At 38.4% G+C, this 144,179-nt stretch overlaps 2 protein-coding genes and 1 pseudogene across 3 annotated transcripts; 2 read left to right on the forward strand and 1 right to left on the reverse strand.

Moving 5' to 3' along the window:
* The first annotated feature begins 3,976 nt into the window (after positions 1-3,976).
* NCKAP1 (NCK associated protein 1) lies at positions 3,977-99,149 on the forward strand. Its single transcript, XM_081095726.1, has 32 exons — positions 3,977-4,189; positions 14,061-14,078; positions 15,123-15,233; positions 36,759-36,851; positions 37,052-37,108; positions 38,084-38,226; positions 38,310-38,400; positions 41,414-41,551; positions 42,350-42,398; positions 47,260-47,416; positions 50,706-50,762; positions 52,246-52,342; positions 52,596-52,702; positions 53,594-53,726; positions 56,897-56,978; positions 58,825-58,883; positions 66,488-66,633; positions 69,214-69,346; positions 73,534-73,653; positions 74,262-74,401; positions 75,215-75,346; positions 77,106-77,324; positions 77,539-77,669; positions 77,936-78,033; positions 83,584-83,677; positions 87,560-87,642; positions 88,084-88,164; positions 91,318-91,411; positions 93,317-93,433; positions 94,031-94,140; positions 95,489-95,578; positions 98,231-99,149. Exons 1-32 carry the CDS (start codon positions 4,082-4,084, stop codon positions 98,345-98,347), a joined length of 3,405 nt encoding a protein of 1,134 aa, XP_080951852.1. The 5' UTR covers positions 3,977-4,081; the 3' UTR covers positions 98,348-99,149.
* A 7,569-nt stretch (positions 99,150-106,718) lies between these two features.
* Positions 106,719-107,652, reverse strand: LOC308522571 (pleckstrin homology domain-containing family F member 2-like; annotated as a pseudogene). The gene is made up of 2 exons: positions 107,497-107,652; positions 106,719-107,301 (listed from the first exon to the last, which is right to left on the reverse strand). The product of its transcript is annotated as a pleckstrin homology domain-containing family F member 2-like (transcript).
* Positions 107,653-125,127: 17,475 nt separating this feature from the next.
* CUZD1 (CUB and zona pellucida like domains 1) lies at positions 125,128-125,759 on the forward strand (the record flags this gene model as incomplete). Its single annotated transcript, XM_081096028.1, is given in 6 exon segments — positions 125,128-125,276; positions 125,278-125,332; positions 125,336-125,432; positions 125,435-125,598; positions 125,602-125,647; positions 125,650-125,759. Coding segments are annotated over 6 exon segments (621 nt in total).
* Positions 125,760-144,179: the final 18,420 nt, after the last annotated feature.

Below are 144,179 nucleotides of genomic sequence, written 5' to 3' on the forward strand. Positions count from 1 at the left end.
AGAAAGAGACAATAGATACCTAAGGATAATCCATATTGTAATCCTTGTCACAGTCAGGAACTATTTCAAGTTATCTTTATTATCCTCAAGTCCTCCAAAGTCACCTTTCATTCTCCCTTTTTTTTTTCCTGTACTTCTTCTTCTCCACTGAATTTTCTCCCTGCCTTAGCCTACATATTTTTTGTTCCACTTCTCTTTTTGGCTTTATTTCCAGTTGTTTCTTTCTTGTATGTAATAAACATTCATATTATTTTCTTTCACTTTTCTACTATTTTGCAATTACTAAAGTTTACCTTCTGTCTAAAATGTCATTTTCTACAAGTTTGTAAGTCCAAGACTTCTTATTCAAAGCCCAAATGTAAATTATTCAAAAAGGGCCCTCAGAAACTGCTCTCTCTAGAACTTCTCTTTTAGACTTGTATCTCAGGATGACTTATATTAGACTTCCTTATGTATATTCCTATTCTCACCAGGATGTGAGTTCAAGGAGATAAAATCTGTATCTTATACAGCTTCATATCTTCTTCTAGAAAATGGTACTTTGCACATTTGAAGTATCTGTTTAACTGAAAAATATTCTTTAAGTCCAGGATTGTTATTATAAATGTTTGAAAGTTTTATAATATCTAGATAGAAAGCTATATGCCATAGATTTGTTTCTGAAAATCTGTGAGTAGAATTTTATAATTGAATTATTATAAAATATATTTGGGGGCACAAAACATAATTATATTATAAATTTTTCTATAAAGCTGACCTCACTCTTCTTCCTATTTAAATATTTTCCAGATTGGATTGTTCAACTGCTTACTTTCCTTACAGTGGATACCATTATACTTGTCTCAACAAAAAATAATTATTCAAACATAGATATATAACTTTTACTGTATATAAATTATATCTCAATAAATTTGACTTTTATAAAGTTATATATCAAGGCATTCTGGTCTATACTAGATAAAGTTACTAGTTAATTTTCTAAGATTACTATAAATATGAAGCTATCATCTACTTTCTTTATTTCTCTGAAGGCTTATAATAATTTTAATAATCTCTGAATATATTCTAGGGACAAACTTCTTAACTGAAATGAAACTATTTGAAAATCTTTGTACCAAAGGAACTGTGAAGATTATCCTTATATAATGAAGGAAATAAAATCTTCAATTATGCTTTTTAAAACTTAGTTTCCTAATCATTTCAAACATGCTTTTCTGGAAAACTATGCCAGGAAAAAAAAATCCACAACAGGAGCAATTTTTCATAAGAAGTTTATAGGATGATTCACACATGGTGTATTTTCAAAGACTGAAAAACTGAAATAAAATAACATTAATTATAATTGCCATAAAATCATACATGCATAGCAAAATATATGATTATTGCTCACATATTATAAGGCACTCACAATACACTTTATACTACACAACAGGCAAACTTCAAAAAGGTTGGATCTTAATGACAAAATGCTTTTTGATGCAAAATGTAAAGAAATGCAAAAATTGTGAATTTTTGCCTAATTTCTAGACCTAGTTTCTTTTAAAAATATGTTTTTATTTTTAAAAAATATATTCTTATTGATTTCAGAAAGGAAGGGAGAGGAAGAGAGACAGAAACATCATTGATGAGAGAGAACCATTGATTGGCTGCCTTCTGCAAGGCCCACAATGGGGATCGGTTGGCAACCTCTCCGGATGCGTGTTCTCCGCAGACAACCCCGGCATATGCCCAGACCAGGAAACGAAGTGTGACCTCCTGGTTCATAGGTCCACGTTCAACCACTGAGCTGCGCCAGCTGGGCAAGACCTAATTTCTTTTAAACTCAAATAGACATATTCCAATCAGTGTAGGGCCAGTATGTCTAAAAATTAGTTATAATAAAAATTGACTAATGAGACAACTATCTACAGTGTTCTCCCTCTATTGGGGACTGAGTTTTAAGCAGCTAGGAGCATTCAAGTTCACATGAAAACATGATGGTGGTCATAGTTGTATTCAAATTATAATATGGTACTATTTTCTTGTTTTCTCTATACAGCACTTTTGAAAAACTAAAAAATGATATAACCTTTCATTGGTGGGGCTCTGTAATTCTTCCTCTAGTAATATATCTTTAAAAATGTCTTTATTGATTTTAGAGAGAGAAGAAGGGAGAGAGAGAGAAACATTGATCTGCTACTAGAGATGGAACAGGTGACCTCTCCTCTCCGTGCATGGGAGGACGCTCAATCAACTGAGCCACACAGGCCGGGGCTAGTTAAATTTATTTTGGTCCCGGAAAAGAGCACATTCAACACATTTCAGTTTTCTTGCCTGGCTGCCCTGAAGTCCTCATGAAGCCTGGCTTTTCCAGATCTGTGCTCACTGAGCTCCAGGTACTTGCTTCCTCTAAATTAAAATCTTAACCAGCAGGTTGGAAAGTAACCAGATAAATTAAACCCCCAATGTGTCATTGACTTATAATAGCTCAATAGGTGATCTCTCTAGTGTGTATTTTTTTTTTTTTTAAAGAAATCTTCAGGCATAAAGTCTTCATACAGGGTGATGAAGTTCTAGAACCTCAAGCACGAGCACAAGGCCAGGAATGACTGACTTTCTGGTGAATGTAGGACTCTTTCAATCAAATTTATTCAGTCCATTATCTTTCTCTCTTTGGGCTGGTAAAATGAAGATTTCCACAGGAAAAGTACATATACTCGCTTTTAAGATGTTTTAAAAACTCTTTCTTCGTCACAATTTCCTTTTCATAGAGTGTTTTGATCAATGCAAGAATGTCTTTTATTGAAGGTGGAAAAACATTTTGTCACGCACTTAAAAGCCATGAAAATAATAGAAAAGGTTGGCACATCGAAGGAAATGAACGCCCCAAACATCAGCGCTTGAATCCTCTTGGCTGGAATTCTTAACTCCAGTCGATTTACCCAAATCCACGGTGTGTTAAACCCCTTTGGAAGCCCGTCTGATCCATTTGGGCAGAGGAATAGCCTGTGGAGCGCGCGTGGCTGGGAAGAAACCGGGGAAAGAACCGTGCGATGAAAAAGTAGTACAACGTTTCCAAGGGGTGGGGTTTAGGGTGGAGGCCAGAAAAGGGGGGAAAAAAGCGGGGGGGGGGAGCACTCCTCCGTTCATTGAGTATTTATCTTTGCCTCCCGCACGCCTGGGCCTCTCGGTGGCGACCTCTCCGGAAGCGCGCTCCCCGCGGACAAACGCCGGGCTCGGGTTATCTCGGGACGGGAGCCGCCCGGCTTCCGACCTCCGGCCTCACAGCCGCCCGGAGCGGGGGAGTCAGGGCGGGATCGGGCCGGCGCTGCCCGCCGCGCCGAGCACAGCCTCTGCCGCGTTCAGCCGAGCGTCTGTCACTCTGCGGGCGGAAACGGGCGCGGAGCCGCCAGCCCACTCCCGGGCGAACCTATCCCGGGGCCCGCCCCGGCTCCCGCGGGCTCCCTTAGGGAGGGGTGCGCACAGGCAACTTTTGGGAACTAGGAGAGGAGTGCGGGGCCAAGCGGGACGAGCGTAGACGTGCTACTCGATCCCGGTTCAGGACTCCTGGTCCAAAGCAGGCGCAGCGGCCGGGCGGGCCGGGCCGCGTCTGGGCCGGCACCGGGTGCTGAGAGGCGGGGCGGGGCGGGGCGGGGCGAGAGGCCCGCAGGTGCAATTCCCCGTCCTGCCTCGCGGGGGCGCCGGCGCGACCGATCAGGTGACCGAGCGCTCGTCCGGGGCTGCGGGAAGCGGCCTCGTTCTCAGCCGGCGGAGACGCCGCCGCCGCCGCCACACCTAGCGGAGGAGCCCGGGAGGGCGGCTCGGTGGGGGCGGGGGCGGAGAGCGCCGCGGGTGGGGGCGGAAGGGCGGCGGGCGGAAGGCAGGAGGCGGCCGGGGCGCGGGCCGCTGCGGGGAAGCGACCCCGAGGCGTCCGCCGCGGCTCGCTCTGTCACCCGCGCGGGCTTGGGGCGCCAGGGCCATGGGCGCGCTGCCCTGAGGCGGAGGTCGCGGGAGGGAGGGGAGGCCCGAGAGAGCCTGCGGCGGCCGCGGGCTGGGGACCGGGCGCGAGGAGGCCGGCGGCGGCGCCCCCACCGGCACCACCATGTCGCGCTCCGTGCTGCAGCCCAGCCAGCAGAAGCTGGCGGAGAAGCTCACCATCCTCAACGACCGGGGCGTCGGCATGCTCACCCGGCTCTACAACATCAAGAAGGTGCGCCGGGGCCCGCGAGGTCGCGGGGGGGCGGGGGGGGGAGGCCGGGGCGGGGGCGGCCTGGGGAGGGGCCGCGACCGGCGTCCAGGGCCGACATCCCGTCGTCGCCGCGCCAGGCCCGGCCCGGGGTCGCGGGGATGCGCCGCGGCCTAATGCCGAGTCCCGGGCGCCTCCCCCGGCGGCTGGCGGGCCTGCGGAGGCCGAGAGAAGCCATTTCCCCGCTCCCAGCGGCGGATCCGGCCGGGCCGGCGCCCGCGCCCCGGAAGGGGTCGGCGGGGGACGGAGGGTGGGTGGACGGTCTTGGGGCGCGGTAGGAAAACTTGGGGGTTCGGTAGCCGAGGTTCTGAGGGACCTGCCATCGCAGCGCTTCCCCTCAGTGTGTGGTGTGTGAGTGCAGGAATGCGGGGGGAATGGCCCCGGGATGGTGCGCTCCGCACCCCCGCGCACCCCGCGTTCCGGGGGTCGCCGGGCAGAGCGCGTGGGGCGTGCGGACGCGGGGCAGGTACCTCCTGCAGGTGGGGCGGAGGCGCGGGCGGGACCAGGGTTCTCCTGAAATACTCCGGCTGAGTCACTGGAACCGGAATAACCGCCTCCCTCCCTCCCTCCGCTCCGCATCCTAGTGTTCCGCCCTGTCTAACAGGCCGGGCACCATTTCTTCAAGTTCGGCTTCTGTGCAAATAGAAGCGGTGAATATGTGGCTGCTACCTCTGATCCAGGGCACATTCTGATAATTTCAGTCGCTGTGGCTGATAGGCCCATTGAAAGTCTTCACAGAGCTTCTCACATTAAGGACTAGTAGCCTGAGTTGGAGTTGAGAAAAACAGATGTAACGAAACACACACACACACACACACACATACATGCACATACATACATATATACACATATGTGTATATATGTATGTATGTGTATATATATATGTATGTGTATATATATAACTCAGGAGAAAACAACCAAAATCTTTTTCCTTGTAAGACAAGGTCGGTAAGTTTAAAGAATTTGGTAAAGAAAATTAAGTTTTTTGGGGGTACACTATAGATCCTTAGAGTTTCCAATGTGTATTTAATGTCATATCTTCATAGTAATTGTTGGCTTTTTAATATATCACGAATATTTCCTTTTAGTTTAATCATAGCAACAGATTACAATGCTTAGGGCTGCTGAAGTACGCATGTATTTTTTGAAATTCGTATCATGGGGTTCAAGTATAAAACTGGTTTATTTCAACAATTAGATGCAGACACTAATTCTAAAGGAGCATACGGCCCTGGCTTATTGGTGATAAATTTTGTCTAAGGATCGCTCTGTTGCAGTGCTCACCTGGATGAAAGAGGATTGGCTGCCTCTAAATCCAGTGCAGCCGGGAGGGTAACATGCCCACCAGTTTGTTACATTTTATGTGGCAGGGGCTCGGTGTTATTACAAAGAAGCCCTCTGCATTGACCAAAGAGCCTTGGTTATAGATTAATGTAGGGTGGAAATATTTAATTTTAGAGATATTTACTTACAGGTTGCATTTACCCGAACTTTCCTGAGATTGCATTCTTTAACAAACTTGGAAATTGGTTTCTATATGAACTTTATCCCAAAACACCAAGCAAGTCAAACATTACTAAAAGTTACTAGACCTGTGGTATTGTGGTTAAAGGAAATGGTTATGATGGTTTTCAGAAGAGGAAGTGAGAGTAACATCAAAAGTGATTTGGGTATTTGGGCAAAATACCTTTTTTTTTTAAAGCATTCATTACACATTTTTATAGTATAAATACACCCTAACTTTACATATCCCACTTTCATAAGTTAAATAAGATTAAACTAAATTCTAGGCATTTGAATTTTTATAATTTCAGTTAACTGCTTTTTCTCAAAAGCGTATTTTCTTTCACTTCCTGTTTTGAGAAACTTCAGGGTCTTGTATTAGTGAACTAGTAAAATTTAAGATGAGTTGAATATAATCATTATATCCAAGTGTCAGATATTTTGAGTTACTGAAATGTTATATATTTCAGTACTTAACATTTATAGTTTGTTGAAAAATATTTTGTCTGCCTTGTCTGATTGTGAGTTCCCTCTGGGCAGGGACAGTGCTACTCATTTTTTAATTACTAGTACTTTGGGATTTATCAGGTCCATGAGACCTTCAAGGCCTTGTTGAAATGAACGACTACAATATCTGATATATGTGTATATATGTGTGTGTGTATATATGTATATATAATCTTTCTCTAGTTTTAATAAATTTGGGTTTGCACTCATGTAATTTTGCATACAGATACATCAGATAGATTTTGAATCTTTCAGCTGTAGATGTGTCTATAAGACTGGCTAAGGATTGAAACATTTGTTCAAAAATCTTGCCAAAAAAAAAAAAAAAAGTAAGATCTGTTCACCATGTGTTTATAAGGCTCATGCTTTCTGCATTTTTATGACAGTGTAAACCACATTATCGTTTCAATCTCAGTCTCTTACAGTCCTCAAAAAAACCCTTCTACCATATAATACATGTCTGCCAATCAGTTAGATTTTTATTAATGCGTATGTGCATTAGATTGTCAGACCTGATTACTTTGCTCTGTTTGCAAGTGTGCAATGGAAATATTTTAGTGAGCATATGAAAAATACTTCAGTGACCTATAATCAAGAATGTGCTTTAATGCTCATTAGGGGGAATGTAATATGGTTACTGAAAAATGTTTCCCATATTAAAAAAAAATTCATCAGTTGTGAAAGTTTTGAGATCTTAATATGTACTGGTTATGGAAATTTTAGAGAACTTGTCTAATCAGGGATGTAGGAACATAAAAAAGGAGGATTTTAGGGAAAAGACATGAAAGTGGTAGGTACTTTCACATTTAAATTTATTTTCTCTGAATTCCTTAAAGTTTTGTTTTTTATTTTTATTATTATTATTGTTTGTTTGTTTTTATTGATTTCTGAGAGGAAGGGATAGGGATAGAGAGGTAGAAACATCAATGATGAGAGGAAACCATTGATCGGCTGCCTCCTGCACGCCCCACACTGGGGATGGAGCCTGCGACCCAGGCATGTGCCCCTGGCCAGAATCGAACCTGGGACCCTTTAGTCCGCAGGCTGGCACTCTATCCACTGAGCCAAACCAGCTGGGGCTACAGTTTTATTTCTTATTAAAAATATGTCTTCCCTTTTCCACACCTAATAATACCACTCACTTATGTAGTGATTTTTCATATTTTTCAGGCTACTTTTATATCTGAATGTGGCATGGCAGGCAGTTTGTTGATGGGTGGTAGAGTACTGGACCAGAACTTAGGAGATCTGCATTCCAATATTCGGTCTGTCACTGTGTTCTGTAACATTGAGTAGGTGTCATGACTTCCCTGAGCTTCATTTCTCCTCATCTATGAAATGGGAGAAAAATAACTGTAAAAGGAATGCTAAAGTCGATTCCAGCTCTGGTTATGTTATCTATACAAGTTCATTGTCAAGTAGCAGGGTAGAAGTTGTGGCTCATTTTAGATAGTAACTTGAGCTCTAAGTTTAGTTTTCTGTAATAAGGGATGGCAGTGCTCTGCCTACTTCACTGGATTGTTTGTGAAGATAAAAGACTAACAATGTGAAAATTGTTTAGTAAAATGTCTAGGAGTGTAAGGTAGCACTTATTTAGAAGTCTCAGCAATCTTTTGAGCAACATGTTTTTCTGAAATTTTACCATTATTTAGCAAACACATTCCCAAATCCCAAAAGAAAACTGTTTTTTTGCTGAGTTTAAAAAATATTGTTTTGTTGTTGTTGACTCTTTCTTGTTTTTTCTGTCTATTTTTCTACATCACCAACATGAACTTGATAACTCTGTACCAAAAAGGTCTCAGTTAATACTTGCATATTTTTGCTCTTGTTAAATTATTACTTCACTCTATAAAGGACAGAAAAGACCCATCCCAACTTTTTAAAAAATGAAATATTTTTGCAGATTTCAACACATTTACTTTTTTTTTCTTGCTTAGAGCAACATTTTCCCCCCCCAGCCCTTTTCCTAAGATTATGGATACATTTATTTTACGGGGGGAAAATCAATAGAATAGCAGTGTAAAAGTGAAAGTTCTTGGCTGGTTTCTTCTTATCTAATGGAGGAAAAAAAGATGCATGTGAAGGATGCAGTGTAAGGTGAAAGGAGGGTGGCCAGCTTCAGCCCTCCCTTTCACTGTTATATTTTCTCTTCATAAGATTTTTTTCTTCCAGTAGTATTGCATTATCAAGAGCCTTAAACATGTTCAGAATAAAACATTATTCCTCCATAAATCTGAATTTAAATTATATATTATTTATTTAAACAAATCCTATTATGTCTGTTTGTAATTTTATTTTTAAGGAAGTGCTTGTAAAAATGAAGATTTGATCATTGTTATTCTGGATGGTAGGCTAAGGAGATAAAGATCACTGAAAAATACTTAAGAAAAAAATTATTTTTAGTTTTTGAAGTGGCAATGATAGATTATCTTGTGTTTTCTTGTGGAATTGTTAAATAACTTAAATATTAAAAATTTTAAAATAATTGCAAAAGTAGCACATGTTTATTAAAAAAAACTCAAACAGAACAGAAACATGTGACTTCAAAAATTCTCTGTCTGCCTATCCCTTTTAAAAATAAGCCATATATACTTGTACCCTTTTTTGTATAATTGCTAACATGTGCATGAGTACTTTGTTACATTATGATTAAATTAAGCTCTTTACAAAAATGAAATTTAAAAAGAAGCATGGTGCAGTTTACATAGAAATGAAATTGGGGTCCTAATCTTTTGGTTGTATATTTACATTTTAAGAATATTAAAGGAATGGACATATTTAGCTAGCTACATCCAGTATGTTAAAAATGAGGCCCAGATGACAAAGTTTGTCAGTGTTGAAAGTTCTTGTCTTTACTGGTTAGGATGACTGAAAATCTAATTCATATTCTTGTTTGATGATTTACTAGCAATGTTAGTATTAAGTAAAATTCCAGTAATAATTTGGGGTCAGGTTTAGCAGATGTACATTTTGTATGTTACCGGAATTAAGTAGTTCTCTCTCTTAAAACACACACACACACACACACACACACACACAACTTTATTTTTTAGAGAGAGGAAGGGGATAGAGACATAGAACATGGATGAGATGCACGCTCCCTGCATGGGATAGAGCCCCTAACCTGGGTATTTGCCCTGACCAGGAATTGAACTGGTGACATCTTGGTTCCTGGGTGGATGCTCAACCACTGAGCCACGCTGGCTTGGCAAGTTTCCTCTCTTTATGTCCAGTAAAAATAATGTGTAATTAAAGTAATGCCAGATGCCATTTATTGAGGCCTTACTATATGCTTAGTATTTTGATTTTTAAAAACTTATCCTTATATCTGTGATGTAAGTATATATAAAGCCATTTAATTTGCAGCAGTTAAGTAATTTACTCAATTCTTACTCTAGAAAATAAGAATTTGGATTGGCACCTTTATTTCTTGGCCCCTGAATCTGAGCTCTAAATTATTTTTACCATTTGATTTATAGTCACTAGTGTAATTTTTGTGGGAGATAAAAATTTTGAAGACTCAATAGCCTTAAAGAAAATAAGTAATTATATAACAGAAATAACTGTTTTCTTTACTGTAGACTACATTTGTATGAACTTCATATGGATTTGTATGCAAAAAACCATTAAGTTTATACTGTCAGTAGAGTGATTATTTTACTGATTTTTAGAGAGAGGAAGGAAAGGGGGGGGGAGGAGTGAGGAAAGAGAGAGAGAGAGAGAAAGAGAGAGAGAGAGAGCGCCTGCATCAGAAAGAGAAAGAGAAACATCCATTTGTTGTTTTATTTATGTATGCATTCATTGGTTGATTCTCCTGACTGGAGATCCAAAACCTGCAACCTTTATGTGTTGGACGGATGCTCTAACCAACTGAACTACCTGGCTAGGGCCAGAGTGATTATGAATGTAGACTTCTGTTTAGGCTTGTAATGTATACAATGAAAAATAGTTTAGCATTAGGAATTTTAAAATTCAATTTATTCAAAAATTTTGAGGACATTTATTTTATATTTACTTTTCACATTTATACATTTTTCTTTGTAATGATTATTCCTGAAGTTTATTCCTGACATTTTAAAATATGCAAACTGAAGGGATTAACCATACAAATAATACTAAAGAAAATACGTATAAAGCAGTACATGCATATAAAGAGTACATATAAAGCAGAAAGGAAGGTGTAAACTAAAAGTAGCATTAATCTTCCTAATTATAAGGATACATGCAGTCATTTCCTCACTTGGAGATGTTTCTTTTTACCTGCAAATTTCAGACATACTTTTTTCATTGTATATTTTTTATTCTAGTCAAATGGTAATAATTTCATGTTGAAAAACCCTGCAACGTGAAATAAAAGACATGTAGTTCTTTTTCTTTCTGTTTTGGACTTTACAGAATTAGTAATACTCCTTTCTAGTCCCTGGATGTGTTTTTTTGTTGTTGACTGGTTTTAATATTGCCTTTATTGGTAAATGTAGTAAAATCTTCATTTTGATCCTATTAGGAATTTGCAATACTTATATTTAGACTTTGGTAAGTTGTTTACTTAATTTGACAGTGATGAGAAAATCTAATCATTTCTTTACACAATATTGTACCAAAGTGTTTTAGTTAAATAAGTTAACAAATTTCATAAGCTCTTGAATTGTTAGTTTGTAAGTAGAGTGTATATGTGACAATTTCAAAGGAAGCTCTTGTTTTAAATAAAAGAACCTATATTGGAAAATACTTAATTCTGATTGCATAGTTGCTTATTGTAGATACTGAACAGTAATAAAACTACATCTTTAAAACTATTTTATAAGTCAGATGAGCTATTTCAGTTAATTCCAAAGGTTGAGGGTTTTCTTTTAGTTCATCCATTTATTCTTCATTTATTGAATGTCTTTCTGAATACAGGGAAACATACTTTAAAATATAGCTTTCAATGCCAAGAAGTCCCTATCTTAGTGAAGTGTGTAAGTGTCGTTGTGGGAGTCTTGAGAAGGGAGTTAAAAATTCCAATCTGGGGGAGATGGAAGGAAAAGATAGTTATATTTGTGTTACTTTTGATGTATGAATGCAAGCTTCGGCTAGGTAACTCCTTGTAGCCAATTATTATTTAAGATTCCAGAGCTTTTACTCAGTAGAATATATAGATACAAAATACCCAAGGTTATTAAATATCTTATTAATGTCTAATGTCCTCCTTGTAGGCATAAGACCTCTAAACTTCATATCATTTTCCATACTTGCGGTACATTCTGTGGGTTGAGAGAGCTAGATTCTATATAAATTTTTAAAATTTTGGACAAGTTATTTAACTTTTTGGATTATAATTTTTTTTATTTTAAATTGAGACCAGTGATTGTCAGGGATATACAATATAATAATTTTGGAAGGTTTTAAAACATACACATATTTAGATCTTTTTATTTATTTATTTATTTAAAGTATATTTTTATTGATTTCAGAAAGGAAGGGAGAGGGAGAGAGAAACATCAATGATGAGAGAGAATTATTGATCGGTTGTCTCCTGCACTCCCCACACCAGGGATCGGCTCGCAACCCAGGTATGTGCCCTGACTGGGAATTGAACCTTGACCTCCTGATTCATAGGACAATGCTCAACCACTGAGCCATGCTGCCTGGGCACATATCTAGATCTTGACCCAAACTTACTGATTAAGAAAAAGCTCCTGAAGTGGTGCTGATGTTATAAACCATTAAAATAAGTAAACTGTAAGTTATTAATACTTCAGAAGAGCTGTATATATATATATATATATATATATATATATATATATATATTTAGTTACTTGATTAAATTCTTATACAGTAAAGTTTGTGATTGTGGGAAGTGGGTATGGTAGGCTATCATTTTTATTATTTGATAATCACTAATATTGTTAGAATGGATACCTGATTAAAATAAAATTGATTAGAGAGAGAAGCAGCCTTCTGTATGTGCCCAACCAGGGATTGACCCCCAACTTCTGATCAGGAATCGAACTGTCCACTTTTCCATGTATGGGGACGATGCTCCAACCAACTAAGCCACACGGGCCAGGGCTGGATAACTGATTTTATACATAATTAGAATGTGAAAGATAATACATGTCATTAAAAAACTGAATACAGCCCAGCCAGTGTGGTTCAGTGGTTGAGCGTTGACCCATGAACCAAGTCGATTGTTTGATTCCCAGTCAGGGCACATGTCTAGGTTGCAAGCTCAATCCCCAATAGGGGGCGTGCAGGAGGCAGCCAATCAATGATATTTCTATCTCTCTGTCCTTTTCCCTTCCTCTCTCTAAAATCAATAAAAACATATTAAAAACAAAACATAATTTGGAATCACTTTAGAATTCGGCACTACTTCAGGCATGTTTATGAAACTTGATTTGCATTATATCACTGATGTAAGGAAATGCTAATCTGTAGCTATTTTTATTATTGGGACAAATTCTTAGTTATGTAGTTCTTAGTTACTCTCATAATCTAACTAGAGGCCCGGTGCATGAATTCATGCACAGGTGGGGTCCCTCTGGGTGGCTGGTAGGGATCGGGCCAAAACCGGCAGTCCAACTCCGCCTGCAGCTCCTACCTGCCACTTGTGCTCATCCCGGCCCCACTGTGCCTGCTGTGGGCTTGCGCCCAATCAGTCCCAAGCGGGAGGGGCTTGCGCTGCTAAAGTTTGCCAGCCATGAGCCCTGCGTCTGGCGCCCTCCCAAGGGGAGTGGCCTGAGGGATTGGGCTGAAACTGGCTCTCCAACATCCCCTGAGGGGTCCTGAATTGCGAGAGGGCACAGGCTAGGCTGAGGGACCTCACCTGTGCAGGATCGGTCTGGGGAGGGACCGTGGGAGGGCTCCAGGGCTAACAAGCCAATCTTGCTCAGTCCCAATCGATTGGCTGGACCTCAGCAGCAAGCTAACCTACCGGTCAGAGCATCTGCCCCCTGGTGGTCAGTGCACATCATAGCGACTGGTCAACCAGTTGACTGTCTGCCCCCTTGTGGTCAGTGCACGTCTTAGCGAGTGGTTGAGCAGCCTTATCGTATCATTAGCATATTACACTTTGATTGGTTGTTCAGTTCTGCCGTCTACTTGCATAGTATATAGGATTTTGGGGAAGCGGATTAATTGGAAGGTTAACTTATAAGAAATAACATGTTAAACTGATAGTCTAGTCTGAGGAAAAGTCAGATATATTTTAATAGGATATTGAAATGGAATTTACATAGTTGCCTTTTCAGTCTGGCTAAAGATTAGGAAATTTAAAATATCTTAAAGTAATTTTGTTGTATCTATGTGTGAGAATTAACAGAACTCTTAGTGCATTCCGATTTCCTTTTGGAAAATATAGGAATGTTTGCATTGATTTTTGTACTTTGGATTGGAAGGAAGTTAGGTGATACTTGAAAAATAGTTTCAATTTGAGCTGAAGTACAAGTCATCCAATAACAATTTATTCTTATTTTTGGCTACCGTTTCTTTTTAAGGTATGTAAAATTTCACCAATGGTTTGCTCCTATTTTTATAGTTGCATGTAGTCTTTATTTTTCCATCTAGAATTATTTTAAGTTTATTTAGAAAGAGCACCAAGAAACTGATGTGGTTGTCCTTACACAGTATTTCAATATATATGGATAGTATAACATCTATGCATCTATTGTATACTACAGCTCGCTATTTAGAATACCTTTAAAATTGTAGCACCATATAGTTCTAATCTTGTTTTGGTATTCATAGTCTGCAGTGCATAAGTTCTCTACTGAAACGTATGTCATAGTTTGACAATCATTGTTTACACGTAATTTTCTCTCTTTTTATTACAATGCTTCCCCAGCAAGGACAAGTTTGGAAGGTTTGCAAAGCTTTTCACCTTCCCTCTGCCCGCTTGCCCGCTTTCAGATCAGTTTCATGTTTCATAATTTCTCTTTCTGCAATCTATAACATAGCTATAGTAAACAATGAAAAAACATTAAATTGTAATACTGTATTTCCTCATACATAGTAGAGTGATACAAATTTTCAAAGAACGCATCCTTTAAAAAATACAATAAAAATAAGTGAAATAGGAACGTTAAAGTTTTAGTAATTCCCTAAGAAATAACATCTCACTAGCAAGCAGTAGTCACATAATGAAACAGTAAGCAGTATTGAAAGTTATATTCTGTATTACTAATAGTTCAGATAAAAAGTTCTAATGATACCTTACATTTATGTAATGCTTTACAGTTTACTATAGAGAATGCTGTACTATTGAGGTGATAAAAGTGTAAACATTTCCATTTGTTCTGTGCTTATGAGGTATATATAGGACAGATGTAGATTCATTGTTCGAAGTGCTGCTGGTATGATGGAAAACACTGCTGTAACTCAGATGTTCAGAGGAACAGGCAACACACTTTAGTGCTATAAAGACAGTGTTAGCAGCTTCCGGTTCTTTTGAACTAGGGCTCTTGTTTAAGTGAATGAGGAAAACATTTTGGAAAGACATGTAAACAAGCTTTTACTTTATAACACTTAGAAACATTTTCAGTATTTTTCTGAATATTTAATTTTGTAATATTTTATTAGCTTCAGATGAATACAATCCTACCTCAAACCAAGAACTTTTTTCTTTTTCTTTTCTTTTTCTTTTTTTTTAGGTTTGAGCTTTTTCCTTCACTGCTGTTCTGCGTTAACTGCTTTAAAACTTTCCATGCATTTTTTTCAGTAGAAGAACATCTCTGTACTGTCTCCCATTGCATATTTCAGCTGTGACAATCCCTGCACTTTGCCTATTCATTTTATCACCTGCTCACCAAAAAACAATAAATATCTCTAAATTCTGATTACAGATTTACTGTTGTTCCTTGGTTTTAGAAGGATCCACTTCACTTTTTAAATTACTGTTGTTTTATAGGCATGCGGAGACCCCAAGGCAAAGCCATCCTACCTTATTGACAAAAATCTGGAATCTGCTGTGAAATTCATAGTCAGAAAGTTCCCTGCTGTAGAAACCCGAAACAACAATGTAAGTCATCTAAATTTTTGTATTACTTTATTTAGCCATTAAGGGAAAGTAATGATCAGTAGACTGCTTGAAGTAGCTCTGATTTGTCTACTTCTTTATATTCTGATATATAAATTACATAAATTGATTAAGGGTTTTTAGAGACAATGCTCTTATCTCTGAAACTGGAAAAAAAATGACTCTGAACTACATTGCCATTTTATTACACACAACATAATATTTTAATTTCTTATATACTTCCTTTTCAAGTTGCAACAGAGAGTAAGGTAATAAGATATGTATATATTTCAAATATTTGCATGACTAGTTGGGGAGTTTTTTCATATAGTTATAAATTTAACTTTGTTTTGATGTTAGTGTCTTTTTAAAATTTATCTTTATTGTAGAAAGTAGAGCTTGTATTGTTTTTAGTAATTAGGTTTAGTTTTAAAATATATTTGTTTCTTTAGTATCTTTATAATTGAGAAACTCATTTCTCAAATTTAATAATATAATAAGATGATATTGTTAAGATCTTTATTATTCCATATTACTTTTCTCAGATGAGGAAGTTTTTCTTAGTATAGTGAAATATAGTCATATTAAAAATCTTCCTGACAAATTTATATATCTTTTGGTAGTTATTTATAATAACATTAATGAATATCTAATTTTAGAAAATTAGAGTTGTTTTTCACCTTACATTGGTCTTTTCATGTAAATTTTATTGGCTTAGAATCTTTCTGCATGACTTCTCCTTTACTTAGTTTTGTCTTTGATAGCCTCATGTTATAATCTTTACTATCTTTTTTCTTTATGTGCAAACTTAGTCTAGAAACTTCCTCTTACATATTATCTTCCTACTTTTAAGAAGCACTGTTGAAAAATATTTCGTTGTCTTTTGGTTTCCTCAAATTATGTATGCTCATTGAAGATTTGTAGTTAGCCTGTTGACACCACTTTTACTTTAAAACATTTTAATGGAGAGGGAAAAATACCAGTCAGAATTGATAAATAAGTCTGATAAAGTGATTTTTAAAGATTTTTTTTTAAGTTTTTTTTTTTTTTTTTTTTTTTTTTAAGTGCAGGTTAATAAAGTCCTCTCTTTGTTTCATAGAAGATTATGTTTTATCATTGGTATGTCACGGTATCTCAGTTCCTCATTACAAATGGGTGATTCAAAGCACACACTTAATAAGAACACTATTATTTGTTTGGAGAGCTCTTAGTTATTGACATTACTAGCTAATTTATCTGAGAGATTATATACTTAGTCTGAATAAGAACGATTTTATAATGAACATCTGTCTTACATTTAATTTCATATAGTACACCTCTTTCTCATGGCTCAAAATCTCTGAGTTCTTTAGAGAATCCTTAAAATGAATTTTTATATAGTATGTATGTGTAAATTTCCATCAGAATAAGCATAGTTCAGAAGTATGAGGTCTTAGCAAATTGGCAAGATCTGATTAAATGTATAATCACTTTAGTGGTGGTAAAACTTTTGTTAAAAAGTAAATAAGGAATTTTTGCTGTTCTTGATTTGCTGGACAAACTGTTAATAATAATGCTGGGTTTTTTTTTCAATAGTTTTTACTTCTCAACTTGGAGGACAAATTGGTTTTTTAAATAACAGCCTTAGTGAGATATTCGTGTATCATACAGTTCACCCATTTAAAGTATACAATTCAGTGGTTTTTAGTGTATCCACAGAATTGTGCATCTACCACCACATTCAATTTTAGAACATTTTTATCACCCCAAAAAAGAAACCTTGGACCCATTAGCAGTCACTCCTGCCAACCCCCAGCCCCAGGCCTTAGCCAAACACTAATCTATTTTATGTCTGAATGTCTATTTTGGAACTTTCAAATAAATAGAATCATATAATATGTGGTCTTTTTTGACTGGCTTCTTTCACTTAGCATAAGGTTTTCAAGGTTTATCCAAGTTGTAGCATGTATCAGTAGTACTTTGTTTCTTTTTATTGCCAAAAAATATTCCATTGTATAGATGTACCACATTTTATATATCCATTCATCAGTTGATGTTTAAGTTTTTCTGCTTTTTTGACTATTATGAATAAAGCTGCTATGAACATTTGTGTAAAAGTTGTGTGAACATATGTTTTCATTTCCTTTGGACATACAGGTGGGCAAAAGTAGGTTTACAATTGTGAGTACATGAAACAGTTTATTCTTGTTATAGAGGCCCGTTGCATGAAATTTGTGCACGGGTAGGGTCCCTAGGCCTGGCCAGTGATCAGGGCCGATCTGTTGGATGACCAGTGGGGTGATCAGGGGGCCCCCGCTGGCACCTGCCTTGGCTGGCCTGGGGCCTGGGGGCTGGGGGCAGCTCCTGCATTGAGTGTCTGCCCCCTGGTGGTCAGTGTGCATCGTAGCCACCGGTCGTTCCACCATTCAGTTGATTTGCATATTAGGCTTCTGTTATATAGGGTTATTATTTATTAGTTATTGTATTATTTTCCATACAAACAACTGTAAATCTACTTTTGCCCAACCATCTATTTACCTAGGGTGGAATTGCTGGGTCATATGGTGATTCTATATCTATTCTAACCTATAAAATCAATTGTTCAAAGTTGTTGAATGTTATGACCATTTATAGAATTTACTCATTGTTTTCTTTGGAAACTCTGTTTTGTCATATGGCCTTTACAGCTATTCTGTGTAATAAATACTAGTCTGTTTTAGTTTTTTTTTTTTTTTTCTTATCTGTTTAAGTCCTATATAATTGGTATTTGTGAAGTTTTGTGATCTCAGTTTTGACCTGGGCCTGACAAAATTCTTCTGAGAAGTTCCTAGGTTAGGAAATAAGAAACGAGGAATTCAGTCTTTTATTTATTTTTTAAAATATATTTTATTGGTTTTTTACAGAGAGGGATAGAGAGTTAGAAATACCGATGAGAGAGAAACATTGGTCAGCTGCCTCCTACACACCCCCTACTGGGGATGTGCCCGCAACCAAAGTACATGCCCTTGACTTGAATCGAACCTGGGACCCTTCAGTCCGCAGGCCGCCACTCTATCCACTGAGCCAAACCAGTTAGGGCGCCCTCTTTTTTTTTTTTTTTTTAAATTCATAGACATAGTTCATGGAAGTTTAAGGACTGGGAATAATAGTAGCATCAGAGATTGTTAGGAACTTGAAGATTTCTGGCTACTAAGTGTGCTGAAGAAATGGTATTGATACCACAGTAGGCTTTTTTTCTTCTTCTTCCTGGTTTTGAGTCATCACCGAGTATGCTTGCTTTATTTCAGGGGGCAGGGAGAATGACTGGTTAGCACTATTTCTGTTTGGATTCATGCCATACCCGCACTACTTGTCCCCAATTTCAGAAAAGGCATTCTTCATGAAAAGAGAGAGGTTGTGTCAGTGAAAAATCCAGCAAAAATTTTTTTCTGAAGTTGATAAAATAGATCCTTATTTTGCAGCCAGGAATTGTTAATTCTTGATTATTTCTTTGGTAACTGTTCCCACCCCCATACTTTTCAATCCCATTAGAAGCTGTGAGCACATAGATATCTGGCATACAACAAAGGAGGGCATTTTGGACAGATAGCAGGATTGGTCCTTAACATGGCTTCAACAGTGATGATGTTGGACTCTGTTGAGTCACTTTACTGTCTTGCTCAGGACCTTTTGTGACCAGTTATAAATTTTTGTACCCGATTCTGGATTTAGGGAATGTCTGGGCCGAGGAATGGTTTTGTTTCCTGGGACATTGTGTTGAGCTAAATGCTTCTTAAGCTTCAAAGCAGAAGAAATAAGTAAAAGTCAAATAAATAAAAGACATACCAGTTTTATAAGTATAGCAGCCACTTGTTGAGTGGATAGTATTTGACAGGCTATGTATTTTAATAGAGTTAATAGATTTTCTCATTTAATTTCAGATTAAGGAAATCATTTCTCAGCTGAGAGATTGTCTAATTTGTCTATAACGTGATATTTTCCATTATTTTGAAAGTGTAACCATCAAATGGTTTTATAATTTGTTTCCCATAGCTTTCTTTTTAAAAAATCCTCACCAGAGGATATGTTTTTATTGATTCGAGAGAGAGAGGAAGGGAGAGGGAGAGAGGGATGAGAGATCAATGTGAGAGAGAAACACCCATCGATTGCCTCTTGCACGTACCCCAGCAGGGGATCAAACCCAAAACCTAGGTATGTGCCCTGATGGGGAATCAAACCTGTGACCTTTCAGTGTATTGGACAACACTCCAACCAACTGAGCCACATTGGCCAGGGCTCCCATAGTTTTCTTGTGAGCATATAGAGGAGAATTTGTTATGTCCCTGGATAGAGAAAATATTAGAAACTCCTTATTTTATTAACAGGTAAAGATTGTTTTGCCCAAGAAATTTTAAGCGGAATTTTAAGCAAATGTTCAGATGTATGTTACAACTTTTTAATGAAATTTTTGTTCTAAAATTTTAAAACTTAATTTCCCCCTCTTTCTCCCTATGTTGTATTTATATCTGAAAGCTAGTTTGTGGTTTTGAAACAGTAAAAATATCTGGCACAAAAGCATTATTATGGAACTTGCCTATTTATTGTATATTTTAGTATAATATTTTTCATATTATTCCCAAAATAATAGGAATATGATATAAATTATTATCTATGTATATTGAATCAGGCCTGAACTCCCTAAGAATGAAGATGTTAGTGAGAAGAGTACCACAAGAGTAATTTAAGGGTTCTGGACTGAGGTATAGGCCATTATTAAAATAAGTTGAAAAATAAGTTTTCAAACTTATAGGAATATTTGATGTTATAGATATTATTTATCTCTTCTCTCAAGGAACACAGTATTATAAGATACTATAATAAGTTATATATATATAAATATACTTTAAAATATTTTTATTGATTTCAGAGAGGAAGGGAGAGGAGAGAAATATAGAAAGGTCAGTGGTGAGAGAGAGTCATTGATTGGCTGCCTCCTGCATGCTCTGCAACCTGAGCATGTGACCTGACCAGGAGTCCTGCTTCATAGGTCGATGCTTAACCATTGAGCCATCCTGGCTGGGCTTAAATACACTTTTATTGACTTATGACTTATGAGAGGAAGGGAGAGGGGGAGAGAGAGAGAGAGAAACATCAGTGATAAGAGAATTATTGATTGGTTACCTCCTGCACACCCCCTACTGGGAGTCAAGCCTGCAACGCAAGCATGTGCCCTGATCAGGAATCCAAGCATGATCTTCTGGTTCATAGGTTGAAGCTCAACCACTGAGCCACACCGGCCAGGCAAGTTATATATTTATTTAAGTAGCTTACAGGGTCACTCAGGGATATACAAAATAAAGTGACTAAAACTATCATGATTGGCATTCTAAAGTTGGTTCAGAGAGACAGTGTTAGAGTCTGTTTTTAAACACCATATTTTCTTTCTAGTGCTTGGCATGTAAGAGGTACTAAATACATGTTTGATGAGTGAATGAACCATCTTGATAGACTTTAACTTAGCTAACTTTTCATTCATTCAGACATTGTCTTAGATCTATGTCAGGACCCAAACTGATTAACACTTTTTAAAAACTTTTTGTTATCAGTTAAAAAAAGAACTACTTTGTAGTAGAACTAAACAAATACATCTCATTAATGCTTTACTAAAAGTAACCTGGAAAAAGAATAGAAGTCCCAGCTTCTTAAACATATAAATGTGTTTTGGGGATAGGGTGGTGATATTGTGGATGGTTGTAGGGAGGCCCTTTACACATGCACTGTGGTTTAGTTAGGAGTGGAGGGAAAGGGTAAGGAAACTAATCTGTTCTGGGTTAACCTCTAAGAGGGCATTCTTGTCTTGTCATGGCTTCTGTTATGATGGCTGTATATTGTTAAGAGGATGGACTTTGGAATCAATAAAACAGAATTTGAGTTCTGGTCTTTCCACTGAGCTGAATGGTTTTGGGCAAGTCATTTAACATCTCAAGTACTCTGCTCTTATCTCTAAAATGGTGATAATACCAGTCTCAAGAAACAATTTATACTTTTATGTTGTCAAGATTGTTAATGATTTCTTTTGGTTTTGTAATCCTAAGTGTTCTGAGATTGAATTATATGCTGACTTTATTTTTTAAATTTTTATTAATTTCAGAGAGGAAAGGAGAAGGGGAGACATAGAAACATCAATGATGAGAGAGAATCATTGATCGGCTGCCTCCTGCATGCCCCCTACTGGGGATTAAGCCTGCAACCCATGCATATGCCCTGCCAGGGAACTGAATGGTGACCTCTTGGTTCATAGGTCGATAAGATTTCTGTATAAGATTTCCATTTTTTCTGGAGTCCACTCTCCTATAATCCTCTGTCTTCTAACTCTCCTCTGGACAGTTTGCTTAAGCCTGCTGCATAGTTTCATCCTGGGACATAGTTCTCTTTATTGTCCTGAATGTAATGCTTTTCACTTGAACTTTCACACTGAGTTTTCATGGAGTTTGGAAATCCACAAATTATGTATAGAATTTAGGTATAAATGTATTTTTCAGCTTTCATCATTCTCATTCTTTGGTTCTTAGGATCCCAAAACACGTCTATTTTAAAATCAAATAGTTTTGTGAGTCTTGTGTACTATATATTCTAATTATATTAAACTACTATCATATCCATTTTAGCTTAAGGCAGCTTTCTGTTTTTTTTTTGTTAATGAGTCTGCAAGTGAGCATGATACTAGGGTTTCACAGCATAGCCCCCAAGGAGATGCATTCCTGGCATTTGCATTTTCATCTTTGCATTTTCTTCAAATTTGCTGAAGTTACAGCTTGCCTCTAGTGATAGTTTTTTAGCTACATTTCAAACAGTTGTTAACCAATCCTTTGGTTGCAATGATGATTGTGATGCCTTTTACAGTAGCAAAGGATGTTACCAGTACCTAATCACTTGTTAATCCTTAATTTTGCCTTTTTTCTTATTGGTTATTTCTTTGAAGGGGCTTTTAATCACTTTGGGTACCCTTTGAGTACTTTTAGCATGGTAGCTTATTTTTTCATGGGAGGTCCGCTTTTACCTGTTGTTAGACCAGAAGTTACTTGCCAAGAACCAAAATAAAAGACAGGAAAATAAAATTCAACAAAGCAAAGAATGAAGTTTCAAAACACTTATTTTCCTTTATTCTTCCTAGCACTCATTTTGGCTAAAAATGTTTTAAGTATGTACATCAGTATTCTTTGGACAGTACATCCTATCTAATAAAAGAGAAACATGGTAATTGGCGTACAACCGCTACCCTTCCCATTGGCTAATCAGCGAGATATGCAAATTAACTGTCGGCCAAGATGGCTGCCGGCAGCCAGGCAGCTTGAAACTAACATGAGGCTTGCTTCCTTCAGTGACAGAGGAAACCAACGCTCCCCGCCTGCTTTGCCGGCCTCTGAGCCAGCAGTTTAAGAAACATTGTAACGAATACAGAAGCTAAACAAAACCCCAGAAACCTGCTTTCAGCGAGGCCGGGATCTTAGAGCTGGAGTTATATAGTGTTTCGATTGTAGAACCGAAACAAACCAGATACCTTCTTTCAGCAGCAGAAGCCTCAGAGCTGGAGCCAGAGCTAAAGCTGGCCCACAATAATAAAAAAGAAAAAAGAAAAAGAGGAGCAGTTGGGAGCTTCAGTCGGCCTGAAAACAGCCCTCAGCCCCTCACCCAGACTGGCCAGGCACCCCAGTGGGGACCCCCATCCTGAAGGATGTGTGACCAGCTGCAAACAGCCATCATCCCCTCACCCAGGCTGGCCAGGCACCCCAGTGGGGACCCCCACCCTGATCCAGGACACCCTTCAGGGCAAATCAGCCAGCCCCACACGTGCACCAGGCCTCTATCCTATATAGTAGAAGGGTAATATGTCTCCCAGCACTGGGATCAGCGGAGCCGAGAGGCCTCCTGGCACCGGGATCAGCGTGACGGGGGCAGCGCCCAAACCCCCTGATCGCCCTGCGGCTCTGTGTGTGACGGGGTGGGGCCACAACCTCCCTATCCGCCCTGCTCTGTTCATGACAGGGGAAGGCGCCCCAACCCCCTGATCAGCCCTGCTCTGTGCCTTATAGGGGGTAGCTCCCCAACCCCCTGATCGCCCTGTGGTTCTGTGTGTGATGGTGCGGCGCCTCAACCCCCTGATCCGCCCTGCCCTGAGTGTTTCGGGGCGGTGCCCCAACTCCCCTATCGGCCCTACTCTGTGGGTGACAGGGGGGAGCTCCTCAACCCCCTGATTGGCCCTGCTCTGTGCATGACGGGGGAGCTCCCCAACCCCTTGATTGACCCTGCTCTGTGCAGGACAGGGTATGGAGCCCTAACCCCTCTGATGGGCCCTGCTCTGTGCGTGACGGGGTGGTGCCGCAACCTCCCCGTCGACCCTGCCTTGAGTGTGACAGGGGGTAGTGCCCCAACCCCCCAATTGGCCCTACCCTGAGCGTTACTGAGGGTGGCATTGCCCTCCCAATCTGCCCTGCTCTGTGCATGACAGGGGAAGGTTCCCCAACTCCCCAATCGGCCCTGCTCTGAGCCCGACCAGGGGCTGCACCTAGGGATTGGGCCTGCTGTCTGCCACCTGGGAGCAGGCCTAAGCCAGCAGGTCGTTATCTTCCGAGGGGTCCCAGACTGCGAGAGGGCACAGGCCGGGCTGAGGGACCCCCCCTCCCCACCGAGTGCACAAATATTTTTGTGCACCGGGCCTCTAGTATAGCATAATATACTCAGTCCTCATTGCCTGGTGTAGGGTAGAACATATATAGGACATAGGGAAAAAATATATTTAATTGTTTCTTTTTTTAAAAGATTATTTTATTTTGGGAGAGCATCATATAATTTCTTGGCATAAATGACCATGCCTGTTTTCTCTTGCCTCGGGGCCTTTATTTATGCTGTTTTTACTATCTGGAACATTCTTTCTTTCACTAAGCTAACTTCTTGTCTTTCAGGTCTATCCTTAGGTATCACTATTTCAGAGAAGCCTTCTCTAATCCTTTCAAATTAGGTTAAGTGCTGCATGGGTGTTTCCATAGTCCCCTTCACTTATCATTTAACTTTTTATTTAAAACATTTATTGAGAGCCTTCTATGATCCAAGTCCTGTTCTGAGAGTGGGAATCCAGCAGTGAATAAACAAGTCATTACTCTTATAGAGCTTACATTCTGCTGGACAGATAGACCATAAAAAAAGAATAGAACATACCAGTTAGGAATGAGGTTTTTGTTGATGATGTTGTTTTGTTTTTGTTTTTTTTTTTTTGAGAGAGAGAGAGAGAGAGAGAGGGAGGAAAGGAGAAGGAGAAAGAAACATCCATGTGAGAGCGAAATGATTGGCTGCCTCCTGCATGCCCCCTACCAGGGATCAAGCCGGAAACCCATGCATGTGACCTGACTGGAAATTAAACCAGCAACCCTTTGATGTATGGGAAGACCCTCAGCCAACTGAGCCACAATGGCCAGGGCCTAAGAAGAAGATAAAGCTTAGTAAATGAACAAATGTGATAGTGGGGAGGTGCTAATTTATTATGATGCCTAGGGAAGCCCTAGCCAGTTTGGCTCAGTGGATAAGGCGTTGGTCTGTGGACCGAAGGGTCCCGGGTTCAATTCAGGTCAAGGGCACGTACCTTGGTTGCAGGCTCCTCCCTGGCGTGAGCCCTGGTAAGGGTTCGTGCAGGAGGCAACCAATCCATGTGTTTCTCTCACATTGATGTTTCCCTCTGTCTTTCCCTCTTCCACTCTCTAAAAATCAATGGAAAAATATCCTTGGGTAAGGATTAACAATAACAACAACAGCAACAAAAAGGAGTGATGCCCAGGGAGGGCCTTACTAAGGAGGAGGCATTAGGGCAGATATTTGAAGATAAAGGGGAGTGAGGTGAATTGGAGAAATAAGACCCCAAGGAATTTGGTTTGAACAAATGTAAAGATTTACTGGGTTAAGGAAGCAAGAAGAACAGGTTTGGGATTGAGGGTACAATAGCTTAATATTAGATATGTTAAGTTTGAGAGGCCTACTAGAAATGTGAGTGGAGATGTTGAGTAGCCAGTTGTATACAGATTGTCCCCCACTTATGGTTTGGCTTATGATTTTTCTGCTTTACAGTGGTGTGAAAGCAGTATGCATTCAGTAGCAACTGTACTTGTAATTTTGAATATTGCTCTTTTCCTGGGCTAGTAACGTGATTAGACACTCTTCTGATGCTGGACACTGGCAGCAAGCTGTAGCTCCCTGTTAGCAAGGCAGTCACAGGATAAACAACCGATACTCTATAGTGTACTGTGTTGCCAGCATTTTTAGATAGTGTGTATTGTGTTTTCTCACCCGGTCATGTCTGCAAAATATCTGTGTCTCTTGTTTCTGGTGAGAAGAAGAGGAGGAAATAAGAGACACAAATAGATATTGCCCAACTGTAAGCTAATGTTAAGTGTTTTGAGTATGGGTAAGGTAGGCTGGGCTAAATTATGATGTGCAGTAGCTTAGGTATATTAAAGGCATTTTTGACTTGCGATATTTTCAACTTCGGATGGGTTTGTCCTGAAGTAACCCTATTGTAAGTCAGGGAGCATCTGTAGATGTCTAGAGTTCAGCCTAGCATGAAACAGAATCAAGCTGAAGAAGATTTATTGAGTATTTTAAGAGAGAGGAGGAGGAGAATAGTCATTGAGGAGAGTGGGAAAGTATATTGACAGTGAAAATGGAGTGATGTTGCTACTCACTTATGGTTAATGAGCATGAATTCAGGTTGAGTTTGAATCAGCATAGGTGTATGCTTTCTCCTGTGGTGGGTTTTATCAGACAATTGTAGAGGTAGGGAGGGACAAAGGGAGTCATAGAATGATGGGCATTTAATCTTAAAATGGATAAAAAAGGAAATAAGACATGAGAGGGTGAGTGACAGTAAAAAGATGATAGGGTGAATGGATACGAGGTCCTTCTGAGCTCAAAGAATTGATGAGAGTAGGGTATTAAAAGGGTATTAGAGGTATTGAGTGGAAATTATTTTCCATTGATGCCACTTCACCTTGTCTTCAGATTTCCCAAGAAAAACATGTTCAAAAAGGCCAGTAAGAAGCCAAGGTAGTTTAAGTATAAACTTTATTCCTGTTTACAGGCCTGCCAATGGAGAAACTCAACATGAGCCACCATTCTGTCATGTAACAAAATTAATCCTTGGGTGCTCTCGGTTCTAGGCCCTTCTTAAACTTCCTGTCTTATTCACCATCCTTACCACTCTTAGAAGCTCTGATCTTTGTTTTTGTAGTCTTTCTCATACTATTGTGTATTTTTTTGTTTTGTTTTTAACCTGTTTTTTTTTTGTTATTACCAGTTGATGAGGGCCTTTGTCTTGACAGGCATGTGGAAGTTAATCATCGTTTTTCACCATCTTTGAACCTTGCACCTAGAAGTTAGTTGTGTTATCAGCTTCTAAAACTGGTTATTTATTAAAAAAAAAAAAAAGTTACCTGTATATCTACATATACAGTCATCACTAGACTATATGCTTATGTAGGGGCAGAGGCAGAGTTTTATTCATAGTTTTACCCCCAGCTTCTTCCACAATGTCTAACAATATAATAGGTTGGGATATTTGTTGGCTAAATGAATGATATATTAAGGTAACGTTTCACTTATCTAGAGGTTGCCTTTTATAGCACTTGCATCTTTGAATCACACCTAAGAACTAGAAATTTTTCCAAGAAAAATGAAAGTACATGTCCACAAGAAGGCAAGTTTATAGCAGCATTCATTATGTATGATAGTTTAAAACTGGAAGCAATTCAAATGCCCATCAACTGATGAATAAATAAACAAAATATGATATATGCATGTAACAAAATACTACTTAACAGTTCACAGGAACGAACTACTGATACATGTTACAACATTGATGAACTCCAAAAACATTAGGCTAATTGAAGGAAGCCAGGTTCAAAAAACTATACATTGTATGATTCCATATTATTTTATTTATTTAAAAATATTTTTTAATAGATTTTTTAGAGAGAAAGGAAGGGAGAGAGAGAGAAACATCAATTGGCTGCCTTCTGTATGCTCCCTAACAGGGATGGAGTCTGCAGCTCGGCATGTGCCCTGACCAGGAATCAAACCAGCAACCTTTCAGTACATGGGACTACACCCAACCAACTGAGCCACACTGGCCAGGGCATATTATTTCATTATATAGGATACTAGAGGCCCGGTGCATGAAATTCGTGCACTCGAGGGGGGTTCCTCAGCCCAGCCTTCTCGCAGCCTGGGAACCCTCGGGGGATGTCCGACTGACGGGGAGCGGGCCTAAGCCATCAGTCGGATATCATTAGCACTGCTGTGGAGGTGGGAGAGACTCCTGCCACCACCACTGCCGCTGCGCTCGCCAGCCGTGAGCCCAGCTCAGAACTTCTGGCTGAGCGGTGCTCCCCTTGCGGGAGCGCACTGACCACCAGGGGGCAGCTCCTGCATTGAGTGTGGTCAGTGTGCATCATAGCGACCGGTCGTCCTGCCGTTGGGTCGATTTGCATATTAGCCTTTTATTATATAGGACATGTTTAGAAAAAGCAAACTTACTGAGACAGAAAGCAGATCAGTAGTTGCTTAGGGCTGGGGGTAAGGGCAGGATTAATTATAAATAAGGACATAGGAACTTTTTGAGATAATGGAAATGTCCTAAAACTGGATAGGGTTGGTGGTTGTATAAATTTACAAAGATTATTTAATTGTTCATTTATGATAAATTTTATGGTATGCAAACTGTACATCTGTAAAGCTGAAAAAACAAGTTATTTTTACAATCAGAAATGGTATTTTAGAAAAAAACAAAGTTTATTTAGAAATAAGGTTTTTGGTTCTCACTATGCTCAAGCTTATTGAGTTTACTATGGGAGTGATGATTGCACAACAAGTCAAATGCATTTTTAAGTGTGAACTACTCACGTAAAAATTGTTAAAATGGTAGACTTTATGTTAATGTATATTTTGCCACAATAAAAAATGTACCTTGAAAATTAGTTATGAGGATTAAATTTAGTAACAAATCTTAAACAATCAGAAATGCTTATTTGCAGACTAGTGTTAAGACAACTTTTCCTAAAATGTATTATCCTTTGCTCAGAAAAATACATTTCTGAAATATTGACTGCCAGTAGAATCATTTGTACGTGATAAAAGGAGAGTCCTATGGACCTTTTTTAAAAGGATTAATCTTTGTGTTAATTTGGATTTTCAGGTAATCCTTGGAGATTTGCTTATATTTGATACTTGAGGGAGGCCTGGTGCACAAATTCATGCACGGGGGCGGGGGGGTTCCTCAGCCTGGCCTGCGCTCTCTTGCAATGTGGGACCCCTCGGGGAATGTAGTAGTGCACCAAGTGGCAGGCGGCCAGGGAGGAGCCTGAGCTGGGGCTGGGCATCGCGCTGCTCGTGCTCATCCCAGGCTGCTGCACCTGTCGCTGCTGCTCATTAGTGGGTGCCGTGGAGTCAGGAGAGGCTCCTGCTGCCGCAGCTGTGCTCGCCAGCTATGAGCCTGGCTTCTGGCTGAGTGGTGCTCCCCCTGTGGGAGCGCACTGACCACCAGGAGGCAGCTCCTGCATTGAGCGTCTGCCCCCTGGTGGTCAGTGTGCATCATAGCGACTGGTCGACCAGTCGTTCCGTCGTAACAGTCACTTAGGCTTTTATATATATACTAGAAGTCCGGTGCACAAAAATATTTGTGCACTCGGTGGGGAGGGGGGGTCCCTCAGCCCGGCCTGTGCCCTCTCGCAGTCTGGGACCCCTCGGGAGATAACGACCTGCTGGCTTAGGCCTGCTCCCAGGTGGCAGACAGCAGCCCAATCCCTAGGTGCAGCCCCTGGTCGGGCTCAGAGCAGGGCCGATTGGGGAGTTGGGGTGCCACCCCCTGTCATGCACAGAGCAGGGCGGATCGGGAGGTTGTGATGCCACCCTCAGTCACGCTCAGGGTAGGCCCAGTTGGGGGGTTGGGGCACCACCCCCTGTCACACTCAAGGCAGGGTCGATGGGGAGGTTGCAGCGCCACCACCTGTCACGCACAGAGCAGGGCCAATGAGGGGGTTGGGGCGCTGCCCCCTGTCACTCACAGAGCAGGGCCCATCAGGGGGGTTGGGGCTCTGTACCCTGTCACACACAGAGCAGGGCCGATCAGGGGGTTGAGGAGCTCCCCCCTGTCACTCACAGAGTAGGGCCGATAGGGGAGTTGGGGCACCGTCCCCTGTCACACACAGCAGGGCCAATCAGGGGGTTGGGGTGCCGCACCCTGTCACACTCAGGGCAGGGCCAATGGGGAGGTTATGGCTCTACCCAGTCACACACAGAGCAGGGCCTGTGGGGGGGTGGGTCGCCGCCCTCTATCACCCACAGAGCAGGGCCAATCAGGGGGTTGGGGTGCCGCCACTCTCAAACTCAGGGCAGGGCCGATTGGGAGGTTGTGGTCTTGCCCCCGTCACACACAGCCGCAGGGCGATCAGGGGGTTTGGGCGCTGCCCCCTGTCACGCTGATCCCGGTGCTGGGAGGCCTCGCGGCTCCGCTGATCCCGATGCTGAGAGGCATATTACCCTTTTACTATATAGGATAGAGGCCTGGTGCACGGGTGGGGGCCGGCTGGTTTGCCCTGAAGGGTGTCCTGGATCAGGGTGGGGGTCCCCACTGGGGTGCCTGGCCAGCCTGGGTGAGGGGATGATGGCTGTTTGCAGCTGGTCACACCCCTTTCAGGGTGGGGGTCCCCACTGGGGTGCCTGGCCAGGCTGGGTGAGGGGCTGAGGGCTGTTTTCAGGCTGGTGGGTGACTGAAGCTCCCAACCGCTCCTTTTTTCTTTTTTCTTTTTTTTTATTCTGGGTCAGCTTTAGCTCCGAGGCTTGGCTCCAGCTCTTAGTCCTCGGCTGCTGAAAGCAGGTATCTGGTTTGTTTGGGTTCTATAATCGAAACACTGTTTCAACTCCAGCTCTGAGATCCCGGCTGGCTGAAATCAGGTTTCTGGGGTTTTGTTTAGCTTCTATATTTATAACAATGTTTCAAACTGCAAGCTCAGAGGCCGGCAGTGGCAGGTGGGGAATGTTGGAGTCCTCCGTCACTGAAGCAAGCAAGCCTCATGTTCGCTTCAAGCTGCCTGGCTGCCGGCCGCCATCTTGGCTGGCAGTTAATTTGCATATCGCCCTGATTAGCCAATGGGAAGGGTAGCGGAGTGACACCAATTTGCATGTTTCTCTTTTATTAGTGTAGACTAGAGGCCCAGTGCACGAGATTCGTGCACTCATGCACTGGGGAGTGGGCCATAGCCATCAGTCAGACATCTTTAGCGCTGCCACAGAAGTGGGAGAGACTCCTGCCAGCGCCGCTGCACTCACCAGCCATGAGCCCAACTTTTGGCTGAGTGGCACTTCTTCTGCGTTGAGCGTCTGCCCCCTGGTGGTCAGTGCGCCTCATAATGAGCAGTCGTTCTGCCATTCGGCTGATTTGCATATGAGCCTTTTATTATATAGGATAGATGAATATGTCATTCTTCGTAGATGTTTCTCATTTCTTTCTTTCATGCTTTTCTATCCTGGAAGAACAAAATAAAATATTTTGCCCAACTTTGGGGATTTATTTAAGGGATTAAATCACTACTTTGTGTTAGTATACATAAATTCATTTGAGACATGATTTGATACCTTTATTGCATTCATTTATAATTAGCAGTTCAAATAAGAAACTGACTCCTGAGTTTTATGTTGAGAAATACATAATCATTTATGTATTTATTCATTTACAATGCATCACTGTGTGCCAGTATTCTAGATGCTGGAACTACAGCAAGAAGTAATAGAAACCTCCTTGCCCCCATGGAATTTAAATTCAAGTTGGAGTGTTGGCCAACAAAAAACTAAAATGAATAAATATTTTTATGTGGAGAGAAGTGGAAGGAGAAATAGAAAGCAGGATAAGGAGTTAGAGAGTAATGACTGTGGAAATTATTTTAGATAAGAGTACTCCTAGATAAGAGTGCTTAACAGTGGCTTCTCTGAAGAGAAGGGAAGTGAAGAAGCACTGCTATGTGAAGAAGTAGAGAAAAGCATCTCAGACATGAGAAAGAGCAAGTGCAAAGGCTCTGGGGTGGGTCCACGCTTGGTGAATTTGATGAAAACTGAAGGAAGACCAGCGTGGAGTGAGGCTGTAGGATCATGAAAGAAGATTAGGTCTTAGATATAGGCCAGGGTCCTCTTTAGATTTTTTTTCTAGTAAGGACTGTGTGTTTTATTGTGAGTATGATGGGAAACCATTGGAGTTAAAAAAAAAAAAACCACAATACTTTTATTTTGAAATATTTGACCTAGAAAATTTGCAAAAATAGTAAAGAGTTGCCATATTATCTTTACCCAGTGTTAACATCTTACATAACTGTCCCTGGAATTATTTTTTGAGGGTAGTATATTGCTTTAAAATGCCCACTGTCTTGCTGCCATGTAGAGAAGACTGAAGAGGCAAGAACAGAAGTACAGAGACCAGTTAGGAGGCTGCTGTAGTAGTCCCAATGAGAGTTGTTGGCTAGGGTGGACAGTTCCTTAAAAGAGGTCTCTTATTTTAAAAAGTCTGGTTTAGAATATCATACTAAGAAAATTGAACAAACATTTCCCTGAAACCAACCTCTGTACTTGGTTGTTTTTAAAAAAGGAGCAAACAACTAGAATAATTTAGATCAGGAAAGTAATTTATTATGCATAACCAGTTTTGATAATGAAAGAAAGTAATTAAAATGGATGAATAAAGAGCTACAGCTAAACTTTTTTGTGTTGAAAATCAGTGCGTTAGCTCTGGTAGGCAGTAATTCCTCATTGTAATTTGCCAGTACTTTATCTTTGAAACAATGAAAACCAGTAAACACTAAATTTGAATCAGTCTTTTAGATACTTATTTTGGTATGGAAAATGTTTTTTAATTGTACAAAGATTAATTACGAAGATTTTTTCATATAACTATATGATCTTAATTTGCAGTCTTCATGGCTAATGTTTATCCTGTTTAAGTTTTTACACATTTTACTTGAATGTTAATAATATTGATCCATACTTAGAAATTTTAAGGAAAGCATTGTACACATATACATTGCTAATATACTTAATCTGTGTATTCATGATATGCTTTTAGAGTGAATGGAATAAATTCCTCTAAAAATTTTGCTTTTCTAATATTCTGTTCTGTAACATCAAACACTTTATTACTGATCTCCATTCTTAAACCATTTCTTGCTTTTTTTTTCTTTATCCTCACTGGAGGATATTTTTTCCATTGATTTTTTTTTTTTTTTTTTGAGAGAGTGGAGAGAAACATTGATGTTCGAGAGACACATCGATTGGTTGCCTCCTGTTCGCACCCTGACCGGGGCCGGGGATGGAGCCTGCAACTGAGGTATGTGCCCTTGACCAAGAATCGAACCTGAGACCCTTTGGTCTGAGGGCCGATGCTCTAATCACTAAGCCAAACTGGCCAGGACTCCTGCTTTTTATTTACTATAAAACAATGAGATGAATTAAGTAAACCTTGTTCTGGATGTTAAAGTTAAATACTTTTTTGTAGTTTTTCTCCTTCACTTTGAAAACTAAAATGTAGCTTTTTATTTTTTGCAATTGAAGCAGTTGAAGATATCTTTTTTCTTTGTTGTTACAGTTGAGTTCTTTCATGCAAAGCTTTATGAAATTTATTTTCATTATATAGGGAAGATACTTGTAACATAGAGATGTTGAGAAGATTATGTGAAATACTTCCAGAATATTTGGAACAATGCCTGGCAAAGAGTGCATACTTAACTAATATCAGCTCTTATTAGAATATTATGAGTAGTATTGGGATTATTTAAAATAACTTTATTTTGCCCGACTGGCGTGGCTCAGTGGTTGAGCATCTTGACCTATGAACCAGGAGGTTACAGTTCAGTTTTCGGTCAGGGCACAGGCCTGGTTTGTGGGCTCAATCCCCATTGGCGGGCCTGCAAAAGGCAGCCAATCAATGATTTTCATCATTGGTGTTCTATTTCTGCCTCCCTTCCTCTCTGAAATCAATAAAAATATTTAAAAATAAAGTAACTTTATTTTTGCTTATTTTTAAGTGATTTGTGAGCCCTATTTGATATTTACCTAATATTTAATGAGCAGTTTTTGGGTGCCAGGCATTGTTAGATGTCCTCATGTACATTATCTTGGCTAACTGTACACATCATTTTCCATTTTGATGATGAGGGTATTAGGCTCTGAATGGTTAAGTCATTTAGCCACGGTGGCATAATAGGAGGTAGGCTTTCTAGCATCACCTACCAAAATATGTCATCTGACAGTGACATGTAAAAGTCTTCTAAATAAAAGTTATGATCACTCAACTGATTGATACTAATATTGGACATTTTTTTATTTGCAGAGCTTTAAGATAGGGGTTATGGAGATTAAAAATCGAAGTTGGTACACTGTCTTACATGGTGAAGATAGCTGGAATATAAGGCAGAAAGTGATACTATTAGAAATTATACACATTAAGAGGAGGGGGATGTTATTTACATTCAGGGAAGGAGTTCAGTCAGGGTTGTTTTCTTGAAAATGTGGTTAACATTTTAAGTGGCTTAGGAGTAGTGGGATTTGGATATATATGGTGGAATTAGGATACCTTAGTAGAGGAAACAGTAAAGAAAACATGAGATACGTACAGAAAATAGTCAATAGTTTTGGATACAGTGTATAGCATGTGAGTGGGTATAGGAGAAATTTAAATCGGAAAGGTAAATTAGGGCCAAAATGTGTAGGGCCTTGAAAACTTGACTTTTTTGAATTCAGACATGTATTAGTTTACATGTATTAGTTTACATGTGTTAGTTTAGTAAATTATTTAGCCACTATAGAGGCCAGTTACATATGGTTTTGGGGGAAATAAAGTTGAATGAGAAATTTAGACCATAATAATGTTTGATTAACAAGGGAGGTGCTAGGCATGTAGAATGTGGAAAGAATACTTTTTTTTTTAGGTATAAGGAGATGAAATTTCCAATCCTGGCCCTGTAATTAAGTAGTTATAAAACCCTGGGAAGGTTCTTTTAACTTCTGGGGGCAGTAAGGTCTGAGTATGTAAAATGAAGGTTTGTATAAAACAGCGGTTTTCAACCTGTGGGTCGCGACCCCTTTGGCGGTCGAACGACCCTTTCACAGGGATCGCCTAAGACCCTCCTGCATATTAGATATTTACATTACGATTCATAACAGTAACAAAATTACAGTTATGAAGTAGCAACGAAAATAATTTTATGGTTGGGGTCACAACATGAGGAACTGTTTTAAAGGGCCAGAAGGTTGAGAACCACTGGTATAAAAGATCATTAAGGCGCATAATAAGTATATGGGAACTGTGTCATTTTTTTGTCCAAACTAGAATTGAAATGGAAAGGAGGCACTATTAATAATTAAGCTCAGTAGCAACTAAATTATACTTTTGCTTCTTATCCTGTTATTATAATTCTACTTTCATCTGTTATATTTTCAAAACTCAAATTTAAAATTCTGAAAAGGAGGAAAAAGGACTACGACATCAATCATAAATGTTTAATGTTGTTGAATAAGGTAAAGGTAGTATAATCTAATGAAATAGAATCACATTTAAGTATTTTTGATGTTGTGAATGGTAATGATTAAAAATGTACGTGTAAACATAGAATTATTTTGAAAAAGATATATTGTTCAAAATAAACTGTTTTCATAGGTAAAGCTAAAAATAGTACTTATCACTATAAACATCCTAGAGGCCCTGTACATTGTTTTGTGCACATTGAAAGGAAATTAATTAGAAGAAATATTTTAGAGGCCAGGGTGGGACCGTGGGAGGGTCCAGGGCATGTCCGGCCATCTCGCCCAGTCCTGATCAGCCGGATCCCAGAGGCAAGCTAACCTACCAGTCAGAGTGTCTTCCCCCTGGTGGTCAGTACACGTCATAGTGACTGGTTGAACGGTCCGACACTTAGCATATTAGGCTTTTATTATATAGAATACCTTCCTTTGACAATTGGGGGATGAAATGAAAGGCATGTTTTCCAGACAAAATTATTTCTTTAAATAGCTTTAGGGACTGAAGTATTTAGGGTAGTTAACTATTACAGTTGGGTCTACCAGACCAGACTGCTGTGCTTGTTTTAAATAGTCTTATAGCTTTTTAAATCTTTTCTTGATGTTATGCTCACTGTTTTGAATATTCTTGCTTATATAATGGTTTAATGCAATTATATATAGAGAGACCTCTTTTCCCAACTCCCTTGTGTAAGTATAACAAAGAACTGTACTTAAGAGGACCTCAACATTGTGAGGGCTTTTGTAGCAAATTTGATATTGAACCATTTTCCCATGTTTTCTCGTTTAATTAGTGATTCTCAGACATTTAATGTGCAATGTGCATTCATATCGCTTGGACTTCTTGTTAAAAGGCAAAGTCTGATTTAGTAGGTCTGAGGTTGGCCAGAAATTCTGCTTTTCTAACAAGTGCCTGATTGATGTGGATGCTGCTGTTCTGTAGACTACACTCAGTATCAATGTTCTAAGTGTTTTATTGGAATTCTGGCAGTCTTATGATATAGGGCAGTGATGGCGAACCTTTTGAGCTCGGCGTGTCAGCATTTTGAAAAACCCTAATTTAACCCTGGTGCCGTGTCACATATAGAAATTTTTTGATATTTGCAACCATACTAAAACAAAGACTTATATTTTTGATATTTATTTTATATATTTAAGTGCCATTTAACAAAGAAAAATCAACCGAAAAAATGAGTTTGCATGTCACCTCTGACACGCGTGTCATAGGTTCGCCATCACTGATATAGGGCATTAAATATGGTTGGATTTTTTTCCAGAAATTATATCAATAGTTGTTTTAAAAAGAAAACTTAGGACTTGTAAATTTAATAATACAATTGATTGAAATAATAATTGTCTTTTGTATTCACATTTACCTCTCTCATATGTTTACCAGTGTCTTAACTCTAGTTTTGCTTCTTTCTCATTTCTTTTTTGTTGTGGTGTTTTGCTTTTGTTTAATGTATTATTGTGTTTTGTGGATCTGGTCAGGGAACCTTTACTGTATTTTATGTTTGTATCTACATTTTATTTTGCATGCGTAACGTGGCTTTGCCTGGATGTTCTTTTTGGTAAGTCACAAATTTATAACGTTGTTTTTTGTAGTGTAAGTTATAATGTTTTTCACCTTCTTTTCTTCTTCTTCTAGTAATGTGATCATGCTCATGAGTTGTTTTTAATTTTTTAAAAAGTTTATTTGAAAATTATTTTTTCCTAATATTTTCCAATTTAGTAGTTCAGTTTGGTACTAATCTGCTTTGGTTTGTTTTATAGCCTCACACTGTCAGTTGCTGATCACTATAAGCAGTTGCTGTCTCAAGTATTTTGGCTTTTTAAAAAAACGTTAATCATCTAGAAATACTGTTCTAAAAGCTTGTGTTTTCATATAGCAATCATAAAAGAAGATAGTTTGTAGTAAAGTTAAATATTTTTGTTCTCAGTGAACAGTACATTTTGATTTTGTGTTTACAGCAACAGCTTGCACAGCTACAGAAAGAAAAATCAGAGATTCTGAAAAATCTGGCATTATATTACTTCACATTTGTAGATGTTATGGAATTTAAGGTATGTATTTTAGTACATAAAATTTAACATTTCTGAGGTTGATTTGATATTTGTTAACTTTGCGAATTGCTTTGTCATTTGTAGATAATAAAATTAGAATTCTTGTTGAACTAAATTCTAAAATACATTTTATTTGTGTGTGTTTTCTGAATTTAATATTAAAAATATAGGTAAAGATTAAAATAAACTTTTATTTTCAGGACCATGTTTGTGAATTGCTCAATACTATTGATGTTTGCCAGGTCTTCTTCGATATTGTAAGTATTATTTTCAGAAAAATTCCCAATTCTCTCTATTTCTAGTAGAACTAAGGGGACCGAATGCTTTTCTTTAGAGAACATTTATGACGTGTATATTAAGTTTTAGCATTGTTAATTTGGATTGTTTTTGCATTGTTTTTCAAGGTAAAGAGTTAAGATGCATTCTCTTTTTACCTTGTTTATTTGATTGTCACTGAATATAAGTCTTGTGCATATTGGATAGTAGTTAATTTTAGTATTTTATTTTAGTAGGTCCAATTAAGCAAAGTTAAGTGGATAATATTTTTCTCTGTAAAAGGCATACTTGATAGAATCTTTCTCAGTGAGATGGTTTATAAATATAGGAAGTCGAAGTGAAAAATGTCTCCATTGATTTAGTGGCGAATTTTTTCATTTACTTAATACTTTTTTTTTTTTTTGCTTAGTGAGCCTGGTTCCAGTGTTTCATATTATTTTGGTATTGGTTATCCTTTTAAACTGTTACTAGTTTGAATAGGGTGATAATGAACTCTTTTTCATTCATAAAATTGTGTCACAAACACAAAACTCTATTTGTAACTCCCAAATTTTACATGTCTTTGGTGAAATGAATTAGAATTTCAGAACTGGGAATAAAATACATAACTATAGAAAACTATTAGCTTTCAGTAGCTGCCATGAAGATTGCTGTGTGTGTGTATGTGTGTTTAAAAGTTTGTAAAATAGGCCGAAACCGGTTTGGCTCAGTGGATAGAGCATCGGCCTGTGGACTGAAAGGTCCCAGGTTTGATTCCGGTCAAGGGCATGTACCTGGGTTGCGGGCACATCCCCAGTAGGAGATGTGCAGGAGGCAGCTGATCGATGTTTCTCTCTCATCGATGTTTCTGACTCTCTATCTCTCTCTCTTCCTCTCTAAAAAATCAATAAAATATATTTTAAAAAAAAAAGTTTGTAAAATAGGAAGGAGTTAAACGTGATGTTTTTTTTTTCCAGACTGTAAACTTTGATTTAACAAAGAACTACTTAGATTTGATCATAACCTATACAACACTAATGATACTGCTCTCTCGAATTGAAGAAAGGAAGGCAATCATTGGATTGTACAACTATGCTCATGAAATGACCCATGGAGCAAGGTAGACCTGCATCATAAAAATCTTTGTGAAATTCTCAATTTCATGATTTACAGCTCAGTGAAATTTGATGTGTCTATTTTAAGTGACAGAGAATATCCACGCCTTGGTCAGATGATTGTGGATTATGAAAACCCTTTAAAGAAGATGATGGAAGAATTTGTACCCCATAGTAAGGTAAGTGCTGGTTTTTAGATGGCCTTTAATTGGCATGTGATATAGGTTAAATGTGGATAGTTAGATAAAGTGATGAACTTTTAGGAAAAACCTATAATGAGATATGAATAATAACCATGCATGTTTTATTTAATTGATAAGATTTCAAGAAAAATTATAATAAGATATGAATAATAGCTATGCATGATTTTATCTAATTGTGAACCGGAGAACTAGTTAGATTTTGAATAGTATATAGAAACTCAGGAATATATTGATCCATTATATTTTTAGACTTAATATAGGCGGTAGAGGTAGTGAAGTGTAGTATTTGAAAATGTCTCCTATCATACCAGACTGCCTGGGTGCTAATCCCAACTCTGCCAATTACTAACTGCAATATTGGGCAAGTTACTTAACCAACTTCACTATACATCAGTTTTCTTATAAATCAGTTTTCTTGTAAAATGGAGTAATAATAGTACCTACTTCATATGATTATTATGAGGAGTAAATTAGTTGCTTCATTAAAAGCATTTATATATATAGTACTTGATAAATTTTAGCTATCCTATATAATAAAGGCCTCATATGCAAATCGACCGAACAGTGGTACCACTGGTGGAACGACCGGTCGCTATGACGTGCACTGACCACCAGGGGCCAGACGCTCAATGTAGGAGCTCCCTGCAGGCCCAGGCCAGAGGGAGGTGACCAGCAGTGGTGGCAGGAGGCGGGGGCCAGCCGGGAGTAGGTGGCAGCAGGGGTTGGGGCTGGCCGGTGAGCGGGCGGCATCAAGGCCGGCCAAGGCGGGTGCCAGCAGGAGCCCCTGATTGCCCCCACTGGTCGTCCCACAGATTGGCCCGCTCCCTGGGGGGGGGGGGACCAGGCCTAAGCTGGCAGTCAGACATCCCTCTGGCAGCCTGGGAGCCCTCGGGGGGATGCCCACTTGCCAGCGGGGAGCGGGCCTAAGCTGCAGTCGGACATCCTTAGCGCTGCTGAGGAGGCAGGAGAGGCTCCCACCACCTGTACTGTACTGGCAGCCGTCAGCCTGGCTTGTGGCTGAGCAGAGCTTCCCCTGTGGGAGCGCACTGACCACCAGGGGGCAGCTCCTGCATTGAGCATCTGCGCCCTGGTGGTCAGTGTGTGTCATAGTGACCAGTCATTCCCAGTCGTTCTGTTGTTAGGGTCAATTTGCATATTACTCTTCTTTATATAAGAGTGCCTGGCCAGCCTGGGTGAGGGGATGATGGCTGTTTGCAGGCTGGCCACACCCCCTTCAATGTGGGGGGCCCCACTGGGGTGCCTGGCCAGTCTGGGTGAGGGGCTGAGGGCTATTTTCAGGCTGGTTAAGCCCCCCAGCAGGGACCCTCACCCCATGAGGGTGTGGCCAGCCTGGGTGAGGGGCTGATGGCTGTTTGCAGGCTGGCCACGGCCCCCAGCCACCCAAGCTCCCAGTGGAGGCTGGCTGGAAGCAGGTATCTGGGATTTATTTGTCTTCTATAATTGAAACTTTGTTGCCATGAGCGGAGGCCTCAGCCGGCTCAGGGCTGGCAGGAACCTTGGCTTCCTCCATTGCCCGGGCAACCAAGCCTCCTGCTTGCTCCAGCTCCATGGCTGCCGGCTGCCATCTTGGTTGGGTTAATTTGCGTATAGTCGCTCTGATTGGCTGGTGGGCGTGGCTTGGGGCACAGCGACGGCATGGTCAATTAGCATCTTTGTCTTTTATTAGTGTAGATAAGGAAATTGAAGGCTGGTGAAATGACATGATAAGCTATTTGGCAGAAATAGTGGCAAAATCAGAACTAAATCCCAGGGTATTAGTATCTTGGTTCATTGTTCTGTTTGGATGCTGAAAGAATTTTTATATGGTATTTTGTATTTTGACATATAGTTAACACCAGATTTGCTTCTTTTCCCACTTAGGTGATGAAATTTTCTCAAAGGCTCTTGGATCTTTTTTTAACTTCTCCACAGTCATTAGCCTATACTGGACTATTCATAATTACTTAAGGAGAATTTACTATTTGGATGAAACCAGTTATTTTCTAATCTTGATTTTTCTGATGCTTCATGATATCCCAGAGTATCAGATATTTGCTAGGATTCATTAAAAATAAATTAATTTTAATTTAATTAATTTAATGATGTAGTGTAATTGTAATACAGATTCCTGGGTTCTATTCCCAGAGATATTGATTCACTAAATTTTAGATGGAACTCTGTATTCTGTATTCTGAACAAACTCCTCTAGCAATATATGTGCAGTCAGATTAAAAAGTTAATACAGAATTTTTAGGAAGCAGAGATAAATAGCAAAAGACAACTACAAACAAGCATAACGCAGATGAGGTGAAACATTAAATATTTTTAATGATACATATTTAATGATAAAGCTATAGTTAATAGACCACATGACAAATTTATTAGGCTAGAGTACATATAAGGCATTCTTGGAAAAATATGAAATATGTTGAGCTCTAGCAACAATCACATAACTCCAATGTCTTTTCCTCTCAGTGAGAACGATCAGTGTAAAATCATGCACAAAACGATGACAGGAGGTTCTTTACCCCTTTAAAATAAAGATTCTAACATTTCCAAACATTCTGAACTTTAAAAAGGTAATGTGATTTCATGAGCTAAGCTCTTAACCCAGAAGGCAGAATTTATGTAGCCTTCATGAAACAAAACAAAATCTGGCCCTGGCCGGTGTGGCTCAGTTGGCTGGAGTGTCCTCCTATATACCAACAGGTTTTGGGTTCAATCTCATATCAGTGTTTCTCTCTCTCTCTCTTTCTCTCACCTCCTCTCCCCTTCTCTCTGAAATAAATAACCATATCCTCAGGTGAGGATAAAAAAAAAACCCAAAAACAAACTGGAGGAGTGTTGCTGCGACCGACCTCAGATTAAAAAAAGCATAGGCTCTGTTGTTTTGGGATGGTACAATTAGAAATGCACAGCAGCTGTAACTGGAATTTAAATGGAGAAGGAAAAAGAAATTTTATTCCTCAATTTTTTTTTCTCTAATTAGTCTCTTTCAGATGCACTAATTTCTCTTCAAATGGTGTATCCTAGAAGGAATCTTTCAGCCGACCAGTGGAGAAATGCCCAATTATTGAGTCTCATCAGTGCACCCAGTACAATGCTTAATCCTGCACAGTCTGATACCGTATGATTCTGTTTTTCCCTTTTTGAATGAAAATAGTAAAATTGATTTTTAAAAACTGAGTTAAGCAGTGCTATTGCAATATTCTAATTAGTACTAGCTTATAGTGAAGTTTATTGTAAATGCTCAGTAATTAAGTTATACTATTTAGTACTTTTATTTCTAGAGTCTGATGCCAAGTTAATACAATTAGTAGTATGAGTATTTTCTTTTAAAGTTTAAAAGTTTGTTTTAATCTTATTATGGTGGAAAATTTAGAAGGTGCAGAAATTTATAAAGACAAAAACAAAAAATTTCCCAAATCTTACCAACTAGAGAAAATTGTTGTATATTGTTATATTCCTTTTTAATCTTTGTGTGTATGAATATAGATGTTATGTCTATGAAAAATGCACACACATAATTACTGATTTGAATGAAACAGTGAGCACCCATATATATAATTTTTTTTTAACTTGACTAAAATTTTATCTTTTGGAATACCACAAACTCTGAAATAGACTTGCGAAATCTGGAAGTTGTCATTTATTAGATTGAATATGATTTAGCAACATTACTCTTTAAGGAGGAGGTATTAAGGTATGTAAATGTGAAAGGAGCACAGCTCTTATTGTCCTTTATGGACTGCAATTTTAAATATAGGTTATAAAACTTTTACCCAACTTTTAAAATTTTGGGGGCTATTTGAGCCAAGAATTGAGTCGTGAGGATTCTGAGGAGTCAGAGGAGAGTGATTCGATATGGGTTGTTTTGTTTTTAAGAATATCTTTTAAACACAAATTTATATTTTCTCTTTTTAAGATGCCTTGTGAATATCTCTCGTTGGATGCAATGGAAAAATGGATTATCTGTAAGTAAAATTGAATAGTTTAGTGATTACCCCTCAGGTTTTAAGTTTTAGAGAAAAATAACAGGTAATATATATTACTTCTGTGGCAAGCACTTTCTTAAGTCTTCTATGTGCATTACCTCATTCAGTTCTCATACTGATCCTGTTAGGTTAGATGGTATGATTTATAGATGAGGAACCTAAAACTTAATCTATACAGCTAGTAAGGGACACGGACAAAGTAAGAACCCAGGCTAACTCCAAGGCTCATAGTCTACATTATATTGCCTCTCAACATAGCTTTTATTTTTTTTTTAATGATTTTTTTAAAATATTGCATCTATCAGTTAAAGTTTTTGGTATTTACTTCAGAACATACAATAAACGATTCATATGTTTGCCAGTTTGTTAGATGCAGGGGGAATAAAATTCCTAGGATTTTTTTCCCTAGGAAGAATTTCTGCCCCTATGAAGTTCACAAACTATGGCAGAAGTAGATAGAAACACACAGATTTAATACAAAATGAGAAATGCTATATTGTAATTCCTTCTATCACCCCCATGTCCACTAGTGGAGGGGAATAATTTTGAGCAGTTTGTGTTTTTTAGGTCTTACAATTCTTGTTTCTTGATTTATTAAACTTTAGAAATACTTTAATTACAGTGTTTGTCTATAGTGAAAGACCAGTTTTTCTTTTTTAATGATTTTTGGATTGATACTTTTATAAAATACAATAGAAATGAATTACTAGAATGATCAGAAATAAAGCAATAAGCAAAGACACAAAATAAAAGCCCATATTTTTAATTATTAGATTTAATCTAACAATTAGGTTATTATTAAGTTTCTATTCATAAATCACTCAAACTTTTATGAACGTTTGTAAACATTCTCAATTTCTCTGCTAAGTCTCATTATGCACTGGAACTCATTAAAATGAAAGAGGTGGAATTTAGTATAGACTCCCTACTCTTAGCCATTTAAAAAAATATATTTTTACTGATTTCAGAGAAGAAGGGAGATAGCAACATCAATGATGAGAGAGAATCATCATCATGATCGGCTGCCTCCTGCACGCCCCCTACTGGGGATCGAGCCTGCAACCCAGGCATGTGCCCTTTACTGGAATCGAACCTGGGACCATTCAGCCTGTAAGCCTGTGCTCTATCCACTGAGCCAAACCAGCTATGGCCTTTTAGCCATTTTTATTATAATTTTTATATTGATCGGGTTTGTGATAGTTATGTTTTTTTCTATAATAATAGTTAAGATTTTCATGCTTAGTCTCTTAGTTGATTTAGACACAGCTTTTGAAGTATTTATGTTGCTCAAATGTGCAGTGATCCTTGGTTGCTTTTTTTTTTTTTTTTAAGATATTTCTTTATTGACTTCAGAGAGGAAGAGAGAAAGAGAGAGAGAGAAACATCAATGATGAGAGAGAATCATCGATCGGGTGCCTCCTGCACACCCCACACTGGGGATGGAGCCCGCAACCCAGGCATGTGCCCTTGGCTGGAATCGAAGCCTGGACCCTTCAGTCTGCAGGCCGATGCTCTATCCACTGAGCCAAGCCGGCCAGGGCTCCTTGATTGCTTTATGTTTATGGATGTATGGCTGAAGAATTGGGATGATTAGTAGAGTTAGGTGGCATGGGTGACCTCTAGAGTTATACAGTACTATTCCCCCCAGTCTTTACCTTAAATGGGCTTTGTATGGTGAGCAGGGAGGTGGGTCAGAAGGCAGGCTACTCTAATGGAGGACATGTGGGCATGGAGGAGGAGGCAGACAGATTTGGGATAACCACAGTTGCCAAGGTAAAGGTTTACTCTGAGTTTTGCTGCTTTCATGTATTTGAATCTTGAGTAGAGTTGATATAAAGGTAAAGAGTTACTTCAAACTCTGCTTTTCTCTTTTTGATCACAGTTCCCACATAAGGACTTTTCTACTGAAGATGGTCTACTTTCTTTAGAGCTTTGTTCTTGATTAATTCAAAGTATAGTCCCTAGACCAGCAGCATCGAGTAGAACCTTCTTAGATATGCAGAATCTTGATCTCCACTCTAGACCTAGTTTCCATCAGAAACTCTGTATGGATCCCAGCAATATGACTTAACAAGCCTTTCTGGTGATTTTGATGCAAGCTAAAGTTTGAGATCACTGGTCTAGTTTATTACCTGGGGCCAAGCGTTATTGAAGGCTTAGAATATTGAGGACTCAGGTATTTGAAGTGCAATTATAAAATAACTTATCCTGCCCTAACCGGTTTTGCTCAGTGGATAGAGCATCAGCCTGCGGACTGAAGGGTCCCAGGTTCGATTCTGGTCAAGGGCATGTACCTGGGTTGTGGGAGGCGTGCAAGAGGCAGCTGAATCGATGTTTCTCTCTCATTGATGTTTCTAACTCTATCCCTCTTCCTCTCCCTTCCTCTCTGTAAAAAAATAAAATATATATTTTTTAAAAAATAACTTATCCTGATGTTCTTTTCAGGGTTTATTCTTGCTCTGTTGGTTGGACTCAGAGGACTTGTAGGAAAAGATCTCTCTTTATTTCTGGAGTTTTGGGTTACTAATTCCTGCCTCTTTTTTTTTTTTTTTTTGTCATTGTTAATTTCCACCTGAGGATATTCTTTCCATTGCTTTTCAGAGAGAGAGTGGAAAGGAGATGAAGGAAGGAGGAGGGAGGGAGGGAAGGAAGGAGGGAGGGAGGGAGGGAGGGAGGGAGGGAGAGAGAGAGAGAGAGAGAGAGAGAGAGAGAGTCCTATCTCTTTTTAACTTGATAGTTCAGTTTTATCTACTTTCTATCTTCAAAGATTTTCTTTAATTTTCTTGTCTAGTTTTGTTCTCCAATATTTTTATGGCTTGAAAATTAAAAAACATTTTTTTTGTCCTTTCATTCGGACCTTGGTAGGAAAAGGGGTTTAATGTGGTTTAATTAATAAACTATTCTCTTAATCTTGGGCAGTCTATTTTAAATTATTTTTTATTCTATCATAAATTAATATGCTTTAATTCATAATGTAACCTATGTCTTAAGAAAATAAAATATATGCTTATCCATAATATAACTGATAATATTTTCAGAGAAACCTTTTATCAGCAGCAATTTTGTGAAATCTATACAATAAGATGTGAAATACAAGTGAATCTTATATTACTCAGGAATTAAGAGTTAAAAGTCAATATATTGAATAAAAAATATTTTATAAACAAAATTTCTCTGGAGGATTCTTTCAGTTTCTTTACATGTATTCTGTTTCTTTGGTTGCATACCAGATCAAATAATTGGCTTACATGTAGAGGCCCTATTGTATGAAAAATATTTTCATATGTTACAGGAAATTCAAGGAAGTTAAATATACTTCTATATGTACAGACTCTACAATAAATGGCTATTTAAAGAGCTAGCTTGTTTGTGTAGTGGCACTTTTAAAGGATGGTTGGCCCTAACCATTTTGGCTCAGTGGATAGAGCATCGGCCTGCGGACTGAAAGGTCCCAGGTTCGATTCCGGTCAAGGGCATGTACCTTGGTTGCAGGCACATCCCCAGTATGTGTAGGAGGCAGCTGGTTGATGTTTTTCTCTCATTGATGTTTCTTACTCTCTATCCCTTTCCCTTCCTCTCTGTAAAAAACCAATAAAATAAATACATACATACGTAAATAAAGAAAATAAAAATATAAAAATATGTGTAAAACACACACACACACAAAATAAAGGATGGTTGAACTAAGAATAAAAAGATAAATGGCAAGGTATGTGTTAATAATTCAAGAGTTTAAAGAAGGGAGTGACTGTTAAGAATTGTAGGGAAATCTCATAGAAAACAGGGTTGATTTGTAACTGGCCAGTAGGCATTGAGTAAGTGTTTAATGAATGAAAGTAGAGGGTTTATGGTCTATTATAGAGGGCTAGAAAGGACATCAACAAACATATATAGATTATTATACCTTTGTATAAGATTTCCAAGGTAGATAATAAAAGGTGAAAGATATTTGAACTCATATAATAGAGAGCAGTATAATATAGTGAAAGAATTTTAAGGGTAAATACTTGAGGCTAAGTCTAGCTCTAATTTAATAGTATAACTTCAGTCAAGTCATTGATCATTCATTTCTTCAACTATAATAAAAGGACACCTGCTCTATCTACTCCACAGGATCACATGAGATAATGTGTGGAAAAAAGTATTTAATAAACCATAAATTGCTATGAAAATGAAAGATGCTATTTCATTTTCTGGTGATTTAGAAAAGTATATTAATTTTTCATTAATTGCAACAACTGTGATGATTATGCTTTTTAATTAGTAACTGATCTCAGGCTTAAATATTTTTTATTTATTTTTAAAAATATTTTTTATTTATTTCAGAGATAGAGGGAGAGAGAGAGATAGAAACATAAATGATGAGAGAGAATCATTGATCGGCTGCCTCCTGCATGGCCCCTACTGGGGATTGAGCCTGCAACCCGGACATGTGCCCTTGACCAGAATCAGATCCAGGACCCTTTAGTATGCAGATTGATGTTCTATCCACTGAGCCAAACCAGCTATGGCTGGCTTAAAATATTTTATAAGTATTTCTGAAAATGTCTTTTAGTCATTCATTAAAAGGACTCTTTCTTCACACCCCAGAAGTGATGTCCCCTCCCCCCCTTTTTGTCAGTCTGGGTTCAAAAATTAATTTTGCAGAATACAGAAAATTATTGAAAGAGCAACAGTATTGCCATCTTGTATGTATATGAATTATTACCGGTCATTTAAAAGCCTTAATTTAGTGATTGTGTTTACTTTTCTGAATTTTTGAAAAGCTATTTTGTAACTGAAAGAACTTTACCTTTGGAAAATTTTAACATTTGTATTGACTTTTCTTTTTTATTTAAAGTTGGCTTTATTTTGTGCCACGGGATCCTCAATACTGATGCAACAGCACTGAATCTTTGGAAGCTAGCTCTTCAAAGTAGCTCTTGCCTCTCTCTCTTTCGGGATGAAGTTTTCCACATTCACAAAGCTGCAGAAGACTTATTTGTAAACATACGAGGGTATGGCATCTTCAATGTTTTTGTCTTTTTGGATAAGGATAGTGAGTGGATTATCTTCATTGAAGTTTTGGGGATAGAGAAGGGTCATATCATGCAAGAAAATGTTATTGCCTGTACCATCTTATCAGTCACAAGCAAGTTGTTTTTAACAATCATCCTGAGAAGGTACTATTCATATTTTTTATAAGTAACTTCACAGATTAAAATATCTAATGTTCCTGCCCTTTTAAAACTTGTGTTCTAGGAGAAAGAAGGTATGTCCTCTTTTGCAAATCATAATATGGTTTTAGACAAAAATAGTACTAAAAAAACACCGTATACATTTTAAAGTTATGTAAAAAAATGGTTGTAAAAAAATGGTTTCCATCACCATTTATCCCCTCTATGCCCTCTTTTCACTTCCACCTCCTCCCACTTCCACCTCCTCCCACCTCCCCCACAGTCACCACACTGGGTTTTGAACTTTTTAAAAGTGCTAGTTTAGATTTAGTGTACTTATAAAAGTACTAGTAGCCCTGTGCACGAATCCGTGTGCTAGTAGGTTGCTGCCGCCCTCCTGTAGCTCCCCCGCCCCCTGTCCCCCCCCCATAGTTTGTTGCCCTGCCCTCTCCTGTAGCTCTCCGCCTCCCGCTTGCTTGCTGCCCTGACCCCTCCTGTAGCTCTCTGCAGCCCGCTTGTACCTCGCTGGCCCACCCTCCTGCTGATCCGTGATCTGGTCTGTGACATGCTTGGTCGTTACACCTCAGGGTGAAACGGCCAATTAGCATATTCCTCTCATTATATAGGACAGGGGTCCTCAAACTATGTCCCGTGGGCCACAGGCAAATACAAATATTGTATTTGTTCCCGTTTTGTTTTTTTACTTCAAAATAAGATATATGCAGTATGCATAGGAATTTGTTCATAGTTTTTTTTAAACTATAGTCTGGCCCTCCAATGGTCTGAGGGACAGTGAACTGGCCCCCTGTTTAGAAAGTTTGAGGACCCTTGTTATAGGTTATGAATCAATCAGAAATTTAATTATAACAATTACAGAAGTCAGAATGCTGCATATAGGAAATCGTGTTTCCCTTTAATAGGCAGGTATTCCAAATGACTTATTTACATTCATTTTCTGTAAAGTAAATAATTTTCAGGAATTTGTTCCTTGAAATTTTGAAATCTTGCATTTCTTTCCACGTGAGGTTCTGTAGCCAAAATATAAAAGCCAAGTTGAACTCAGACTTGGTAGCAATTATGAAATATTTTAAAATTAGGAGCATCTAAAATATCCTGGTATCCCTGGAAATGTTATGCTGGGCTTGTTAGTTTCAGGTAGAAATTAAATTTACTACATTTATTTCTTATCCTATTTACCTATTCCTAATTAAATTGAGATAAAAATAGAGCATCTATTAGTTACTAAAAAATAAAGCTATGTTTAATACTCACAATTTAACCAGTATATCTCAATTTTAATGTGCATAAGAATTACCCTGGGATGTGAACTAAAATCTAGGATCCTGGGCATCATTCCTAACTTCCTCTGTCTCCTATATTTGTATCTCAGAGAGGTTGAAGGAATCTGTCCCCGCCCCTCAGTAATTTATTGAGGTAAAATTTACTCACAGAAAGGTACAAATTTTAGATGCAAAGCTCAATTAATTTGCATATGAATTACCCTAGGTCAGTGATGGCGAACCTATGACACACGTGTCAGAGGTGACACACGAACTCATCTTTTTGGTTGATTTTTCTTTGTTAAATGGCATTTAAATATATAAAATAAATATCAAAAAATATAAGTCTTTGTTTTACTATGATTGCAAATATAAAAAAATTTCTATATGTGACACGGCACCAGAGTTAAGTTAGGATTTTTCAAAATGCTGACACACCGAGCTCAAAAGGTTCGACATCACTGCCCTAGGTCAAGATATAGAACATTTTCGTTATATCCAGAAAATTCTCTCGTGCTTTTTTCTGGTTAGTATTGTCAACCTTGGTCCCCCTCCACTCGCCCTCTTTTTCAAGTGGCCACTGTTTGGATTTCTGTCACTGTAGGTGATTCTGACATTCTCATGCAAATAGTTTCTCAGTCATGCTGTGTGTAACAGTACCCTATGTACTTTTCAGGTCTTAATTCAGCTTTTATTTTAGACAATGGAGTTCCCAGAAATACCCTGTCATATGGGCTTTGTCATTTTCTAATTCATTCAGATTGCAAATCATGAAACTTGTATAATGTCTTATATTGACAATATGATGTAGAATCATATTTAAATATATATAAACATTTAGAACCAGGTAAGTCTGTGTATATTGAGTGAGCTTATGATATGTATGATACAAGTAAGTTTAGTGACACCATATAATGAGTTGTCTTTTGGTTATGCTTTTTTAAATGATAAATTTGCCATTTAAATATCTCTATTTAAAGTCGAAAAGTTTTAATTTTTAAGTAGTGAGTAGTTAATCTAATTTAAAATGTGAATTATCATAGTAATTACAAGTCAGACTATAATTATAAAAGTTTATTAATTATAAAGGACAGTGATTATATAATTAGTATGTTTTGGACACATGCGCAAAGAACACATAAATCTTAGAATTCTTAATTTAGAAGTTGAAGTTCTTAGGGTGAAGTGGTTTTAGCCAGGTTTTCAGGAAGAGGTTTTCTTTAACATTTGAGGAATTTTGAGTTTTCGTATTTAGTATTCATGAAGTTGACATATATTTATTAGCATTTATTTTTCAGATGGCACCTTTAAACTATTTGATGTTGGTGTTGTTTCATTTAATTTAAAGTAATCAGATGCTTTCCTGCCCCAGTTTTCTCCATCACAGAGCCCCTATCCCTAAATAATCTTTAGTGTTGATTATGAGTATATGTTCTTTCAGAATTTTTTTAATGCTTTTTAAGTCAGAAGTGATAAAAAGTCAGAATAGCTTTGTCAGCACTTTAAATTTTTAGAAACTACTGTTAGTTACATCAGAAGTATAATTTTAATGTCTCTATTGGAGCTTAAGGGAATGTATTTAATAAAGTAAAAATCTACATTTTGAACTTTATTTTATTGTTGGATCTAATATATTATGAAATTTATCTAGGAAGCCTTTTCTGGTTACGTAAGGTGCTGGCTAGGAAAGATGTGGGTAGACCCCTTCCATGTATTTCTAGTTTGAGGGCATTTTTCTTGTTGATAATATGTCAGTTCTATTTGACTTTTAGTATTTGATTCAATTATTTTGACTTATTGCTCAAATTAAGATCAACATGTTTCTAACTTTTTTTTTTTTTTGCACATAGCTATAACAAACGTATTAATGATATAAGAGAATGCAAAGAGGCGGCTGTGTCACATGCGTAAGTACTTCTATCTTATCTGTGGTACTTTTAATAAAGAATAATTTCTTTCTTAAAGCATTATTTTGTTGAAGTGAGTTCATATTGATGGCATGAAAAATGTAATAAAAGTGGGGACTTTAAAAAATTAAAGATAGGTTTTTATTGATTTCAGAGAGAGGAAGGGAGAGAGAGAGACAGATAGAAACATCATTGATGAGAAAGAATCATTGTTGACTGTCCTGTATTGGGGATCAAGCCTGCAACCTGGGCATGTGCCCTGATGGAAATCAAACCATGGCTCAGCCACTGAGCTACACTGGCTGGGCAGAAATGGGGGACTTATAATCAATAGGAAATAAGTATATAACCTCAGTCTCTAGTAACTTTGGAATTAGTGCAGATTTTAATTATTTTTGAAGTGTGATGAAAATGCTCTAAGGAAGTACCATACAAATGACTTTTACTTTAGGTATCTTTCAAGTCTCTTACTGCCACTATCCTATAACAAAGTACTATATCTGAGCATTTTGAAAGATGTATCTTCTGAGGCAGGTGTCATTATCTGTTTTATAGATGGCTGAAACTGAGAGGTAGAACATAAGGTCACATAGGTAGAGAGTGGGATTTTAATCTGTCTTTTCAAACTGATCTGTCTCACAGCTAAATTTCTGGTATCGCACATTCCTGATACTTATTTTTTTATGTATATTTTTTGTGTGTATGTGTGTGTCCACTTATTTTTTGCACCTATATACATTTTAAAACTTTCTTGAAGCGCTGAATATGGTGCATAATATGACGAGTTAGAATACTAAGAACATTTTATGATTTTTTCCACATGTTAATATGTGAGAATAATTTTTTTCTACTTTGCATTTTATTGAAATACCTAGTATATGAATATTTATGATTATCCTTTTCTTCCCTCGTCTTTCTGTTTTTTGAACAAGAGACCAAATAGATCTCATCCCAATATTTTTATTGAATATAACTTTTGTTTAGTCAGTTTTTTGTATTTAATAGGAATACACTTAGTAAATGAGAACATGGGAAATTAGATATTTATTGTTATATTTGTTGATTTCTATGTAGGGGTGACAAAAATGTATATAGGAGGACAGTAATTGCTGTTGAAGATTTCATAGTCCTGTTTATAAAATGCTTAGGATATATGGTACTAAAATTTCAGAAATTATTCAGAAATAGACATCTGGATATTAGGAAATGCTTCTTGCAGGATTGGTCTTGAAGTTTGGATGTAGTATTTTGATAGGTGAAGAATAATAGACCAAACATGGTTACAAAAAGCAGCACAAGAAAGGCAAGGATAAATGTGAAATTGGTAAGTCGCTTAATGGCAAGCGCATAGAAGATGATATTTGTAAGGGGTTTCTGCTTCATAAAAAACAACTTTGGATGTTGACCCTACAATGATAAGTTATTTAATTGCCAATAGTAATTTTAGTAGAAACAGATAAAATATAAGTGTCTTTTCCTGTAGTGGTTCAATGCACAGAGAAAGACGCAAATTTTTAAGGTCTGCACTGAAAGAATTGGCTACAGTCCTCTCTGATCAACCTGGCTTGCTAGGTCCCAAGGTAATTGATTTAATTCATATGTCAACTGCACCATTCTACATTGTTCTCACTACTTGCTTATATATATATGCTTTCCTTGATACATACTTTCAACTTCTCTTTGGTCATCTCCTTTCTGTTGGTGTGCCGTCTTTTTGAACTTGATTTTATCAATTCTTGGCAATGACTTTTCACTTAGAGAAAGACTATGAATAGGTTTTGTTTTTAATATTTGCATAAGAGTAAACAATGTTTTTGTATTTTTTTTAACTAGGCACTTTTTGTTTTTATGGCGTTATCCTTTGCCCGTGATGAAATTATCTGGCTACTTCGTCATGCAGATAACATGCCAAAGAAGAGTGCAGATGACTTTATAGATAAGTAAGTTAGCAGCAATTAAAACTTTTTTTGGTATATTTTGATTTATAACTGGGATTTGGGGCCTTTGAAATAAAATTATTTTGAAAAACTTTTTTAGGGCTTTTCATATTTATTATGCATATTTGTAACATAGCATTAGCTGATATGAATTAGAATGCAAGTCAACTTGAGTTTAAAATTATGGCTTTTAATGTTTCCTTTCCTAATACTCTAGGTCAGTGGTTCTCAACCTTCCGGCCCTTTAAATACAGTTCCTCATGTTGTGACCCAAACATAAAATTATTTTCGTTGCTGCTTCATAACTGTAATGTTGCTACTGTTATGAATCGTAATGTAAATATCTAATATGCAGGATGGTCTTAGGCAACCCCTGTGAAAGGGTCGTTCGACCACCAAAGGGGTCGCGACCCACAGGTTGAGAACCGCTGCTCTAGGTGGTCATAAAGTTGTTTTTTGGCTATACCCAGTGACTTTCCTATGGAATTCATATTTAAGAATCCTTACGGAGTTGCAACCAAGTCTATAATTTGAAATGTTATTCTGTCATTTTTGTCAAGTCCCTCAATGAGGAGTTAGATAAATGAAGCAGAGAAATAAGAGCATATAGAAAAGTCTTATTTCTTCCCAGTTCCTTTTATTTGTGATTTAAAAATGATTATGAGATGTTCTAATTTTATGTTCATTTTGGATTTTCCTCTTACCAGTTTTTTAGTCTTAGCTTTTCTTTTGCTTTATTTATGTTAAATAATTTAAAATCATAATTGACATTAAATGTTTAACAGTAATTTTTCTAAAAGTAACTTCTTATAATATCAAAGGCATTTCACATTTTCCTTGATAACAATAAATTTATTTTTTGAAATGTTTTTTTTTTTTCAATTTAAAAAAAAGGCACATTGCTGAATTGATATTTTACATGGAAGAGCTTAGAGCACATGTAAGGAAATACGGACCTGTAATGCAGAGGTATTACGTGCAGTACCTTTCTGGCTTTGATGCTGTTGTCCTCAATGAACTTGTGCAGGTAAAAACTATCTCATGTTATTTTTCCTTTTGTTTCTTCCCTTCTTTTTAGTAACTGATTTGTTTGTTCAATAAGCATTTAAAATATAATCTTCTGCCCTATGGTGGCGATACAAATATAAACAAGTTGTGGTTATATCTTGTCAAGAGGATCATCATTTGGAGGGAAGAACGTATTTTGTTGTAGTTTAGTGTGGCAGGCATTTTGTTTAACTGTGCACAAAGCTCAGAATGAACGCAATGCAGGGAATGTTTCTTTAACTTGCAGTAGAGGTGTACAGTAACTAAATTATATTGGGCCTTGCAAAAGAGGAAGTTCGTTATACATCAGATTTACTACTTACAAAGATTACCCTGGATCAGTGTGGTTGATGACTTACTGGGGGCCAAGGGAAGAGGCAGAGAGAGAGTAGAAGAAGAATTGCAGTAGGCTGGATGAGAGCTGATGAGAACTTGAACTTGGACATTGGCTGTGAGATAAAAGATAATGTAGACATATAATTGATAACTAAGTATTAGAGGAAAAGTAGAAGATAAATCTTTCTGTATAGTGTGTTAGAGGATGGCCAATAAAATTTTTTTTATCTAGATGTCCTAATTTAAATGTCCTAATTTTTTCAATTTGGATTTTTCTCTGTTGATTTTGTTTTAGGTTTTTTGTTTGTTTGGCTTTCCATGATTTCTTTATTTGGTCTTTTTCATCTTATTATAAGTTTATTTTATTTTTAATAAACTAACTGACTGTAGGGAAAATAGTATCTTATTTTGCTTCATTTTATAAAATCACCAGTATCTAAAAACTACTGTAAGCTAACATATAGTATAAAGGAAGAATATATATTAAGACTAATATTAAGACTGTATTAAGACTCTACAGTTACTGGTTTTACAGAGAAATATTCATACTTTGAAATCCTAATATTTTTGAAACCTACCTAAAAATCCAAATAAGAAAAATGTCATGTAATTGTTTGCGTTTAATTATATACAGCTTCTGTTTTCATAAACTAGTTATTTCTTTTTTATCCACTAGATGGAGCTCAGATGCTTTTTTTTCTAGAATGTCCATTAAAAAAGACTAGAAAAGCTGATTTTATCTATACCTTGTGTGGCGACTGTTTGCTACAGTTTTATTCAAATAATTATTACTTATTGTATAAAGCAGAGGCTGTCATGCTATCACAATCTAAAAAGTAAATCAGACTCCTGGTTTCATGTTATTTTGAAATTTGCTGTGGTTAGTTGAATGCTTATGAATACATTTATGTTATAGTGTTAACATTTTAAAGTCATTCCATTTTTTTGGTGTCTTTTTATGTAAACTATGTTAATACAATCTGAGAAAATGGCTTATTTTTTCTGAAAATATTGTCATAGCAGTAGTAGCAGTAGTAAAATTATATTAATAATTGTCAGATTATTGATAGTTTATTTTATTACACTTGTAGTACAACTTTGTGAGGGTAGATATAGTTATCAATATTTGAAGAAAAAAGACCTTATGCAACTTGCTCAATATTGCACAATCATAAGTAACAGAGCCAGTATTTGAAGTAGTGTCTTAGCTTGACACCTAAGCTTTTTACCACCTCTTCTTTGGTAAAGTACAAGCATGGTGTTTTTAACTGTTTGCTGGAATTTAAATTTAGAACTAAGAGCAACCTGTTAATATAGCTCATTGTAATAGGTGTTAAATTACTTTTATTGTAAAACATACATAACAAAATTTATCATCTTAACCATTTTTAAGTATACAGTATAGTGACATTATATACATTCACATTGTGGTGTAGGTCTTAATGTCTTGACAATTATTTATGCTGTTTGTGAGCTAAGCACCCACTTCTTAAAAAATTTATTATCTATTCCAGATGCAGTCTATCAAATTTTCTTTTTTTTTTTAGCCAGTTTGAGAGGGATTTTTTTGTCCTAATTTTGTTGAGGTATAATTTACATTTAATAAAAAATCACAAATTTTTAGTGTATGGTTTGAATTTTGGCAACTATGTATGCATTCACATAACCACCACAGTAGTCAAGATGTGGAACATTTCCAACACTGAAAAGTTTATTGTGCACTTAGGTAGTTGATTTCCGCTTCAGCTCGACTAACACTCATCTGCTTTGGTCATTTTTTGCCTTTAAAAAAATCATATAAATGGAATCATATACCATGTAACTTTTTTATTGTTGTTAGAGAGAAAGGCAGGGGGAGGGGGAGGGGGGGAGGGAGGGAGGGAGGGGGGGGAGAGAGAGAGAGAGAGAGAGAGAGAGAGAAACATCCATTGGTTGCCTTCCATATGTACCCTGACTTTTTGGTGTATGGGACGATGCTCCAACCAACTGAGCTACTTCAACAGGGCTCACTTTTTTAAAAAAATACATTTTTGTTGATTTCAGAGAGAGGAAGGGAGTGGTAGAGAGGGATAGGAACATCAGAGAATCACTGATCGGCCACCTTTTGCACTGCCCCTACTGGGGATTGAGCCTGCAATTCGGGCTTGTGCCCTGACGGGAATCAAACGTTGACCTCCTGGTTCATGGGTTGATGCTCAACACTGAGCCACACTGGCCAGGCAGAAATGGGGGACTTTTAATCATCAGGAAATAAGTATATCACCTTGGGCAGGGCTAATTTATGATTTCTTTCTTTTTCTTTAATTTCATTTTTAAAAATATTTATTTTGTTAGTTGTTGTTAATCTCTTACTGTGCATAATATTTAAATTAAACATCACCCGAGGCTATTTTTCCATTGATTTTTATAGAGGGCGGCGGGGGGGGGGGGCGGGGGGGCGGGGGGGGGAGAGACAGAGAGAGAGAAACTTCTATGTGAGAGACACATACATTGGTTGCCTCCTCGCATGCCGACCTGGGCTGGGGATCGAACCTGCAACTGAGGCATGTGCCCTTGTCCAGAATCAAACCCACAGACTGCCATTCTATCTACTGAGCCAAACTGACTAGGGCTGTTTTTGATTTCTTTCAATTAGCACAATGTTTTTGAGATTCATCCCTTTTATTATATGTATCAACATTTTGTCCATGTTTATTGCTGAAAAATATTCCATAGTGTGGATATATCGTTTGTTTATCTGTCTACCTGTTGATGAACCTATGGATTTTTTTCTAACTAGATGATTTTAACATTATTTTTTTTGTTTCTTTTTAGAATCTTTCTGTTTGCCCTGAAGATGAATCAATCATCATGTCTTCTTTTGTTAACACTATGACTTCCCTAAGTGTAAAGCAAGGTAATAAATCTTTTAAATAAAAACACATTTTCTTCTCAGTAGGTTTTCAAATTTTATTATTAAGGAAAAGATTTGACCGTTAACATTTAATCACTTACTTTTTTGGACATATAGTAGTCCATCCCCTCTTATCTGCAGGGGTTATGTGCCAAGACTCCCAGTGGATGCCTGAAACCATGGATCGTATTAAACCTTATATATATAGTTTACTCTTGAACAATGCAGAGGTTAGGTGAGCTGGCCCCCTGCACAGTTGAAACTTTTGACTCCACAGAAACTTAACTACTGATAGCCTACTGTTGACCAGAACCTTACCAATAACATAAATAGTTGATTAACATATATTGTATATTATATGTATAATATACTATATTCTTTTTTTAAAATATATTTTTATTGATTTCAGAGAGGAAGGGAGAGGGAGAGAAAGTAACATCAGTGATGAGAGAGAATCATTGGCTGCCTCCTGCATGCCACACATTGGGGATCGAGCCCACAACCTGGGCATGTGCCTTGATTGGGAATCTGACCGTGACCTTCTGCTTCATAGGTCGATGCTCAACCACTGAGCCACGCTGGCCGGGCTATACTGTATTCTTAAAATAAAGAAAGCTGGAGAAAAGAAAATGTTATTAAGAAAATTGTGCCCTGGCCCATGTGGCTCAGTTGGTTGGAGCCACTGTACACTGAAGGGTCGCAGGTTTGATTACCAGTCAGGGCACATGCCCAGGTGTGGGTTCCATCCCCAGTTGGGGTGTGTAAGGGGGTGCATATGGGATGCAAGTGATTAATGTTTCTCACATTGATGTTTCTTTCTCTCTTCCTCTCTTTCCCTCTCTCTCTAAAATCAATAAAAAAACATATCTTTGGGTGAGGATTAAAAAAAATTGTAAGGAAGAGAAAATACATTCATGTAAGTGGACCAGTGCAGTTCAAACCAATGTTGTTTAAAGATCAACTGTACTGTTCTTTTTATACATACATATCTGTGATGTTTAATTTAAATATATGCACAGTAAGAGATTAACAACAACTAATAATAAAATAGAACAGTTATAACATACTGTAATAAAAGTTATGTGAGTATGGTTTGCCTCTCAGAATATCTTGTATTGCTGTACTCAACTTTTCACTGAAAGGATGCACTTATGGCTTCTCTTTGGCATATCCAAATTGCCATACAAAGTCTCTATTTACTGGATTCCGTGAGCTCTATTCTAGCTCCTACAAATTGACATGTAAGCACACTGAGAGAGTTTAGAAGAGTCTGTTTTACACTTTTCTTAGCATAACTGTCTCCTTTAACGTCATCTTATAGGATTTGAAAATTACTTCACTGACTTAGCTATTAAATTACTTTTACTTTTTAATTGTGGTAAAATATACATAACATGAAATTTACTGTCTTGTGTACAGTTTGATAGTGTTAAGTATATTCACATGGTTGTGCAACCAATTTCCAGAACTTTTTCATCTTGCAAAACTGAAACTCTATAGCTATTACATAGCAACTCCCCATTTCCTCTCCTCCCAGCCCCTGGCATCCACCATGCTTTCTGCTTCTATGAGTTTGACTACTCTAGATACCTCATTTAAGTAGAATAATACAGTATTTTTTTATCCATTTATCTGTTGATGGATAGAAGATTGCTTCACTTTTTTGGCTATTGTGAATAATACTGCTATGAACATAGATGTACGAATGTATCTCTTCAACACCCTTGCTTTTAATTATTTTGTATATACACCCAGAAGTGGAATTGTCTTAGCTCTTATAATTTGAAGTGGGATTATAGATTTGTGAAAATAGTAATTTGCTTTATAAACTTTTTTTCTTTTATTATAGTTGAAGATGGGGAAGTTTTTGATTTCAGAGGAATGAGATTAGATTGGTTTAGATTACAGGTAAGAATAACAATTTTCATTACCATTCTGTTAATCAAATATCTTAGTTGACATGAAAACATTACTTAACATGAAAAAAATTATCCATTGTTATATACCTACTGAAAAGACTTCTTTTGTATAACTAACCATAGTATTTAACTCACTGAAGAAATTTTTTATTGAGATATAATTGACATAACATTATATTAGTTTCAGGTTTACATATGATTCAATATATGTATATATTGGGAAATGACCACATAGTTTAGTTAACATCTATCACTACACATAGTTACCAGTTTATTTTTCTTGTGATGAGACTTTTTGAGACCTACTCTCTTAGCAACTTTCCAATATATAATACAGTAGTCCCCTTACCTGAAGGGGATGTGTTCCAAGACTCCCAGTGGATGCTTTGAAACCGTGGATAGTACCCTATATGTACTGTTTTTTCCTATACATAAAAACCTATAATAAAGTTTAATAACTTATAAATTAGGCACCATAAAAGATTAACAATAATTATAAAAATATAGCAGTTATAATTAATATTGTAATAGTTATGTGAATGTCATCTCTCAAAATACTGTATTGTACTGTACTCACCCTTCTTGTGTGATGAGAAATGATATAGTATCTATGTGATAAGATGAAGTGAATGAAGAAGGCACTGTGATGTAGTGTTAGGCGAGTTACTTGAACACAAGCACTACAATACTGCGACAGTTGATCTGATAGCTGAGAAGGCTACTGAGACTAATGGGAAGGTACCATTTTTTGCAGTGTGGGTACACTAGACAAAGTGATGATTTACATCCCAAGTGGGATGATGTGAGAATTCATCATGCTACTCAGAACGGTTTGCAGTTTAAAACTTATAAATTGTTTAATTCTGGAATTTTCTATTTAATATTTTCGGAGCAGTTGACCATGGGTAACTGAAACTGCATAAAGTGAAATCGTGAATAAGGGGGGGACTGCTTCTTTTATACTACTGGAGACCTGTTGCAGGAAGATTCCTGCAAGAACAGGGCTTCCTGAGGCCAGAGAGAAGCAGAGAAGGGAGCGAAGCCAGAGGTGGGCTTCGATCCTTCCCGTCTTCGCCACTTTGGCTCCCTCCCTTCCCCGCTGCCTTGGCTCCCTCCCGCCTCGGCTCCCTCCCATGTCCTCTGTTTCGCCTCCCTCCCGTGTCTGCCACCTCGCTCCCTCCCTTCTCTGCCACTTTGCTCTCTCTGTGTCCGCTGCCTCAGCTCTGCTCCCGTCTCTGCTACCTCCGATCCATTCCCTTCTCTGCCACTGGGCTCCCTTTTGCAGTGCTTGGCTTCCTTCTACACTGTCTTCAGTCTTCACTGGGCGCTTGTGTATGCAAATTAACTGCCATCTTTGTTGGGTTAATTTGCATACTCTTCTGATTGGCTGGTGGGTGTAGCGAAGGTACAGTCAATTAGCATCTTTGTCTTTTATTAGTGTAGACTAGAGGCCAGGTTCATGAAATTCATGCATGGCGGGGAGGGGGGTTCCCCTCAGCCGAGCCTGCACCTTCTCCAATCCGGGACCCCTTGGGGGATGTCCGACTGCCAGACATTTCTCTCACAATCCTAGACCACTAATGGCTCCTAATCGCTTGTCTGCCTGCCTGGTCGCCCCTAACTGCCCCCCCCACCCCCCGCCACCAGCCTGATCGCCCCTCACTGTCTCTGTGTGTCGGCCTAATCACCCCTAACTGCCCCCCCTGCTGGCCTGGTTGCCCATAACCGACCCCATCTTGCCAGCCTGGTCGCCCCCAACTTCCCCCACCGGCCCACTTGCCCCTCACTGCCCCCAGCCTAATTGCCCCCAACTGCCTGCCCTCCCTGCCGGCCGGGTTGCCCCCAACTGCACCCCCCAGCGCCGGCCAGGTCGTCCCAACTGCAACCCCCTGCTGGTCTGGTCACCCCCAACTGCCCTCCCGCCAGCCTGGTCGTCCCACGCAGTCTGCTTGTTCAGTCGTTTGGTCGTCCCTCACTAACCCCCCTGCCTGCCTGGTCGTAGGCAGCCATCTTGTGAGGGCATGAGGGTTAATTTGCATATTACCTCTTTATTATATAGGATTATTAACTCTGGTCACCATACTGTACATTACATCCTGAGGACTTACTTAACACATTGTTTGCGGGTAGTTTTTATCGTGCACTAACAGGTGGCGCGGGCCATTTTTGCTAATTGTTTGCGCAAGTGGCAACATTAAGTAAAATTACGATAACTTTAGTTTACGTATTTATACGTTACCCGCATTCTACCGCTAGTCTATAAAAAACATATTAATACGTGTCCTGCGCTCTACTACACTGGTAGAACGTATAAATACGTAAAACGTGTAAACACGTTTCCCGCATACAATGTGTTAACTGGAAGTTTACCTTTTGACCACCTTCACCCATTTCACCCAATCCCAGCTTCCTGCCTATGGCAACCACCAGTTGTCTTTATGAATTTATTTTTTTTAGATTCTCCATATAAGTGAGGTCATACAGTCTTTGTTTTTCTTTGTTTCACTTATTTCACTTAGCATAATGCATTCAGGGTTCATCCATGTTGTTGCAAAAGGCAGAATTTCTTTTTTATGGCTGACTGATATTTCAGTGTGTGCATAAACACACATTCGCGCGCATACTGCCTATTGTAAATAATGCTGCAGTGTGAACATGAGGATACTGATATCTTTTTGAGTTAGTGTTTTCATTTCCTTTGGCTAAATACCTAGAAGAGGACTTGCTGGATCATATAAGTTAGTTGTGTCTTTAATTTTTTGAGAAATCTTCATTACTGTTTTCCATGGTGGCTGTACCCATTTACAGTCTCACCAGTAATGCACAGTTTCCTTTTCTCCACATCCTCACCAACACTTATCTCTTGTGTTTTTGATAATAGCCATTCTAACAGTGTGAGGTGATAACTCATTGTGGTTTTGATTTGCATTTCCATGTGATTAGTAATGTTGAACTCATGTGATTAGTAATGGTGAACATCTTTTAATGTATCTGTTATATCTATATCTATATCTATATCTATATCTATATTTATCTATATATCTATACTAGGGGCCTAGTGCATTCCAATAAAACCTTATAAAATAAACAATCAACTGGATCACAGGCCATAGTTTATTATTTCCTGATCAGTTGTCTAAAACTTCATTTTTCTGAAATGCAGAATTAAATACTAATAAAGTATTGGACTTTAAATATTTTCATTTAATTTATAACTCTCACATAAATAGTTTTTGAGGCTTTTAAAATTCAAGCCTGAAATCTTTGTATGTATGTGAATTTAATGGTAGAATTTAATTGCCCCTAAATATTTCTAGTAATTATGGAAAAATGGTGGCCCAGTGTTTCTAATAACCTTATATTTAAAAAACATGTATATTAGTCTGTTATTATAAAAAGTCAAAGTATCCAGAGGTAAAGTAGAAAATGAAAGTTTGCACTTTTCCCATTCCCCAGCAGTACTCACTTTTAATAATGTCATATCCTTTTAGGTGTCCAAACATATAAATGGGATTATACTGTATATTTTGTTCTGCGACTTAAAGAATAAAATTTTTATTTGTTTAATTAAAACATGAAAATATAAGCAGTATGTGTTTGTGGAAGACATTTTAAATGACCATAGTCTCAGCAAGGGCTGGGTTCTAGGAAGAGCAGACTTTTCTGGCAGTCTTAGTTCCCTTAGGTGCTTTTGCTTTTCTTAGGTTCTTTTCAACCTCAAAATACACAGGCAGTTTTCTCTCTCTTGTTCTGTGTTCTATGGCAGCATATTCTTAGAAATGGTTTATAAATGAGGCCACAAGTATTAAGTAATTTGCCTGAGGTTACAGAACTGGTTGGTGGGAGATCAGGAAGAACACTTGAAATACCGCTCTCCCAAAATATTACATGTGAATCTGTTAAAGGTTATTTTCTTTCCTATTAAAGATATTTTTAGTTTTTAAAAATCTTTATTGAATTTATTGGGTAGACATTATACAGCTTTCAGGTGTACAATTCTAGAATACATTTTAATCATCAATCATTGTATTGTGTGTTCACCAACCCAGGTCAAGTCTCCTGCCATCACTATTTTTTTCCTATTAAAAATAAAGTTTAGAAATGAACATTTCTTTTTTTTTAATCTTCACCTGAGGATATTTTTCCATTGATTTTTTTTAGAAAGAGTGGAGGAGAGAGGGAAAGACAGAGAGAAACACATTGATTGGTTGCTTCCTGCATGAGCCCCGACCAGGCCCCAGGCCAGGGAGGAGCCTGCAACCAAGGTCTGTGTCCTTGACCAGAATGGAACCTGGGACCCTTTGGTCCATAGGCCGATGCTCTATCCACTGAGCCAAAACGGCTAGGGCAGCTAATGAACATTTCGTAAGGGGGTCAAAGAGGGGAGAATGGGAGATATCTTAATACTGTCAATAATGAAAAATACATTTAAAAAAGGAACATTTCTTTGTTTTTCAAAAGTTCTGAAATAGTACAGCAGTAGAGCTTATAAAGTGAAAATAGTAGAATTGCTCAGCCAAAGGATATATACACATTAAACATTTTTAAAGTCATTGTCATAGCTTGAACTGTTTCAGTTTCCTGCTCTCAGTTTATGAGAGTACCTAGAAACATTTGGATTCAGAAAAATTTGGAGATTTAGATGCATTTTATTTATTTTTATTGCCCGGCTGGAGTGGCTTTGTGATTGAGCGTCAACCTATGAACCAGGAGGTCACAGTTCGATTCCTGGTCAGGCACATGCCTAGGATTGAGGGCTCGCTCCCCAGCGTGGGGCATGCAGGAAGCGGCTGATCAGTGATTCTCTCTCATCATTGTTTCTATCTCTCTCCCTCTCTATTTTTATTGATTTTTAGAGAGAGAGGAAGGGAGAGGGAGAGAGAAAGAGAAAGATTAATGTGAGAGCAGACCATCAATTGGCAGCCTCTTGATGCCCTTCCAACCAGGGACTGAGCCTGAAACCTGGATATGTGCCCTGACCAGGAATTGAACCTGCGACCTTTGGTGCATGGGAGGATGTCTAGCCAATTGAGCCACACCAGCCAGGGCTAGATGCATTTTAAATTTTCCTTATTAAATACATCTAAGATTATTAAACTTATCCATTTTGAATGAGTCACTTGAGAGTTTTAGCTTTATTCAGTATGTTAAAATATAGAGCATTTGAGTGAGCATTAAGAATGTAGAACTATATGTCCCTGTGTACGATTTTATTTTTATACTAGAGGCCTGGTGCATGAATTCATGCACACGTGGGGTCCCTCTGCCTGCCTGGCTGCCCCCACTGTGATACGCACTGTCACCAGGCCAGCCAATGTGGGTGCGATGAGATTGGTCGAGGGGCCCCGCCATCGCCCCATGATCACCCCACAGGGTCAGCTGACGGGGTGGGTTTGTGGGGGGAGACTGGGGGAAGTTGGCTGGGGGGCGGTGAGGGACAGCAGGAGGTTGGCCAACCACAGGATGTTGGCTGTGGGAGCACACTGACCACCAGGGGGCAGCTCCTGCTTTGAATGTCTGCCCTCTGGTGGTCAGTGTGCATCATAGCTACTGGTCCACTAGTCCTAACAGTTGCTTAGGCTTTTATATATAGAGACTAGAGGTCCGGTGCATGAAATTCATGCAAGGGAGGGATGTCCCTCAGCCTGGCCTGCGCTCTCTTGCAATCTGGGACCCCTCAGGTAGGGTCCCAAGGCCTGGCTGGCAATCAGGGCCTATTGGGGCTTTCCTTCCCCTGGCTGCCAGAAGCTGGGCCTGCCCCCGCCACTGCCACTGCTTGCCATCTGTGCGGTGCTGTTCCCCTCTTCCACCACCACTGGTCGCCTCCCTCTATGGGCGACAGGTGTGGGGTGCAATCGCCTGGCTGGCCTGGGGCTCCCTCTGTGGGGTGATCACTGGCCGGCCCCGCACGCTCGCCATAGCATCGCTGGCTGGTGGCCTGGGCCTCCCTCTGTGGGGCGATTGATCACAGGGCCTCCAGATCGATCGCCCAGCAGAGGGAGGCCCTGCCACTCAGCCAGGGTTCTGCGATTGATCGTTGCCACCCCCGTCCCCTCCATCGATCACCCCACCGGCCAGTGGCCTGGGCCTCCCTCTGCGGGGTGATCGTGGGGTGATGGCGGGGCCCCTTGACCAATATCATCGCACCGCCTTGGCTGGCCTGGTGACAGTGCATATCATAGCATGGTCTTCTGGACGGTCGTTCTGCTGTTCGGTTGATGTGCATATTATGCTTTCATTATTGTAGATAGGTTTTCAAGATATCTATAAGTACATTACCTGCTATCTGATTCTTTCTTGTATTCCATAGTTGCTTATATTCTTTTCCTAGGGCTGCCATAACAAAGAACCGCAAACTGAGTGACTTAAACAACAAGAATTTATTGTCTTATAGTTCTGGAGGCCAGAAATCTGAACTCATGGTGTCAGCAGGGTTAATTTCTTCTAAGGACTGTGAGGGAGAATCTGTTTTATGCCTTTTTCCTAGATTCTGGTGATTTGCTAGCTATCTTTGGTGTTCCTTGGCTTGTATATGCATTACTCTAATGGCATTTTTTCTGTTTCTCCTTACATAGTCTTCCTTATATGCATATGTATCTGGTCCAAATTTCTTATTTTGATAAGGACAATAGTCATAGTGGATTAGGTCCTTCTCTAATGACCTTATTTTAACTTCATTACCTTTGTAAGGACTCAGTTTCCAAATAAGGCCACACTTTGAGGTACTGGGGAATATGAGTTCAGCATACCTTTTGGGGGGACACATTTCAATCTATAACATTGCTCTTAACCATAATTGGGACACAGTCACTCAGCCCCTTTCTACTGCATAATAGACTCACTTTTTAGTGACAACAGAACAAAGCATACTAAGGAGGGAAAGAATGGGACATACAACTAAGCCAGAGAAGTCTTGTATAGGGAAAGAGGGCAAAAGTGCAAGATGGGAGGTAGTGTCCAGAATTTAGGAGGATTGTATAGATCATCAATTTTCAACCTTTTTCATCTCATGGCACACACAAACTAATTACTAAAGTTCTGTGGCACACCAAAAAAATATTTCTTGCTGATCTGACAAAAAATATAGGTATGATTTTGATTTAGTCACACCAGATGGCTATTGTGTTGGCTTTTGTCATTAAAAAAATTTTTTTTGACATCCTAAGGGAAAGGAGTTCAGTGCCCCTGGCCTAAAGAGTCACTTATTGCATGTTTTAAAAATTCGTGTGGCACACTGGTTGAAAATTGCTAGTATAGAGAAAAGCTTTCTTCAAGTTGATATTGCTAGTAATGGCTAATAGAGAAAGTAACATTTTATCCAGACAGTGAAAGATGATTAGAATTTGAAGAAAACTGGCTTACATAGGAAAAGGGCAAACAGTGAGGAAAAGGCAAGTTTAAAGACTTTTTTAGTTGTAAAATATTAGTACAAAAGGAGCAGATCTTTACAAAGTGATGGTACTGATACTTATTTTAATTAATAAAGTAAGTATTTTTCAATAGTGGGTGTGTTTTTTCTACATGTAGAATTACAAGGCTAAATTCATTGGTTTGTACTTTAAATTACTTTTGTTTTTTGCTGTACTTTTATAGGCATATACTAGTGTCTCTAAGGCTTCGCTTAGCCTTGCAGATCATAGAGAACTTGGAAAGATGATGAATACGATAATTTTTCATACAAAAATGGTGGATTCCTTGGTGGAAATGTTGGTGGAAACATCAGATCTCTCCATATTTTGGTATGTTATGATTATCTTTAAATCAGAATTTAAGATGTTTTAGTATCTAAAGGTATCTCTCTTGATTTGTTTTTTAATATTAATATAATTCTTAAGACAGTTCAGCAATAATAAACTTTTTAAAAAAAATACTCACTGGAGGATATTTTTCCATTGATTTTTAGAGAGTGGAAGGGAGGGGGAGGGACAGAGAGAAACATTGATGTGAGCGAGACACATTGATTGGTTGCCTCTTGCACGTGTTCTGACCAGGACTAGGGCATAAGAATAAAGGAATAGTGGACAACTTGCTAACAAAAAAGTTTATTTCCCTAGCTGGTTTTGCTCAGTGAATAGAGCATCGGTCTGCGGAATGAAGGGTCCCAGGTTGGATTCTGATCAAGGGCACATGACTGGATCCCTAGTAGGGAGCATGCAGGAGGCAGCTGATCAATGATTCTCTCTCATCATTGATGTTTCTATCTCTCTCTCCCTCTCTGAAATCAATAAAAAAAATATTTTTAAAAACAAGTTTACCAATTTGGGATTTTTTTTTTAAAATATATTTTATTGATTTTGCCGAGACCGGTTTGGCTCAGTGGATAGAGCGTCGGCCTGCAGACTGAAAGGTCCCAGGTTCGATTCCGGTCAAGGGCATGTACCTGGGTTGCGGGCACATCCCCAGTAGGAGATGTGCAGGAGGCAGCCGATCGATGTTTCTCTCTCATCGATATTTCTAACTCTCTATCTCTCTCCCTTCCTCTCTGTAAAAAATCAATAAAATATATTAAAAAAAAAAAAAATAAAATATATTTTATTGATTTTTTACAGAGCGGAAGGGAGAGAGATAGAGAGTTAGAAACATCGATCAGCTGCCTCCTGCACACCCCCTACTGGGGATGTGCCCACAACCCAGGTACATGCCCTTGACCGGAATCGAACCTGGGACCTTTCAGTCCGCAGGCCGACGCTCTATCCACTGAGCCAAACCGGTTTCGGCCACTTTGGGATTTTATGTTTATTTTTAATTCTCTATTTAGAATAGCTCTTCTGGTGTGAATTTTTTACACTTTTTTGAGGAGGTGAAAACAGTTACTTCAAATCTGATTTAAGGTCCTCCCTCTTTCATCATTAGATTAAGCAAAAAAAAAAAAAAAGTTGTAGATTAGCGTTAAATAGAGCAAATGTTGGAAATAAAATACCAACTAATTTCACTCTCTAGTATTAAATTAGACATTAATATTATGATGATATAGTGACTATTCCCTGAATTGTGTTCCATTCTCCTTTGCTTTTATCAGAGTCTCTTTAGTTATACTTAGTAGTTTATAAGTTTTACCCTTTTCTTTTTCCCCTCATTGTATGGTCCTTGAAGGAGGATCATGTTTTATTTCCATAGTGTCTAACATAGTAGGTATTTAATAAATGTTTGAATGAATATATGAATTTGATGATGAGGCCAGGATTCAAACGCAAGTATTCTGGCTCCATAGCTATACAATATCAACTCTATTTCTGCTTCTTGGCCTTTATTCCTTTAGGGAAGTTTATTGGAATAACCTAGTATGTCCCTTTATTTCTAAAATGCTGAGATAATCCCAGTGGATAATGATAGTAGTTACTATGTATTGACTAGCTGTCATTATGAAAAGCTTTTCATTGCTTTTATTTTGGAAAATAACTCAGTTCACACTGATTTTGGCAGTTTGTTAGGGTGGCTTAATTAGCAGTATTGCAGGAGAAATCCAGGGAAGGCATCAGGAGTCTCTTAAAGAATTAAAAAACCCTCAAACCACAGTATATCACGTGTCAAATTTACAAAAATTTTTAAGGTTATTTGGAAATGTATATTATTGTCAGTCCCAAAGGCTTCCTTGGGAAGAAAATAGAACACTTTATATTTACACTAGAGGCCTAGTGCACAGATTTGTGGGGTCCCTCGGCCTAACCTGCGCCCTCTTGTAATCTGGGACCCCTTGGGGGATGTTGGAGAGCTGGTTTTGGCTTGGTTTCGGCTCAATACATGCAGAGCAGATCGAGGAACCCCACCGGTGCATGAATCCATGCACCAGGACTCTAGTATGCATATAAGATCTTTGGTTAGTCTCTTTCTGCCTTCCCCCCTCCCCCCTTCCCTCTGAGATTCATCAGTCTGTTCCATGTTTCCATGCCTGTGGTTTCCACTCCTACATTGAGCGCCTGCCCCCTGGTGGTCAGTGTGCATCATAGCTACTGGGTGGTCGGCTGGTCGCTTAGGCTTTTATATATATAGATATATATTTTGAGCTACAGAAAGGTTCCTAGTGTATAAGAAAGATACAACAATTAGAAAGTCATATATTCATATAATATATGTATGGTTTATTTTCTGTTTAGGTTTTTTAAAATTTGTAATATATCATACAAATAATATTTTTATTACTCTGGAGTGATTATCAGTGTGTAATAGTTACTCTTTGGAAAAATAACTATTCTTTAAGGGAATAATACTACCAATTGGTGACTTTCATTCACTTGAATCAAGTTAACTATAAGGTACTATATCATGAAAATTTTAACTATAACAGTTGATTCTAATTTTTAATTTGTTTTCTTATATAGTTTTTATAGTCGTGCTTTTGAGAAGATGTTTCAACAGTGTTTGGAGTTACCCTCTCAGTCAAGATACTCAATTGCATTTCCACTGCTTTGCACTCATTTTATGAGTTGCACACATGAACTGTGTCCAGAAGAGGTAATTTCAGGGTCCTACTCTGATTTATATGGTATGCAGAATAAACTAAACCTAACATGTAGCTGACCAAATGCTCACAAAGTCATGGATACCTAATTTAGCTTCCCATCTAATGCATCTAAGAATCAGAGAATACTTGAATAGGTACTTGATATAGATATAATAGATATTTTAATAGATGGATAAGTATTTATAAGAATATATCATAAGGTCACTTGAAATTACCTTTATTAAAGTAAATGGTGGGTCAGGTATTAATATGTATGCTAAAAATATATACAGTAACTGATTTTGTATGCTTACTTTCTTAGGTTACTTTGGAAAGACTTGCAAATTAAAAAAATATGTTTATTTTTATTGATTTCAGAGAGGGAGAGGGAAATAGAAACATCAATGAGAGAGAATCATTGATCGGCTGCTTCCTGTATGCCCCACATTGGGGATCAAGCCTGCAACCTGGGCATGTACCCACTGAGTCATGCTAGCCAGGCAAAACTTGGAAATTGAATGCACAGATTAGTGACTAAACATAAACATGTCAAATATGAATTTTACTGACTTACCAATACAATGAATATAGTAAAATCTAAATTTGCTGGTATTTGTAAGACATACACATGCTAGCATGCAGGCACAGAAAATTATTGAATAATTGAACTAATCAGTTTTATTGATGCCAAATATTTATAAAAAATGTACTCAGTATTTTTGATAGATACTGATGTTCCTTCTAATGTTTAAGGAACAAGTATCACTGTTTAAATGTAGTAAGAATATATATTAAAGTTAAATAGTATATTTCTGTATAATTTAATTAGTATTGAGTCTCTTTACTTAAAACTATAGAACTTGTAGAAGAGAAACTTACAGATAGCAGTAGCATTATTAATATTTTTAAGCATTAGGTAACATCTGTTGCAGAATCCATTGGAATGAGAGAGAGATTAGCCTACAGAAGTTTATTAGGGAGTGCTTTTAGGATTAGTAACTCTGAGGATATTAATACCCAATTTTAATAGATTTATAGTTTTTAGATTTAATAGCTTTCCCCCAAGCTTTATTTACCTAAGGTATACTATTAAATTTTTCTTCACCATAATCTTTTTCATTAAATTACCCATGAAGTCCTCCAATTTTATTTGTGTGGTATCATTTCTTGAATACATCCTCTACTTTCCGTTGCTTTTGTCACTATTGTAGTTCTTTATATGTACTGTTGAATAGTTTTCCTGCCTTTAAGTCTGCCTAGTACAGTGCCACCAGATGATTCCTTCTTAAAGAATCATCAGTGGTTCTTAATTGCATATGAAGAAAGTAAAAATTCTCAGGCATTTAAAATCCTCAACAATTTGATCTTTACCCCCTTCTTTTTATTGTCATTAAAAATTTTTGTGTTTAAAAAATGCATGTATATCTAACATCAAACTTTGCTATTTTAATTATTTTTAAATGTACAGTTCAGTGGCATTAATTACCTTCACAGTATTGTGCAGCCATCACCACTACCCATTTTCAAAACTTTCATCACCCCAAGCAAAAACTCTGGAACCATTAAGCAGTAATTCCTCATCCCTCCTACCATTGGTATATCCTAGTCTACTGTCTATCTCTTTGAATCTGCCTATTTTAGATCATTCATATAAGTGGTATCAGAATGTTTGTCCTTTTGTTTCTTACTGAGCATAATGTTTCAAGACTCATCCATGTTGTAGCACATATCAGAACTTGCTTTTTTATGGCTGAGTAATAATATATTCTATGTGTTTACCACATTTTGTTTATCCACTCATCTGGATGGACTCTACCCTCGTTTTATCATACACTTTCCACTTCCTATGAACTATAACTAGTCCACCTTATGCAAAGCACACTAATTGTCTACTTTTTAGCCTTTTAAAGGTTTTTCCTAACACATAAAATTCATTTCATTGCACCCTTACCTCTTGTACTCTTACCTTTTTCTCAGAGGTCAGCTTAAACCCCACCTCTTCCAAAATATTTGTAGCATTTTTCTAGTTAGAATTTGTCCCTCCTTTTCCATATTTTCATAGCATTTTATATCGTAATATCTATCATTATCTACTTTATATCATAATGTTTCTGCTTCATTTAGTTGGTAAAGTTATAGTTCCTAAATAGGATAATACTCAATTCTTATTAAATAATTATAACAAGTAATTAATAATGTGTTTATATTTATATAGAAGCATGCAATTTGTACAACATTCTCCCATCCTTTTTTGCATTTGATTGCTATGACATAGTGGCAACAATACTGCTGGTAATCATTCTTAGTTTACAGATGAAGAAAGTCTCCCTATAGTCATGTAGCTAGTCAGTGTCACTGTTCTATTTTCCATTTAGCTAATTTGTTAAAGACTGTTATTTCCCATCTGCCTTGTTAAATGCTGTGAATGAAAGATGCAAAGACACAGTCTCTACCCTAGAGCAGTGGTCGGCAAACTCATTAGTCAACAGAGCCAAATATCAACAGTACAATGATTGAAATTTCTTTTGAGAGACAAATTTTTTGAACTTAAACTATATAGGTAGGTGCATTGTTATTAATTAGTGTACTCCTAAGGTTTAGGAAGAGCCACACTCAAGGGGCCAAAGAGCCGCAGTTCGCCGACCATGGCCCTAGACCAGGGGTGGGCAAACTTTTTGACTCGAGGGCCACAATGGGTTCTTAAACTGGACCGGAGGGCCGGAACAAAAGCATGGATGGAGTGTTTGTGTGAACTAATATAAATTCAAAGTAAACATCATTACATAAAAGGGTATGGTCTTTTTTTTCAATAGTTTTATTCATTTCAAACGGGCTGGATCCGGCCGGGCCATAGTTTGCCCACGGCTGCCCTAGACCAATCCATGGTCTGATGATCTGTGCTGTGGTAGGAATATACATGAGGCACTGTGGGAGCATTGGGGAAATTCACCTCAGGGTGAGGACAGAGTAAGTTGATGTGCATAGTTCTCAGTGCAGTCTGGCTTTATAATTTTAGTTTTAGCCTTTGAATTTATTTACATCAGAGGCATTATAGAAAAAGCTTCCAGAACAATTTCTTAATGCTGAAACCTCATTTTGAGTTGGAATACTTAAAATAAATTTGCAGAAAGATACTATCTTTTGAACTAGAGTTGAAATTTACACCCTGCTGGGTCAGCAGGAGCCCGGGATAATAGCATCCAGTACTAAAGGAAAACTAGTAATTGTGTTGCTCTATCTGTACTATCCAGTATATTAGTTCACTCATCTTTTCCGTCTCATTGTTTAAAAATCTTTCATATGCTGATGTCTCCCAATTTTGTATTTTCAGCCCAGTCCTGTACCTTTAGTTGTAAATTTTTTAAAATATTCTGTTGCAATTTAGGCATTTTTAGCTATGTAAAATGTAACATGTACAGAAGATAACTGTTGCTCTTGGACATGTTGCCTCACCCTCAACCTTGGAGCGTTTTCTGTCTTTGGCTTTATCTTTATATATGTATCCAAACTCCTACCTCTTCTCCCCCTGCTCAAGCCACATCATCTTTTGTCTGGATTATTGTTGTAGTCTGCTAAGGCCCCTGTGTTTCTGCCATTGTCCTAAAGTCTCTTCTCAGCACTGCAGCTAGAGGCAGAGGGCAGATCATAGAGAAACTTGTGACATGTTAAGAAATCATATTGGTTTTGTTTTTCAGTCTCAGTATTTCTTAGCCATTGAAGGGGAGTAGTGAAATCAGACCTGTGTCTTAAATAAGTTAGTCTAGTAAAGCAATGCTAGTTCAGTGTTCTTTTTTTCAGGAAGAAGTAATAGTGAGAGATACAGTTTATCTTTCAGGAGTCAGAATTTGCTTAAACAGGGCTGTAACTATAATTTGAAATCTCTCCTTATGTAAGTGAATCAATATTTAATTGTATCTGGCTTCTACATCCCCTTTAAAGTTTTAAAGGGCATCTTAAAATACATTTTAAGGTATCATGATAGATTTAGGAACAGTTATTTTGCATGTTGAAATATTTTACATTCTTTTATACTATCTTACATTTATTCTAGCAGCACAGAAGTAATGTATGTAATAATCTTGAACCCCCACTCCTTATTGTAGAATAGACTTTAATCTTATTTTCTGTGTTTATTTAAAAAGTGTTTTATTTCAAACTACTTTTTGGTAACTATTATTATTATTCTGCTTTTTAACAGCGACATCATATTGGAGATCGAAGTCTTTCCTTATGTAACATGTTTCTAGATGAAATGGCTAAACAAGCTCGAAATCTTATCACTGATATTTGCACAGAACAGTGTACTCTGAGTGACCAGGTAATAATTTAAATGTTTCCTTACAGATAGGAAATTTGTATATGAAAGCAAGAAAATGATCTGTTAGCCAGTTATTATTTTTTTTTCTTATTCTCAGACTCTTACTAAATCTCATTACCTCTTGTGAAGCTCCATTATTAGATAGTTTTTAAAATATTACCATTATCTTTAAGATTACTTACACTATAAAATCCAACCTCTAGGTTGGCATTTAATTCCCTTCCTGATAGTTCAAACTTCTCTGTCCTATCTGTACTTCATCACCTAGGAATTCTCACTAGATTCTGAACACATTTTATGTCCTAACATAGTTTTGTTCTTCGTAGGCCATTTTCCTTCCAGTAAAATTTTTCATTTATCCTGTAAACTGCAGTCTTGATATAACTTCCTCTATGAAGTCTTTCTTCACACAATATTTACCTATTTCTGTTTTCCACTAAGCTTAGACTCCCGAAGCTAGGTAAATTCTACTTTTTATTTATATCTCTTTTCTTAGTGCTAGCATGATATTTCTTACATAGACTGGATTCAGTTAAGGTTCATCTGAATAAGTAATGTGTTTTCAAAGTAATTGGTGTAATGTAACATTTTATTCTTTTTAAATTTAGTTGCTGCCCAAGCATTGTGCCAAAACCATTAGTCAGGCAGTGAATAAGAAGTCAAAAAAACAAACTGGTAAAAAAGGGGAACCTGAAAGGGAAAAACCTGGAGTTGAGAGCATGAGGAAAAACAGGCTGGTAGTGACCAAGTAAGCCATCCACTTTTATTATATATATTTTTGCTAAGGTTTATTTTTTCAGTTTATTTTTGTATGGCATTAGTATTGACGAAATGCTAGTAATTGTAAATTCTCCATTTCCCAGTCATTAATTTTTTTCACCTTTGTGGACTTGATTAACCATTTAGTGCTTATTTCATCTAAAAATACAGATTTTGGAGTTTTGAAGAAAATAGATGTAATAGATGATAATTGTCTTGTCTTTGTATACAGAATACTAAAGGCCAGGAATCTAAAAATTTAGGGGTGCACTTTTATTTTCATTGTATTTAAAATAAGATATCTGAGACTTTATTTTGGCATATGGTGTGTATGACTGATAACATTAGTTTAAAATGGATATATCAGTATAGGTAGATTTAGGGCTGTTTGCTTACCTGGAGAAAGAGGCATAGGTGGGCAATAATGGGTGAATATTTTTTTGCTTAAAGTAAATTTCTTACTTACTTGCTTCCTACATTGAGCAAGCTATTTGTCATTTTGTAGACAACTTTCTTCCTCCACAACAGAAAGTACAATAGAAGTTGGAAATTATTATCTTTATGAGTGTGGAATAAGCTCTTTTTTGTGTATTAAGTCATTATCATCTGAAGATAGAAATGAATGTTGCTTATCTTTAGAAAATTGCTCTCATGTGTTGAGATTTTGAACTTTGTTTAGGAGAGAAATTGGATTCTATAATTATTATCCCCAAATAAGATCTCACATGTTTATAAAATTAATTTTGTATTGTTATGATAAAATGTTGAACATTTTGTTTATTGTTTATTAATATTTTTTCAGCCTTGATAAATTGCACACTGCACTTTCTGAGTTGTGTTTCTCTATAAATTATGTACCAAACATGGTGGTTTGGGAACATACCTTTACCCCGCGAGAATATTTGACTTCTCACCTGGAAATCCGCTTTACTAAGTAAGAAAAAACATTAACTATTTTTGCTTGTTTGTTCATTTAATGAGTTTGTTATATTTATTCTTCATACCCACACAGTATTTCCTTTTATGACGAAAAGCATTAGTAGAATTGGTGTAATATGAAGAATAATGATCTGGGAAGTATGAAAATACTGAACTGGGAATTACTTAAATTACTCCAATGCTTGTCCCATACTTGCTGTTATTAACCAGTTGTAACATTGGACAAGCCACTTAATCTCAGTGAGCCTTAGTTTCCTTATAAGCAAGATGAGAAAACTGGAGCTAATCAGTGTATTTCAACTGTCAGGTGGCAATCCTGTGGGGTCATGAAATCAGATTACGAGGTTATAATAAATATTTAAAGAAAGAAAGAAGAGGAAGGAAGGAAAGAAAGAAGTAGAAAAAAATTAGTGAATTGAATGTAGTAAGTATAAGTATTGTGTCATGACACTTTTCAGTTATGTATGTACACATGAGTGTACTGAGTTGTGATGCTCAAGGGGTCAAATTTAAATGTTCAAAAACTTCAGGACTAGATGAACTCAAGTCTATTCTGGATTCAGATGTGTGCTGTTAGGCCAATAGATCTAGACTCTTGAGGCACTTAGTTCTAATTATATTTTTATAGGTTATATATAATGTTTCTTGAAATGATATTGCATGTGATAAGTCAGAAACCTTTCAACTTTATAAATGTTTCTTAATCCTTTTTGTAAAATTACAACTTTATTAAAGAAAATATTGATTGATTGGACAAGTTTGTCTTGAAGGCCTTAAAGCAATTTATAAAACAACATTTTGCCAAAGATTTTAAAAAAATCTGTAGTCATTAACAAGTAGTCTTTGTACCTTATGTTTAACATTGTGTTAAGTACTATGAGTAGTAATGAAACATGAAGCTTAGAGCTATAGTTGGTGAGAATTCTACGATTATAGAATAAAATAGGAGAATGTATACATGGGCACTAAATTGAATGTTAAGTCATCAATTGACTAGAGAAGAGTCTGGTCTGGAACAAAGACTGTCTTTTGCTGTCCTTTTGTAAGGCAGGCATCCTGACCGTAAAACTCAGAATGCTCTAGTATTTAAGACAAAGGGAAATTATGCCCGTTGGTATTTATTATTCTTAACTACCAAGGTGGGTAGAGTGGTGAAAGGTACGATTCAGTTTACAGCTCCCATGTTTTCCTTCTGTAAATATGTAGTCTGGCCCATTAATCCACAGAGGAGCAGATACTCTTTTTACCAAACATCTATCTCCTTAGTGGTCAAGATCAAAACAAGGCTGTAAACTTGTTTACCTAGGAAAGGTTTTTATGCCACCATGTATAGCTTGTATTAGTTGATGATTTTAGTTAACATTTGAGCACAATCTTAGGACTTAGGGGCCATATGCATGGATAGCATTTTTGTCTTGAGTTGATTTCCTTGGACGGCTTCTAGCAATGAGGTTTGTCTTGTTATAATGTATGATGTCAAAGGGATTTATCCTTAAATCATTTTATTACTGATGTCTTTAGAATTTTTAAAATCACTTGCATTGCCATTTCATTGTAATTTTTAGGTAGTCATTGTTTTTTTAGATTGTTTCTTTGGAAGATAATGATAGTAATTTCATGGCTTTGTGACAATTTGTATTTAAAATTTTATTGCTTATTTGATACTAAAGATTAGTAGGTTGAATGACCTATATTTATAAATGCAGAAGTCAGAACTCTTTTCTTCTTCTTTTTTTTTTTTTTTTTAACTTCAGGTCAATTGTTGGAATGACTATGTATAATCAAGCCACACAAGAAATTGCAAAACCATCAGAGCTTCTAACAAGTGTAAGAGCATATATGACTGTACTGCAGTCGATAGAAAACTATGTGCAAATTGATATCACAAGAGTATTTAATAATGTTCTTCTTCAGCAAACACAACATTTAGACAGTCATGGAGAGCCAACCATTACAAGTCTATACACAAATTGGTAAGGAACACATTTGGAAATTTGGATTGAGACAATGTTTCTTTGTAATGAACTACTTTGGAAAGTTTTTTGGGTTTTTTTTTTTTTTTTTTTTTTTATGGATAAGTGCTCATTCATGTTATCAGCCAACTTAAAATTATATTCAGGAATATATACCATAATACATTTTGAATTAAATAGTTTTTCCTGGTTATAAATTTACTTTTCTCCTTAGGTATTTGGAAACTTTATTAAGACAAGTCAGCAATGGTCATATAGCTTATTTCCCTGCAATGAAAGCATTTGTGAACTTACCTACAGAAAATGAATTAACATTCAATGCAGAGGAATATTCTGACATATCAGGTGAATAATACTATGACATGTTTTAGAGAATGAAGAAATGATTCTTTGGCTTTTGATTCTGTTATGACTTTCATTCAGTTATATGCACAGTTCTACATTATATCTCAGACTTACCTTTGCATTTGTGTTTTTTGTTTGTTTGTTTTTACTCTAAAGACTTCTCAGGAGTAATTTGCTTCTATAATGTAATGTCTCAATATGTTAATGTTTATTTTTTAAAAGTATTTGCTGTGTCAAAGTATAAAAGTAATTGCATTTCCTTTCAGAAATGAGGTCATTATCAGAACTGCTAGGCCCTTATGGTATGAAGTTCCTAAGTGAAAGCCTTATGTGGCATATTTCATCACAAGTTGCTGAACTTAAGGTAATATAGTCTTTATTAATTTTAGCTTATAAAAATGAATTCCTAAAAAACATTTCAAGAAATGAGCAGCAAGCCTAGAATGTTAATTTCTTTAACCTGACATGAAAGTTCTCATATGTAAGTGAAATTATAGCACTAGCATGGTCTTTTTATTTTTAAGGTCTTGAAGTACTTTTTAAAAATATATGTTTATTGATTTCAAAGAGGAAGGGAGAGAGATAGAAACATCAGTGATGAGAAAGAATCATTGATTGGCTGTGTTCTACACGCCCCACGCTGGGGATCGAGCCTGCAACCTGGGCATATGCCCTGACTGGGAATTGAACCATGACCTCTTGGTTCATAGGTTAATGCTCAACCATTGAGCCACGCTGGCTGGGCCTAGCATGGTCTTTTAATATCATCTTTGTTTTGTTCTGTTTTACAAATAGTAACCTGATTTATTGAAAATTGAGCAAACATAGGATAAGTCAATTCCTGCAAGTTTGATAACTATTTTGCTGAGCGAATAAAATAGACGGCAAGAGTCAGTGTGACTAAAAAGAGGGGCAGTATTATCCAGTAGTTAAGGACTCAAGCTTTCAAGTCTGGCTATCCTGAAATTCAATCCTGTCAGTCGTGTGCTTTGACTTTGGGCAAAGTTTAAACTTACAAAACTTTTACTTTGCAAGAATTATATGAGCTAATTAATACATGTCAATTGCTTGAATACTTAGCATGCTGCCTGACACACAATAAGTACTGAATAAATATTATTTTGGTATTCATCATGTCATTATTCTCTATTGTTATTTTTTAAAGGAATGTTTTACAATTCTTATATAGAAGTCAGCTTTTAGATACTTTATATTGTGGGTTTTAAATACACAGACTTTATACTTAATATGGTTTTAAATATACAAACATTGCGATGCTAGTTTCATTTTTTTACAAGCAATGTTTCTCATTTATTAGACTCATTCCCTTGTAAATACATTATCTCTTTTCTATGTTGTTGTTCTCAGGTAACAAATTTCTAATTTTCAGTTTACTTTCTTTGTTCCTTTTAGTATGAGATAATAGAAGAATTGTGGCCCAGTAATTTTACTTCTGCCAATTATTTTCTAGTTCAACTGAATAAATAGGTACTTCCAGAATTGTTAGCATTTTTAGTGCTTCTTTGCCATTAATGATAGTGGCTTGAGTATTGTGATGAAGTAATAAAAATTAGCCTATTTAGATCTCTCTGTATTCCTATCTGTGAGAGTTCAAAGGCATCAATGTCCTTAGCAGTCCTAGAGGCCTCTGTAGGATCCGGCCTTTCACTTTTCCGGACCTTCTTTACTCCTCCAGCCCACTTGGCCTGCTTGTTGTGTCACCTCAGATACTCTTCACAGAGATAATGCCTTAGATTGCCTTCTCATAACATTCCTGTATTTTTCAAATGTCATCATATCAGAATATCCTTCCTGGACTACACTTTTAAAAGTAGCAATCACTTTTTATTCTCTTTATCCAATTTTACGTGTATCTTACTTGTGACCTCTCTTATGTATTTGCTAATGCCAGTCTCACTAGAGTAAAACCTTTATTTAATTCTCCTAAAACCTCGGTGCTAAATTAGTTTTCAACACATTGTAAATTTACCAACACGTTGGTAAATATTTGTTGGATGCATAAGTAAAAATAGCTATCTTTCTGACTCTTTGTTCTAGGACTTTCATAAACTTTAAACATACATATTATTAACTCCTTTAAATCATTGAAACTGGAATTGTCCCTGTTTTACAAATTAGAAAAGTGAGACCAAGAATGATTAACTTGTCCAGGCTCACATGCTTAAAGTGGTGAAACTAAAGTTTGAACCTATATAGTCTTATCTAGCCCTAGAGCTTTACACTGGCAGGGCTGCTGTACTGTCTTAGAAACGAAAGGGTTCTAAGCAGTCATCTAACCCACCCTTATCTGATGCAGGAACATATATTACATTTTCCTAGCTGAATGATCTGGTCTTTTTGAAAATGAAGCAGCCTGGTCAATCACGGTATCTAAATAGTAATTAAAATTCTTTTTCATTTATTAATTTGAGAGAGAAACATTGATTTGTTGTTCCACTTATTCGTGCTTTCATTGGTTGATTCTTGTATGTGCCCTGACCAGGATTGAACCCACAACTTTGGTGTGTGGTTAATGTGCTCTATCTAACCAAATGAGTTACCTGGCAAGGGCTAAATAGTAATTTTTGATTGGTCCTTATTCTTACATCCAGAGGCAGAGACTACCTTTGACAAAATCACAATTCACATGTTTAAAAACTTTTGTTGTGAATGCACACCTGCCCACCCACTCTCCCCTACTTGTGCCACTCCCGCAGCATCAGCATGTACCAGCAGGGCCATCGCCCAGGCTGACATGCTATGGACCTCTCAGTTCTGGGTTTCTCCTGGCAGAATTGCTGGAGAGATTGAGAGAGAGAATTCTCTATATTTAACCAGCAAATTTTTGAAAGTGGATCAAAGGATATGAACATTTAAAAGTTTTCTTAATATTATCAAATATCTCTCTGAAGATATTGTACCCATACTTACATTAGAGCATGATGACACCTCTAACAGCATTTTAGTCTGTTTGAAATTAGTGCATAAAATGTTTTAGGGGGAATTAAAATTTTTAAAAATCATTCTATAATTTCTTAGCTTTTATTTTCTAAATTGACATAAACTAAATATTATGTGCCTACATCTTCTTCATCTTCTGGATGGTTTTAATTGTTGTAGCTGAGGACCTTTTTGTTTCAAACAGTAAAGTTGTGTGCCAATAAGAAAGGAGAGCTTTATATTTAATGGTTGTGAATAAATCATGTGTCAGACATAGTCAACACTATGCATGTGTACTTGTGGTAAAACATGTTTATTACTTTCTGGAGAAGAAAACAACCAGTCTTCTTTCTACTAAAATTCTTGGGGTGTTTCATTTGGAGTTGTGCCCGTTGAGTCAATTTATTCTTCCAGCCTTGCCAAAAGAATTGTTTTGGCATTTTACAGATGAGTTCTTTTAGTTCTTCACAGAGCCCTAGTAGATTTTTTTTCCAAATGAAGTAGGAAATTGAAATAAGAATTGTGTCAAGCAAGACTTTAACTTTCTTTTTTTTTTTTTTTACAGGAAACCTTTTTTTCTTTTTAGTATTCTTGATTGGTTTCACGTGATTTGTTTCAGTTAATTTTAAACCATTTAGTTCAGTGATGGCGAACCTATGACACACGTGTCAGAGGTGACACACAAACTCATTTTTTTGGTTGATTTTTCTTTGTTAAATGGCATTTAAATATATAAAATAAATATCAAAAATATAAGTCTTTGTTTTACTATGGTTGCAAAGATCAAAAAATTTCTATATGTGACACGGCACCAGAGTTAAGTTAGGGTTTTTCAAAATGCCGAAATGCCGAACTCAAAAGGTTCGCCATCACTGATTTAGTTGGTAATTCCTAGTATTACTTCCAGTGTTCAGTTCATTCACCAGTGGTATTAATCAGTGCCTTTAAATAATTTTCCCCAGATCGTCATCAGCAGCATTACTTGGCACTTGTTAAAAATGCACCTTTTTTGGTTCTATTTCAGACCTGCTGAATAAGAACGTGTGGTGCTGGGACGCAGCAATATCAGTTTTAGTTAATTTAGTTCTCCAGATCATTCTGATGTACACTGAAGATCGGAAACCATTTCTTTAGTGTTTAAGGGGCTAGATTTTTAAATCAAACATGCCTATATTCAGATTCCAAATTTTGCCACTTAAAATCTTTGCCACTTTGGGCAAGTTATGTAACTTCTCTGAGCCTTAGTTTCTTCTGTTGTAAAATTGGAATATCCTCTCCCTCATTTGGATCCAAGTAAATGAGGTTATTTGTAAATTGCCTCGTACAGGAGCTTAAAAATGATTACAGTATTCTTACTATTAAATATATACTGTAATTTATTAATTCTAAAACAATTATCCTATATTTCTGAAATTGTATGCATCTTATAGTCAGCTAATTAGAAAATATTGAAGTTTAATTGGTAGTGTTGTTTTTCTTAGTGGCACATAAGGTAATGGTGAATTTAAAATTCAGTGGTGTCTTTGATTCACTGATGTGGTATTATGTTCAAGGTGCATAAGTAGTGTCAGGATTGGGTATGTAGTTTGAACATATATTGGTTCAATCAAGTTTTAGAATGAGACAAGTATGGTATTGGCCCCAGAAAGAGCAGGCATTCTGATCAGAGACTATAGAACTTGAATTTAGCACATAAATGTGACTGAAGCAGAACATTTCGTTGGGAGCATAAAGAGAAATAATCTGAAGTAATATCAAGAAACCTAAACCAAATGCATATGAGTATAGGAAAAATGAGTTTTATAGATTTTCTGTATAGTTTTTCTTGCTCCCCTTAAATCAGATGTCATTAGCCCTTGGCTTGTAACAAAACCACTATGGCACTTTAACAGTATGCTTGCTATATCTTTGCAGCTAGACCTGCTGAATTGAAATATGCAGGGATAGAGCCTGGATATATGTATTTACAATTACATATTTCAAAATCCAGGCTTCATCCCTGCATATTTCAAATACATACATCTAAGCTTTACAAATACATATATCTGTTATTTTTCAAATTAATTACATTTGTCTTAGTTGTAATTTTTAAATTAAATTACTTTCCAGTGTTTCGTTTAAGCAAAACATCCTTTAATGAGATTTTCTTGAATAGTTATCCTTCACTCCCTTCCCTTATTAATATCCCTTCTTTCTATTCTCCTTCCTTTTCTCTCTCGATGGTCTATGAAAGAGAAGGTACATAGTTGACACTTCCATTTGATAATTTGTGTTGGAAACTATTGCTTTATTATAATCTCCTTGAAGTGGGACCATACCCTAACAAGTTATTGTCCTTCTGATTGTATATATCCATCAATGAACTCTAGGCTGTCTTCGGTCAGTTGTTGTTTTGGTGGAATTTATTGCTCATTATATCCACTTCCGTGTCTGCTTTTTATTCTTTTTTTTTTTTTTTTTTTAAATATATTTTATTGATTTTTTACAGAGAGGAAGGGAGAGAGATAGAGAGTCAGAAACATCGATGAGAGAGAAACACCGATCAGCTGCCTCCTGCACATCTCCCACTGGGGATGTGCCCGCAACCCAGGTACATGCCCTTGACCGGAATCGAACCTGGGACCCCTCAGTCCGCAAGCCGACGCTCTATCCACTGAGCCAAACCGGTTTCGGCTGCTTTTTATTCTTGATGCTGTTCTGTGTCTAAGGATAAGATAACCCTTTATCCTCCTACTTATCTTTATGGCTTTTTTCCTGAACTCCTCTTCCTGAATTTGCAAACTGAAGAAAACATTAAGCCTGTGTAAATAATTTTAAGATTCCTTTATTAAAACAACAACAAAAATATATAGTATAGTGCATCTGGATTTCATGAATTGTATTTCCCACATGCCAGATTGTAATATCCAAGCATGCTCTTATCTCATTAACACAAGGAGATCTATGCCTGACCTGGGATCTTTCTCTTTTTTAGAAACTTGTGGTGGAGAATGTTGATGTGCTAACACAAATGAGGACCAGCTTTGACAAACCAGACCAGATGGCTGCACTCTTTAAAAGATTATCATGTGGGTAACTTCTGATACTTTTTAGAAGCATTAAGAAGACCAAAGTATTTAGCTTTTGCTTAAAATTTGTAAACATAAAATAGTAATAAATTATGAATAAGTACTCTTTAGCTTATGAAGAGAACTGGAAAATTTTTCAAAGGATCCATTTAAGTATCTGTTTCACAATTTTTTTACTGTATTCTTAGTACCATGTGTCAAATATTTTGAATATTAACAGTTAGTTCATGAACCCATTAAATTGAATACAGTAAATCTATATTAATTTGGATTAAAGAAGAATTAACTTTTGAGTCTGTCACTTTCTAAAAATCAATCTGATTGAGGTACACTTTACATAAAATAGATGCACACACTTAAGTGAACCGTGTGATGGATTGTGATAAATGCATACATCCATGTAGTCACTATTGTAATCAAGACGTAGAGCAGTCCCGCCACCTCAGAGTCTCCTCATGTCCCTGTATAGTCAATGTCCATCCCAGCCCCCAATACAGAGGACTTACCTGATTTCTACCACACTATAGATTAAATATGCTGTTCTAGAATTTTATATAAACTAAGTCATAACTCTTTTTGTGTCTGACTTTAGCATATTTTTGAGATTTACCCACCTGTGTTAAGTGAATCAGTAATTTGTTCCTTTTTATTGCTAACTAGTATTCGTTGCATGAAAACCTGGGCCTACACCTTAAAAAAAATCCTTTTCAATGTCTTTTTGACAGTTGACATTGAGTTTTTTGTGGAAGGTACATTGTGAAATAAGAGTGAATCTTAAATATTTAATAAAGTATGTTTAGCCCGATAACTTCTTTAGATGCACTTGAATTAATTTTATTTTCACCTGCTTTTTGTACATGAACTTAAAGTTATAATTACAAACTATTTTAAAGTCATGCTTCTTTTGATTCATTTAAAGGCTTCCCAACATTAGAAAATTAGTGAAATTCAAAAAGAATAGTCTTTGCATTTGAGAAAACCAGAAAGTTTATTTTCCCAAATAAAAAGTAATCCTTAAGAAAATAAAAAGTGATCAATTCATGTGTTTTACATACTTTGCCTTTGATATTTTTCTTTTAAATGTTTTACAACTGTATCAAATTTTATTAAGCTATCTTATCTTGCTTTAAAAAATATAAACTTAGCATATAAATTAGTATAAAATTACACTACAGTTTGCCTTGTAGAGTAGATCAGTGGTTGCCAGAACTATACACAGAAAACAATGAGGGGGTATTTTAGGTTGAAGAAACTGTTCATCATAGTGGTGATGATGGTGATAACACAAATCTACACATGTTAATTATTTTTCCTAGAGCTGTATACCAAAAGGGGGGGAAAAGGTCAGGTTTACTGTATGATACTTAAAAAATGAAATCAAAGAAAAAATTGACTTGGTAGCATAATAGGAAGAGGAGAGTGAATACATTTTTTAGCAAGAAATTATTAAGTAACTACTTGATCTCTTATTTTATTATGTACTTGTATTTTCTAGTCTTTTTTTTTTATTTATTCTTAACTTTTTTGTATGTTTCGTGTTTGTCCCATATTATAATACTCATTTGAACACCCAACTAGTCTTCACCCTGATGTTCTGCTTATAAAGAGCATCTGGTTCGAAACAACTAAGCTACTGCACTGTTCAATGCCTGTTTACTGTTAGTTTAACTCTCCTATTTGTGGAATTGAAACAACATAGAATTTGTTAAAATTCCAACCAGAATTTATAGGTTTCAAAATAAAATTCATCATCCTTTATCTAGAGTCTGTTTACTTGAATTTTATCTATAATAGTGGTGATTCCTGACCTTTGTAATTGGCCAAAATAAAAACATAAATTGTTGTTTTAATACCCATATATATCAAATTTATCTTTAGATATAATTTATTAAATCATTTTTTGGAATTTGAGAAAAAATCTGCTTAAGGGTACCTTATTCAGGGAAATAGAGAAAGCTACGTTTTCAGTTGAACTATTTTTCAGATTGCTCTCTTTTGTCTCCGACCTCTACCTTTGTGCTTCTTTTACCCCATGTCCAGAAGTTGATGTACTTTTAGAATAGTTTGATTTTCATAGTTAACAAACATCCTTAAAAAGAAAAAGCAATATTATTTATTAAAAAGTAGCTCTGAATTGAAAGGCAATCTGGAAATAATTTTCAGTTTTAGGCTTTCTAACTATGTGACCTGAGCAAATTGAATAATGGGCAGTATTTCTCCCCATTATGGCAGTGATTGGCTGGAACTAATCTGCAGTTATTGCCTTTAGAAATTTTTTTCCAGTCTTTCCCACTCACTATTCTATTTCACCTTGTCTGCTTCATCATTTTATGTTTCCAAATCTACTCCTGTGGTTCTTGTTTATGGCTTTATCATGAACTTACAGTCATGGCTTTTTTTTTTTTAATTGATTTTTAAAGAGAGAGGGGAAGGCAGAGGGAGAGAGAGAAACATCTATGTGAGAGCAAAATATTGATCCACTGCCCCCCAACCAGGGATTGAGCTTGCAACCTGGGCATATGCCCTGACCGGAAATGGAACTGGTAACCTTTTGGTGAACAGGATGATGCTCCAACCAACTGAGCCACACTGGCCAGGGTCAGTCATGGCTTCTTAACATGCATTCAGTCTTCACTTTCTAACCTGTCTGACATTCAGAGTCATATTTTTTAAACATACTTCTTTTCATATCATTCTTTATATTTTTGAAAACCCTGAATAATCTACGTATTGCTTGAAGGATAGTATAAACTACTTTTAGCATAGTGTTCAGAAACCATTATTTGGATAAACTTCACATCCAGCCATTCTTTTCTGTCCTGTCTCCCACTACCTTTTGCTTGCCTGGCCCAGGACCCACATAGCCAATGCTCTAGTACAGTGATGGCGAACCTTTTGAGCTCGGCGTGTCAGCATTATGAAAAACCCTAACTTAACTCTGGTGCCGTGTCACATATAGAAATTTTTTGATCTTTGCAACCATAGTAAAACAAAGACTTATATTTTTGATATTTATTTTATATATTTAAATGCCATTTAACAAAGAAAAATCAACCAAAAAATGAGTTCGCGTGTCACCTCTGACACGTGTGTCATAGGTTTGCCATCACTGCTCTAGTATTAGTTCCATGGGATGTGTCTTACTCATTTGAACTTCTAAACCAAAACACTACAGACTGGGTAGTTTATAAACAATAGAAATTTATTTATCACAGTTGTGGAAGTCCAAGATAATGGTGCCAACATGGTCATTTGAGGGTCTTCAGGGTTGCAGATTTCTCACTGAATTTTCACATGATGTAAGGGGTTAAGGATATCACGCTGTAGCTTCTTATAAGACGCTAATTGAATTCATTAGGACTCCACCCTCCTGACTTGAGCACCTTCCAAAGGTCCCACCTCCTAATACCATCAGCTTTGGGAGTTAGGATTTCAACATATGATTTTTTCAAGAGTCTGGTGAACCATCTAAACCCGTGTTCAGCAAACTACGGCTCTTTGGCCCCTTGAGTGTGGCTCTTCCTAAACCTTAGGAGTACACTAATTAAGTTAATAACAATGTACCTACCTATATAGTTGTTTAAAAAATTTGGCTCTCAAAAGAAATTTCAATCATTGTACTGTTGATATTTGGCTCTGTTGACTAATGAGTTTGCCGACCACTGATAAACCATTTTGAAGAATGGAGTATATTCCATTTGCAGTAAACTATGATTAATTTTTACATCAGCTTTCAATACATTTGCCTCTTTAGTCATTTGTTAAAGTAAAATGCTATTAGTTGTGCCTTTTACCATGGGAATTTTATGACTAAGAGTTTTCTTCAAGGTTAAGAAAGAATCTAATTCATGCTCCTCTCTTCTCCCCTTCCTTCAAATTTAGCTGTTGACAGTGTCTTGAAGAGGATGACAATAATTGGTGTAATTTTATCCTTCCGCTCATTGGCACAAGAAGCACTTAGAGATGTAAGAAACCATTATAAGTACATATGCTATATTCAGATAATCCCTTTTAATTTCCCAGAAATTAAAAGTTACTCTAAATTTATAGTAGGCAGTAATATAATTAAAGTTCCAGTTCTCATAGTCATTTAAAATAAAGTATGTAGAAATTAAAGATACTTAAACTTTTTTTGTTTTGGTATTGAAATTCAGGGGGTATAACTTGCCTGGATATTGAGCTACGTTTTCAACTTTTCATTAAAGCATTTTCCATTTGCCTGTATTCAGTTTGGCATTGAATACATACATTTCATTTCTGTGTATCTTAGTACTGAAGATTACATGACAATAGATAAAGAAAAGTAATTTCTATGAAAACTAGAAGTAATCAAATGGTAATATTTCATAAATTTAGAGGTCGCCATTTAAAAATAATGCTGTGTTCTTTTTTGTTGTCCTGTGTAGGTCTTGGCCTACCACATTCCTTTTCTTGTAAGTTCAATTGAAGATTTCAAGGACCACATTCCAAGGGAAACTGATATGAAGGTAATAAAACTTTTATTTGGATTTTACAGTTTCTAAAATGAAATATTTTTCAGTTGCATATGAAATAAAATTTAATAAATCCCAAACTATAGTAGTTTCTATTTTAGAGTGATTAGTGAGCATGCTTGCCTTTGAAAATGCATCTTTGAAAGCTCAGCACCAAAACAATAAGCAGGCATTTTTAAAGTTAATCTTCCTTGATCATCTCTACCAATGTAAAATGGGTCAATATTGATCTTTTCTTCTTTAAACTGATAGCTGTTTCTACATGGTCATGAGCTGAATGAGGAAGATGAGATAATAAAATAAGCGCTGTTTTGTTTTAAATAGAGATAAATCCAGTCAGTTTTTTAAATTAATGTTAAAAAAAAATTTAGAAAATTAATTGTAGGCTATATAAATTTTAATTTTTAAAATATCTTGTTCTTAATAAATATAAGATAGGAGGTTGGTAGCCTTAAGTGAATTTCACAATTTTTGTTTTAGGATGACACATCTAGTAAGTGATATGTCAGCTCAGACCGATGCCTTTTAAGCTTTTATGTTTCTTGGAATGGTTGTTTTTGGTTTCACATATTTTGAAAAACACTGACTGAAAAAGGTTCTCTAAACTCTTGTATGACACTCGAGTCTTTTCTCAAATTTAAAGCTTATCTGTCGCTTGTTCCATCCTTCTCCCACTCTATTCTTAACTCAACCCCTCTCTTCTACATGCACATCCTATGAGATAACCAGATCTGTATGCATTCTCGCATCTACCTATCTTGTGTTTTTTAAAAATATATTTTCTATTGATTTCAGAGAGGAAGGGATAGGGAGAGAGAGAGAGAAATATTAGTGATGAGAGCTGCCTCCTGCATGCCCCACACTGGGGATCAAGCCTGCAACCTGGGCATGTGCCCTGACCAGGAATCAAACCATGACCTCGTTGGTTCATAGGTCGATGCTCAACCACTGAGCAACACTGGCTGGGCCAAAATTATTTTTTAAGTGGAAACACTGTAGAAAAATGTTAAGAAAACATTAAAGACGAATTAGTCCTTGAGAAGACACTGGTGTGCAGGTTATGAGAATACTAATTAGTATTCTGCATAACCATCTAATTCTCTTAGCACCTGATATAATTGTATTTAAATTCCAACAAACTTTCAGTATGTGCCCTGACCGGGAATCGAACCGTGACCTCCTGGTTCATAGGTTGCCGCTCAACAACTGAGCCACTGCGTCTGGACAGTACTTCATTTTTACATTGCCAAATAATATTCCATTGTCTGGCTGTATACCATATTTTATTTATCCATTCATTAAATTGATTAGCATTTGGATTGTTTTCACTTTTAGGCTATTATAAATGCTACTAACAATGTTCGTATGCAAGTGTTTGTATGGACATACACTTTCATTTCTCTTGCATATATTCCAGGAGTGGAATTGCTGGATCACATGGAAACTTTGTGTTTTTTATCCTTTTGGAAAACTGCCAACATGGTTTTAAAGTGGCTGCATCATTTTGCATTCCCACTAGCTTTGTGGAATGGCACACACTGTGTGTGTGAAATACTGTTTTGATTTGCATTTTCCTGGTGGCAATTATGTTGAACATCTTTTCAGGTGCTTATTGACTGTTTGTATATCTTCTTTGGAGAAATGTCTATTCAGATCCTTTTGCTCATTTTTCAAATTGGTTGTTTGTCTTTAATTTTGAGGTGTAAGTGTTCTTTATACATTCTGGATACAAGTTCATTAATAGATACATGATTTGCAAATCTTTCCTATTCTGTGGGTTTATTTCATTTTCTTCATAGTGTCCTCTGAAGAACAAATTTTTAATTTTGATGAAATCCAGTTTATCTATTTTTTTCTATTATTGCTTTTATCTAAAAAACCATTGCCTGACCCAAAGTCATAAAGATTTATGCCTATAGTTTTCTTCTGAGAATTTTATAGTTAATTTTGAGTTAATTTTTGTGGGTAGAGTGAATAATGCATCAAAACCTGTGTGTTTATCTAGATCTTAATCCATGGAAATTTCCATTTATTTTAAGATACACAGTTTTACTTCATACCTTACGCTGTTTGTTGTAATATCAAAGGTAACCAATTATGTAGGTAGTTTTTAACAGGTATGGAACAGCCAGAATATCTTAAGTATTTGGAGTACATATATGATACCAAAAAAAATTACCTTAGTCATTAGAGATTCCTTGATCAGGCTTTTTTAAAAATATATTTTATTGATTTTTTTACAAAAAGAAGGGAGAGGGATAGAGAGTTAGAAACATGGATGAGAGAGAAACATCGATCAGCTGCCTCTTGCACACCCCCTACTGGGGTTATGCCCGCAACCAAGGTACATGCCCTTGACTGGAATCGAACCTGGGACCCTTCAGTCCGCAGGCCGACGCTCTATCCACTGAGCCAAACCGGTCAGGGCCCTTGATCAGGTTTTAAATCGGTATTCCCTAAAACTGTTATAGAAGTAATTTATCACATTATAGATATGATGAGGCCACTATAATTTTTCACTCAATAAATATGGATATAAACATAAGTCCAGTACCTTTGATTCACTTTTGTTCATTTATTCATCTCTTTTGGCTTGATATTTTACATCCATGCTTCTAAGAAAAATAATAACTTAAGAATGATTCTGTTGGAATTTGCCACAGAAAGTATACAAGTTTTGTTTGGCTAACAGTAGGAAGTTATAACCAGCAGCAACACACCACAAAGTACCAAATCATCTACTCCAGTGTAGCCTCGTTTTGCTGTACCTCCTGCTTCAAGCAAGTTTTCAAAATTCTGTAGTGTTATTGTAGGCAGACTCTAATTTAAACAATATATCTTTTCTTACTGAAGTGAGATTTCTCAGAACTTTGTGAGAATATCTCTTACTCTGTAATTCTTTTTTTTTTTTAAAATATATTTTATTGATTTTTTACAGAGAGGAAGGGAGAGAGATAGAGAGTTAGAAACATCGATGAGAGAGAATCATCGATCAGCTGCCTCCTGCACATCTCCCACTGGGGATATGCCCGCAACCCAGGTACATGCCCTTGACCGGAATCGAACCTGGGACCTCTCAGTCCGCAGGCCGACGCTCTATCCACTGAGCCAAACCGGTTTCGGCGAGTAATTCTTATATCTTTTCAGGTTGCAATGAATGTATATGAGTTATCATCAGCTGCTGGATTGCCTTGTGAGATTGATCCTGCCCTTGTTGTAGCTCTCTCTTCACAAAAATCAGGTAAAATGCATTAGTAAAGATGTAGTAGTCTTAGTTGAAATTACCAGAGCAACACAGATATAGATGTGATACTTAATCTGTTTATTCAAATGCCTACTTTATGTCAAGCTTTTTTCTTTTTTGGGGATAAATATCAGTGCAGAAAAGGCAAAAATTTCTGTATACTGGAAGTTAAGTTACAGCATAGTCATCATACAGATTAGATTATGTAAGTCATAAAACTGGATTAGATTGCTAAATCCATTTAGTGGAGTAGATGCAGTCTGAGCCCTGGGATGCTCTCAACTTTAAGAGCTCAGAGAAAAGAGGAGGAACTACTAAAAACAAACAAAAAACTGAGAAGGAAGAACCAGTGAAGGATAAGGAAAACCAGGAAACAGTAGCTTCCAGGAAAGTGGAAAGGGAATGATCAGCTGCGTAGAATTAATGGGTGATGCTGACACAAGCAGTGTCAATGGCGTTTCCAGGGCAAAGCGCTGATTCGCAAGGGCTTAACAGAGAATAGGAGAAAAGGATTTAGAGATAAACTCTCAGAGTTTTACTTTAAAAAAGAGCAAAGAAATAAAATTATAGTAGCTGGTGGCAGAAGTAAAATCAAGAGAAAGTTTTTTTGAGGTGGGAAAATAAAGGTGTATGCCCATATTTGTTTGTATGCTAATGGAGATGATACCTAGAAAATGGTGTCCTTTTTTAAATAGGACTAGAGCAGGGGTCCTCAAACTTTTTAAACAGGGGGCCAGTTCACTGTCCCTCAGACCGTTGGAGGGCCGGACTATAGTTTAAAAAAAACTATGAACAAATTCCTATGCACACTGCACATATCTTATTTTGAAGTAAAAAAACAAAACGGGAACAAATACAATATTTGTATTTGCATGTGGCCCACGGGCTGTAGTTTGAGGACCCCTGGACTAGAGCTACTAACCATAAAGATTCTTTGTATTATTATGTAATATTAAACATTTAAGAGATTTTGAGGCCAGCCCTGTGAAATGTAGTACCCAGAATGCTCTTGATATTTCTAGATAACATTTCATCTGTTTCTGGCATTAAAATGCCCTCCCCTAGTCCTTTGCCTGTATGACTGAGTTCATCAGTTCTTTTTTGATTTAATATTGCTTTATGTTTGTAATTCATACAGTATGTTAATTATAGTCACATGGATAATTACTACTATTACTTAATTTGCTACAGCTGTATTTTTCATAACCAACCAAATTTTAAAAGCATATTCTGGCTCTTTTCTTATGTTCAACTCTTAGTTATATATGATAGTGAATAGTAGGGTGACTAGAAGTTCCCAGGCACAAGGTAATCCACAATTTTGGTTCACAATATAATAAATATTTTTGAAAGGGTTATATCTTAAAAGCCTTGGGCAATGCTAGTTATTTTCATGTATGACTGGTTCCTTCTGTCTTCTAAGATGGAGAGGTTGGAAATCCAGTCCCTTTACAAATTTATACCTTTTAAATAGTACATTTCAAATTATATTCATACCTATTTTAGATTAAAAAAAATATTAAGGATTTTATGAGATAATAAATTTTCTAAACTGTAGTAAATAGAATTTTCTTGTAAATAATTTTATCATCAGTTTTCAATAAGGAAATTTTGGGTTCCAATTATCCTAATTTATTTTTGCCCTGTAATCTTAAAATTTAAAAAGAGAAAAATATTAGCAGCCTTTGAAATATGCCTTGGGAATTGATAATAGCAAATAGTAACATATATTATTTATATTCATTCTGTATTTCTTGTAAAAAAAACTGTGATCAGTTTTGTAGAGGCAAAGTAAAATACCTTATATAAAAATTTAAATTTGCCTTTTCTGGTTTAGATGATCAACTCTTTAACTAATCTAGAAGAAATACCTTGGTTTTATTTTTAATTTTTCTCCCTTAGAAAACATAAGTCCAGAAGAAGAATATAAAATTGCCTGCCTCCTCATGGTCTTTGTGGCAGTTTCTTTGCCAACACTGGCCAGTAATGTGATGTCCCAGTATAGCCCTGCTATAGAAGGTAATTGTGGTCTAAAATTATTTTATCAATGGAAAAGTTATGAGTTTTGATATGGCAGATACTTTTCAAGTAATTAATATTTTTTATAATAAAATGTGGGTTAAGTTCTGCCATTTACTAGCTTTGTAACCTGAATAGTCAGTATTTCTTTTTCTAAATCCCAGTTTTCTGATATAGGAAACGTTTATGTGAGCTTATGGGTGCTTGAATGTATGTGTGGCAGGGGGTGGATGGTGAAGGGAGTATCTATCTCTTAGGATTATTTTAAGGATTGGATAAGAAAATGTTTGTAAAGCAGCTAAACATTTCTTTTTTTACGTGTCTAAGACATTATAAAACTGATGTAAGATTTCTTTTAGGGGTTTAATTGCTTGTTTAATACAGACATAATCATTTGTTGCTCACTTGCTGTGCTATTTTTAAAAGTACTAGTCCTCATGTAAGTGAAAGGAGAGCAAGGCAGATTATGCCCCAGCCTTGTTTTTAATCACATCACTATATATGTAGATTGTGAAGTCGTTCAAGATCTATTCTCTATGTCTTATTTAATATTTGGGGGTCACACACAAACCTCAAACCCTATTTGCACTTTCTCAGGGCATTGCAATAACATACATTGCTTGGCCAAAGCCATCAACCAGATTGCTGCAGCTTTGTTTACAATTCACAAAGGAAGCATTGAAGATCGTCTTAAAGAATTTCTGGCGGTATGTATTATCAGTAGCAAAACTCATGGCATTTTATAAAGAAAATTTAAAATAACTATGAGATGTAAGAGAATAAATTCTCTTAATTAACTAATTTGGGGGGCAGGGAGGAGGAACAAATAAGGCAGGGCATTAAAATCAAGGAGTAGTTGGTTTTGCATTTTTCCCCCTTAACATAGAAGTCTCCCAGTTTTTGAGTTCTGCAGGATGACTTTTTTTTCTAAGCTGATGTTTGTTGTACCTTAGAATTTTGTCTAGGGTTTAAAGAGGAAAAAACAAAACAAAGGAAAATTGAGGCAAAGAAAAGATGTTCTGTCTAAAAGGATATATTTTATTTATATTCATTTATTTGGAGAAAGACTGAAAATGATGACAAACTACTTCCAAAAGAGGGTGGTTGTGCTAACTCTGGCCTCATGAAGTATAGCTCTAGTTTCTAATATTAGTGTAGCTCTCTTTCCTTTATCAATGTAGCTTTTCCATATTTTACTTAAAGGAAAGATGCATCGTGGTATAATGAACACTAGAATAATGCTTCTTTTCAACTTATAAATCCTGTTAGCTTTTTAGAAAAGTTTATTTTTAAAACATTTAAAGCAATTATAGTACTAACTTGAGAAAATAATGTCTGTTTCAAAGAAAACAGTATTGAGATTTAAAATCTTTTTTCATTTCCTGTATTTCTTTTATTCAAGACTTGTCCTAATGTCCCATTAATTCAAACTTGGTGTGAAATTTTCTTATTTGGGAACTAAGAAATATAGTTAATACAGATATAAGAAAGATAAAAATTAAATCTTTTTTTTCCTGAAAAATAACCAGTTTTAAAGACCAATAAGAATATTTACTTACATTTATTTTTGTATCTGTTTATGCCTTAACTAGAGGCCCAGTGCACAAAGATTTGTGCACTGCGGGGGTGGGGTGGGAGGGGTCCCTCAGCCTCGCCTGCGCTCTCTTGCAGTCCAGGACTCCTCAAGGGATGTCCACCTGCCAGCTTAGGCCCGCTCCCTGGCTTATGGCTGAGTGGAACTTCCCCTGTGGGAGCACATGGACCACCAGTAGGCAGCTCCTGCGTTGAGCATCTGCCCCCTGGTGGTCAGTGCACATCATAGTGACTGGTCGTTCCCCCCCGTTAGGGTCAATGTGCATATTACCCTTTTATTATATAGGATAGCTCTCTAAATTATTGCTTGAATGTAAAGAATCTTATTTGTCATTTAATTGCTCATTATATAAGCAGCTGAGTGATTAAAATTTGCTGTAAGTTTAAGCATACTGAAAATAAAAAGTCACTGGTGAACATTTTATTTAAAAAACTCACTTAAAATGTGTGTATACTTTTCAGCTTGCATCCTCCAGTCTACTGAAAATTGGCCAGGAGACAGACAAAACAACAACAAGAAATAGAGAATCTGTTTATTTACTGCTAGATATGGTAAGTCTCATTTTAATTTTTAGTGACAACAAAGAAGTTCCAGCCATTCCTGATTGTCTTTTCTTGGCTTTTAGTGATTAAATATCAATAAGAGCTGAGGTGCTTTTTTTATTCCTGGTGCTCATTCCCCCAAACTGTACACTTTCTAAAATTGCTAAAAAGATTGACAATCACCTGTATTTTATAGTATGGTAATCATATCAGAAAACAACAAAATAAAAGGTTAGCATTACCTCTAAGGTATTCTTTGTAGTTTTTTAACTTGTTGGGAAACACTTGAGTCTTATATTTTCCTACTGTATTAGTTTTAGCTCTTCCAGTTTTCTGTAGTCTGACCCCATTCTGCCCATTTGATACAATTTTCTATAATATTCTATAGTGCATTCCTTCTCTTGACTTCCATGAACCAGCTGTGCTTGTTTCTACCATGAAGCTCTTTCCTCACTTAGAATAATTTCCTTTACCTGCAGAGGTCTATGTCTAAATGATTCAGCATACCCCATAGCTCAAATCGTTTTATGTATAGACTTTCCTGATTACTCCGGTCTACGTTAATCTTTCTTCTCTTTCGAACTTCTCTAGAACTTACAGCTTTACACCACTTAATTATAGTTGATTTGATGTTTAATTTTGCTTTGTAGTCTAGTCTTGGGTCTCCATTTGGACTTCAAGATATGGCCATTTTAAATGTTTGTATTCTCTTTTATGTCTAACACTAGAGGTCCAGTGCATTAAATTCGTGCACAGGTAGGGTCCCTAGGCCTTGCCAGTGATCAGGGTCAATCAAGGTCTTTCAGCTGCTGGCTGGGGCCTGCCTTCATTCTGCACCGCCCCATGGTGATCAGCGCATGTCTTAGTGAGCGATCAAACTCCTGGTCTCCCGGTCGAACTCCCGAGGGTACACTTAGCATTTTAGCCTTTTATATATATATATACTAGAGGCCCCATGCACAAAAATTTGTGCACTCGGCGGGCGGGGGGGGGGGGGGGTGTCCCTCAGCACAGCCTGCGTCCTCTCACAGTCTGGGACCCCTTGGAGGATGACCACTTGCTGGCTTAGGCTTGCTCCCCGGGGATTGGGCCTAAGCTGGCAATCAGACATTCCTCTGGCAGCCCGGCAGCCCTCGGGGGATGTCCACTTACCAGCAGGGAGCAGGCCTAAGCTGCAGTCGGACATCCTTAGCACTCCTGAGGAGGCAGGAGAGGCTCCCACCACCACCGCTGTACTGGCAGCCGTCAGCCTGGCTTGTGGCTGAGCAGAGCTCCCTCATGTGGGAGCTCACTGACCACCAGAGGGCAGCTCCTGCATTGAGCGTCTGCCCCCTGGTGGTCAGTGTGTGTCATAGTGACCAGTCATTCCCAGTCTTTCTGCTGTTAGGGTCAGTTTGCATATTACCCTTTTACTATATAGGATAGAGGCCTGGTGCACGGGTGGGGGCCGGCTGGTTTGCCCTGAAGGGTGTCCCGGATCAGGGTGGGGGTCCTGCTTGGGTGCCTGGCCAGCCTGGGTGAGGGGCTGATGGCTGTTTTCAGGCTGGCCATGCCCCCCGGCAACCCAAGCTCCCAGCCTCTCCTTTTTATCTGGGATTTATTTATCTTATATAATTGAAACTTTGTAGCCTTGCACGTAGCCCAGGGCTGGCCAGGGCCGGCGGGAAGCTTGGCTTCCTCTATCACTGGGAGCAACCCAAGACTCCTGCTGCTCCAGCTCAGTGGCCGCTGCCTTCTTAGTTGGGTTAATTTGCATACCCACTCCTGATTGGCTGGTGGGCGTGGCTGGTGGGCGTGGCTTGAGTGTAGTGGACTGTTAATTTGCATGTTTCTCTTTTATTATATAGGACTAGTGGTCCGGTGCATGAGAATTGTGCACGGTGGGGTGTGTCCCTCAGCCTGGCCTGCACCCTCTCCAATCTGGGACCCCTCAGAGGATGTCCGACGGCCGGCAGTCGGACATCCCTCTCACAGTCTGGCACCACTGGCTCCTAACCGCTCACCTGCCTGCCTGCCTGCCTGCCTGATTGCCCCTAAACACTCTGCCTGCCAGCCTGATTGCCCCCAACTGTGCCCCCCTTCTGGCCTGATCATCCATAACTGCCCCCCCTTGCCGGCCTGCTTGCCCTCAACTCCCCCCACCCCCACCCCACTGCTGGCCTTCTTGCCTCCAACTGCCCCCCCACCAGCCTGCTCGCCCCCAACTGTCCCCCGCCCCCCTGCCGGCCTGCTTGCCCCCAACTGCCCCCCTCACTGGCCTGCTCGCCCCCAACTGCGCTCCCCTGCCATCCTGCTTGCTCCCAACTGTTCACCCCCAACTGCCCTCCCCTCCTGGCCTGATGTTTTCTAACCACCTCTGCTTTGGCCCCATCACCATGGCTTTGTCCAGAAGGTCTCCCAGTTTAATTAGCATATTACCCTTTTATTAGTATAGATATTGTTGAAGGCTATGAAAGTGTGTAGTATGTTCCCATTGGTTAACTGATTTCTGAGAGCATTCACCGTGGCACACTTACCTTTCAGATTTTAAAGTAAAGGGAAAATAAGTTGTGTCTATTTCTAGTAAGAACAATGTAACAATGTAAAATTATGGTTATTAGTTGTCAGTAAATGTTCTCATAATAAATAATTGGAATTCTAATGCATTTTGGAATTTTCCAGATTGTGCAGGAATCCCCATTCCTAACAATGGATCTTTTGGAATCTTGTTTTCCTTATGTCTTGCTGAGAAATGCATACCATGCTGTCTACAAGCAAAGTGTTACATCTTCTGCATAAAATATCTACTTATTGAAGACAAGCACGCATTTTTGTTGCCTGGGTTTTACCTGTAAACTGTGGAGCTATTTTACCTTAAGGCCTGAAAAACAGTTTTGTGGATTATAAATTTTTTTCATATGGTTGTATTTTCTGATCATTGGTTTCTTAATATAGTTGTACTACAATATACTTGGTTGATTTAGGTTGCACATTCACTGAATTCACAGAAATTATCCCTATAATTTTAGAGTATCATTTGTTTGAAAAATATACATTATCTCTGTTTTTGATATTTGATAATGAAAAAAACCTTTGCTTGTTTATTTCTCAAAAAGAATTGTATTTAGTGATTATTTTAGGTAGTGATATAGCATTCATCTGTGTGTAAATTATTTCATATAGGGAAGAGTTCTGATCTGTACCTATGGTTCTTATTGAAAACAAAACTGGATGTGCATTTCTGTGATGTTATGAATACATTTCTACTTTATTTTGAAACATTTGCCAAACTAAATACTATAACACTGTATAACATTAAAAATGTTAAAGGACTGCTTAGCATTAGAAGCAGACTATGTCCAGAAATCCTAAAACAGCAACATATGTTGTTGCTTGTATAAAGCCTAGTGATAATTTTTAGACTAACTTCCATGGTTGCCCTATTGGCATTAGCACTACCATTGTACCCTGCTGTATAATAAATAATCTTAAACACTATCAACTGTGGATAAAAATGTTAGTCCCTAACCACTTTTTATATGTTTTAAATTTTTGAAAATTAAGTGTACCTGCCATAACATAAAATAAACACTAGACTGTATCACGTTTTTAATGATTTCTTTAATTTGGGATCCTTAGAAATTTATTCAATAACATGGAAGTATTAGTTTAAAATAAGCTTTAGTTTAGTTTAGTTTAGTTTAGAAATGTCTAAATATAGCATTTGACACTAGGTCAGCTATTACAAGGTTTGTTTAAATGTTTTGAAAAACATTCCACTGGAAAAATATTAAAATTAGAAAATAAAATTACAAAACATTTTTAAAAATTCAAAACTAAAAGGAAACTTGTGTGACATCAGCCTGCTAATTGTATCTGTGACCAGATAGATGGACAGAGTTACTTGAAAGAATGGGGAGGGGAGAAGGAATGATGGTGGAACTAGTGAAAATGTTGAGAACTACATCAGTAATGAATGGGAAAGACATCAAAGGCCTGTTGCTTGGTGGATGACATGGAGGGCAGAGCAGCCCATTTCATTTAAAAACTAACCAGATGTTTTGCTCTTTGCTTGGCATTGTAAAGACTGTGTTTCTGGTATCAGAGCTTCTGTTGTTCACAGCTTGTTATGTATACACTGGTACCTTGTGTTAAGATAAAAGAAAGTTGCTGTGTCCTCAGTTATCCTTTTCTTTGTTCAGATACATAGAGTGAAGTGAAATTGAGACGCCACAAGATTATAATGCTACTAGAGGCCCGGTGCATGAAATTCGTGCCTTTGGTGGGGGGGGAGGTCCCTCAGCCTGGATTGCGAGAGGGCACAGGCCAGTCCGAGGGATTCCACCAGTGCATGATCGGGCTGGGGAGGGACCTCAGGAGGGCTCCAGGGCATGTCTGGGCCGTCTTGCTCAGTCCTTATATGCCGGACCCCAGCAGCAAGCTAACCTACCAGTCAGAGCATCTGCCCCCTGGTGGTCAGTGCATGTCATAGAGAGCGGTTGAGTGGCCTTAGCATATCATTAGCATATTACACTTTGGTTGGTTGAATGGCTGACCAGACACTTAGCATATTAGGCTTTTATTATATAGGATTTTGTATGTGATTTCTCCAGTCTATATTTAAAGCAGAGAATAGTTGTTACTATCTACTAAAATTTCTCAGTAGTTCTATGAGGATTTTTTAAAAAGGAATATTTAAATGGAGTAGTGTTAGACTTGAAATAACCTGATTACACAGTGAACAGTTGAAACTATGATTAAATGTTGTTTTGACATTTCAGGATCCTAGAGTGGTAATTTGTCAATAATGATATCCTGCATGGTAAAGTAGGTATTTGATATGTGCACTTTGATTGGAGTAATATGTGGAAAGGCATATGGATGTACATGAGACATTGTTTATCCCTGTTCAGGCCAAGAAAAGATCACTCTTAGTCATGTGAAGTTTGTCTAGTCCCAGTTTTTTTCTCAAATACTAAACTGACTGACTGCCTGGCTGATGTATTGTTGATTCTTTACAGAGAGTCATTCTACTTAAAAAAAAAAGGTGGGGGTGGGGGTCGAAAGAACCCTAGCCAGTTTTGCTCAGTGGGTAGGGTGTTGGCCTGTGGACTGAAGGGCCTTGGGTTTGATTCCAGCCAAGGGACCAAACATACTGGTTGCAGGCTCGATCCCTGGCCCCAGTGCAGGAGGCAACCAATCAATGTGTGGCTCTCTCACATTGATATTTCTCTCTCTGTCTCTCCCCATCCCTTCTACTTTCTCTAAAAATCAATGGAAAAGTATCCTTGGGCGAGGATTAATAACAAAGACAAGAGGCAAAAGTAACTTGGAAAATTGAAGTTAAATTGACAACTACTATTTCAAATATCTTATGTTAACTTTTCTTATTTTCTTCTAAATTTACACTAGGAAATACTGTTTTTGTTGCTTTCTCTACTATAATGTGATCATACCATGTAGCTTGGCTGTAATCGGCTTGTTTCACTCAATAGTGGAAAAAAGTCTTTGATATGTTTTTTTAATGCCTCCATACATACCATAGCCACTTTAAAAATTTCATTTGGATGGACATTTAGGCCATTTCGTGTTTTTCATTATTATAAATATCTTGTATCTGTATTTTGATGAACTTGTCCTATTATCTCCTTAACATAATTTCTCAAAAATTTAGATTACTTAGCGGAAGGATGTATGCATTTTAAACTTTGATACATATTAGATTTCCCTCCAGTAAGATTACGTCTACAATTGTGTGTTTTAATTCCTCCATTGTTGCCAATGCATCTTTGCCTCTTCAAAAAGTGAAGCATAAATCTTTTAAAAATTTGTATAGCTTTGCTTATTGTGATGTAGAATATTCTTTTATAGATTTATTTTGTAGGTTTATTTATATATAAATGATTACATAAATATATATTTTGTAGGGTTTTTTTGTTTTTATTTCTTTAATGAAATTAATCATTTCATTTTTTTATTTTCAATTCAAGTGTTTTAAAGATTTTCTTTTAAAATACCACTTATTACATGTTTAAAATAATTTAGTACATGTAGTTAGGACTGAAATGCAACCCCATGTAATCTTGAGTACAGTGATATGACTTTTAAAATATACTAATATAACTGTTACAAGTACTTTGATAATTGATTTTTAGTGGACTTTTAGAGATATAGAACATTTATTTCCAAATCTAAGTTAAGAACAGCATTGATATGAAAAGGATATATACCTGTTAAAGAATGAAAGATGTTCAATTTAAATATATGTACTTCAGAGTAGATTGAAATTACACCAAAATTCTAATTCCTTTATTCTAAATTTATACTATAAAATAGGTATCTTATAAATGATAAAGCTAATTCAGAAAGGTACTGTTGTGTAGTTAGATACTATATGTAGGAGGCTATATCAATTTTAGCCTCATTTCTCAGAGATGTGATTTTGAAAACTTTATGTTCTCTAATAAAACAACTAAGGCAAAAAGTTGTAAGATTTTCCTTGCCTTTTATATTAATAACCTGGTATACATAATTTTTAAAAAAGAAAAAGACCCCCCCCCCAAAATCAGCAGTTTTTCCTCCTAACGTGGTATAATTAATACTGAACTTTGTCTTTCAATTAAATTCTAAAATTTGTAAAAGCCCTTCATATATATATATATATATATATATATATATATATATATATTTTAATATATTTTTTGATTTTTTACAGAGAGGAAGGGAGAGGGATAGAGAGTTAGAAACATCAATGAGAGAGAAACATCGATCAGCTGCCTCCTGCACACCCCCTACTGGGGGTATGCCCGCAACCAAGGTACGTGCCCTTGACTGGAATCGAACCTGGGACCCTTGAGTCCGCAGGCCGACGCTCTATCCACTGAGCCAAACCGGTTAGGACAAGCCCTTTATATTTTAATGTTAATCTACCATTAAGTTATTATCATTCATTCCACCCTAGACTTCATTTTATAGAAAGTTTTCCCATTTTACAAAATGCTATGGAATCTAGGTAAAGTGGTGTTTTTGTTATTAAACATACAGAGGAAATAGAAATCTATATCATATTATTTTAAATGTAATTAAGATAGTTCCCTGAGAAGAAATTGCTGCCCTATCTGTCATTAATTTATTTTTATTTACTGTAATCCTTACCTTTATAGACTGGGCTATTGCAGGCAGGATCTCTGGTCACAGAGTACTGAATCAATCAATTTGGAACATATGTCTGCACTGTTAGAATCAAAAAGATGTGTAAAATCTTACCCTGCCTCCAGGAGCTGAGAGTGAACTTTGTACTGTTTAAATTATATTTTAATCAGCTGATTATTGTGTTGTGATAATGTTGCAATTCAGGAAAAAAGACTGCTGGGACCTTATAGGCAAGAGAAGGTTGAGTCCAGAAAAAAGTCAGAGCCTGCCTTTACGGGTTATACTTGGCATAGTGCTGTGGCGATAGTTGTGAGAATCTGATGCAATTGAGCCAGTATCAGCTGGATGAGATACATTTAGTTTAAGCTAGCAGTACCCCTACCTCGTATTTGTATTTCCCCAGCAAGTAAAACAGTGCCTCGGAATTCAAAGGAGAGAGCTTTCTTTCTTTTCCTTTAGGCCCTTCCTTCCTTCCTTCCTTCCTTCCTTCCTTCCTTCCTTCCTTCCTTCCTTCCTTCCTACCTTCCTCCCTCCCTCCCTCCCTCCCTCCCTTCCTCCCTCCCTCCCTCCTTCCCTCCCTTCCTCCCTCTCTCCCTCCCTCCCTTGCTCCCTCCTTTCTTTTCTTCCTTTTCTTTCTTTCCCTCCCTTTCTTTTGTCCAATTTATCTCTAACTAGAGTCCTGATGCATGAAATTTGTGCAAGGGGCTCGGCCCTCACAGCCCCAGCTTCGTCCAGAAGGTTGTTCGGATGTCCTGTCTAATTAGAATAGTACACTTTTATTATTATAGATTTTTCCTGCCTTCTCTTTTCCAGAGGTAATCATAGAACTTGGCACAGGTGCTTCCCAGGACTTCCCAGTCTGGATCCTCCAGTTGGTCATTTGTACTTTCCTAATCATTTTCTACCACTTTTCTATTCAGTCATTAGCAAATATTTTAAGATGCCTGGATATAATGGTGATGAAAGTAGAGAAGTATAGTAGAGTTTGCATTGTAATGATGGTAGACAGTAGGGGGGTAAACTTCTGATAATGAGAGGGGAAGACATAGGGTGGGGAGCTGGGGAGAGGGAGAGGGAGTCGTTTGGGACATTAGAAGGTCATCGGGGAAGGCCTCTGTAGAAGCATTGGGCTGATACATGGAGGATGAGAAGGAACCAGAAATGGGGCAGAGTGAACACTGAACGTAAAGGCCCAGAAGGCAAGAACAAACTTGGCATGTATGAGAAGTAGAAGTTTACTACTTAGTGTTTCAGTCGCAAAGCTAGCTCTTTTTTTTTTTCTGGTCTGCCTGTCTTCCTTTATTCTTTGCTTATAAATTCAAAGTTCACAAATCCAGTCTAAGGTAGGGAGGTTGGTTATAAAGGAGGAAACGAACTGAATTTACTGATACGCTGTGGCATTAATCTGAGAATGGGTAAAGTCTATTTACATCATCAGGCCTAAACCAAGGCCAAGTCCTATCAGGTAGTGAACTGTAATCTAGTTAATTTGCATATAAACATGCCCACCCGTCTATTATAATGGCTTACCATTGGAAGATTTTAGCTGAGTCATTCGTAGAGACTTTTGTGAATGACTAATCCTTAAAATAGTGTAACTTCTTACATCTGTCCTTCATCTCTTTTTAGCCTCTTGAGCATGTACCATGGTTTCATTTGATGGCCTTGGCCTGAATTTCCAAATAGACAATATGTCCTCAAAATTCTAAAGATTGCCATGACATTTGTCCTTGGGGAAAGAATTTGTTGGAAATTTTAAATTTTTTAATCTTCAGCAAAAAAAAAAATTTTTTTTGTTATTTGGTCCTATTGGACAGGAAAATTAAGTAATATATATTGACTCTACTTTGGTTTTATTTTCAGAGTAGAAAGTTGCATTAAGTATATTAAAATTTCATTCTTGTATGAACCAAACTTTCCATACACATTGCTATCATTCGAGATCAAGCATGCCTAACTCTGGAATGTTTCATTTCCAAGAAAAGTTTTCAGCCTGTCATTCTGACCAGAAAATAACAAAATAGGATAAATTAGCAATCTAAGTCAGGAATCTAGCCATAGAGGGCCATTTCTCATTTCTGATTCAGTGCACTCACTTTGATCCTTACCTTACTAGCTTTCTCAATTTTTGGGGTGGGATGGATGGACAAGTGTTTGGTGCAGGAGCATTCTGGCCAACCTCTTATATGAGGTCCACAAACCTGGAAAATGGGTGACCTAGAGATGGAGCTGTATTGAATATGCCATGGTGATTGCACATCTATTTTTTAAATTGTAATGTATTTTTTATTGTAAAAGAGTGTCAAGAGGTTGACAATGCAAATTATTGAAGAAGACTTCCCCTTGGTTCCTGAATCTGCTGGGCTCCGATGTACCAGTAAGTCTCCATTAGCACATCTCAGGTTTCCTGGTCTTTTGCAGGTATGTTGATTATATGAGATTGCTTGGAAACGAAAGTCCACTTGATGTTAAAACAGACTTATTGTGCCTTTCACATTTCCTACAGGGAGAGCTACATATCTCAAATGCTTTCACAATTTAACAGTAAAGTTAGTGCTTTCGCCAAACCAAAGAATTCTCTATCACAAGTTGTTGAATCAAACCTCTCATAACATATGCAATATATCCAGGTTGACAGGTTTAAAAAAATTAGAATTTAAAACAATCTTTAGACTGATTTTTCATATTTGAAAGACTAGTTATTTGCAGCATACAAATGGAGAGAGCAGTGCAAAATGCATCAAGTTGTATATGATAAATGTACTGTCAACCTAATGGCTGCCTCTAAGCAGAGTGAAAAATACCACTTCTCAAAAGCAATCTAAATTGTGAAGTTCACAATTTAGATCAATTGCTACTCTAGTTCTATACATTGCAAAATGATTCCAGAAACAGATTAAACATGCAATTGTTTTACAAAACTACAAATATTGTTTGGGACTTTACAAAACTGTAAAATGTAGCACTATATTTCTAAATTCAAGATAGTTTTACAGTAGAATAGATAATACTTCCATAGAAGTCTAGTCAAAATTAACCGCTCTGTCGACCATTCTTCCATATTATTTCTTCCAAATCTTAGCCTAAGAAGATCTGTGCTCTATCATAGCATTTAAATCTGTTTTAAGGGTTTTATAAGATTTTTCAGTCTAGAAATAACGTTAAAGCAAATGAATTTATACCTACAAATGTCTTGCTAAAAATAGAATCTAATGCAATATGACAATTCTATATTGGATAAATTTTGAACCAAATTCCTAAGAATGACAATTTAAAATTTATATTTGACAATTATAATTTGAAATCTATAAAACAAAAGTATAATTATAACTTTTATGGGAAAATATTCACAAAGAATGAAGACCCTTGAAATTTAGTTATTTATAGCTGTCAGATGACAAGTTTTCTAATTATAGCCATTCATAAACACTCATCACCTTAAAGAATGCCAGTGTGGTTTTTTTAGATATATTGGTTGATTTCAGAAAGGAAAGAGAGAGAGAGAAACATCAATGATGAGAGGGAATCATTGATCTGCTACCTCCTGCACTTCCCCTACTGGGGGTTGAGCCTGAACCTGGGCATGTGCCCTGTCCAGGAATCAAACCATGACATCCGGTTCATAGGTCGATGCTCAACCACTGAGCCACGCCAGCCGGGCGGCCAGTTTATTTTTAAAATAAACTAAAAAGTGAGAAAGTAGGGGTTTATTTTATGTAACAGTGCTATTATGATAAGGCACCACTTGATATGTGACAAAGCCAAAGTGTTTCCAAATCATGTATTTTTGTTACTGTGTCTTAACCATTAGAATGGTTGGGGGGAGGTGGTAGTAGTGGGGTTGAGGGGAATGACAACAGGACCTACTTTCTCTCGAATATATTGAGACGCAGGTTAGAAGTTTCTCAGGTAAATTCATGGCTAGAGCAAAATTAAGCAAGAGCTGAGAATTTTACATTTCTCCCCGAAGCTGATTTCTCAGATGGTCACAACCAATTAAATATTTCAAAATATGTCCTTAGGCATTGCTATCATCATCATCATCATCATCATCATCATCATCATCATCAGATACATCATTTAAAGGTGACTTCAATACTGACTGTAGGAGTCCGACCTAGTAGGCTGGCATGTGGCCATGTCCCCGGTAGAAAGTAGGTCATAGCAGAAGTTACAACTCCACACAGGCTTAGAGGGCTGGCTGGGAAGAAAAAAATCCCTTTTCAGAGCAGGACCCACAGACAACAAAACCACATTTGCAGCAACGGTGACGACAGTTAAAGGTGTGAGCTTCGCTTCTGTAACAGTTGCCTCAAAGTCAGGAACCCAGACAGCATGTTCATTACTGGGTGTCGTCCCACTTTTGGAGAATAAATCGTAACATTTACGTATGTGATTCATCCATTCTGATTTCTCAGTGGCAGTGGCAGCATAAATGGCAGATGATTTAGTTGGTGTCTTGAGACGCCATCCATTCTTCAAGTCTTCCTCATCTTCGATGGAATCAATAGTGACATTTTCCAGGGGAATAATATGTTATATTTTTTCTACTGGATGACAATATTGCCATATACAAGAATGTCATTAAACAAGAAAAACTGCTGCCCTAGCTGGTTTGGCTTGGTGGATAGAGTATTGGCCTGCGGACCTAGAGGTCCCGGGTTAGGTTCTGGTCAGGGGCACATGCCCGGGTTGCCGGCTCAATCCCCAGGGTGGGTGTGCAGGAGGCAGCGGATCGATGATTCTCTCTCCCTCTCCCTCTCTGAGATCAATAAAAATGTAAAAAAAAAACAAACTGCTTTGCTTTGGCTTTTTCTGCACAACTTAGTCAATACTCCTCCAATAAGAACCCCTCCGGGTATAGTTAAGGTTTGACCAGCTGCTACAAAACAGTTTTCTCCTATATTTATACATCTAGTATTTGCTTCGCTGTTTGCCAACTGATCCACCATGTTTTGCTAACACCCTGGCTGGGTGTGAGCGGCAGTGGCACTCCCCAGCCCAGCCTCCCACGGAGTGCAGGCATGGCAGGTAGGCAGGCAATAGGCATAGCTGCTGCAGGTAACTCCCCTGCCCCTCTAGGCGAACCCCACTAGGGTCACTTGGGCTGGCCTCTCTAGGCACACCGCCACCCACACCGGCGATTGCCATGTCTTAATGTGGTGTATGGCTGAGTCACATTCATAGTGTGCATACTGACCAAATCATCAGTGGTTGAGACTTGAAATTAATATTTAACCAAGTCCTACACTGAAGATTACCATCATAGGATATAAGCTTCTAAAGTATAGGAATCAATTTTATTCAAAAATTATAACTGTATTACGTCAGTTGTATTTAAAATTTTTAATGTAGTTCAGAATCATTAATTTCTACCAGGCAGTGAAGAGATCTTAAGTAGAGCAGAGAGCAGCTCATGATACAGTTACTATCAAATTACTAAGATTATGAGCAACTATTAAAAGCATTTCCTCTTTAGTAACTCCTGGATTTGAAGTTTTGGGGGGTCACTGGTGATAATCAAATTTCATTAAAGTATTCTGACAAACAGAAACTTCATGCACTATTGAATGAGGTTTTATAAAAAACAACAGCACTAAGATATGTTGCCCTTTTTTATTTTAAAATATGTCTTTATTAATTTTTTAAAATTGATTTTTAGAGAGAAAGGGAGAGAGCTAGATAGAAATATTGATGAGAGAAACATTGATCGGCTGCCTCCTGCACAACCCCTACTGGGGATCGAACCTGAAACCTGGGCATGTGCCCTGACAGAGAATCAAACCAGTGACCTCTTGGTTGCTGGGTCAATGCTCAACCACTAAGCCACACTGACCAGGCAGATTCTTCTTTCTTTCTTTCTTTTCTTTCTTTCCTTTCTTTCTTTCTTTCTTTCTTTCTTTCTTTCTTTCTTTCTTTCTTTCTCTCTTTTCTCTCTTTTCTCTCTTTTCTCTCTTTTCTCTCTTTCTCTCTCTTTTCTCTCTTTTCTCTCTTTTCTCTCTTTTCTCTCTTTCCTTCCTTCCTTCCTTCCTTCCTTCCTTCCTTCCTTCTCCTCCTCCTCCTCCTCCTCCTCCTCCTCCTCCTCCTCCTCCTTCTCCTCCTTCTCCTTCTCCTCCTCCTCCTTCTCCTCCTCCTCCTCCTCCTCCTTCTCCTTCTCCTTTCCTTCCTTCTTTCCTTCCTTCCTTCCTTCCTTCCTTCCTTCCTTCCTTCCTTCCTCCTTCCTTCCTCCTTCCTTCCTCTCTTTCTCTTTCTCTTTCCCTTCCTTCCTTCCTTCCTTCCTTCCTTCCTTCCTTCCTTCCTTCCTTCCTTCCTTCCTTCCTTTCTCTTTCTCTCTCTCTCTCTTTCTCTTTCTTTCTTTCCCTCTCTCTTTCCTCTCTCTCTCTTTCACTTTCTTCTTTCTTTCTTTCTTTCTTTCTTTCTTTCTTTCTTTCTTTCTTTCTTTTCTTTCTTTCTCTTTCTTTCTTTCTTTCTTTCTTTCTTTCTTTCTTTCTTTCTTTCTTTCTTTCCCTCTCTCTCTCCTCTCTCTCTCTTTCACTTTCTCTCTTTCTTTCTTTCTTTCTTTCTTTCCCTCTCTCTCTTTCTCTCTCCTCTCTCTCTTTCACTTTCTCTCTTCTCTCTCTCTCTCTCTCTCTCTCTCTCTCTCTCTCTCTCTCTCTCTCCTTCTTGAGAGAGGATGACAGAGGGAAAGAAACATCAATGTGAGAAAGAAACATTGATTGTTTGTCTCCCACACACACCCCAATCAGGGATCAAACCCGCAACCTGGATATGTACCTTGACTGGGAATCAAACCCGCAACCTTTTGGTGCATGGGTCGATGCTCCAACCAACTGAGTCACCCTGCCAGGACACCCTTATTTATTTTTTATCTAATGTCTTTTGCATTCACTTACTGTCTGTAAACCTTGGTTCTAGAAATGGAGAATGTAACTGGCTCTCAAGATGAAAATATAGCTTCTGAATTTCCATTTGCACATCCTCTTTAATTGCATGTACACCAATTTTAGCATCTCCCCTGCAGTAGAAGGATCTTTATAGCACATATCATGTAAGAAATATTTGCATTCTAAAAGCACATTCACACTTAAACTGATCGATAGAATTCAACATATAAAGCACATGCCAGGGCTGACCAACAGACCCTGGGTGACGGTTGAATGGATTACTCGGACACAACGTTTGCTGTGAAAGAGAGGGCTAAGGGACTGCCTGGCTAAAGGAACTGGGTAGCCTCGATTGCCTGCCTCGTTAGGCTTTTATTGTAACAGCAGTTTGAGATAGGAAAATTTTCACTCCCAAGTTATATCTAAAATGTTTATCTTTATTTGAAGGTGAATATTCAATCATTAATCATAAATCAGGATGCCATACTAACTAGGTATGACCATAACCTATGTAATTAATTACATGGTCATTGATTGCAAGTTGTGGATGTCAGAAAGCACGCTGAAGTTGGCATTCAACTGTTAGATCTTATAAAGGCCTAAACTGAAGCTGAGGAGCAGATAAAGTACAACTTCCCAGGCTGAAACTGAACTTCAGTTCATTCTTAAATCTTTCCTTTGGCCAAAATGTCCAAGGGTCATTGTGTGCAGCTGGAAGCAGGGCCCAGCTGGCAGAACTTGAGATGGGAGGGAAGGGAAAATTTGACGTTGGCTATTAGTAGGGGTTTTGTCCAAAAATGCTGACTGGAGTAATAATGAGAGCTAAACTTTATCCAGACGTCACTATGTACCAGGCACCACTAAGAGTTGTGTTGGTTTTTTTTGCCTTTATGACAGAAAGTTTTATTGTTAATTATTTATCTTAATAGTTTCAGAAAGAGGTACACATTAGCTCAGTCCAACATGATTGGCAGTTGGCAAAATCTAGTAGAGCAAGTGTTCTGATTGCTAAGGATTTAATTTGAATGCTTTTAATATTTAGCCATCTAACACTTCAAACATAGTCCAGAATAAAATGCATCACCTCCCTCCCTGTCACTTTAATACCCCACCTACCTCACTTCAATATGGAAATATCTTCATTAAATATGATTCCCAGAGGAACGAGTTCTCTGGAGAGGATAGCCACAAGGGCAGTGCACAAAAAGAAAAACTGAAAACTCTGTATGATAACTTACTAGTCTAAGGAAACAGAAACCTTCCCATGTATTAAGAAATCAATCCAGTTACAAATGCACTACTAGGTCTATGAGAAGAGGTTCTGGAGTAACAACTGAAAATGGCCGGCTATTTACAAGGTACACACGCAGGTGCAGGTACGGCGCACCCGGCCCAGCGCGGCCCTCAGAAGCCAAGCGTTCTCTCCCCCGCAGGCCACACGCAAGAGCCCACCTTCCTCTGTGCCTCCTCGCAGAGTCGCCCATAGTTAGGCTGGGCTGCGGGACTGTCTTATCCACAACAGGGGGACTGCCTTTTCAGAAGGAGCTGGACCCGTTCCCTGATGGTCCTCGCGGATCGAGCCCCAGGGAGGTCAGACGGAACCAGACACTTCCGTTTGTCAATGTCAGCATCTGCTTCACCGCAGCGGCGAGGCAGGGACGCAGCCGGCTCCGGAGCCGCAGAGCTCAGAGCACCAACCACAACCACCGCAACCGGGCGGCAGCGGTGACGACGGACAGGCGGGACTTCCGGCCGCCACACCTAGCCACACCGCTAAGTTCTGTCTAATGAAATCCTCCAAGTATTGCTCACTTAGCCCTCATAACTACCCTACAGGATGATTATCCTCACTTACTGAGGTGGAAACTGAAGCTGAGCAAAGGTGAGTGACCTGTACCGTGTCGCACTGCAAGGTCGCGGCGGAGCTAGGACTTCAATCTGGCCCAGAGCTGTGTGCATATCATGACAGTGTTTCTCAGATCTCTCAGATAGGAATGTGATTTCTTTTTGTTATCCAGGAGCATTAACACTGCTTTGCACTAATTTAACTGCAGGTCAAGGAGCAGAATACACAGGGCTTACATTTTGCCACCTGATAGTAGGCGTTTTCCTGCCCATTACCTCCGTTAATCAACACAACCAAATTGCTCAGTAGGGATTTTCTAGATTTTCATAAATGAACGAGGAAAGTGGCACAAAGTTATTGAGTGACAGTGATGAAATTAAACTCTACGTCCTTTGGATTTCTAGTCCATATTTCTTCCACTGTGCCATGCTTTCCCCCAAAACACTGAAAAATATTTCCTTAGTAAATAACAGTGGGTTTGGGGGTATCATGTCTACTTTCTCTTCTCCCTGATCCTAATTTATTTCTCCACTTTTTCTCTCTGATCCTCCATAGCTTAATATCTACTGAATCAAATTTCTTTCCCTGTCTATCTTTACTCTCCCCTGCTCTGCAATATGTAATAGATAGTATGTCAAATATTTACCAATTTTGAAAATACAGGTATACCTTGGGTTTGGTTGCAGATCACTGCAATAAAGTGATTTATAATCTTTTTGCTGGTGGAAGGTCTTGCCTTTAATTTGTACAAAACAACCCCCCCCCCCACACACACACACACACAAACCCAACCAAAAAAAGCCAGCAAACAAAAACATCTGTGAAGCACAATAAAGCGAAGTGCAATAAAATGAGCGATGCTTGTTCTCATTTTACTTGTGAGGCTCAAACTCACGCTGTATTTACTTTCTCTGTTAAGAAAAAGGACGTTTTGGTTAATTTGTGAAGCGAACCCAGCTGTTGAAGTGAGATCAACTTTGGAGTCCATAACACCTGGCCTCGTATTAGGGTAGAGAACTCTGTAAATATAATTGATTGATTTAATGATTTGGCCTTTATGGAAGATGAACGTATTTTCAAGATGATAACTAATACGTGAATGAAAAACCCATGGTGCAGCAATGCTGGTAATGATGGAGCATTCAGTCTTTTCTAGCAGGATAGAGCCTTAGAAATGATCTAGTTCAGTCTCCTCCAGGCTGACGTAATTTAACCAAGTCACAGAGAAAAAGATGTGTGGAGACTTGAATGTTATCTTCTTGATTCTCGGTATAGTGCTGCTTCTACTAGTACTGTGTCCTAGTTATACTGTCATAAGTCTTAGTCTTAATGAACATTCACTGATTCCTGGTAGGATTTGGGGGTGGTTGTGGGGAAGGATGCCATGGCATCAAAACAACTGGGGATTTGAATCCCAGCGCTAGCACTGTGGGCAAAATCTTTGATATTTTCTGAGTTTGTTTCCTTAAGTGTAGAACTGGAATAATCTGTACGTCAAAGAGCTGTTGTGAATGCTAAGGAAAATGAGACTGTGTATACGATTTGATGAGCTTGGGCTCTGCCACGTTATAGGCTCTCAGTAAATGGTGGTTGTTTTTCTGATATTATTAGGCTATTTGGTTTTGCATCTTATAAAATTGCCCTCAAGAGTCCTTTGTGGTTTTATGAATAGAATAACATCACAACTTACATTCATAAGAATGGGACTCAGCCTGTATTCTAGCGCTGGTCTGAAATGCTATCTTACTAGTAGGTGGGAAACAGGCTTTTTTTATTTTCTTATGTAATTTTAACATAAAGCAATGCTAAAATTAATGTTAAGCCTGCTCTCTACTATATAAACTTTATACTGTATTTTGTGTACTATATACAACAGATGTAGAAAATGTCAAATGTCACTGCAATACCCAGAATTTAGACAGTTGCTCACTGGAAGCCTCTGTGCTTGTCCTCGTGCTTTTGCTTACCTCGGGAATGGAATGTTCTCATGTTCTGGCTGGCAAGCTCCTGACCATACCATAACAGTGAGCTCCAGCATCACCTCCCTTTTTCTTATCACATTTCCTCTCTTTCTTCTGAACCTTATGGATGCTTTTATTATCGTACTTATGGAATCATATTGCAATTGTTACGTGTCTGTGTCTCCGTTGATTCTGGGAATGCCTGGAGGCCAGGGCCCAGGTGTGTTCCACCTTTCTGTTTAACCAAACTCCCAACCCTCCACAGCTCTCAGAAAATATGCTGTGAGGTGGAGAAGGCTGACGGCTAGACAGAGGCCACAGATCCCATTGGTGAAGGTGCCCTTCGCTTCATGTTGGAAGCAAGTGGTTATTTTTCTGTTTATTCTTGTGGAGGGACAGGGTATTATGAAGTACAGGGAGATGGGATTTCCAGCACCTGCAATGGAGGTAGCTCAGTGGTGACACGAAGAAGTGGTTTCTGATTTCTCCCAGTGATGCGATTCACAGGTCTGGAGTATTTTGGAGAGAGCATTGCAGAATCAGAGCTTATATAAACAGGCATGAAGGCAGGAGGTTGGCAAACGATAAAAAGGGGTTCCATGTTACAGAAAAATGATTTTTTTTCCTGGAAATGGGAGTGAACTACCAGGAGCAGAGATGAGGGGCTGCCAGAGAAGTTACAGTGAGGGGCTGCTCAGGTCGTTGTCCTGAAATAGAGGAATGATCCTTGCGGTCTGGTGACTCACTTCTCACTCCAGTCAGTGCTTCCTGAAAAAGGCAGGAGCTGTGAGACACTAACAGTAATCTTATCCCCTCGAGAAGCACCTCCCATCCTCAGGCTGGTCTGCTGATCTCCTCATGCCACGGGGGCAGGATTAGAGGCCTTGAAATGCTGCCCTATCGGTGTGACTTCTCATCTCTACTCAGGACTGCACTGGCAGCTTCCCTTGGCAGCTGATCACACAGCGAGGACCGGCAAGGCTCTGAGGCTTTCAAGACAGCAGGACACCCTTGGGGAATAGGCCTCTTGCTGGAGGTCACAGCACCCAGAGAGCGATTGCAGTGGTTCTCAACCTTCCTAATGCCACGACCCTTTAATACAGTTCCTCATGTTGTGGTGACCCCCAACCATAAAATTATTTTTGTTGCTACTTCATAACTGTAATTTTGCTACTGTTATGAATCGTAATGTAAATATCTGATATGCAGGATGTATTTTCATTGTTACAAATTGAACATAATTACAGCATAGTGATTAATCATAAAAACAATATGTAATTATATATGTGTTTTCCGATGTTCTTAGGCGACCCCTGTGAAAGGGTCGTTCTACCCCCAAAGGTTGGCGACCCACAGGTTGGCAATCCACAGGTTGAGAACCGCTGGATTAGAGGGAGCAGCTGATCATCTCTCCAGTGAGTTCTGCTGCTCCTGTCACTTCCAAGCCCAAGTCCAAGGCTTGCTGGCAAGTGAACTAAAACCAGGTCTCCAGTCTGAAGGATGGCTTACACAGCTCAACTATATATTCTCTTCAGCTGTGAGCCATGCAACCTTCTAGAAAAGCAGTCTGGACATTTGCAATCTACACAGAATTTATAGTTGGGGGATAGCTCTGGTGAATCCCCCAAGCCACTCTATGTAAAACCTGTTGTAGGAATTCTGCTTTGCTTCGTAGACCTTTGGAGGTAGAATTCCTAAAAGCAGGTACAGAGGGTGAGCTCTCGGAATGAGTTTAGCTGTGGCTCGGTGAGAGGGAGACCACCCTGAGAGCATGTGCTGTGTGCCACCTGCATTCCTTGGGGGAACACCAGGTTGAGGTGCGCACAACATGCTCCGACAGCTGCAGTGGTGGGGCTCCCAGCTTCTGTGATCACATCTGGGCTTGGTTTTATGGCCCTTTACAGAATTTTATTTATTTGAAGGGAAGGGTAGGGAAAAGCTAGTAAATGCTCCTGTGGGCGCTGGAGGGACCCGCCCTGCACAAGAAGAAAGAGAAAAATAATTACTTGCTATCAACATGAAGCAGAGGGCATCGCTGCCAACGATTTCTGTAACATCTGTCTAGCCATCAGCCTTTTCCACCTCACAGCATATTTTATGAGGGGACCTTTATTACAGGGGGGGTTGTTTCATTACTTTTTCAATCTTAAAATTAACAATAGAACCCTTCCTGCCATTCCAAATAGCTTCAAGTCCACAGAGAACTAGCAAGGAGGAGAACACAGTATTGTGGCCCTTGGAAAATGTGCAGTGTCCCCAGCATTGGTTGTTGTGGGCAAAGGTTTCTGAGAAGTGATATCTCTCTATATAAAAGCCTAAATGATCGTTGCAACCAAAACAACCAAACAGACAACCAAACAGGCTGCGTGGGGCGACCAGGCCAGCAGGGGGGTTAGTGAGGGATGACCAAACGACTGAGCAGCCGGCTGCGTGGGGCAACCAGGCCGGCAGGGTGGGCAATTAGGGGTGACCAGACTGGCGGGGGGGGGGGGGAGCAGTGAGAGGCAACTAGGCTGGCAGAGAGGGGCAGTCGGGGGTGACCAGGTCAGCGGGGGGTGCAGTTAGGGGCAATCAGTCAGGCAGGCAGGTGAGCAGTTAGGAGCCAGTGGTCCCGGATTGTGAGAGGGAATGCCTCTATTACTATATAATCTGCTTTCTGTTTCAGTCTTTGGGAAATCAATCTCTTTTCATTGATTTCCCAAAGATTGATTTGATAAGAGTTTTCATTTGAAAAGCAATGCTTGAGTAGGAAAGTTAAAGAAAGATAAATTTCTAGCTTTAATTCTACCCATCCTGTAGCATTACATAAGGCAGACCTCAGAGATACTGTGGGTTTGGCCCCAGACCCTGCAGTGAAGGGAGTAGTAATCTTTTTGCTGGTGGGACGGTCCCGCCTTCATTGTAGAAGGTGTGACATCTGTAAAACGCACAAAAATGAGGGTGTGCCTGTATCTTTCCAAAGTCCCAAACCTCAGCAGTGTTACTTCATCTCCCTCCATGTTCCTTCCCCATTCCACACAATTATAAAACTTAAAAGAGTAATATGTTATGTCATATTCTAACATTGATTCAACAAATATGGTTAAATACCCTCTATGTGCCAGGTACTGGGGCAGCATGATAAAGCTAACTGACAACTAACAACAGTTTAACTAGATGTCTATGCTTACCTGTCCTATTCACCACTTTATCGTGGGGAGATATTCCTCATGGGGCTCCCCCCTTCGGTGATTGCACTCTGATTCCAGTATGTGGCTCCTTCTCCCTTGCTGCGGCTGATTAGATGAAGGAGGAAACTTAATCCAAGGGCAGTTAGTTCAATGACTTGAAAATAGTGGGCCATTTTTTTTTAAAAAAAATTGAATTGATTGGGGTGACACTGGTTCATAAAACCATACTGTTTTCAAGTGTACAACTCAATAAAACATCATCTGCACACTGCCTCGTGTGCCCCTTGCTCCAAAGTCTCTTTCCGTCCCCATTTTCCCCCACCTCCACCTACCCCCAATCCTTTTCCCTCTGGCTATCACCACACTGTTGTCTGCGTCTAAGAAGTAAATATCGCCCTAACCGGTTTGGCTCAGTGGATAGAACCTCGGCCTGCGGACTCAAGGGTTCCAGGTTCGATTCCGGCCAAGGGCATGTACCTTGGTTGCGGGCACATCCCCAGTGGGGAGTGTGCAGGAGGCAGCTGATCGATGTTTCTCTCTCATCGATGTTTCTAACTCTCTATCCCTCTCTCTTCCTCTCTGTAAAAAATCAATAAAATATATTTTAAAAAAAGAGAAGTATATATATTTGCTTCTTTCATCCAGCCACCCTAACCCTCTTCCTCTCTGCAAGCTGTTTCTATCAGACATTTCTCACGTAAATTAGAATCAAGGCTGAAGAGTGTCCTGGCTACTTAAACCCAAAGTCTCATGGAGTCAGAACCGGGAGAGCCATTTTTGGGTTTCCTGTGCTCCCAGAGTCTGAGGGAGGGGAGTGTCAGAGAAAACTGCTAAGGTAAAGAGAGCAGAGTGGACGCACAGGGAAAGGCAAAGCAGCATGAGAAGATGAGGATAAGAAAACATCCAGACTCTTCTTATACGTGAATTAATTTGACTAGATTTCTGTTTCTACAGCCCAATTGATATTTCCTGTGCAGAGACCGTCCTCAATGACTATTTATGCGCAGGGCATTGTGTCCTAATTGCGTGGTGTGAACATGAAGCAGATATGGCCCTGACATCACAGAATTTACAGAATAGTGGAGGAGGCAGATTTTACACATTTGATCTTGACCACAGCATGTGTCACCACCCATATTTCACCAATACAAGAGGCAGATGGTGAAACAAATGACTAGTCAGTGTTGTAGTGTCAGAATGACAATTTCAATGTTATTGATCATGACCAATGGATATATGAACACATTAGGAAAATTAGCATGATATCATTAGCAAGTAAAATAAGTCACGCTTAATGAGAATTCAACTTTGGCTGGATTTCCCTCCATCCCTTCTTCCCTTTCTTCCTTCCCTCTTTCCTTCCTTCCTTTCTTCTTTCCTCCTTTCCCTTCCTTTCTTTCCTCCTTATTGAAATCTGGCTACAATATTGTGCTGGTGCGTGTATTCTAATTTGGTGCAGAGCATGCATAACAAAATAAGTGAAAATCTATAAATGTTAGAACACATATATTATTTATTCCAGTGACTAAGGAATACTAAATCATTTTGTCAAGTTGCAGTGTAACATTCAATTTTTATCTTCTATAGGTAATCTGCCAAGCATTTGCAATTCTGAACTCTGTAGGATGTAGTAACTTACAATAATAGACCATGGAATGTGTTACATATACCTTTCCTAATTCATACTTCTTTCTTTTGGTGAAAAATGCCTCCCTCAAATATATTACTTTTACGGTTCGTTGGAAAAGAGTGCTGAACAACAGGATTATTATAATGTGCTAAAAGATGGCACTTGTGTCTCATTGGCATGTAGAGAGCTCATGTGAAGCCTCTTTGATCTTTGCTGCCTTTTTAGCTGAAAGGATTTGGAAATCTTTTTGGCATTGGTAAAGACAGAACTCTGGTGGCTATTCATAGTTGGTCAATTTTTAGCAATGGATAAGAAAGTCTTTGTTGAAATCAGTTTATTAATACATAATGGGCAACATGTTGCCTTAAAGGCAAACACATATTTTTCTCATGTCAAAAAAACTCCCCCCACTTTCACCAACATCCAAAGGTATTTAAAAGGGGTCTACATTTCCTTTTTCCAGTATGCCCAATGCTGAGAAATAGTACTGCAAACCTCGGAACTTGAGCCGTTTCTGAGGTAAGAGGAATTTTTCACAATGTAATTGATATCATGACCACTCAGCTGGACACAGGCTTTCAAACGCTGAGTGCATTTGCTGATTTGTTTCTATTTCCTACTTGGACTAAAAGAATTCAAAGACGTGAAGAGTCTATTGTGAAAAAAATGCGTGAATAATGCAAGGGGCTATCACAGCTATCACCGTGTACCGATGCAGTTATTGCTTTCTAATAAAATCATGGAAAACTTGAATTGGAAAAATATAACTATCCCAGATTTATGGAGGTAGCTATAAAAGGGCACACGAGGGAAGGTTTACCATGAAATACATATTTTCAATAAAGTCTTTTTCTCATCAACTTCATTGAGACATCATTGATGTTTAACTTTATGTAAGTTTAAGGTGCACGATGCATTGATTTGATTCAGTTATGTATTGCGAAATGATGACCACTGTGGCATTAGCGAGTGCATCATGTCACATAATTACCATTTCATTTTTTGGGGTAAGAACACTTAAGATCTACTCTCTTAGCAACTTTCAAGTATATAATATAGCATTGTTGCCAAAACCGGTTTGGCTCAGTGGACAGAGTGTCGGCCTGCGGACTGAAGGGTCCCAGGTTCGATTCCGGTCAAGGGCATGTACCTTGATTGCGGGCATATCCCCAGTGGGAGATGTGCTGGAGGCGGCTGATCGATGTTTCTAACTCTCTATCTCTCTCCCTTCCTCTCTGTAAAAAATCAATAAAATATATATTTAAAAAATATATATATATAGCATTGTTTACTATAATCATCATGCTGTACATTAGATCTACAGAATGAATTAATCTTAGAACTGGGAGTTTGAATCCTTTGACCAACATCTCGCCATTTCCACCATCCCCACCCACTCCCCATTCTCCTGGTAACCACTTCTCTCCCTCTGTTTCTATGACTTTGGCTTTTTATTAATTAATTAATTTATTTATATTTTATATATATTTTAAAATATATTTTATTGATTTTTTACAGAGAGGAAGGGATATGCCCTTGACCGGACATATGCTCTATCCACTGAGCCAAACCGGTTAGGGATGACTTTGGCTTTTTAAAATTCCACTTATAAATGATATCATACAATCTTTGTCTGAAATATTTCACTCTCACGGTTCATCGACGTTGTCACAAGTAGCGGAATTTCCTTCTTTCTCATGGCTAAATGATATTCCATTGTACGTCTGTGCCATATCTTGCCCATTCATCTGTTGATGGACATCTCTATCTAGAACATCTCTGTCGTATCCTGTTTTCATTTCCTTTGGTTATATACCCAGAAGTGGGGTTGCTGCATCATATGGTAGTTGTATTTTTAATTTTTTGAGGACCCTCCATATGTTTCCTTAATTTCTGTAACCTATTTTCATTCCCACCAAAACCGCACAGGGTTCCATTTCCTCTACAGACTCACCAACATTATCTCTCGTCTTTTTGACCATAGCCTTTCTGACAGGTGTGAGGTGATATTTTATTGTGGTTTTAATTTGCATTTCCCTGATGATTAGTGATAGGCACCATTTCATTTACCCATTGGCCATTTGTATGTATTTTTTGGAAAAGTGCCTATTTGGTTATCTTGCCCATTTTTAAATTGGATTTTTTTGTTTTGTTTTCTCTATTGAGTTGCATGAGTTTTTAATTAATTTTGAATATTAACCCCTTATCAGAGATAAGATTTGAAAAGATTTTCTCCCATTATTTTGGTTGCATTTTAATTTTGTTGATTCTTTTGCTGTGCAGAAGCTTTTTAATTTGAAAAGTAGTCCCACTTATTAATTTTTGTTTTTTGTTGATTTCTACTTTTTGTTTTTATATCCAAAAGAATCATTTCCAAGATCAATGTCAAGGATTTTTTCCCTTGTTTTCTTCTTGGAGTTGTATGGTGGCAGGTTTCCTGTTCACGTCTTTAATCCATTTCGAGTTAATTTTTGTGAAGGGTGTATAAGATAGGGGTTCAATTCCATTCATTTGTATGTGGATATCTAGTTTTCTCAACATTATTTTTGAAGAGACTGACTTTTCCCCATTGAGTGTTCTTGGTTGCCTTGTCAAATTTTAGTTGATCATATATGTGAGGGCTTATTTCTTGGCTCTTGATTTTGTTCCAGGGATTGCCTGAATTCCCCATTACGTAAGGTTTGGTGGGGTGTAAAGGCGACTTCCCACTCTCGGGGTCCACTTCCATAGCTTCCTTTGTGGGGCCAATGACTCAGGCCCGGCCTATCAGATGCACTGACCCTGGGTATGACTTGGGGCTAGCGATTCAAGAAAATAAAGACACAGAGAGTCCTAGCTGGCCGCAGAAGAGGGGTAGCCTCGTCCTGTTCCCCAGGGCAGGCGAGGCCGCGCTGTCAGCAGTGGTGTTCAGAGTCCAGTTCTGGCGGCTGTGCTGTCTAATGTTCAAGGGGGCGGGGCAGTGGAATGCTCTCCAGACCATTTCCCTGGCTGGGCTGCGACTGCTTCTTCTGCTCAGTGACCAGGTCTGGGTTTCCAGCCTTCCCAGCTGCCCAGTGACATCCTGGCCAGTATCTTTCACTGCATTCCCCTTTCACTTAAATCAAAGTTGTCCTTTTTTTGTTCTTCCAACTTTGAGGATTGTGACTGATAAATACACATATTGGTAAAATAAGCTCTCTTTGCATATTTATGATGCATGGGACTCTGTGGTTTGCTACATTGAACCCATTTGTACAAATTAAGCCATTGCAATGTTGTAAGTAACATAGATGTGTACTTGCTGCAGTGCAATCAAAGGGAAGAGGTTACACAGCCAGGAAGCAGAAAGGGAAGCAATTGACCTCCAAATCCAGGCGTTCCAATACACAGCATAAACTATGCATGGAATTGTTCTGAATATGGTTAAATATCACCCAACTATAATGAATGGTGCTGGTACACTATTGTGTGAAAATAGTATCTATATATTGCTTAGTTGATTCAATTTGATGACAAATGGGGTGGCGTTACCAGGGATGTTCTAGAGAAAAAGGTGTTTGAGGATGTATTACCTGTGAAGATACCAAGGATCCCTTCCCACAGAATGTGGGCTAACCTCAGGGCTGCTCTTTCACACCCACTTTCTCACTGGATGTACACAGCAGTCCAGAAAAGGGGGTGGGACGAGAATTATTTTGACTCTGTGGTGAGAATGCAGAGGGTTGTCACCTAAAAATTAGTGCAAATTAGACCCATGGCTAATATGTGGTGCAGTATGGATTCAACGCCATCCTTCTGACCCTCAGCCCGTCCTCAGGCCGCCATGCAGGAACCCAATACACTATTCTCACTGGGTTTCTTCACTTTAAAAATCTGAGCCTTTTTTTTTCTGAGATATTAACTTATCTATTTCCACTAAAACTACTCACAAAATGTTTTCTGCTCACTGTTTACAACTTCTCAAATTCTATGTTGTTTTGATATGACGGACAAAAACAAAGATGTTGACATTCCTGGTTGCTGCAGAACAGAGCCCCAGCCTGCACAGTACCACCTCGCTAGTTTCTGAATCCTGAATGGACCGATTCTCCTAGATCCAAGAGTATCCTTTGCAGATCAAGTGGAGAAAAGCACCTTCTTTGTCAAGGAAGCATAACCAAATGTTCCCAAGGCTTCGAATGCTGTGGGTACATATGAGGACACATGAACATCCATGCCCAAGTTACAGTCACCATTTCCCCCAAATACTCCAACCCTCTGAAAAATGTTCACTCCTTCCTTCCCAAAGTATATTGGTGCATTTCCCTGGGTACAGACACCAGGCATTCTGGCTCTCTCACACAGAAGCTGCAGCCAGAGTGGGCTGCTCTGAGCTCCCTGCCCCTCCTGCAAAGCTGCAGACCTGCACCAACCACCCTGACTAGTGCCAGGACAGCTGGCCAGTCTCCTGTGTAATGAGGAGGGGAACTTCACCCTTCCCCTGGGTGGTGCTCATCAGAGGATGGTGGTGGGATGTAGCAGGGTTCCCTGGACTCCAAAAATGTGGAGTTTAGTAAAGCAGCTCTTTGAGTTTGCATTCAGAGCTCTTTTGGCTTCCAGAGCGCCCATGGGCCACCTTTGCAGAAACCACGATTCCTCACTAACTCTAGGGTCCAGCAGCTGAACTCCTTAGAATAAACTTTCTCTTTGAGACTCCACAATTTTCTTTTATATTTTGGTCTTCACTGAATCCCTTCTTTAGCTCTGCCCTTGTTCCAACAGACATGGCATGTGTCTGGACACCAAATGCGGCAGAATTTGTGGTCTTTGCCCAGGAGATGGTTTGGCCCTTATATTAGTCAGTGGCTGGATGGGTCCGGGGCAGTAGACCCAAGAAGCTTGTTTGAACCTTAGCTCAGGTTATCTCCCTCTGAGAACCACCAATCAAATTCAAACTGAAAACTCTATGGTCAGATTAGTAATATTTTGATGCTTTGTGCCCTAAATACATTCTCAGGAAAAACTTGGCTTTAAAAGTTATTTCTCACTTAAACAACGACAACGACAACCAACACACAAGAACAGGCAGGAAATCCAAGCGTCCATCAGTAATAAATGCTTACACAAAATATGGTAGATACACATAATGGAGTGTTATTCAGCATTAAAAACCAAGGACATTTTGACGCATGATGAATCTTGAAGACATTATGCTAAGTGAAATAAGCCAGTTTCAAGAGAACAAATATTATATGATTCTTCATAAATGAGATCCTTAGAGTACTCAAAACGGTGGTTGCTAGGGGCTGGGAGTGGGGGGTGAAGGGGATGGGGAGTAATGTTTAATGGGGACAGAGTTTCAGCTGGGGAAGATGAAAAAGTTCTGGAAATGGATGTTGTTGATCTTTGCACGGTAATAGGAATGTAGTTAATGCCAAAGAATTGCATGTAATCCCTCCTACATCTCCTGCTTTGACTTTAATGTATAAAATAAGCTGCAAAACTGCCATTCTCTGGAGCATTTTCTCAATTCCTGGCAATTGTTATCAGTTTGGCTCAAATAAGTTCATAGAAATTCTCCATAGGTTTGGATGTTTCTTACATACACACAAGGTATTGGGGAGAGGGAAAGAGGGATGAGATGGCAGAGCCTGAACTGCCTGTATTTGTTTGCTCACTGGTGTCTTTGGCGGTGGGAAATTAGCATAACTTCCTTCTCTCACAGTCAGATCTCCCAGCTTCCCAGTGGGGTTTCTCTTTGAAATACGAGTTGTGTGTGTGGAAAGGATTCAGGAGCAAGGCTTAGAAGCCAAGAAGAAAAGCAACCAGCCGATTTCCCATCCAAAGAGTAACCAAATACAGCTGTAACTTTAGACTGAGGTGCTTGAGAAATGATTTTTATTATTATTCTTTTAAGAAGCAAGTGTATATTGCTAAAGGTGACTTAGGAAATCCACTTTGATGACCTGGTGCAATATATGATGAAAAATTTAACAAGTTAGTTGATTTTTTCCTTAGGAAAAGAAATTTTACAACTAATAACTTTTAAAAAAGGCGAAATGATTAAATATCACCTAAGAAATACAAACCAAGAGATATCCCAATACCCAGAGGGTACAGTATACTTACAACCTGTTCCTGTTTCCTTCTGTATTAGCTACCTGCAAGTTTGAGCAGTTACTAAGGAAGTTAAACTTCTTTTTGCTTTGTCTAACTGGAGGAGCTACATATGAAGATCTCAGCTGAAACAAATATGCAATAACTTCCCCCCTTATGACTATCAGTGAACATATCTTATGGTGCTTGCAGTAGTCATGTAACCTTGTGGGGAAACAGTAAGTCACATTTTAAATTATGCATTACTAAATAGTTGCTGCTGAGTAATAATTTCTTTTGTATACTTGATACCGCTTTGTTAAGAGTAGCTTGTGTCTGGAATGCCGGGAGTACACAATCAACTGTGAATTGACATGAAGAGAAAAGACACACTTGACACTGAGTTTGTGAAAAGTTATAAGTGATGGGATTTCCCATGAGCAAAGTAGACCAACAACAAAGAAGTTGTATTTTATTAGTCTGAATAGGAAAAAGTTAGGTGACTTAACTAGGAAATACAGGATGGGGTAAAAGTAGGTATATAGTTGTTCATATAGAAAAATAATACAATAATTAATAAATCATAATACTAGAATAAACTGTGTAGGTTTATAGTTGTTCATATGGAAAAATAATACAATAATTAATAAATCATAATACTAGAATAAACTTTTGTGTATTCAATACTGTAAACCTACTTTTGCCCCACCCTGTAATTTAGTTTATTAACTATTGGTTTATTGACTCAATATTTTTTCAATGAGTCTGGGGTTTGGGGAGAGGTTTATGAAAGGATCTGAATAAAGACCACACCGTGTCTTTCTTTTAGCTCATTCAAGACAAATTCAACGTAGTTATTCTTTAATTAGTGACCTTTAAAAAATGAAAGATAAGAAGAAACAATATTATTTTTCTGAATCCAATTTATTTAAAGAGTATATACTGGAGTCACCATATTATGTGGATTTGTACCAAATTCTTTTTGTTCAAGTCAGTCTATACACCTCAGATCCAGCTTTGGTGGTGTTTCTCCTTCTTGCCTGTAGTGCCATCTCCAGCCTATGACCTGATCAAGAGTGGATGGAAATGAGATGAGACCTGTAAGATGTCTTCCTTATCTAGACACTACAGAAGATTCCAGTTTAATAGTTTCAAATTCTTGAGAATTCTTGTGCCTCTCCAGTGCAGGGTTTGGCATGTGAGAGTAGTGATCATTGGTTCTGCTGCCACCAGAGCTGTGACTCTAGAAGGAAAGGGGACATTTCTCCAGACAAATGGAAGACTAATTCTGTCATAGGACCCATTTGTCTGAAAAGGGATAGACATACAAGTAGAAATTCAGGATTTCAGTCTTAAATACAGGCAGAAGAAGCTCAGAATCAGCCTTTCAACAGTCCACCTCTATGTCATTCATGGTCCTTGCTCTGAGTGCTGTGAATGTGGCTACAATCAGAGGGAGGCATTTTGTGAGTCAGGGAACAGACTTGAAATATCAGAAGCTGCAGAATGGTTAACTGAAGGGTTCAGTCTTAAGTTGAGGCACATTTCTCCTGATGCTAATGGAAATGCTGCCTCATAGATATATTATGAACAAATTAGGCAGAGCTTCATAAAAGTGGGAGAAAACCTCACAAACCAAATTAAAGAATAAAAGGGAGTCTCCTTCCATGAGACCTGCATGCTGAGCCTTTAGTAGATATATATTTCTACTCTACGTACTATTTTCTAGAGTGTACCGCAGCTTAAATAAAATGGGAACATGGATTCAGTAATTGTTCCTTTCTATATTTTTCATACACAACATCTAGGCCTTCTGTCATGTGTGAGGTTGAACCCCAATCTTCTATAACTGGAAAAAAGCATTTCCACACTTATTTCTCTAAAGCATTCTTCTTAAGAGCTAGCATTTTACAGAGAGAATATTACACTAGAAATAGCTAACTCTGAGGTGATATTCCCTAGTGGAAGTGACCACATTCCCTCTTTTGTTATTAAACTAGGGAGGCAGCCCTAGATGGATAAAACAAGAAGGAACTGGGTGCCAGAACAAATGTTCCTGTTCCCGGTGCTCGCCGGCCATCGGTCCCTGGGCTGCCGGACTGGCTCCCCTTTTGCTTGGCATATAAAGGTACAGTGTGGAATTCCTTCCCTTCCAGAGTCTGAAGCTGTTTTCCAGATGCATTTAGAGTACATTAAAGCAGCCACGCAGTGCCTTTTTGTCATGTTTCAGATGATGGGTGGCTCCGTGCCCTGGAGTTCGTGTGAATCAGATAGACCTCGGGAGGCCCAGGAGATCAAAACCTGCCCGTTCAATTGGTCCCTACCAGACAACTGGGGTGGCGGCTGTGACTCAGCTTCCACGTCGTCAGGCCACATGGCACTGGGGTGATAGCTCTGCTAGCGACGGAGCCCAACGGGCATGAGGCTACATTGATGGAATTTGGGCTTGAAAAGTATAAATGCATAAAAATATGCATAATAATTTTTTTCTTTTGGAGTGACTATGGTAGTCTACTAATTGATTTATATGATATTCTCTCCTACTGTCATTTACTTAAGTAATTTTTCCATGTTATAAAGTAATACTTGTTTATTGAAGGAAACATATTTATTGAAGAAAACACATTTATTCAGAAAAAATACAAACAGAAAGCATAAATGTTAAATCACCCCAAATTCCATCTTTATTAACATTTTATCTAGAAATAAACATATATAGATATACATATACAACATTCTAGAACTATATATATATATATATGTATATATATATATACACACATTTATATCTGCAAATATATCTACATCTACCTATATATCCATCTATTGATAGATTGATCTATTGATCTATCTCAGTATCTATAACTATATACACTTCTATGAAATCATGCCATATACACTATTTGATAACTTTTTAAAACTGAACATATTATGAACACTTTTACATCTCATTTTCTTCTACTAATGAATAGTCCACTAAATTATTTTAAATAAACTTTTGCTTAATATTTCACAAAGCATATTTTTACTAATTCCCTGTTGTTTATTAGGGGAAACTCACAGAGGTGGATTTTTGAGTCAGAATCGAAAGGCTTCTGCTATTCAGTGGCACTGCCTCCCAGATGTCCTGTTTCTTTTCGGACTTCCCTCGGCAGGCTGGAGAGGCCGTTTCCCTGCCTCATTTCCAAGCACTCGAGTAGCTCTCATAGGCTGTTCTCTATCTGAACAGCTCCAAGTGCCACACAGACACCCTCTTAACAGTGTCTTCCTTATTAGGCAGGGGAATGAAAAGGGTTGTTATGTTTGGTTTAGTGAAGAATATTCAATATTTGGCTGAAGTAGGAAGCTAAGATTAGGTCAAGCAAAGACCAAGAATAGACTCCTAGTCAGTTGACTTCCCAGTTATGTTTCTTTCTTTTAGCTATTTTGCCAAAATTTCACTTAACTACATATTCAAAGAACTTTTATTTTAGTTTAAAATTCCATGGTTCGTTTTGTAATATTGTTCAAAATTTTCTGTATTTCAGGGTTTCAAAGTGATTCTAATATATGAGAGTTTCATACAAGGTAAAGTCCTATCACCAGGACATAATAGATTTTAAAGAGAGAGAAAACTGTAAAAAGAAACTAACATATTCCTAGATATTAAAATATCCTTTAAATAGAGTTGATGAGTAAAGTATAAATTAATTAAAAACATATAGATTAAATATTCTAACAATACTCATTGAGTTAAGAGAATTATACTGGTTGGAAAATGCATTTCGCTAAACACAAAACACTTCAAAAGTAGCTTGACATTTTTGCTAAGTCCACAATATGTCAGAATTTACCCAACCTTAATTCCTGTTACATTTTCAAATAATAACCTATATTATTTACTAGCATCTTCACAAACCATCTGCATCTAAGAGGAACTAGCTCTAAGGGGTTGCTGTAACAACAATGCTGCACATTTAAGGATAGATTTGCTGTAAAATGGAATAACCTGCATTGCATTGGTGTAGAATATCTACAAAAACACATGAAAGTGAATATGGGAAGAAAGGATTTAATGATAGAAAATTAAATGGTCTGGGCAGAGGCTGGCATCCCAAGAGCCTGCTACCCCTGAGTCGTGTCTGCCATTCTTACCTATGCTCTCACCTCTGTCACCTGTTGTCTTCCTTTCTGCTCACCTCTGTTCCTTCTTTAATTTCCTCTTTTCTCTATACTTCCATCTTTTCTTGCTCTTTGTTCCTCTCCCTTTATTTTAGGGTTGCGGAGGTTTCCATAGCCTGACCAGTGGAAGAGAAAGAGGAAATCACCCTTTCAACAGTCAGCTTCTAATTGTGATTCCTTGCATTGTTCACTTTATCTCCAGTGGAACATTGCTGTGTTTCTCTAAACAGGTCAACAGATCATGGAAGGGAACCGTAGTACCATTTAGCCTGTAGCATCATCCTTCAGCTATCGATGGTAAAAGGAGAATACTCCTCCTGGAGTTGGTGGTATTGAATGAAGTGGGTCAGGGGTCTGAAAGCCCTGGGTTCAAATCCAGTTCTTCTACTTACCATCTTTTTGCTATTGGACAGTGTTTTACAAATGTTGTCGAGGATGTGGAAAAAAGAGAATCTTCCTGCACTGTTGGTGGGAATCTTCCAGCCACTGTGGAAAGCAGTATGGAGTTACCTCAAAAAATTTAAAATGGAACTGCCTTATGACCCAGTGATACCTCTTCTGGGAATTTACCCAAAGAAACCTGAAATACTATTTGAAAGAATATATGTACCCTTATGTTCATTGCAACATTATTTACAATAGCCAAGATTTGGAAGCAGCCCAAGTGTTCATCAATGGATGAGTGAATTAAAAAGCTGTGATACATTTACACAATGGAATATTATTCTTCCATGAAAAGGAAGACATTTTACCCTTTGCAACAGCATGCACGGACCTGGAGAACATTAAGCTAAGTGAAATTAGCTAGAGAAAGGCAAGCGCCATATGATTTCACCCATCTGTGGAATTTAATGAACAAATTGAACTACCAAGCAAAATAGAGATAGATTCCTAGATAGAGAGCAGGCAGACAGCTCTGGGTGGGGTGGGGGAGTTGGGGAGTTGGAAAGATTGAGAGAAAAAAAAGAAATAGAGAGAACTCAGGGACATGGATGACAGTGTGGTGATTGCGAGGGTGGAGGAGGATGGTAAAGGTGGAAGAGGGATAAATGGTTATGGGGAAAATGAAATAAGTAAAAAAACAAACCCCCACAGTGTTTTAGTGAAAATTAAATAAAATAATGTATTTCAGCATTTAGCACGGAACTTGGCACACAGAAAATATATTTTAGGAAGTGGAATAGACAATTGTTTGGGACTTCATTGTGTCGACTCCACTAGGTGTTAGTGGGGGGCATTTTGCCTCCTTAAGAGTCAAACACCATTCCACTAACTGCAGAAAATCCAATGCCTTCCTAACACATTTCCATGAATTGCTGAGGGGCTGTGGTCATGGCTACCTATGGCTCCAGTCTCCTGCTTCTGCTAAATTATTTGTTAAGGAACTGTCTTACCATTCCATGAATTTGTCTATGTTTTTTGGCACTTTGAACCTGACATGTCACCCAGAGATGTTCTTTACTTCACACACACACACACACACACACACACACACACACACACACACACACACACAAATTACGCACAGAAGTTATATTTATGTAGAAAACTTGACTGAAGTTTCAGGTAGAGGGCTTTACATCACAGATATAAATGTTGGGTATTCATGATTTTCCAATAGCCAATTCCCTTGCCTATTTCTGAAAAGTGGGCTCTGGTTTTGTGAGATGAAGATTAATAATGCCAAAATAATAGGGGTGTTGTGAGAGTTAAGTGAGACAAACCAGAAAAACACTTAGAACAGTGCCTGGCAGTAAGCGGTTAGCCGTTGCTTTGCTCTTACTATTATTACCACGGCTGTTGCTATCTGGCCTGCAACCAGGTGGCTTGTCCCTCCTCGCTTCTCTCTCTCTTCTTTCTTCTGTCATCAGCACTCCTGTTGGTTGTCTTGACAGCTGCTCACCTTTAGCTCTGTCATTCATCCAAGGTGTTTATGAGGCTATTTCCTAAGCAGGGATATTTCCTTTCTAAGAATTCTGCTGCCAGCTATTAATGTAAAACTTTTTTTGGCCTACTACTCACATCTGTCAAACGTATCAAATGAATTAACTTAAGAAGGCAAATTCCAGATATATCCTGGATTCAGATCAGATTCTTCCCCCTTGGTGTGATAAACAATTTATATCTTCTAAGTATACAGTTTACTTATTGACTAAATAGTGCGTTTCTTATCTTTATTTGCAAGAGTACATACTCCTTGATGGCAAGACTGCGTCTAACCCATTTTGGTTTGACACAGAGACCTGCGTTTGGATGGATGTAATAAATAATAACCGATTGCCTCTCTCCCTTTCTCCACCATGTGGGTGTGTGGGTTGACTCTTTTATCCTTTCTTTTTGTTGTTGTTGTTAATCCTTACCCAAGGATATTTTCCCCCCATTGGTTTTTACAGAGAGAAACATCGATGTGAGAGGAGCACATCAATTGGTTGCCTCCCACCTGCACCTGACCAGGGCTGGGGATTGAACCTGCAACCCAAATACAGCCCTTGGCCAGGAATCGAAACCGCCACCCTTTGGTGTGCAAGGCAGTGCTCTAACCACTGAGCAACTGGCCAGGGCTCCTTGTCTTCTGTTTCTTTTTAATGTATTTTTATTGATTTCAGAGAGGAAGGGGGAGGGAGAGGGAGATAGAAACATCAATGATGAGCGAGAATCATCGATCAGCCGCCTCCTGCACTGGGGATCAAGCCCACAACCCAAGCATGTGCCCTTGACTGGAATCGAACCCCTGGACCCTCCAGTCCACAGGCCGATGCTCTATTCACTGAGCCAAACCAGCTTGGGCTCCATGTCTTCTTTTACAAGACATTTAGGATCAAGTGACTTCTGGCCAAGAAGTTAGAGCAGTCATTTCATTCTCCTATGAATTCCAAAGAAAACTCAGGATGAAATAATTACAACTCCAAGAGGAGACACTGGAGAAGAACCAAGCCGGGTCCCTGAGGAATTGCACATCCGATGGCTGACATGATGCTGCATCGAGGTCACTAGCAAGGCCACAAGCTGAAAAACTGCCACTGCGGGACAGTCGGGCACGTATTGGGAGAATTTGCCCGTGTGCTCGTGCACTACTAGGTAGGTTCAGTAATAAACACATGACATCTTTGGTTCGAAATAAAAAAGCTGAGTGAAGGAATAGATTGAACAATATTGAAATGTTGACTATATCCAGTTCCAAGGAAGAAAGTTTTTAAAAAAAATGTATTTTTATTGATTTCAGAGAGGAAGGGAGGGGGAGAGATAGAAACATCAATGATGAGAGAGAATCACTGGTCGGCTGTCTCCTGAATGCTTCCCACTGGGGATTGAGCCTGGAACCCGGGCATATGCCCTTGACAGGAATCAAACCCAGGACCCTTTAGTCCAAAGGCCAACGCTTTATCCACTGAACCAAACCGGCTAGGGCAAGCAAGTATTTTTTAAAAAGAGCCAGCAATCTTTAACTGATTCATGCACTCCCTCACAGAGGGGTGGGAAAGTGATAACAATTACCATGAGAGCACCTGCCCGCCGGGCTGAGCCCATTGGCCAAGGGGCATGCTCCCAGCAATCCCAGTGCTGAAGGGACTGCATGGAAGCAGGTGGCCTGGAGGTTTGTAGTGTGTGTGTGCACGTGTGTGTATCGATATGGGATGTGCACCTCGCAGCGGTCCAGGGAGGTTGTGTGTTGAGGAGGTGGGGTGGAGGGTGGCTCTTTTCATCCTTGTGTTTAGCTGAACCTTTTTCTTTTAATATATATTTTTATTGATTTCAGAGAGGAAGGGAGAGGGAGAGAGAGATAGAAACATCAGTGATGAGAGAGAAACATCGATTGGCCACCTCCTGCATGCCCTGCACCCCACCCCCCACTGGGGATCGAGCCTGCACCCTGGACATGTGCTCTGACCTGGAATCAAACTGTGACCTCCTGGTTTGTTCATAGGTGCACGCTCAACCACTGAACTACACCAGCCGGGCTAGCTGAGCCTTTTTCGACAGCTTTGGGTACATTTGGTATTTTAAATAGTCTTGTAGGCATCTTACCAGCCTCCTGCATAATACCATTTAGGACATCCTATCTAATAAAGACTGAGTATGCAAATTGACCATCACTCTGTAACAAAGATGGCGGTGCCCACAGCCAATAAGGAGGGGATATGCAAATTGACGCAACAAAGATGGTGGCAGCCAGGATGCTTGCATCATCACCATGGCAACGATGCAGGCATTCCGCCCTGCCATGGTGGGGGGAGGGGGGCGACAGGGGGTGGAGGAAGCTACAGGAGGGCGGCAGGGCAGGAGCAAAGGCGGAAGGTGGCGGCCAGAGCAAAGGCCCGGGTCCCAGGTGCCGGAGCGAAGCCAGTGCCAGCAGCCAGGGGAAGGAAGGCCTATTCTTGCACGAATCTTCATGCATCAGGCCTCTAGTTTTATATAAAAGAGGACGTTTGTGTAATCCTTAGAACTCGAAGATCAGTCTTCACCACCTGCAAAACCATGAATCCACACCTTGTCTGTTTTTCCTGATAACTGAGATAAAGAAAATGATATTTAGTAACTGAAGCTGCAACCTATTAGTATTTATTAAAGACCAACATCTCTAGGAAGCAGCCAGGACAGCCCCTCTCCTGCCACCTGAATCCTACCTTGGCAGAGCTCAACAGCTGCTATTTATCCCAGAGCTAAGAAAGACCGTTCCATTTAGAACTGGCTGGAGAATGATAGAATGAGGGCTGAGTTATTAGTGTGGCAGTTAGTTAGATAAAAGTAGAGTATGCCCTAACCCAGCCATAGGCAAACTATGGCCCGCGGGCCGGATCCGGCCCGTTTGAAATGAATAAAACTAAAAAAAAAAAAGAGACCGTACCCTTTTATGTAATGATGTTTACTTTGAATTTATGTTAGTTCACACAAACACTCCATCCATGCTTTTGTTCCGCCCTCCGGTCCAGTTTAAGAACTCATTGTGGCCCTCGAGTCAAAAAGGTTGCCCACCCCTGCCCTAACCGGTTTGGCCCAGTGGATAGAGCATCCGCCTGCGGACTCAATGGTCCCGGGTTCGATTCCGGTCAAGGGCATGTACCTTGGTTGGGGGCACATCCCCAGTGGGGTGTGTGCAGGAGGCAGCTGATGGGGAGGTGAGTCAGGGAGAAAAGGCGAAGGAGGGAAGGAGAAAAGCAGGAGGACATGGACGAAGGGAGAGAAGGAGGTCTGTGTGGGGTCCTAGGGCTGACTGACGGTTTGTTCCGTGTCCCCTGTGGAGGGAGTAGCGGATGGAGGGGGCCAGGTGTCTCTAATGACAGCATTGATCCGCTGGGTTCCCAGGGCCACAGGGCCACTGTCATGTCTGACCTGTTCATCACTGTGAACTCAGGGCCTAGAACAGAGTAGATGTTTCGTACATATTGGTCGAATGAACAAATTTATTATCTTCATAAAGCGGTCACTTTCTCTGTTTTCCATAGTTGAGATAAAAAATTCCCTTCCCCCAGCATCCAGCATGCTTACCCAGGACTGTAAGGTCCTCAGCAAGGGCTGAGTCACGGAGCTTTTTGGGAATCTCAGACCAGGGAGGGTGGGTGGGACCAGCTTGAGCTCCACCTGGACGGAGCTCAGATCACAGACCTGCCTACCTTTCCAGTCCAGGGGAAGCCTAGAGTGAAAAGTCTTAGAGAATTTTCAATGTAGCTGTGCAGACTCCTCCACTCACTGTGTAGAAACCACGAAGGTGGTCTCCTTCGTCACGAAGGGTACCTTGGGTCAAGTTGCCTCATCCAAAGCCAGAAACTTCCTCAGTGAGAGGCACAGGGTTATTACGTGGGGGAAAACCTGAAGTTAGTTCTCTGTGTTTCTAGTAGAGATAAGGAGCCCTTACACAGAGGAGGATGGGCAATCATCAATTACCTATTTCCTTTGATGAGGAAATACAGGTAATGATTCTGAATGGGGCACAAAAGGGGAATATCTGGTTCTGTCTGGGCAGAGCAGATACAGTGAAACCTGGAGATGCTTGAACAGGTAAGGTGCCCTCCTGACAAAGGGATGGAGCGTTTGTAGAATGGGAAGAGAAGCTTTCAAGGAAAAATACAGACACCTCCCCCCACCCCAAATCCCCAACAACAACAAATAACCTTTATTAGGTCATCTTATATGCCAGGCAGTATTCTGAGTGTTGACACGTATTACCTCATTTAATCCTTACAACAGTGATTATTCCTGAAAACTGACAGAAAAAATTATGCTCTAATAAAAAAAAAGATAAAGTGTGACCGTTTTTATAAATTTCAGTGTTCATTCCATGTTTTTGCAACCTGACAAAGCCAAAAGGAAGTAAATGAAATGCAGAACTTTTGACATTGTTCATCTAAAAGACTTTTTGTTTCTTTGCTTTCTGAATAGTTGGGGCCCTAACTTCTAAGGACAAATACAGTGACACTGACTGGCTAAATCTCTTATTTCTTTATTTATTAAATATATTTTATTGATTTTTTTACAGAGAGGAAGGGAAAGGGATAGAGAATTAGAAACATCAATGAGAGAGAAACATCAATCAGCTGCCTCCTACAGACCTCCTACTGAGGATGTGCCAGCAACCAAGGTATATGCCCTTGACCGGAATCGAACCTGGGACCCTTCAGTCCACAGGCCAACACTCTATCCACTGAGCCAAACCAGTTTGGCTAAATCTCTTTTAAAGAAATTGAGATTTCTGGAACATTTTCAAAACATTACAGTGAGGAACCTTTAATTGGTAGCAATAAGTTTTTGTTTAAGCTTAGCCATTTGATATTTCATATTTGTCTAAAAAAACTGCCTAATACACATCCACTGGTAAATGTTTCCCTCCACATCCTGCGTGGTTCAGGGTTCGGGTCTGGAAGAGGAGCCGCACACAAATGAAAAAGAAAAGACACGCCGGAACCGGTTTGGCTCAGTGGATAGAGCGTCGGCCTGCGGACTGGGGGGTCCCGGGTTCGATTCCGGTCAGGGGCATGTGCCTGGGTTGCGGGCATATCCCCAGTAGGAGGTGTGCAGGAGGCAGCTGATCGATGTTTCTCTCTCATCGATGTTTCTAACTCTCTATCTCTCTCCCTTCCTCTCTGTAAAAAAATCAATAAAATATATTTAAAAAAAGAAAAGAAAAAAAAAAGAAAAAGAAAAGACACGAGATAATTTGGGAATATTGGGGGCCAGGCGAGTAAGTCCAACTCAGGAGGAAGGACTTCCACCGGTGCTCAGGCCACCAACCTTTTATAGTCAGAGGTAAAACAGGGCAGTGGTCACCATAGTTACACAGTTCTTGTGAGTTTCACTTGTTTTGACCATAGTTACACTTCCTCACTTCCCTCAGCCCATTAGCTTCCCAGATAAGATCTAGGGACTGTTATAAGGTCAAGCCTAATTATGCTAAGAGGACTGTGCCCTCTAAGCTGGGACTTGTTTGTGACTTTGCCAACAGGTCAGTCCGAGGCTTAACCCTGTATCAGTTTCCCACAACATCTACCAAAGAGTATCAGATACACAAAATAAGTTAAATGTATGGTTCAATGTGCCTTCATGAGACAAAATGTCAATCTAGGAGAGTTTCCAAATTCATGTAACATTTTATAGGTTTTTTGGGAATATTTATTGTGGTATATTAATCAAATGGTAATGGAAAGTCTAGCTCTTTAGAGTTTTTCTAATTAGTTTACTTTAAATCAAATGGATTTAAAATTTGCTGCTGGATATTCATGGATATAACTTAAACATTAAAATTCTAAACTTTTTAAAATTGAATTTATTGGGGTGACATTGGTTAATAAAATCATATAGGTTTCAGGTGTACAATTCTGTTATCATCTGTGCACTATATTGTGTGTTCACCTCCCCAAATCAAGTCTCCTTCCATCACCATTTATCAACCTTAACCCTCTTCTACCTCCTCCCACCCCCTCAATTTAAAAACTTTTATTTATTTATTTTTTAAATTTATGTATAGATGGTATACAATATTATATTAGTTTCAGGTTTACTAAATATAGTGATTCAACAGTTATACACTTACAATGTGATCACCACACTAAACCTAGTACTTACCTGTCACTGCAAACTGATCACAATGTAATTGACTATATTCCCCTTCACCTTTTTCACCCAGTCTCCACCTCCCCCTCTTCTTCTCTGGCAACTATCAGTTTGATCTCTGTTTCTATGAGTCTGTTTTTGTTTTGTAAAAATTCAATTCTTTAGAATAGACGGGAGTGCCTTTCTAAAGAGTTGAATTTTGCTCATGTTTTAATCCAATTTCTAAGCTTCCTGCCTTCTCATCATATCATGCTGTGCTGCATTAGATAAAGGCTATGGGCAGATCTTAGCTATAGTTGATGGCGTTATTCACAAGTATAAACTGTCTTGTATTTCCTAGGGGCCATAGTAATGAAACACTGAATCTAATTCTAACCTCCTGGTGTGACATTTGACAAATCAGGACCATCTAATCCGAGTTGGAAGGAGGGAAGAGGTGGTGGTGATAAACAGCTGATGAAACTGGCTGGGCAGGTTCTTACACTGATTCCCAGCCCTAGGTTTCTCCACATGTTTCAATGACCTGCTTTCTTCTTCCTCTTTCTCCCCTACATGATCATTATCAATGAAAGAATTAATGTATATACTTCCGATCTAAAGGAGTGATTTAAGGAAACCTTTGGAGCAGTGGTCGCCAACTGGTGTTCCGTGAGGTCCGAAAGGTTGGCGACCGCTGCAAGCTACATTTGAGAGTTGGCTTGTCATTGAAAATAGGTTTTAAAAGTCCTAATACTGTCTAGCTCTAGCCAGTGTTGCTCAGTGTTTGAGCATTGACCTATGAATCAGGAGGTCATGATTTGATTCCAGATTAGGGCACATGCCTGGGTTGTGGGTTCAATCCCCAGTAGGGGACGTGTGGGAAGCAGCCAATCAATGATTCGCTCTCATCATTGGTGTTCTATCTCTCCCTCTCTCTTTGTCTCTGAAATAAATAAAAATATATTAAAAAGCTCTAATACTATCAACAATATAATGTCAAAATTCACTTATATTCAATCTGGCTTTTTGTTCTTGGTAACATTTGTTTGTTAATACATAGATTCAATCATAGGGATGAATAAATTGCATTTTCGAAGTGCTTAAAATGTAGACATAACATTGATCTAAAAAGAAGTAGAGAACATAAAAAGAATGCAGTACATAGATATAGGTATATATGTGTACGTACGGTGAGAGAGGGGAAGAGAAATAGACTGATCTCCCAGTGAGGGCGCGGGGTTTGATCGTCACAAGGTAGAGGACTTATGTGTTCTCTGGAATATTTGCAAACGTAAATAATTTTCAGGCCATGTCTGCTCTCAACTACAGCGATACATTTTGAAGTTTTTAGTTTTATTATCTTCTCTGCTCCTCTTATATTTTCCCCTTTATTGGTTATACGCTGTTTTGCTTTTTTTGTAGTGGTTACCTGAGACACTTTGAAGGACACATTTAAGCTAACACAGTCTCATGTGAATAACTAGAAAATCAAATAATCCTTCCAAACAATAAAGGATTTTAAAATGCCTTCGTGCTAATCACCATTCCCTTGGAATTACATGCTATTGTTATCTGTATGTGGACATTAAAAAAAAAAAAGGAGAAATCGGAAGAGATCAGTTAAGGATTCCCCAGATGTAGATTTTAGAATCAATTTATAAACTAATTGATAATAGAAATGCATAGGAATTTTTACCCCCAAGGCATCAATACTTTGTAACCGCTCTATATCACGGGGAACATATTTATATCTTGACTTGAGTCTCGGTTCACGGGCCCACGTGAGCATGCTCAGAATTCATTGCCTCAGTCAGTGGGGCGCTGCAAATCCAACAGCAGGAGTCTCAGTGGCAGTAAACGATAAACGTGGCAGGACACGCGCTGAATTACAAGCAGATTCACACAGAAGCTCAGTGGTTTTCAGGGTTTGTGCTTCAGAATCTGAGCTACCGTGTGGCTGCAGTCACAGTGCAGATCAGATTCCCAAATAGGACTAATTATGAAAAAAGTGTAACACAATTTTGGCCTTACCGTATTTCAAAAGCACTTTCAGTCTGGGGTTTTCTGGGGGAAGAAAAGATTATTCAGCACAGCATCTGTTCCATCTTGTATTTATGTAGCACTTACTCCTCTAGGCCAGTGATGGCGAACCTCTTGAGCTCGGCGTGTCAGCATTTTGAAAAACCCTAACTTAACTCTGGTGCCGTGTCACATATAGAAATTTTTTGATATTTGCAACCATAGTAAAACAAAGATTTATATTTTTGATATTTATTTTATATATTTAAATGCCATTTAACAAAGAAAAATCAACCAAAAAAATGAGTTCATGTGTCACCTCTGACATGCGTGTCATAGGTTCGCCATCACTGCTCTAGGCCCTAGAAGAGAGGATGAGATTCTAGACGAGTCTCAACTGGGCTGACTGGGCACTTCAAGTCTCTGCCATGTATCTGTCCCATGCCAGGAGGCTACCTCAGGAATGTCCTAGTGGAGATGACAGAAACACAAGAAAGAGCAAGGCCTCTCGAGTTGTAGACTTAGAAGCACCATACTTCATTCTACTATCCAAAGCCAGGCACATGGTCAAGTCCAGAGACAGAGGCAGAGGACACTTCAAAGTTAAATGCCCAAGGGGGTGGAGGCAGAGAGGGTAAAAGATCATCCGACCCATCAGCAAGACCTATCAGTTCTACCTTAGAAATACTTTCTATACCTGTCCAATACTCCTTCTGTCTTATTGCTACCACCACTTCAGTTCACCATGATCTCTCTTACCTGTCACCACCTGACTGCTCTGTCCAAATCTTTCTTGTCCATTCCTCCTCAGACCATTCTCAATGCAGCAACGAGAATAAACTTAAAAAGCAAACCTGCTCTGACCACTCATTTAATTAAGTCTGCCAAATGGTTTCCTATTGTTCTCAGGATAAAGGTGAAAATCCTGAGTAAGGCCTGAATTGTTTTCAATTGCGGGGTTATTTTAAAGAAAATAGGTGAACCTGGTGAAAGGGAGAAAGAGTGAGGAGGGAGTGTGGGAAAGAGAGGCTTTGTAATGACTTCCATGTGAGGACAGCCTGGGACCCCTTTCCACAACCTCATCTCCTTCCATCCTTTCACTTTATGGTTGGGACACATCATAATTCCCCAACTTGTACACTATCTCAAGCCTCTGGGGTGTTACTTGGACTGCTCTGTGTGCAAGTAGAGAAGTAGAGTTCTTTTTTTTTTTTTTTTTTTTAATATATATTTTATTGATTTTTACAGAGAGGAAGGGAGAGAGATAGAGAGTTAGAAACATCGATGAGAGAGGAACATCGACCAGCCGCCTCCTGCACACCTCCCACTGGGGATGTGCCCGCAACCCAGGCACATGCCCTTGACCGGAATCGAACCCGGGACCCTTCAGTCCGCAGGCCGACGCTCCGTCCACTGAGCCAAACCGGTCTCGGCAAGAAGTAGAGTTCTTTATCCCTCCTTTTGGTACCGCTTGAAAACCCTCTGCCTTATGCCCTAAAAAGAAAGAGAGGAGAAGAGCGCAGATTGGTTTGGCTCAGTGGATAGAGCGTTGGCCTGCGGACTGAAGGGTGCCTCGTTCGGTTCCAGAGGGAGAGGATACCTTTTTAGCAAAGTCCAGCTTAGGAGTACCCTAATTAAGTTAATAACAATGTACCTACCTATATAGTTTAAGTTTAAAAAATTTGGCTCTCAAAAGAAATTTTAATCGTTGTACTGTTGGTATTTGGCTCTGTGGACTAATGAGTTTGCCGACCACTGCTCTAGGGTATCTTTGTTTACAGATAGGCAAAGAACAGGCAAGAAAAAAGGACATTTGGTTGGAAGGTCATGGCACATATGAGAAAACTAGTTGAAGCTCTGGTAAACAAACCCCTCTCTTACCAATCCAAATCAGGAACCAATTGGACAGTAAGTTATAGCAGACAAACGGATGATTTATTACTAACAAAGCTGATTGAAGAATGTGGCTTGAGATCTAGGGTGAGCCGTGTTAGTTTTTGACCCCAGGATTAATAAGAAGTAAGTACCTTGCCACAGGTAATGATCAGTGCAGGCCTCGCCTGCATGGCTGAGCCGCTCCTAGATGTGACCTCGCGGCGCACAGACGTAGGCTTGGAGAGCTTCACAGGAGAGAGAAAAGCCCAGAAGCTTTCTTTGTTCAAATTCACAGGTCAGAAAAATTGTTTTTTCTCTCAGGTCCCTCCCCGCCTCCCCTGTTCTTAGTTCTGGGGAGAAGAGTGGACATTTCCTCCTCTCCGTGGAAATACCTCCCCCCTGCCCCCCCCCTCCCCCGCCCCCGCCCCCCCCCCCCCCGCATTAAGTTCACCCTATCATCCTTCCAACCTGTTTTTGCTGCATCTCTTTTCATTTTTTGTTCTTTCCTTTGTTCTCTCTTCCTACCTGAGGTGGAAGGGGAGGGGAGCCTCATGCTTGGCAGCCAACAAACATTTTTTCTCCATTTTCTTCTATTATTTTAATCACATATAGTAGCCTTAGAGATAGAATGGTAATATTCATTATACACATTCAAAAAGCAGAAATGAAAAAAAAAATGAATGGCACAAATCTGAATTCTCTATAGTCAGGAAAGAAAAAGTAAATTTGTGCTCAGGTTGGAAATATGGAATGTGTGAATACCTAAGGAACATTACATTTGTTAAAAATATAGAATAAGTTTATTCACAAACAGAACCTAGAAATCTGTGTTTTCCTAAAAGTAGCAATAGCTGGGGAGAAGCAATTGACTGACTGATTTGGCTAACTTTTGTTTGGTAAATGTAATTGACCTCTTTTCTATGCAAAGTAATTTCTTGATTGCCTTTGGTTCCGCTGTCAAAGTCTTAATAGGAATTGAGTGTTACAATTTTATGGTTTTCTATGTGGCTCTTCTTAAATACTGTTGTTGGCTTGACCATTCTTCAGAGAAAAACGGAACTCTCAAACAAAATGCGTAACAGATGTAAAGCATTACAGAGTTTCCCACCTCACCTTTCACCTTACGAGATATTTAACACTAGGCGGCACCCACTGAGTTGACTTGCTACTGAGTGCGGCCTGTGCCAACCTGGCAATTATGGTCTCACCGATACTGACGGTTAAAATCGTTACATCTAGAAGAGGAAATGCAATTTTCTGCAAAAAAGCATGTCCATGAGTGATGTGGGATAAGAAACAAAAATAAAAGGAAAACATGAACCTATAATTTGGTGAAATGAAACATTAAGTATGTCACTTGTGGGACAAATATTCATTGCAAATATATACACTTAGGCTCTTATTATATGAAAGTGACTAAATAAATATATACCAACATGAAAATATGTCAGTGAAATGTGAGCAGTATTTTAAAAACAGTCTTGATACAACATAAAAAATGCTAATTTAATTATTTTCCACATGCCATTTCTCTCAAAGCCCCGCCCCCTCCTCCTTCTACGCTAAGATTAGGGCTTTTCTGAAGAAAACGGTGATATTTGTGGGCTGGCTTGCAGGGTGGTGTCACCTAAATTCTTTGAGGAGAAAGGTGTTTTCTTTTTCTACAGTAACAATTTTTAAGGGATTAATTTCAAGAATTTACCGAGCTTTACCTAGAACATCCTTCAGATCTAGGGTAAATCTTCTTTGCTGTACTATAATGCTGCAACTTAGTCTTTCCTCAGTTAAGATATTGGACTGACCATTATACAGTTCTTTCCATTTTGTAGAAAAAATATATTAGAATGTAAGTTGTATGATGGTCCAGACTTTGTTTATTGTGTTATCTCCACAACCTAAAATGTCTGGCATTCAGAATGCCAGTAATAAGTGTTCAATTAATGAATAGATGAATTACCTTTTCCAGGATAACAATATTCTTTTAACCTTTCTTCAGAGATTGTATTCTATGCCTCCCAAAAAGAAGTTTGGTCCTGTTCAACACAGTATTCTAGAACTTAATAGCTGTGTTGTCATTGTATTAATCACCACCGTCTCACCATTGTCAGAACATTAAAACATTTATATTGTTTATAGAAAACTGTAACTGTGCTCCAATGGACACTGTTCCAAGGCCCTCTTGAATCCCTATCATCTGTTTTCACTCAAAGCAGTTTATATTTTGTTTACATTTTAAAATCAATTTAGCTTCAAAATTGGGAAGACAGAAAAATCTAAGAAATAGAGTGCTAGTACTTACATTTGAAAAATATCTAAAAATTAAAATTGTTTTTGTTTGGCAATTACTAGTGAAAAGTCAAAATCTGAACTTGATGAAGGATTTATAGATATTTTGTACTTAGAAAGCATCTGGGTGGTCTTCGTTGATATTCATGGTGGTGGTGTTTTCATGGTGGCCAGGCTTTTATCTTTATCAGATCGAGAAAGGATGACACATTTCTTGTCCCTGTTCTCTTTGCCACCTCAGATGGAATAACTGAGTGATGTCACTCCATATTACATTTCCCCTAATTCTCTTTCTGGGAATCTTTCCCATGTACCATGCTACCTTTCACAGGTAACTAGAGTGGAGGGAGTGGTTGCCTGGAATACCTACATGCAAAGTCCTATCAAATCATATACCTTATCTGGTCAATGAGTTCCAGTGAAAGTGGGGGAGTAGGAAAATGTTGTGCTCACCACCTCCCATAATTACATCAAAATTACAACTAAATTACAGAACAATCAACCTGGAGAACCATCTGAAGACTGGCTGAACAGAAGTCCTAGAACTGAGGATACACAACAAAACAGAACACGTGGAGACTGGCAGGAGGGGTAGGGTGTTAGCAGTGAGTGGCTTCCACAATGCTGGCCCGAGTTACACTGTAATGATCCAGTTCTTTATGTTGGAAGACTGGAGAGAAAGATTGAAAGCGTTTTAGCCAGAGGTGGAGTTATTAGCCAGTGATGGAAGAGTGAGACATCTGGAGGGCCAAGGGCCTCAGTTAGAAAGGACCTTAGGGGGAAATCGTGTAGGATGATTAATGTTCTTTGGCTAGCAAGGTCACCATGCCAGGATTCCCACGTGTGGGAAATTAGTTCATTGGTGTTGCAGAGGGAATACGCTCAGGCCCAGGGAAGGTCCTGTTAGCGCTAGAAGGGTCCCTGTTGAGAATTAGGCCCTTTCCATGGGGTAATTTATTTTGAAGTATCTCACTTTGATCCTAAAAATCTTTCAGTAGCTATTTCTGAGATTCAGATGAGCATTTACTCTTTGAAACTGAGGGAAAAGTTTTGATTTAAAAACATTTGTTGGCTTTAGTAACTGATATAGTGGCCAAGTTGGCAGATTCACGCTCTCATTATTAATACATCCATGGAAGAGGCTGATTCCTCTTTCAGGTTAAACATGAGATGAACGACTCATAACAAGTCACGAATGGCAGCGGACTAGCCAGGTTATTGTTGCTTCTTTCTGATTTTTAAAAAATCAACAACAGGATTTCTAACCTTGTGGGCATCATTTTAAGACCATTTTCTCATTTGGCCTTGATGGCAAAAGTCAGTTGCTCAGTCGTTCATGTTATAATTTAGGCCTACAGCCAAAGTTGGATTGACCTGTGTGCCTCTTGATTTCTCCTTTGTCACTGTAAGAGGGGGAACTGAGAAATAAAACAACGCTGTCAAAGATCTGATAAGATGAAAGATGTAGCAAAACATGTAGGTCCAGCCTAAAGTAGAAAGGGTATTCTAGACATCATCTCTACTAATAATAGAGGAATATGCAAATTGGCCGGGACACCATCACATAA

This window comes from Myotis nattereri (genome assembly GCF_964212035.1).
Source record: "Myotis nattereri genome assembly, chromosome: 7".
Lineage (NCBI taxonomy): Eukaryota > Metazoa > Chordata > Mammalia > Chiroptera > Vespertilionidae > Myotis > Myotis nattereri.

Coding starts and splice junctions, on each gene's coding strand:
- NCKAP1 (XM_081095726.1), top strand. CDS start 4,082: ATGTCGCGCTCCGTGCTGCAGCCCAGCCAGCAGAAGCTGGCGGAGAAG. Junction 41,552..42,349: donor ATCCTGCACAGTCTGATACC/GTATGATTCTGT, acceptor TCTCTTTTTAAG/ATGCCTTGTGAATATCTCTC. Junction 69,347..73,533: donor ATGAACTGTGTCCAGAAGAG/GTAATTTCAGGG, acceptor GCTTTTTAACAG/CGACATCATATTGGAGATCG.